The following is a 122,359-nucleotide window of genomic DNA, read 5'->3' as shown; positions in this document are numbered from 1 at the left end:
TATTCCTTGAAATGCACAAAAGTTATCGTGGAAAATTCTTTTCTTTCTCTCTGCCCTTACCCCAACCCTAGGGATGGCTACAATGTGTATGCACACACACACACACATATATAATATACATGTCTCTGTGTATATGCACACACACAAACATATATACATGGAACATTATTCCACACATACCACTGTGTGTCAGTTCTTTCCCTGGATACAGATAGTATCACTCTCTACACGTACTTTGGTTTTCGTTTGTGTCCTTAGAATAGTCAAAATGACTCATGTGCTCAAACTCTTCTGAACACAATATTGCTGTTACTGAATACAATGTTCTCTTGGTTCTGCTCACTTTGCTCTTAGATACTTTGTGCAAGTCTTTCCAGGCCGTTCTAAGACCACTGAACTCATCCTTTCTTACAGCACGGTAGCATTCCATCACAACCACACACCACAACCCATTCAGCCTTTCCACTAATGATGGAGAGCCCTGCACTTTCCAGTTCTTTGTCACCACCAAGCAAGTTGCTGTCAACATCTCAATCACATTCAAAGTCACAATTGCTGTCTGTGAATTTCTTTCCATCTCATTTTTACTCATGATTTTCTTTTCTGCCCTCTCTTTTTACCCTATTGCCTTACGTTATCTTCTCCCCCCAACCTCCTGGGCCCCAATTCACCCAAACCTCAAAGTGTCACCCATTTCCTTCCCCCCAATTTCAGCCCACAAAGTTTCCAAAAGTCCCCCACCTCTCCCTGACCCTCCTAAATTCCAGTCCACACACCCCTTGGAAATGTCCCTCCCCCATCCTGTTCCCCAATTTTCTCACCTCTCTACATGTTCAGAAGATTTGTACACCCTTTCCCATGTACATGAGGCTTCTTTTTCAACCCAGATGAGAGCAAGGTTCCAACCTTAGCAGCCCTCCACCCCTACTTGCTTCCTCTCTATAAGGTCTTTTTTTCACTCTCCCTTTTTCCAATATCATTTTTCCCTTTTGACTATCCCTACACAGGTTTTTTTTTTTTTATCATCACCCCATCATACACAACTCAGTCACCACCTGTCTTTCAAACTAAGTCAGGAATGATGACAGTTATAAGAATACTGATGACTTTTTCATATATGATACTAAAACAGTTTGACCTTCATGGGGGCCTGATAATCAGGCTTTAATGATTTCCTGATATTTCTTCTGGATATTTTATATCAAATTTCCCAATGAGTTTTGCTCTTCTTGTTCCAAACCTGACAGTCTCTCAATTCATCAAACAGTCATTTTTTTCCAATTCAGGATCATACTCACTTTGCGGGGTAAGTTATTCTTGAGTGCAACCATAGCTCCTTTGTTCTTTGAAATCTAATGTCCCCAAGCCTGCAGTCTTTGAGAGTGGAACCTGCCAGTTCTTGGGAAATCCTAACTAGATTTCCACTTTATTGAAATGCTTTCTTTTTCTTGTTGTTTACAAGATTTTCTCCTTACCCTGGGAGTTTTGAAACTTGGCTATGACATTCATGTAAGTTTTCCTCTTGGTATCTCTTTCAGGTGGTGAACAGTAGAAGTTTTTCTATTCTGCTTTCCCTCTTGTTCTAGAACTGAAAGGGCACTTTTCCTTAATAATTTCTAATTAATAAGTGATATGTTCTAAAGAAAATTCTGTGAAAAGTCTCTGTGAAGCTGGCAGTTGCACGGCATTCTGGGGGAAAGCATTTAATGTGATCACTTGAGAGAGAACAAAGTTAAAGAAAAGATCTAGTTTGTTTCCTGAATGGCTGAAATAAATAAAGTCTGATCTGGAAGAGGATTCTAAAGACCTATTCACTGGAACAGACAGTGTTGTTACACTGAGGGCTGCAGGGTGCTCCACAGATGATGTGTCATAGCCAAGACAGCTCATGCCTTTCCTTTCTGAGTGCTTTCATTTGTCTATGATGTACATTCCTTAATTATAAATTTAATTACCTAGAAATAAAAGTAACTGTGATGGAGAAGGGCAAGCTAGATGGCAGAGTGGAGAGAGCACTGGGCTTGGCATCAGGAAGATACCATCCCCATAAGTTCAAATCTGGCCCCAGAAATTACCAGCTGTGTGACCGTGGACAAGTCACTGAACCCTGCTTGCCTCACTTTCCTCATTTGGAAAAGGAACTGGAGAAGGAAAAGGCAAACCACTCCAGTATCTTTGTCAAGAAAAATCCCAAACAGTTTATAAAGTCCTGAACATGAGTGAACAAGAATGATGGAGTAGGGGCACAGGGGGGTTCCTTCATTGGTTAAAAATAAAAGCAATATTTGGCTCAGTTCCATGTATATTTTAGAAATGAGGCCTTTATCAGAGATACTAGTTGTAAAGATTTTCTCCCAATTTTCTGCTTCCCTCCTAATTTTTGTTGCATTGACTTTTTTTGTACAAAAACATTTCAATTTAACATAATCAAAATTATCCATTTTGCATTTTGTAATGCTCTCTATCTCTTGTTGGGTCATGAATTCTTTTCTTTTCCATAACTCTGATAAGTACACTATTCCTTGCTCTCCCAAATTACTTAGAGTATCAGCCTTTACTCCTAAATCATGAACTCATTTTGACTTTATTTTGGTATATGGTGTAAGATATGGGTCTATGCCCAGTTTCTGCCCTACCTTTTTCCGATTTTCCCAACAGTTTTTGTGAAATACTGAATTATTAGCCCAGATGCTGGCCTCTTTGGGTTTATCAAAGAGTAGATTGCTATAGTTGTTGACTTCTCCATCTTGTATTCCTGCTCTGTAGTACAGTTTAATATCTGGTGTGGCTAGGCCACCTTCTCTAGCATTTCTTTTCATTAATACCCTTAATACTCTTTACAACTAGTGTGAGCCAAATATATAGGAATACAAGCCATTCCCCAATTGAGAAATGGTCAAAGGATATGAACAGACAGTTTTCAGAGGAAGAAATTAAAGCTATGTATAGGCATATGAAAAAATGCTCTGGATCACTACTGATTAGAGAAATGCAAATCAAAACAACTCTTAGATACCACATCTCTTCCTGTCAGATTGGCTAAAATAACAAAACAGGAAAATGATAAACGCTGGAGAGGATGTGGGAAAATTGGAACATTGTTGCATTGCTGGTGGAGTTGTGAGATGATCCAGCCATTTTGGAGAGTAATTTGGAACTATGCCCAAAGGGCCACAGGAATGTTCATACCCTTTGACCCAGCAATACCACTTCTAGGGTTGTATCCCAAAGAAATCACACAAGCGGGAAAAGGACCCATATGTACAAAAATATTTATAGCGGCTCTTTTTGGGGTAGCTAAGAATTGGAAATCAAAGGGATGACCATCAATTGGGGAATGGCTGAACAAGCTGTGGTATATGAAGGTAATGGAACACTATTGTGCCATAAGAAATGGGGATGATATGGACTTCGTAACAACCTGGAAAAACCTACACGACATAATGCTGAGTGAGCGGAGCAGAGCCAGGAGAACATTATACACAACCACAGATATATGGATTCTGTGAGGACCAACCCTGACAGACTTCGCTCCTCGCAGTAACACAAGGTGCAGGCACAACTCCAAAGGACTCACGATGGAGAATGCTATCTTCATCCAGAGAAAGAACTATGAAGTTTGAATGCAGATTGAGGCACAGTACATGCTCGCCTTTTTCTCTTCTCTTTTGTTTTTGTTTTTGGGTTGTATTTTTTTTTTGTTTTGGTTCCGTTTCTTCTTGCTCATGACTCATTCCATTGGTCATAATTCTTCTCTACAACTTGACTGGTGTATAAATTAATTCAATGCGAAGTTATTTGTGGTAGTTATATGAGATTCAATGCTGTCTTGGGGAGGGAAGGGAGAGGGAGGGGAGAAAATCTGGAACTCAAAATTATGTAGAACCATCTGTTGTCAACTAAAAATAAAAATTAAAAAACAAATAAAAGCAATATTCAATTAACCTGGGATTTGCTTGAGCTATTTCATCAGAAAATTCACCCAGGGAGAATTATAGAAACTTGGCAGAACAAGAGTCAAGAGGAGGAGTAAGAGGCCTACTGATGGGCCATATAAAGGAGAAGGTGGCCAGGTTTGAGAATATGAGAGAAACCATTCATTGAGGATCCCTACTCAAACAGCATTAGTCAGTTCATTAGGATTTTATAAGGGTAATGACTGTTGTAATGCTTTTAGTATATTCATGCAGTCAGTCCCCAAATACCAGGTGTAAGAATAAGAAATGTATTAATGCATACTTTGTACAAGTCACAGAGGAATATGGATTCCAATAGAAGGGCCCCAGAATAGGCCTCCAACTTAAATGCAGGAATAGGAAAACAGGAGTGTGTGTGTATGTGTGAGAGAGTTTTTGTTTGTGTATGTGAAAACATTTGTGTGTGTGTGTGTGTGTGTGTATGCACATACGTGTGTGTTTGTGTGTGTGTGTGTGAATGTCTGGGGTAAAAATCACAAGCTCTGTTTATGATACATTGTATTGCAGATGTCTATTGGTCACGCAGTTTGAGATATCTCTTAGGAAATTAGACATACAAGACTGCAGGTCAGGAGAGAGACTGAGGCAGGAAGGGTCCATTTGAGAACCATCAGCACAGAGATAGTGATGACATGGATGGCAGCTGATGAAATCACCAAGGAAAGTAGTATAGAGGGAAAAGGGAAGAGGACCAAGGACACCTATGGTCAGAGGGTTTGATCTCAGAAAGATGCAGAAAAGACAGACAAGTAGTCAGACAGGTCAGAGGAAAACCAGGAGAGAGTGGGGTCCTAAGAGCCTAGAGGGAAGAGAGTATCATGGAAGAAAGAGGGATCACCAGGGTCAGAGGCTGGAGAGAGGTCAAGGAGAATGAGGATGGAGGTCACCTCTGTGGTCTCAAAAAGAGAAGAGCACAGAAGAGTAGGTGAGGGGGAGGGGCCTTTGAAGGTGAGAGGGGGAAAGACGTGTCATACCTGGGCAAGATGGGAGCATAGTCCATCGTAGGCTATGCCAGTCCAGACTGGGCCCCAGGAAGAAATCAGAGGTGGCTGAGGCAGCTTGTGGCCCTATCAGCACGCACATGGTAAAGGGTCAGATAACTGGTTAGAAGGAGATTACAGGGTCCCTGTTCTGGCACTGGGGGCACTGGTGCTTTGACCATACTAGGATCTGGGTCCCACTCCTGGATAGCAATCCCAGTGTGAGGAGGAACACACAAGAGCTTGGAACTGCTAGGGAGTGGGACCCCTCCTCATAGCTCCAGGGCAGAAAAGAATGCTTGTGGTCACTCACAGGCCAGGAGAGAAGTCAACACACCCCTCCTTAGCTCCTACCACCTTGGCAGAACTGCAAACTTACAGTGAGCCCTCCACCCTGAGAGCAGAGCCCCACTTTAGTAAAGAGTTTAAAGTCAAGGAAGGCTGGAAAAATGAGCAAAGAACAGAAAAATTCTGACTATGGAAAGTTACTATGGTGACAAGGGAGATTAAAAACCACACTGGGAGGATGACATCTATGTCAAAACTCCTTATATCCAATGCCTCAAAAACAAATTGGAATTAATCTCAAGACATGGAAGAGCTGAACAAGGATTTTAAAAACCATTACAAGAGGTGGAGAAGAAATTGGGAAAAGAAATGAGAGGGATGCAAGAAAATCATAAAAGAGAGTCAAAGGCCTAGCAAAGGAGGCACCAAAAATGCTGAAGAAAAAGCACTTCTTGAAATGTAGAATTGGCCAAATGGAAGAGGGGGCACAAAATTTCAGTGAAGAAAACAATTCCTTGGAAGATAGAATCAAACAAGATGAAGCTACTGACTGTAGGAAACAGGAGGAAACAGTCGAACAAAATGGAAAAAACAAAGGAAGGCAATGAGAAAGGCCCTTCCAACAGCGCTCTCCCGTGACTGGAACATTCTCAATCCTAACTCTAACCAGACCCTAAATGCCTGCTCTGGGCTTCCTGCAAGTCTCAGCTAAAATTTCACTTTGTGAAAAAATTATTTTTCTGGTCTCCAAAATTGGTAGAGCTTTTCCTCTCAGAGTCAACACCATTTTATACTAGGCAAAGCTTGTTTGTACAGTGCTGCTGAGTTGTTAGGGAAGCTAAGTGGCACTGTGGATAGAGTGCTGGCCCTGGTCTCAGGAGGACCTGAGCTCAATTCTTGACTCGGACACTGGGTGTATGACCCTGGACAAGTCACTGAACCCTGCTTGCCTCAGTTTCCTCATCTGTAAAATAAGCTGGAGAAAGAAATGGCAAACAACTCCACTGGCCATGCTAAGAACACTGTGCATGAGGACTTAGTGCTTCACATACCAAAGAGCCAGGGAATCAGTTTAAGACAGAGGAGCAGAGAGCAGGGCAGTGTTTTTACTACCTGATTCAATTGCATGCCTATTTTTGTAAAGAAATGCTCCACGAGGACCACACTGGCAGCTTCACAGACCACCCTCTATGTCTGTGGCAATGGCCTCATTGGCTGATGTCTGTGCACTCACCTGGGGAGGGGGGCTGCTGCTCCCAGGGGCCATTCCCTCTGGCTCCAGGCTCCCTGCTGGGGTCAGGCCTTGGTCCTCTGCAGACTGAGCTGGGCAGGGAGAAGGATCCCAGAGAGGGAGAGGTCTTGCTCTTTTCTTCCCAGGCAGAAGGCTGGCCTACAGGGATGTACAGGGTGAAGCCCCACAGGAGTCACAAAGGCCCTGGCCCTACCCTCAGGGGAGAGACTGCACCCTAGAGAGGAAGGGAGGAAGCAGGGAGGGTCAGGTTGAAATGAAAAAAGTCTGAACAGTAAGACTACTTCCTCCCCTTCTTACGCCTTCTCTTCCCTCCCCTCCCCTCATTCTCCCACAGAGACCCAAAAGGCAGAGGGGGCTTGGGATGCCAGATGGGATGACACCATTCAGAGCCTCAAGGACTCCTCAGTCAGATCTCTCCCTCCAAGTGGTCCTCTGCCCTCCTTACATCCCCTCTCCCTGACTCACATACAAATTGTGCAGACTACAGACTGACTCCTGGATCAAGAGGGAAGCTAGAGAAGGTTGAGGAGGGAGAGGACTCCTGAATGGAGCCACCAGGGAACGATCTGGGGAAGCCTGAGGCTGGAAGACAAAATCCAGTCTCGCATGAAGCCCCCTGGCAGGGGGCCTGAGGCAGGGGAGCAGGAGACCTAGGGATGGGGAGGAGCGGTGAGGTCTGGGAGGCAAGGTGAGGTCTGGGAGGCAAGAAAATATCACAAAATTTATGGAGGAAGATCAGGGACGCTGGAGCGACTAAAGGGCTCCAGGGGGACACTGAGCCTGGGGAAGCAGGATGACTGTGTCCTGAGGCGTAACTAGGGGCTGGGGAGGATTGTTGGGACCTCCTGGGAGAGCTTAGGCTTGGAATCCCTAAAGGGAAAGTGGAGACAGGGAGCCACATGCCTGGGATCTGACAGGGAATCAGCCCCAGAACCCCGGGTGCAGATAAGAGGGACCAGGAGAGAGCTTTGCTAACTGTGTCCAAGCGTGGGTAGGCAGGTAGAAAGGCAGGATTCTAGGATCTCCAAAGAGGCTGGATCTGAAGACAAAACAAGGCAATTTCTTACCAGGAGGTTAGAGATTAGGGGACAGGGAGGCAGGCCACGTGGGGCCTGATAGGAAGGCTGAAATCAGGAGTCCAGGAACCCTAGGGGCAAAGTCTGAAAAAGTGTTATCCAGTGATAAATCTGGGGAAGGTGAGCCAGGAATTTAGGGAGTGATGGGGGTGTGTGGAAAAGATCTAGGGGCAGGGAGCTCATCCGGCAGCCGGGCTGGGGAGGAAGGTGTGCTCCTGGCAGACCTGGCGGACACTCACCACGTGGTCAGAGGAGGAGAATGAGACCGAATCGCCCGGGCAGCCAGGAAATCGGGGGCGGGGTGGCGCGCTCTGGCTCAGACCTACCTGGGACCTGCAAGCACACAGCCGGCGTCCAGACGGCGGAGCGATCTCAGATCTCAGGGAAGAAAGAAAAGAAATCTGAAGTCCAGGGAAGGCAGAGAGATCTGGGATCCCGGGGAGGAAGAAAAGAGATTTGAAGTCCAGGGAAAGCAGAGCAGTTTGGGCTCAAAGACTTCCTGCTTCTTGTCCTGCCCACTCTTCGAAGGTCTTCCTTTTCCCAATAGCACCGCCCTGTCCAGCCTCTGAGGCCCCCAGGAGGGCGGGGCTCTTTCCTCCAATCAATCCCGGGGCTAGACCCAGACTGCCTCCCTTGCCCTCCAGAAAGTGGAAAGCCTTCTCCAGTGCTAGGATTGCCTCCTCAGCCCTAAACTCCTCCCAGGCCTCCAATCTCCACCCAGACCTCCACCCAAACTCCACTTGGGCCACCACCCACCAGGCTGCCCATCTCTGAGAGCTCCTCCTGTCCAGTGTCTCCACTTCCTCCCCTCCTCCCCTCCTCCTTCCCTCCTCCTCCTTAGTAGAAAGACTGGCAGGATTAAACTAGCACCAGAGTACCTGAAAGTGATACTGCAACCCACAGAAGGGGTGTCACGCTTGGAAATGGTCTGAACAGGAAGACTACTTCCCTTCTTCTCTTCTGTCTGCCTCCCTTCCCCATCCTTCTAATGGAGACCCAAGTGGCACAGGGGGCTTTGGGATCCCAGTTGGGATGAGACCCATCAGAGCTGCCCCTCCACCTGGTGCTCTGCCCTCCTTGTATTGAGAACCAAGGGTGAGCAACATTCTGTAAGCAGTAGTAGCTGCCCCCCTGGGGACCAACTGGCCAGTGCCAGATGGACAACGCTGTAAAATTCAGTTTCCACACAGTTGGGGCCATAAGTCCCCAACCTACTCAAAAGTTGCTGAGATAAGATGCTAAGCTTGACCAGTGAAAAATTGTCATACCAATTAAGTTGGGACCTTTTAAAAACTCTTTTAGAATGATAAATTAATTAAGTGTCTTTGATTGAGCCTTACTAGGTGCAAAGCCCCAGGCCCAAATACCTATCTACTAGATGCTAAGCCCATGTGGGTGTGAAGCCCTCAGGGACCTAAGGGGAGTTGCTAAGACCAGAGCCAATAGTAGGAGCCAAAGTTCTGGTCTCTCAAATGAGGTTCGGTGACATCCAAAGACTGTATAAAAAGAGAGAACAGACTTATTTGCAGATGTTCTCACTCATTGGAAGTGAGGCGTTTGACTGGAAGAGACTCTGGGCAGCTGTTAAGAGCCCCCCAGCTTGTAAACCCGGATGCTGGGACTTTGTTAAACCCTGGTAACTATGCAGTGAGATTTGAATCAGACGAGGTCTGTCTGTTGATGTTTGTAATTTGGTTGTGTTTGCTCTGAAGTTCAGGGTGCTGGCTCTTTCCCCTGAACTAAGTGAATGATAATCGTAAGTTGGACTGAAATAAGATTGTTAACCCCCTGACATTACTTTCCTCAGTAAAGACGATCAAAGAACCTGTGCTGCCAGCGTCCTTGTTGTTGGGCTTGTGTTGGTCTTTCACTCCCACAACAGCTGGTGAACCAAGTCAATTAGCTGTTTTGGGGTGGGATTAGGGAGTGGTTAAGGGGTGATCAGTTCTTAAAAGAACATGCACTTTACATTTCTACTGGGCAGGTATCTTACCAAGAGTTCACTGGGAAATAGCCCAAGGAGGGGCTACCTGGGGGTGTGGTTTTGACCATGAAACATCACTAAGTCAACCATTGGTCAGGCCTGACTAGAAATATCCGGATGACTTCCATCAAATGCCTTGTTAGACAAGATGAATGTAAGGAAGTATACGTTTGACCATGTCTAGGATACATACCAGAAAGGTCAGTAAGTAGTAAATATTGTTATGTCCCAGTGCACTGCCAATTAGCACTACACAGGGAGTTGGACCAATAACATTCTATAGGTGCAGCTGGCCACAGTATCTGGAGGAGAGAGAAGTGTTTTGCTAAGGCATGCTGCCCTTGAACTGGACAGGGACTGCTAGGTCCAATTCTTTGAAGCTAGGGAGAGATGTGATTTTAGATCTTGATGTGACTTTGGAATTGGGGTCCAGGCACAGGCACCCATGCAGAGGCTAAGGAGAAATGTTAGAATTGGGGTTCAAGCACAAGCATCCAAGGACAAAATCATTCTCTCCCATTCGTTATAAGTCTTCTATGCAACATGACTAATGTGAAAATGTGTTTAATAGAAATGTACATGTAGTCATATCACATTGCATTTTCAACATTCATTTTTTCTAAGATTTTGAGTTTCAGTTTTCTCTTTCCCTCCCCCGCACCCTCCCCAAGATGGTAAGCAACCTGATATAGTTTATGTATGTACAATTGTGTGAATATATTTCCATATTACTCATGTTGTGATAGAAGAAACAGAACAAAAGGGAAAAGCAACACACACTAAAAAAGAAAATTAGTATGTTTTGATCTGTATTCAGACTCCATAGTTTTTTCTCTGGATATGGATAGCATTTTCTATCATGAGCCTTTTGGAATTGCCTTGCATCACTGTATTGCTGAGAGGAGCTAATCAATCATAGTTGAACATCACAAAATATCGCTGTTACTGTATACAATTGAATAAGAACTTCTAGCAGAACTCAAGAGATTTTGTATAAAGCTAAAAAAAAGATTAAAAAGTTCAAAAGAGCCATAGAGGAAATATTGACGAAAGAAATAGAAAAATTTAAGAAAATTATGAAAAGACAACAACCTGGTAAAAGAGACACAAAAATGCTGAATAACTCCTTAAAATTCAGAATTGGCCAAATGGCCAGAGGTATGAAACCTCACTAAAGAAAATAATTCCTTAAAAGTTAGAATTTGTCAAGTGGGAGCTAATGCTTCAATGACATTAGATATCAAGAAATAAAACAAAGTCAAAAGACAAAAGAGAAAAATGTGAAATATCTGAGCAAAAACAAATGACCTGGAAAATAGTTTGAAGAGTGACAATTTAATAATTTAATAATACACCCAAGACTCGTTCCCATTATGCTCCTTACTCATCCCATCTTGATCCCCCTTGCAGCCTGCTCCTTCTGCTTGTTTGCAACTGCCTTGCAGTGGCTGCCTACCTCTGGAGATGTCCAACCACAGGGGAAGAGCCACTCCTTCTCCCGTCTCCCCACTCACCCTATGTGGAATCTGGGCCAGGAGGCAGTCAGGCTATTTAACCTGTCCAACTGCTGGTTGTGCATTAACCCTCTGGGATGTGCTTCAGGACAACCTCCCTTTGCCTCTGACTGGGGGTCCATTGAGTTAATTTTCCATGCTGACCCCACTGAGGTCCTAAGATTCTCTGAAAAAGGAAATCCTGAAAGGCTGCTTGTGATTCACAAGGTGGACCAGGCTCTGTCTGAGAAAGAATTCGACCTGCTCCTCACTGCCCCCTACTCCTGGAAGTGGTTGGGAAAAACCCGAATGCACCTAGATTTGAATAGTTCTCAGGGGCCTGTCTTTTCAAAGGAAACCTGGGCCTCCACAGTCACTCCTGCTGCTTTCTGCTACTTATCAAATCACTCCACTGGAACCCCTGTAGGGAAACTTGACCTGGCCCAGTGTAACTACAAAATTTCGATTCATCCTGGTGGGCGATCCTTGCTCTTATCTTACTAGGGGCCTGACTAGGGTGGACTTTGACCCACAAATGTTCCATGACATCATTAAACAAAATAATGCTGTCCATGGCTGTTTTCCCTCCATGTCTGGGGCCCACTTCTGAAGCAGAGATGCATCTCTGTGGTCAACAAAGGAAGGGTTATTAGAACTTCCCTTGCTATTCCCCGAGGAAGAGGGAGGTTTTTCCATACCTTCCTTGGTCTACACATGGTGCCTTCAGCTTACTTTTGAACAAAAGCAGGACATGATAATCACTTAAGATCATTTCAACCCCAATTAGGGCCAAAGCCTGAACTAATCGACCAGACATGCTTTGTTTTGCTCTCTGAGTGAACTAAAAATGCCCCTTCCTGTGTCAGAAACTATAGGGTCAGATGAGGCTGAGCAGGAGCATTCTTCTTGTTTGTAACACTGTCTTGGATAGTGGGACTTTCCTTATCTTGGCATCCTGTGGACATATGCTATGTAGGGGAAACACAGACATCCTGGGGCTGTAATTTCAACTGACAATTTGTCAATTCTCTTGTCTTATTGTATTTACAATCTACTCGACTAAGAAAGTTCCTTTCCCATGCTATGGTTAAAAACGTGGAAGCTATACGTTTTGAGTGACACAGACAGCCTGAGTCAGGATTGCTCTAAGAAGATCTAGGTCTTCCTCATTTTGCCTAAATCAGTCAGAATGAAAGCTCTGATTCCATGTACATATGTGTTGGCTAACTCAAGGGAATACACAATATGAATTTACATCCCACCTAGCCTGTTTGCCTCTTTGAGCCAAACTTCTAGGTCCACAGGAGTTATACCTTCACGTGTAGGAGTTCATTCCAATGCAATATAAATTTTGATCACTTAAACCTCCCAAGATATCTTGGATTTGGCAGCAAGATTTTTTTCTTCCCTACTTATTTTATGATTTTTTTTTAAACTGGGACAATTAACTCTCGCCTTGTTTATTCTTCATTTATAATTTCTTGGAATCTAGCTCTGACAAGCCAGGCTTTGTTAAAGCCACCTGGGATAAAAAGGAGCTACATGATGATGCCATTATACCCAAACTACTCTGGCTCTCACTGACTGGCCAGTAATAGGTCCCGGCCCAAGCTTCACTTATTCAGTTTTGGGTGTTGATGGTTCAGAGTGAGAGAAAATTGTGATTTTTTTTTTCTGTTTTAGGCAGAAACCCTGAGGGTTTTCCCCTTCCAGACAGATTTTTTTTGAGAAGGCAAATCTTTAGCCTCATTTCTTACCTAGCCTTCAGTCTCTGAATGGGTATTGCCTCAGAGAAACTGAGACCTGGGAAAGACTTTAGCTTAAAAAGACCAAGGTATCCCACTGCCTTCAGGGCCATCACCAGTTGTCCTGACCTGTGTCTTGCCTCTAGACTTTGAAGGACTCTGGAGGAGAGAGCGAAGTTGATGACTTTGTACAGCTCTGCCCCACTCAAATCCAATTCACTTGCAAGTCAAGACATCACCCTCCTCAGGTCTTTGGTCCTCTTAGAGGAAGAAGAATGAACAATGGAGACCCAAGAGGCAGAAGGGGTTTGGGATGCCAGGTGGGGTGACACCAGTCATAGCCTCAATGACCCATGAGTCTGAGCTCTCCCTCCAACTCGTCCTCTCTCCAACATATGGATACATTAGACAACAGACTGACTGCTTGATCTAGGTTAGAGGGAATCTAGGGAAGGTTGAGGAGGGGGAAGACTCCTGAATGGACCCAATAGGGAATGACTGAGGTTGGGAGACAAAATCCAGGGAAGGGGAGCAGGGGTGGGGTCTGGGAGGCAAGACAATCTAACAGCTCATGGAGGGAGAAGAGACAGTGGAGTGACAGAAGGGCTGCAGGGGGACACTGAGCCTGGGAAGGCAGGATGACTGTGTCCTGGGGGTCTAACTAGGATCCGGGGAGGACTGTTGGGATTCTCTGGGAAAGCTTAGTCTTGGAATCCCTAAAGAGAAACTGGACATAGGGAGCCACAGGTCTGGGATTTGAAGGGAACCAGCCCCAGAGCACTGGGTGCAGATAAGGGGGACCAGGAGAGACCTTTCGTAACAGTGTACAATGTGGAGTCATCAGGGCAGGAAGAACTGGGGGATCCTTACAGGAGCCATCTGAAGGCAGGAGCTAGAGACAGGGAGACAGGACATGTGGGTCCTAATGGGAAGGCTGAAAATAAGACTGCTGTGTCCCTGTGGGCAAGACTAAAGTTGGGGAAAGTGTGACCCCATAGTCCATCTGGGGAGGGTGACCCAGGCATTTGTAAATGATCTGGAGTCTAGAGAAGAGTTAGGGGCAGGGAGTTCCAACAGAAATCAGGCCAGGAGAGAGGCATGGTCCTGGTGGAGCTGGAGGACATTTGCTACAAGGTCAGATGAGGAGGATGAGACCCAGTGGCAGAGGCAGCCAGCAGAGGCCAAGACCTTGTAGGACCCTGGCTTAGTCATAGCTGGGACCTGTACCCCCAGAGGTGGCTTCCAGAAGGCTGAGAAATCCCAGGTCTAGGGAAGAAAGCAGAAGGATCTGATCTCCAGGGAAGGCAGAGTGACCTCAGCTCCTGTTTCCAGCCAGCACACGTAGGGAGGCTTCTCCTAGTCCCAAGAGACCCCCCAGTGCCCAGCCTCAGAGGCCCCCAGGATGTGAGCGCTTTCCTCCAATTTCATCCTAGGTCAGGACCTCAGGACCCAGTCTGCCTCCCCTTCACAAGCCTTGCCTTCCAAGGACTGGGAGCTAGTTGTTCAGTAGCTTTGGCCCTGCCCAACTCTTCCTTACCCCATTTGGGTTTTTTTTTGGCAAAGACACTGGAATGATTTGCATTTCGTTCTCCAGCTCAGACAAACCAGCTGAGACAAACAAGGTTGGGTGACTTGGCCAGGGTCACTCAGCTAGGAAGTACCTGAGGCCTCATCTGAACTCTGCAAGAGTTTTATGCCCAGGACTCTCTCCACTAGGCCACCCAGCTGCCCACTAGGAGCTTAACAGGCCAATTAAATAATGGACTCAAAAGGAAGACATTGTTTTCTTGGATTTATTGCAAATACTAAAGCCCATTTAGCACATTAATACTTTAAACTCTTTTTTTAAAAAATTCAACTTTCTCTACCTTTCTCTGCCTAAGGGACTTACCTGATCATACCCAATCTCTGGGTCGGTCCAGTACCTTGTTACATCCTGAGGAGAGAATCCACGTCTATCTCCGTGTGCATGTGTCTGTGTGTGTGCGTGTGTGTTTGCTTATGTGTACATGTGTGTTTCCACGTGCCTTATTCGGAATGTCACTAACAAGGACCCCAAGAATTCTGGCAGCAGAGTCAAATGAGCTAAAATGTACAAGGTGTCCGGTGCACAGTAGGTACATATAACCAGCCCCACCCCCCTTTCCAGTCTTCTTACACCTCACTCCTCTCTTCTTCCTGCTCCAGCTCTCTGACCCAGGGACACTGGCCTCCTGGCTCATGTTTGACCAAGACCTGATCTCCTGCCTCTGCCTTTCCAATGGCTGTCCCCCATGCTGGGACTGCTCCCCCTCTTGCTAGGGTGTCTTTAGCCCCACCCTAATTGCTTTCCAGGTATGTGGCTGTTGAAGGAGGACTAGCCTCTCTGGTGGGAGGCCGGGCTGAGCCATTTTCACACACCTTCGGTGTCCACCTCTCACCCAACTCTCCCTATGGCCCCAAGAAGCTGCAGCATGCCCAACAGCCACCCTTGGTAAACTGCCTCTGGCTTAGCCAGCTTGACGGTTACTGAAAGGCCACAAACCCATGGGTGAGGAACGGGGGTGCCAACCCCAAGCATAAGAACTACCCCCTTCCACCCAGGAAGGGTCAGATGAGAACCATTTCTTCCAAAGGCCATGAAGGTGGCTGAAGCAGGCTCTGTGGAGGGCTTGGAGCTTGGGCAGACATGGAACATGCCAAGGTCATCCACTGCATCCCCAGCCATCCCCAGTCCAAGCTGCCTAGGGACCCCAACTCTAAGCCATGGTTGGGGGACAGATATTCTCTGCTTCTCACCCTCCCTTCTCTTCCTCATTCTGCCTCCCTTCCCCATCCCATTCCCAGTCTGAGAGCTCTGCCCTTTTCCTCTCTGTTACTCCACACTCTTCAGAGCGTGTCTCTGTGCCTTCTTAAAATGTGATTGCTGCCCCATTTCTTGCTGCTCATTGTGGTCTTTTCCAGTGATGAGGCAGAAATGATCTCAACTTAATGAGAAGTTTCTTGACTTTCACCTGCTGTGGCGTGGATGGAGTCTGAATACGTGCATGCAGGTCACTGTGGGAGAACACAACATTCCCCTCAACTGCTCCAGTTCTTACAGCCTTCATCAAACAAATCTGATTTCTTCCCTTCACCAAAGACTGTTCCCCAGTTGACAAAGGATTGGCACAAAGTCTTTTCCTTGTTATGAAAACATCCAGATGTATTCTTTCACATAGTTCTGCACTTTATCCGACAATTGCCTCCTTTGCAGGTTGTGCAACCTGGAAGGTTGGCATGAATTATTTTCATTTCTCATCTTTCTGTTACATTCAGGCAGAAAATTTCACCTTCACCTGTGACCTCCATGTTCTAGAGAAAGGCACCTCCCACTAAGCACATTCATGAGGTTTCTTTTCATTATAAATCCTCTGATGAGAGGATAAGAGATGATCTCTGGTTGCAAGCCTTCCCATAGAGTTCATAGATGGCTTGTACCCTGAGTGAATTTTCTGTTAGGAATCTCTGTACTCCATTTTAATGCCTTTCCTCATTCAGGTCAGTTATAAGACTCTTTTGTCTCCCAGGAATTCTCTGAAGGTACGCAACAACTGACTTTAGCGTGAAGGTTTTACCATAATGATCACATTCATGTGGTTTCTCTCTAGTGTGCATACTCTGATGTCGGGTAAGATGTTTCCTCTGTTTAAAAGCCTTTCCATACTAGGTACATTCATAAGCTTTCTCTCCAGTGTGGATCCTCTCATGCTTAACAAGGCAACTCTTAAATGCAAAAGCCTTTCCACGTTGATTACATTTACAAGGTTTCTCTCCAGTGTGGATCCTCTCATGATCAACAAGGAAATCCTTAAATGCAAAAGCCTTTCCACATTGATTACATTTATAAGGTTTCTCTCCAGTGTGGATTCCTCTATGTCTAACAAGTCTGGCCTTGCATGTAAAAGTCTTTCCAAACTGATTAAGTTTGTAAGGTTTCTCTCCAGTGTGGATTCTTCTGTATATAACAAGATAGTTCTTATAGCTAAAAGTCTTTCCACATTGATTACAGTCATACAATTTCTCTCCCATGTGGACTCTTTCATGTGTAACAAGGCCACGTTTCCATGTAAAAGTCTTTGCATATTAATTACATTCATAAGGTTTGTCTCCAGTGTGGATTCTTCTATGTTTAACAAGACTGCGCTTATATCTAAAAGTCTTTCCACACTGATTACAGTCATATGCTTTCTCTCCAGTGTGTGTTCTCTGATGTCTAATAAAAGAAAACTTCTGTCTAAAAGTTTTCCACATTGATTACATTCATAAGGTTTCTCTCCAGTGTGGATTCTCTGATGTACGGTAAGATAGGCCTTGTGTGTAAAAGTCTTTCTGCACTGGGAACATTCATAAGGTTTATTTCCAGTGTGGTTTCTTCCATGTATAACAAGACTGCGCTTATGTGTAAAAGTATTTCCACACTGATTACATTCACAAGGTTTCTCTCCAGTGTGGATCCTCTGATGTCGAGTAAGCATGCGCCTAGATTTAAAAGCTTTTCCACATTGATTACATTCATAAGGTTTCTCTGCAATGTGTGTTCTCTGATGTGCAATAAGACATCCCTTCTCTCTAAAAGCCTTCTCACATTGACTACATTCATAAGGTTTTTCTCCAAGGCAGATTCTTCTATGCATAACAAGACTGCTTACATGGAAAAGTCTTTCCACATTGATTACAGTCATATGGTTTCTCTCCAGTTTGGATACTCTGAGGTGTTGTGCAGACTTCTCTCCAGTGGAAGTCAGAGGGACCATCACTCATGACTCTTTGCTTGGGAGTTTCTTCCACAGAAGGGCTTAGCTTTGTAGCAGTTTCCTTCCTTTCCAGGCCGATCTCTCCATCTTAAAAAACAAAACAAAACAAAACAAAACTCACACTAAAACAAACAGACATTATACTTACAAACATATATACTTATATCCCCTTTGGTTCATAGGCAGAAAAAAATCTTAGTTACTCTCTATTTCCCAGGTAAAGAGAAACATCTCAAAAGGGAAGAAACGGTCATTTTAAAATGCCCTTAGCTCACATCTCAAAGATGATTGAATTTCCAAAGAGCTTCAAGCTTGAATTTACATTGGATCTCGCAACAATCTTGTGACACAGGTGGGGCCATCACTCTCATCTCATTCACAACTCAGACCAGGAGCTCAGAATGGCTGACTGACTTGACACAAATCCCAGCAGTTGGGACTAGAATGCAAACCCTGAGATTGGGCTGGCTCTGTCTCTTTCTCTTTCACTGTCAGCACTTTCAATCCTTTCTTCATAGATACGTGTACTAAATATTCAAATTATTTCATGATCTATTCTACCAGTAACCATAACCTAAGCTCCCTGGGGATCACTTTGAATCTTATATTTTTTTGATAGACTATCTCAGTTCACATACAGAATACCAACACTTTTCTGTATTTACCTGAGGCACGAGGGGTTTTGTTCTGACTCATCAATTACTTGAGATAGCCATTACTTATATCTTTTGAACAATTATCTTTAAACGGTTCTGCTCACTAAAACAAAATTAAAAGCCTTCCACAAAACACAATTTAAAAAAAATGCATGGCATTGCCCATGTCTGAAATAAGTGTCTGATACAGGAATTGGAGTGTATCACCCTTTGATACAGAATTGGACAGCATGTTTCACTACTGGTCCTCTTGCACCCCTTCCTCTTTAAATGTTCACAAACCCCTTGAAAGATGGAGGCAACTGTCCAAGGGATTTGAGCTAAAAAGTTGTCAGTGGCACCTTAAGTGGTAAATAATTATCCAATTTGGTTACAAAGATATTTATCTACTCAGACAAGATGTATGTGCATGTTTCCACCTTAACAGGTGTGGTTTTGCAGTGATTCCAAACTATCACAATCAGGAATACATGGCTTTTGGGGATCGTGCAGTGAGTACCTCAAACTCTGACTGCTCCTGGCCAAGTACAACAGATTCTTTTAGTTTCTCAACTTGACATCAAATTGTTTCCAAACTTCCAGGAAGGTTACACATTCATGTGCAAATGGTCACTGGCATGCAAAGACCCTCAGTGGCTGTCTATCACTGCACTGGAGTAGTTCTTTCCTTCTTGTTCTAACTTGCAACCACATCTCATCAAACCTGAAATCATCAGATCAAGATCCCACTTGGGTTTGTATTCTTGCAGCAATGAGAGCAGGCTATTGGAAAACCATCACCACCAGGCATGCACAGTAGAGTCTATCACAAAACTGTCACAGACCACCACAAAAGTGCTACAAAAAGAGACCTTAAAATGCCACTAACCCTAAGGTTGTTTTCTAATTTGAACTTCTGCTCTGTTCATGTTACTCTTCAAGGACTTGGTTGGCAACATTGGTCAGTCATTCAGTAGTGTCAGTGAATGTGCAGCTGCTTTACCAGTGGTAGAAATAACAAAGTTATGTCTGAGGAAATCCTATCCTTCCAAAATTTGTTTTGTATATAAACACTAATAAAAACATCAAAGCAATATTTGCAACTGACCTTCCACCATATTTGTCATTTAATACAGTACTTGCCAAGAGCCCATAGGAAAACAAAATTTTAAAATAGTAATTAGCAATGGCTTATGAGTGCTTAGAGGGCTAAAAAAAAATGAATTTCCAAGGCCTGGAAGGAGCTTGTGAAAGTCACCTTCCATTTTGCACCTTATCCGTGAGTGAGCATTTTCAACATATTCTGTTTAAAAAATGAGAATGCAAGTGGTGGTACAGTGGACAGAACGCTGGGCCTTAAATCAGGAAGACCTGAATTCCAATGCCACCTCAGAAACTTGCCAGTCGGTTGACCCTAGGGAAGTCAGAAGACCTCTGTTTGCCTCAGAATTTTTTATCTGTAAAATGGGCATAATTATACCATCTATTCCTTAGGGTTCTTGTGAGCATAAAAAGAGACAAGATTTATACAGTGCAGGACACATAGTAGCTGCTGTATAAATGCTAGCTACTACTTTCATTTGATTTTGACTCTTTCCTCCCCAATTCTGCTCTCTTTTCTTTTTATTTTTTTTTTTTTGAAAGTGGAAGGCAGGGCAATTGGAGGTAAGTGACTTGCTAAGGTCTCCCAGCTAGTAAATGTGTCAAGTGTCTGAGGCCAGATTCGAACTCAGGTCCTCCTGACTCCAGGGCTTGTGCTCTACTCACTATGCCACCTCGCTGCCCCTCTGTTCTCCTTCTTAAAACTGTATTCTTGTCACTCGCTTTATTCTCTTATGTCCTTGTGAAACTAAGTGTATTTCCATTCCAAAACACTCACCTTCCCTTGTATCAGCATGAGTTTGTAAACTGGATTCTGAGCTCTGTGACAGCAGACACTGTCTTTTGCCTTCCTTTGCAACCTCATGGCTTAGCATAGTGCCTATAAGAGAAAGCATTTAATCTGTGTTTCCTGATTCTTTGCCCAGGGCCAGGGCTGATAACAGTCCCAGCCTCTACCTCCCTGCATTCTGGTCTCTCCCCTAGTTGTTGAATGCATGTCAGGCCTCAGCCCAGTTTCTGTCCCTTTCTTGTACTCTATCACCTCCAAGTAGTTTCCTTAGTTGAGAATCTAACCACGATGGAACCAGACTAGAACCAATATTGAAGATTACAGAGGCTTCTTTCTAGGCTCCTGAATGAGGATGGAGGTCACCTCTGTGGTCTCAAAAAGAGAAGAGCACAGAAGAGTAGGTGAGGGGGAGGGGCCTTTGAAGGTGAGAGGGGGAAAGACGTGTCATACCTGGGCAAGATGGGAGCATAGTCCATCGTAGGCTATGCCAGTCCAGACTGGGCCCCAGAAAGAAATCAGAGGTGGCTGAGGCAGCTTGTGGCCCTATCAGCACGCACATGGTAAAGGGTCAGATAACTGGTTAGAAGGAGATTACAGGGTCCCTGTTCTGGCACTGGGGGCACTGGTGCTTTGACCATACTAGGATCTGGGTCCCACTCCTGGATAGCAATCCCAGTGTGAGGAGGAGCACACAAGAGCTTGGAACTGCTAGGGAGTGGGACCCCTCCTCATAGCTCCAGGGCAGAAAAGAATGCTTGTGGTCACTCACAGGCCAGGAGAGAAGTCAACACACCCCTCCTTAGCTCCTACCACCTTGGCAGAACTGCAAACTTACAGTGAGCCCTCCACCCTGAAAGCAGAGCCCCACTTTAGGAATGAGTTTAAAGTCAAGGAATGGGCTGGAAAAATTAGCAAAGAACAGAAAAATTCTGACTATAGAAAGTTACTATGGTGACAAGGAAGATCAGAACACACACTGAGAGGAAGAAATCTACGTCAAAACTCCTTATATCCAATGCCTCAAAAACAAATTGGAATTAATCTCAAGACATGGAGGAGCTGAACAAGGATTTTAAAACTATTACGAGAGGTAGAGAAGAAATTGGGAAAAGAAATGAGAGGGATGCAAGAAAATCATAAAAGAGAGTCAAAGGCCTAGCAAAGGAGGCACCAAAAATGCTGAAGAAAAGCACTTCTTGAGATGTAGAATTGGCCAAGTGGAAAAGGGGGCACAAAATTTCAGTGAAGAAAATAATTCCTTGAAAGATAGAATCAAACAAGATGAAGCTACTGACTGTAGGAAACAGGAGGAAACAGTCGAACAAAATGGAAAAAACAAAGGAAGGCAATGAGAAAGGCCCTTCCAACAGCGCTCTCCCATGACTGGAACACTCTCAATCCTAACTCTAACCAGACCCTAAATGCTTGCTCTGGGCTTCCTGCAAGTCTCAGCTAAAATTTCACTTTGTGAAAAAATTATTTTCCTGGTCCCCAAAATTGGTAGAGTTTTCCCTCTCAGAGTCAACACCATTATATACTATGCAAAGTTTGGTTGTACAGTGCTGCTGAGTTGTTGGGGAAGTTAAGTGACACTGTGGATAGAGTGCTGGCCCTGGTCTCAGGAGGACCTGAGCTCAATTCTTGACTCGGACATTGGCTGTATGACCCTGGACAAGTCACTGAACCCTGCTTGCCTCAGTTTCCTCATCTGTAAAATAAAGTGGAGAAAGAAATGGCAAACAACTCCACTGGCCTTGCTAAGAATACTGTGCATGAGGACTTAGTGCTCCACATACCAAAGCACCAATGAATGAGTTCAAGGCAGAGGAACAGAGAGCAGGGCAGTGTTGTTACTACCTGATTCAATTTCATTCCTGTTTTTGTAAAGAAATGCTCCACGAGGACCACACTTAAGGCTTCACAGACCATCATCTATGTCTGTGGCAATGGCCTCATTGGCTGATGTCTGTGCACAGGCTGCACTCACCTGGGAAGGGGAGCTGCTGTTCCCAGGGGCCATTCCCTCTGGCTCCAGGCTCCCTGCTGGGGCCAGGCCTTGGTCCTCTACAGACTGAGCTGGGCAGGGAGAAGGATCCCAAAGGGGGAGAGGTCTTGCTCTTCTCTTTCCAGGCAGCAGGCTGGCCTATAGGGATTTACAGGTGAGGCCCCACAGGAGTGACAAAGGCCCTGGCCCTGCCCTCAGATGAGAGACTCCACCCTATAGAGGAAGGGAGGAAGCAGGGAGGGTCAGGCTTGGAAATGAAGAAGGTCTGAACAGGAAGACTACTTCCTCCCCGCTTCTCCTTCTCTCCCCACCCTCCCCACCCCCATTCTCTGACAGAGACCCAAGAGGCAGAGGGGGCTTGGGATCCCAGATGGGATGACACCATTCAGAGCCTCAACGGCTCCTCAGCTGTCCCTCCAAGTGGTCCTCTGCCCTCCCTGCATCCCCTCTCCCTGACTCACACACATTATCTAAATTACAGACTGACTCCTGGATCTAGGAGGGAAGCTAGGGAAGGTTGAGGAGGCAGAGGACTCTTGAATGGAGCACCAAGGAATGATCAGGGGAAGCCTGAAGCTAGGAGACAAAATCCAACCTAGGATTCAGCCCCCTGGCAGGGGGCCTGAGGCAGGGGAGCAGGAGGCCTGGGGAAGGTGAGCATGGGTGGGGTCCGGGAGGCAGGACAATCTAACATAGCTAGTGGAGGGAGGTCAGCGACACTGGAGTGACAGAAGGGCTCCAGGGGCACCCTGAGCCTGGGGAAGCAGGATGACTGTGTCCTGAGGTCTAACTAGGGGCAGGGCAGGACTGCTGAGACCCTCTGGGAGCTTGGAATCCCTAAAGGGAAAGTGGAGACAGGGAGCCACATGCCTGGGATCTGACAGGGAACTAGCTCCAAAGCCCTGGGTGCAGATAAGGGGGACCAGGAGAGAGCCTTGGGAACTGTCTAAACCTGGGTAGGCAGGTAGAAAGTTAGGATTCTGGGATCTCCAAAGCACCTGGGGCTGAAGGCAAGATGAGGGAATTTCTAACCAGCAGGTTAGAGATTAGGGGAGGGGTGACTCAGATCTCCCAGATACCTGCAAACACAGAGCTGGCGTCCAGATGGTGGAGGGATCCCAGATCTAGGGGAACAAAGAAGAGATTTGAGGTGGATGGAAGCCATAGCAGTCTGGGCTCAAAGACTTCCTGCTTCTTGCCCTGCCCACTCTGGGAAGGTCTTCCTTCCTTTTCCCAATAGCAATGCTCTGTCCAGCCCCTGAGGCCCCCAGGAGGGTGGGCCTCTTTCCTCCAATCACACCCAGGGTTAGGATTCAGAGACACCCCCCCCCCCTCCTCTCCTCTCCACACCCCACCCCCCAAACCCCAAGCCCTGCCCTCCATCACATGGAATGCCTTCTCCATTGATGGGATCTCCTCCTCAGACCTAAACTCCTCCTAGGCCTCCAATCTCCACCCAGATCTCCACCCAGACTCCACCTGGGCCACCACCCACCAGGCTGCCCATCTCTGAGAGCTCCTCCTGTCCAGTGTCTCCACCTCCTCCCCTCCTCCTTCCCTCCTCCTCCTGAGCAGAAAGACTGGCAGGATTAAACTAGCACCAGAGTACCTGAAAGTGATACTCCAACCCACAGAAGGGGTGTCATGCTTGGAAATGAAGATGGTCTGAACAGGAAGACTACTTTCCTCCTTCTCTTCTGTCTGCCTCCCCTCCCCATCCTTCTAATGGAGACCCAAGTGGCACAGGGGGCTTTGGGATCCCAGGTGGGATGAGACCCATCAGAGCTGCCCCTCCACTTGGTGCTCTGCCCTCCTTGTATTGAGAACCAAGGGTGAGCAACATTCTGTAAGTAGTAGTAGCTGCCCCCCTGGGGACCAACTGGCCAGTGCCAGGTGGACAATGCTGTAAAATTCAGTTTCCACACAGCTGGGGCCATAAGGTCCCAACCTACTCAAAATTTGCTGAGATAAGATACAAAGCTTGACCAGTGAACAATTGTCATACCAATTAAGTTGGGACCTTTTAAAAACTCTTTTAGAATGATAAATTAATTAAGTGTCTTTGATTGAGCCTTACTAGGTGCAAAGCCCCAGGCCCAAATCCCTATCTACTAGATGCTAAGCCCATGTGGGTGTGAAGCCCTCAGGGTCCTAAGGGGAGTTTCTAAGACCAGAGCCAACAGTAGGAGTCAAAGTTCTGGTCTCTCAAATGAGGTTCGATGACATCCAAAGACTGTATAAAAAGAGAGAACAGACTTATTTGCAGACGTTCTCACTCATTGGAAGAGTGGCGTTTGACTGGAGGAGACTCTGGGCAGCTGTTAAGAGCCCCCCAGCTTGTAAACCTGGATGCTGGGACTTTGTTAAACCCTGGTAACTATGCAGTGAGATTTGAATCAGATGAGGTCTGTCTGTTGATGTTTGTAATTTGGTTGTGTTTGCTCTGAAGTTCAGGGTGCTGGCTCTCTCCCCTGAACTAAGTGAATGATATTTATATGTTGGATTGAAATAAGATTGTTAACCCCCCAACATTACTTTCCTCAGTAAAGCAGATCAAAGAATCTGTGCTGGCAGTGTCCTTGATGTTGGGCTTGCGTTGGTCTTTCACCCCCACAGCAGCTGCTAGCCAAATTGTTGTAACTGCAATGCATGGAAGGAGCTCACAAACCCCAAAGTTACAGGCCCCAGCAAACTGGCTCCAACTGGCCAGAGTTAACTCCTGGTCAACAACCATGTGGCAACTTCTGGGTAAGGGAAATGGGCACATAGGGAGTGTTGGAACCTGGAGGGATCCTCACAGATCCTGATCCAGAAGCGGGGAGCTCCAGTTACTAACCTGCATTATGGAGTCTCAATAGAGAGAGAAGCAGACTCTTTTCTTTTTTGTTTACTTTTTCTTTCTCATGGTCTTGTTGAGGGAGGTGAGGTCCAGGAACCCCAAGACTGCAGTTCCCAGATGGGGTCGTTGAGGGGGAGTGCCCCTCAAGGAACCCAATACTGCAGAGAGTTGGGGCCATCTGGGATGAATTCATGATCTCAAACATTCTTCAAGTGAAGGTGGCAAAGATTTATTATGTTTTACCAGGGACAAGAGTTCTTAGGGAACCTGCAACCTTACAAGGGCACAGGGAAAGTTTAAATATGAGGTGTGGAGGTGAAACATGTCAATTAGGTGTTTTGGGGTGGGATTAGGGAGTGGTTAAGGGGTTGTCAGTTCTTAAAGGAACATGCACTTTATGTTTCTACTGGGCAGGTATCTTACCCAGAGTTCACTGGGAAATAGCCCAAGGGGGAGCTAGCTGGGGGTGTGGTTTTGACCATGAAACATCACTAAGTCAACCATTGGTCAGGGCCGACTAGAAACATCCAGATGGCTTCCATCAAACGTCTTGCTCGACCAGAGGGATGTAAGGGAGTATACATTTGACCATGTCTAGGATACCTATCAGTAAGTGTGTGGGTAAGCAAAATGGGCTCTTAGCCCTTAGTTGGCTTTTGTTTCCTTTGAGTAATTCAGTGTATTTGTCTGTTCCTTGGAGCTCTTTGCCGCAGCAGTGGTGGTGCATGACTCTGGGCCAGCCCTTGTTCTGAGCTCCCAGGGTGAACCTAGATGTTGGTAACTATGAATTGTATTGGGTCTGTCTATTGATATTTGTAATTTGTTTGTGTTTTATTTTGAAGTTCAGGGTGCTGGCTTTTTCCCCTGAACTAAGTGAATGCTGTCTGTATGCTAGATTAAAGTAAACTTGTCAACCCCTTCACCTTGCTTTCCTTAGTTAAGCAGATCAAAAGAACCTGTGTTGTTGGCAGCTTTCGGGGTGCTGGCTGTGGGTGGATCTTACACCCCCACAGAAGCTGCTAGCCTGATAGTGGAAACAAATGGCATAGTCAGTAGGATCTTACATCCCCACAGAAGCTGCTAGCTGGATTGTGGAAACAGAAGTTCTTTCACAAGAGTACACATGTTGCTGCACAGCAGAAAAGTCATACTGTGAAGAAGCCGTATGAATATAAGGAATGCGGAAAGGCATTCCAGTTGAGCTCACAACTTAGCATGCATCAGAGAATTCATTTTGAAGAAAAACCTTATGAATGTAACACAGTGGGATGGTATTTAGTCAGTAGACAAAGCTTCAGGTACATCAGAGAATTCATACTGGTGAGAAACCATATAAGTGTAACAAATATGACAGGGCCATCCACCAGAGCTCAGACCTTTTTAAACATGACAGAAATCATTCTAGAAGAGAGAAATCTTATGAATGCAGTGAGTGTGGGAAAGTTTTTGTCTGGAGCAGAAATCTTACTCTATATCAGAAGATTCACAATAGAGAAGCACAATATGAATGTCATGACTGTGGGAAGACTTTCTGCCAGAATGCAGAACTTATTCTCCATCAGAGAATTCACACTGGAGAGAAACCCTATAAGTGTCATGGGTGAGGGAAATTCTTCCACCAGACTGCACACCAGAGAAGTCATACTGGAGAGGAGACTTATGATTGTAAGGAATGTGGGAAGGCATTCAGAATGAGCTCACAACTTATTCTCCATAGGAGAATACATCTTGGTGAAAAACCATATAAGTGTAACGAATGTGGGAAATTCTTCTGCCAGACTGCACATCTTACTGCACATCAGAGAAATCGTACTGGAGAGAAATGATATAAATATCACGAATGTGAAGGGGCCTTCCACCAGAGCTCAGACCTTAGTCAACACCAGAGAATACATTCTGGTGGAAAGAAATCTTATGATTACACTGAGTGTGGGAAAGTCTTTGTCCAGAGCAGAAGTCTTACTCTACATCAGAAGATTCACAATAGAGAAACATGATATGAATGTCATGAATGTGGGAAGACTTTCTTCCAGAATGCAGAACTTATTCTCCATCAGAGAATTCACACTGGAGAGAAACCCTATAAGCTTAATGTATGTGGGAAATTCTTCCGGCAGACTGCACATCTTACTGCACATCAGAGAAGTCGTACTGGAGAGAAACCTTATGATTGTAAGGAATGTGGGAAGGCATTCAGAATGAGCTCACAACTTATTCTCCATCGGAGAATTCATCTTGGTGAAAAAACATGTAAGTGTAATGAATGTGGGAAGTTCTTCAGACAAAATGCACATCTTAGTTCACATCAGAGAATTCATACTGGAAAGAAACCATATAAATATAACAAATGTGAAAGGGCCTTCTGCCAGAGTTCAGACCTTACTCAACATCAGAGAATTCATTCTGGTGGAGAGAAATCTTATGAATGCAGTGAGTGTGGGAAAGTCTTTGTCCAGAGCAGAAGTCTTACTCTACATCAGAAGATTCACAATAGAGAAACATGATATGAATGTCATGAATGGGGGAAGACTTTCTTCCAGAATGCAGAACTTATTCTCCATCAGAGAATTCACACTGGAGAGAAATGCTATAAGTGTAATGAATGTGGGAAATTCTTCCGCCAGACTGCACATCTTGCTGCACATCAGAGAAGTCATACTGGAGAGAAGCCTTATGATTGTAAGGAATGTGGAAAGGTATTCATAATGAGCTCACAACTGATTCTCCATCGGAGAATTCATCTTGGAGAAAAACCTTATAAATGTAATGGATGTGGGAAGTTCTTCCACCAGAAGCTGCGTCTTATTGCACATCAGACAATTCTTACCGGACAGAATCCTAATGAACATGGAAAGGAATTTGACCAGAGCTCAAATCTTATTCAAACATCAGACTAACTCATACTTGAAAGATACTGTATAAATGTGGAAAGGCCTTTCAGAGCCCAAAGCTTCTCTCTGACATCAGCCAACTCATTCTGGAGATAAACTTTTTAAATATGTTAAAGGTGAGTAGGCATTCCATCTGAGTTGCCAACTTAGCATACCTCATAGTATTTATGTTAGGGCAAATTCTTTAAAATGTAATAAATGTAGAAAGAGCTGCTGGAGAGGAAAACTTAATGTACAATTGAAAACTCCTTAGGGGATAGATATATGGACTGGACCTGTTGCTTCATTGATATAGAAAACTCCTAGAGGAGGAAACTACCAAAGTAGCCTTTGTGCCTTCTCTGTAACTTATAACCTTAGAGAGTCGCTTGGGAAAACAAAGTGATGTCCTCGGCTTAACACAAGTATGTATTAGTGGTGGTACCTGGAACCAAGACTTCCTGACTTTGAGACAAGCTCTTTTCATAATGCCACATTTGCCTTTTAAGAATTGATAATGGTGCTATCTGACACATGTAATGATTATGGGAAGGCATTTTCCCTAAGCTTCAAATTTAGTTTATACCAGAGAATTTATCTTAGGGGAAAATATCTTACAAATATAATGAATGTCTTCTGGTTTTTGATAAAAGAGGAAAACTTAAATGTACACCAGGTAATACACACTACAGAGAAACCTGAAGTCATTGAAGGTGAAAGTGCTTTCTGCTAGCACACAGAATTTACTCTCCAAAGAATTCACATTAGAATGACAATATGAGTGTGGGAAAGTCTTCAAGGCTATGCTATCGTTTATTCAACATCAAATATTTCATACTAGATAGAATCTTTATGAATGGGCATCAGCAGTTTTTCCCTCAGAGCACATACCTTATTTTATGTCACATAATTGTTACTAAAGAGGAACCTAATGAATATGAGAAGTCCTTTCAACTGAGAATGTTTTACTCAACATAAGAGTTCACATTGGAGAGAAATTGAATAATTATTGAGGAAAGGGTTTTCCTCCAAATGCTTTACTCTTCACCCATCCACACTGCAGAGAGAAAACTTGCTTTTAATCAATATGGAAAGCCCTTCAAAGCCTAGATCTTGTTCAGCTGTTTCAGTAATGTTCAACTCTTTGGGACCCCCATTTGGAGTTTTCTTGGTAAACATACTGAAGTGGTTTGCCACTGCCTTCTCCAGATGAGGAGCCAAGGCAAACAGGGTTAAGTGACTTGCCCAGGGCTGCACAGCTACTAAGTGTCTGAGGCCAAACTTTAACTCAGGAAGATTAGTCTTCCAGATTCCAAGCCCAGTGCTCTATCCACTGCACCTGTAGATCTTACTATGAATCAAAAATTCCTACTGTAGAGAAGACTTACGAATGGGAAACTTTATGAATGTAATGAATAAAGATAAAAGGCTTAGATGAAAAATGTACATAGTTTGATGGGCTGAGTAAGACAATACTGACGCATTATTGGGGGAACTATGAATTGGTCCAACTATTTTAGAAAGCAATTTGAAAGAAGTCAAAAATTTACTAAACTGCTGATCTAGTCTTAACACTTCTAGGCATATATCCCCAAAAGATCAGAGAGATAGAGAGCCTCTATGTATAAAATTATTTAAATCAGCACTTTTTTTTGAGGCAAAGAATTGTAAATGAAGCAGGTGTCCACCAATCAGGAAATGGCCAAACTGTGGTATGTGAATGAAATGGAATATTCTTGCACTGTAAGGAATAATGAGCCTTATAAATTGGGAGAAAGCTAGGAAGCCTTGTATGTACTAATGGAAAGTAAAATGAAGAGAACCAGGAAGTCATTTTACACAATGATCACAACAATTTAAAATCAAACAACTTTGAAAGATAGCATTTCTCAAAGCAATAACCAGTCATGACTTCAGAAAGTTGGCAATGAAGTGTGCCACCCATCCCTAGTCAGGGAGGTGATAGACAGGTATATGATGAGAAATTCAGCTTTAGACATACAACTAATATGAGGAAAGGCTTCTCTTCGAGCTGGTGTGAGTTTGTGAGTAATGATAGAAGGTTTTAAAAAAAGAATTGTGAAAATATTTAAAGAGTCCTCCCCAAAAAAGATGTTTAAGGCAATTTTGTTACTACCTTTTTCAATTTTATATATGCTTTAAAGAAGCTGTGCTAACAGAAGTTAATGGTCCTTACACAATCACTATTTTTGTTCTTTGTGTAATGAAATGTTTTGTAAAGATTATTAAATTCAAAATAAAAATAATTTAAGGGAAAACCAAAATGAGTGTAACGAACGTAAGGATTTCAGAAAATCTGAATGAGTAAAAGCCTCTTAGAGAAAGCAGATTCTTATTTGATTCCCCACAGTATCGGTTTCAGTTAACTTCCTCTCATGTTCTTTCAAAGTCCATAAACATTAAGGACCTACTATGGGCCAAACACTGGGTATACAAAGAAAGTTAATTGACAGTCCTTGTCCTTGTAGTACTCATAATCTAATGGAGGTGACTTGCAAACCACTATGTGCAAACAAGATACATATGAAATAAAGAGGAAGTAATTAACAGAACAAGATATTCCATTCAAGAGATATTGGGACAGGCTTCTTGTAGAAAGTGGGATTTTAGCTGGGACTAGAAGAAAGCTAGGAAATGGAAATGAGAGAATTCATTTCAGATGTAGGGGTGTATTAGGAGGATTATAATCTCAAAGAGGATCATAAACATGTCTGAAAGGTTCAGAACCGCCGGATATAAGAAACTCTCAAAGTAGAAGGCAGAAGAATCAAAACATATATTTAGGCTCCACAGTAACCAACCCATGAACCAGCATCCCCATTTTGACATATTAATGAAAAGTTTCCAGGCCCAATAAGTACGCCTTGAAAGAGTAACCAGGAGGCTACAGAGAAGCATGATTTTGTAAAGCAAAATCATGCTTCCCCCTCTATGGTAAAAAGATTACCCACTGGCCTGAAGTCTTTGTTCAGCTTCCTCCCGTAGGTCAGCTCTGCTACTGGCAGCTCCTGCTTCGGCTGTGGCTGTGGCTGTGGCTATAGCAGCCTCTGGCTCCAACGGGAGCTGCTTTTAACCATCCAGCTTCTGCGGGGGTGTAAGGTACGCCGGGGAAAGCACAGGTTCTTTCAATCTGCTTAAGCAAGGTGAAGGGGTTGACCAGGAAAGCACAGGTTCTTTCCATTAGCCTAAGCAAGGGAAGCAAGGTGAAGGGGCCGACAAGCTTACTCCAGTCCAACATACAAACAGCATTCAGTTCAGGGGAAAAAGCCAAACTAGTCAAAGGCATTTGTTGACTAAGTGCTAAGGAGCCCATTTTTGGTTGCCAATACACTCCACCCCTTGTTATAGGATACATAATCTAATCAGCCATGTATCCTAGAACATACATTGTGATCCAATTACAAAGGAAACTAAAACATATCATTCATTATAAAGCAAAACATATCATTTGGTGACATTCCTAAATATTGGTTTACGATTCAAATGTGATCCACCCCTAGGTCCCAGCAAGATAATCTCTTCAATCAATCATCCCCAAAATAATTATTAATAATTCAAATGTCCACCCCTAGATCCTTGTATCCATTACATAGGATCAATAATATCATAACAATAAAACAACATAGCAAGGATAACACAAAATAAGTAAACAGAACACTCATCATTCCCACCCCCCTTGAATGATTGGGGCTCAAAATCTTGGGGTAAGGGGTGAAGATCTCATTTTCCATAGCTTCTTCATGCTGAAATTGGATGTAGAGATGGCCCTGCCCCAAAAAGTCCCATTCCAGAGGTCAGTTCTTTAACGAGCTGGCAGGAATTCCAAGAATGCTATGTGCTTAGGCAGTCACCAGAAAGTGCAGGGTGCTTAAGCCTAAAGGAAACAGAACTAGCAACTAGGTTAGCCAAAACAAAGGACAAAAAGAGTAGACAAGTATGGACTGTTATTCTTCAAATAAAATCATCTCAAGTTTGGTTGAGATTTCAGTTATGCAAAGATCCAACACCAGAGCCAAACTCAGGTGGGAAATGTTTCTTTTCAAAAGGAACATAATGAGGAAGCCAAGAGGATCCCACCCTAGATAGAGACTAAGATTGTCCTCTCAGCCTTTCCCCAGATGTACAAGGAAACACAATGGGAAAACTAAACTAAGAGGATCCCATCCTAGATAGAGACTAGGATTGTCCTCCCAGCCTTTCCCCAGATGTACAAGTTTTCATCTGTTAATCACACAAGGTCACCTTCACTCTGAGTGGCTTGTGGGCTTGCAGGAGCAGTTCTTATTTCCCTGTTTCTCCTGTTATCAAGTCCTTTATCTCTGTACATTCTGTATAATTCATTGGTTGGAATGCCATCTATCATTTCAAAACCCACCCCTGCTCTCAATAGAGCAGTAAACATTTCTTTCCTTGTTACTCTCCTTTGGCGCCAAGTTTGCTGGTTATTCACCCTTCTCTCTCGAGGAGATCTATCCCTTCCCCAGTCACCTAAGTCATGTAACTGTAAAATCTTATTTATCACTGTTGTAAGACGGCTCCCTACTTCTCCAAGTAATAAATTTAAAATTAGTTGTTTATAAGCAGGGGGAGCTGTCCTAATTATTAAATTCCTATGAGGCAGTCCCATTGGATCATTGTAATATTTGTCTACGGTTCCTATCATAATGGCAGTCTTCATCACCTCCTCCTTTAGTCTCATGATACAATCTCTAAGTGAATACCAGGGTCTGTGCTCAGTGGGCCACATAGAATCAGTAGCATATCTCTTATTGCATCCCACAGCGGCTAACGCCAACAGAGTAGTCCTGCTATCACCATCTCCTTGCTGATGATGTTCCCTAAAAGCTTGTTGAACTAGAGGATCATGGCTGATACCTATGAATCTCATACAGTCTGTCCTATCTACTGATATTCCACTGGCCCCTTGATCACTGAGTCTTACCATCCAAGATATTAATGGTTCTCCTATTCTTTGGCTGAATCTACTCAAAATATCTGTGACCTCTTGCGGTGAGAAATCTTCCTGAATTTCCCTTGTAACTGAATCTTCACCTCGGATTTCTGTCTTCCTCCTTTGTATGGGTCGAGCCCTTGTCTGATCATTTAACCATCTCCTATTCTCTGTGTGAGGGACATCCTGAACCCCAATAGTGTTTTGTGCCTCAGCCCCTAACATTGTCTCATTTTCCCCCCACTCACTTCCTCTGCCACCATGGCTAGGACGAAGCAGGCAGTCAGGCTCTTTCTGGGCTAGGTTGGAATGCACTCTTGGCTTATTTGGTCTCCTGTTGCTCCTAGCCACATTAATAGAAAAGTTCTTATTTGAGTCAGTTTGGTCTCCTGCTATCTGAGATTCCCCTTCTTGCTGTGGGGTAGGAGTGCCCCCATGTCTTTCACTTAATCTCAATCTTTCGTATACTAGCCAGTAGGCTGATAACACTTTCCAGCTTTGCCTAGATAGTGATGCCCCTGACTGAATCCCAACTTCTTGTAAACACTTTTCCAAATCCCTAGGATCTCCTCTCCGTAGCCTTGGTTCCCAGTTTTCACAGGGTCCAGCTTTTTTAGCCAATTCTTTTGCTAGGGAGGAATAAAATGGATCCTCCCATCCTGGGATATTCATCACTTCCTCTGAAATTGTTCTGCTTCTAAATAGAGATCTTATACCTAGCGATCCCATCCTCATCGCCAAATGTATTAGGAGGGCAGAGTTTATAATCTCAAAGAGGATCATAAACATGTCTGAAAGGTTCAGAACCGCCGGATATAAGAAACTCTCAAAGTAGAAGGCAGAAGAATCAAAACATATACTTAGGCTCCACAGTAACCAACCCATGAACCAGCATCCCCATTTTGACATATTAATGAAAAGTTTCCAGGCCCAATAAGTACGCCTTGAAAGAGTAACCAGGAGGCTACAGAGAAGCATGATTTTGTAAAGCAAAATCATGCTTCCCCCTCTATGGTAAAAAGATTACCCACTGGCCTGAAGTCTTTGTTCAGCTTCCTCCCGTAGGTCAGCTCTGCTACTGGCAGCTCCTGCTTCGGCTGTGGCTGTGGCTGTGGCTATAGCAGCCTCTGGCTCCAACGGGAGCTGCTTTTAACCATCCAGCTTCTGCGGGGGTGTAAGGTACGCCGGGGAAAGCACAGGTTCTTTCAATCTGCTTAAGCAAGGTGAAGGGGTTGACCGGGAAAGCAGAGGTTCTTTCCATCAGCCTAAGCAAGGGAAGCAAGGTGAAGGGGCCGACAAGCTTACTCCAGTCCAACATACAAACAGCATTCAGTTCAGGGGAAAAAGCCAAACTAGTCAAGGGCACTTGTTGACTAAGTGCTAAGGAGCCCATTTTTGGTTGCCAATACAAGGGGACATCCAGAGAAAATGCCCGGTGTCCATGAGGCAGATTGTCTTATTTGTGAAACAACAAGGAGGCTGTTGTCACTGGTTTGAAGAGTACAGGGGTGTGTAAGGTAGAAGACTAAATGTGGGATGGGACCTGGGTCATAAAAAGGTCTGAACACCAGAAGATTTTGTTCTTGATCCTGGAGGCAATAGGGAGCCACTGGAGCATTGAGTATGAAGGTGACATGTTCAGACCTGTGCTTTAGGAAAGTTGTTGGGGGATGGGCTGGCCTGGGGAGAACTTTGTGGCAGGCAGACTCACCAGCAGGCTACTGCAACAGTCCAGGCATAAGGAAAATGAAGGCCTTCAGCAGAGTCGTGTTTGAGGAGAGAGTGGAAAATATTCAAGAGATGTTACAAAGGTGAAATGGACAGGCATGGGAACAGATTGGATATGGGAATGAGAGAGGGAGAAGGTGAGGGTGACACCAAGGTTGTGAGCCTGGGGTACTGGGAGAAGAGTAGTGCTCACAACAGTGATAGGGAAATCTGTAAAGGGAGATTGTTGGGAAAGAATAAGTTAAGTTGTGGACAGTTGGAGTTCATGATGTGTATGAAGTCCAGTTTGAGAAGTCTCAGGCATTTGGAAGTGTGATACTGTAAGGCAGGAGAGAAGTTAGCACTGGAGAAATAGATCTGAGAATCATCTGCACATAGATGATATTTGAATTTTGGGGAGCTAATGAGAACAGCAGGCAAAATAGTATTTAAAGAGAACAGAAGAGGGCCCAGGACAGAACCCTGTGGAATACCTATAGTTAGTGGGCATGACCTAAGTGAACATCCAGCAAAAGAGGGTAAGAAAGAGGAGTCAGGAGAACCAGAGAGAGGAGTGTCCTGGAAACCTAGAGAGGAGAATATCAAGGAAAAGAGATTAAAACAGCAGTGCCAAAGGCTGAGGAGAGGTCAAGGAATGGGATCAAGAAAGGGCCATTGGATCTGGCAATTAAGACACCACTGGTGGTTTTGGTGAATGCTTCGGTCAGAAGCCAGATAGTAAGGTATCCAGAAGATGAGGGAAGAAAAAGTGGAGGTACCTATTTCAGATTTTTTTTGAGGAGCGTAACCACAAAAGACAGAAGAGACAAAGGCTGATAATGGGAATGGAAAGGTCAAGGGAAGGGTTTTTTTTTTCTTTTTGAAGATGGGGAGACATGGATATGTTTGCAGACAGTAGGGAAGCAGCCAGTAGACAGTTCTGTTCTTCTGTTCCTTTTACTTTTTTCTCCATGCCTTTTTCTTCTCATGGAGGCCATGCCTTGCAGGTCTTACTTTGGATTTTTTTGGTTTTATGCATAGTCAAGAGGATCATAAATCATGCCAAAACCTGTTATTTTACCACTACAAAATGGGTTCTGAATCCAAAGACAAAAATGACATGTAGAGTTGTCTCGGATGTCTTGGTCAGTTGTTCACAAATTTCAGTCTTGGGAACTCTGGCCTTTCCAGGATGAGAGACATCTATAACCATCTGTTTACATTGAAAAAATCTGTTACGCCTATGCTTTCTAGTGTTTTTCATAGGAATGGGTGTTGTACTTTGTCAAAGGCTTTTTCTGTGTCTATTGAGATGATCATATGGTTTCTGCTAGTTTTGTTGTTGATATGGTCAATTATGCTAATAGTTTTCCTAATATTGAACCAGCCTTGCATTCCTGGAATAAATCCTACCTGGTCATAGTGTATTATTCCCATGATAAATTGCTGCAATCTTTTTTCTAATATTTTATTTAAAATTTTTGCATCAATATTCATTAGGGAAATTGGTTAATAATTTTCTTTCTCTGTTTTGACTGTACGTGGTATATTAGGAAGGCAGAATTTATGATTTCAAAGAGAATCTCATATGTGCCTAAAAGGTCCGGAACCGCAGGATATAAGGAATTCTCTAGGCAGAAGGCAGGAGAACTAAAGCATGCATTTACACTCCACAGTAACAAGCCCACAAACCAGCGTCCCCATTTTGATATTTTCATCAAAAGCTTCCAGGCCCAATAAGTCCGCCTTATAAGGGTAACCAAAAGGCCACAGAGAAGCGAGATGGTATAAGGCAAAATCGTATACATGCTTCCCCTCTACGGTAAGAAGATTACCCACTAGCCTCTAGTCAGCTCTGCTACCGGCAGCTCAGCTTCGGCTGTAGGTGTCTCTGGCTCCAACTGGAAAAGGAAAAGGGGATCTTCTAACTGTCCTCTCCCCTCTTATAGAGTTTTTGACATCATCAAGCGCCACCTGAATGACCAGGGCTGATTGGTTCTTGACTTGGCCCCTCCCCCTAGCGTAGACCAGGTTAACACACCTCCCCTCAGCCAGCCCCATGACTCATCACACAGGAAGTTCTCTGATTCCTGGCATGGTCGCTGGGCTTCCTGCCCCGGAAGAGCAAGCCCCAGTGTCCAGGGAAGATCAATGAGGTAAGCTGAGTCATTCAAAGAAAACAAAGTCCATTCTGGTTACACCTGGCTTGGGTATTACTACCATATTTGTGTCATGAAAAGAATTTGGTAGGACTCCTTCTTCACCTATTTTCCCAAATAGTCTACAAAGTATAGGAATTAATTGTTCTTCAAATGCTTGATAGAATTCACATGTAAAACCATCTAGCCCTGGAGATTTTTTCCCGGGGAGTTCATTGATGGCTTGCTCAATTTCTTTTTCTGAGATGGGGTTGTTTAGGTATTTTACTTCCTCTTCTGTTAACCTGGGCAATTTATATTTTTGTAAATATTCATCCATTTCCCTAACGTTGTCAAATTTATGGGCATACAATTGGGCAAAATGATTCCTAATTATTGTCTTGATTTCCTCTTCATTAGTGATGCATTCTCCCTTTTCATTTTTGATACTGGTAATTTGATTTTCTTCTTTCTTTTTTTAAATCAAATTGACCAAAGGTTCATCAATTTTATTGGTTTTTTCATAAAACCATCTCTTTGTTTTATTTATTAATTCAATAGTTTTCTTGGTTTCAATTTTATTAATCTCACCTTTGATTTTCAGTATTTCTAATTTGGTATTTAATTGGGGATTTTCAATTTGTTCTTTTTCTAGCTTTTTCAGTTGCATGCCTGATTCATTGATCTCCTTTTTCCCTATTTTATTCATGTAAGCATTTAGAGATATAAAACTTCCCCTAGGAACGGCTTTTGCTGCATCCCATAAGTTTTGGTATGTTGTCTCATTATTGTCATTCTCTTGAATGAAGTTATTAATTGTTTCTCTGATTTGTTCTTTGGCCCACTCATTCTTCAGAATTAGATTTGGTACTAGAAATGTTAGCTGTAGCAATAAGAGAAGAAAAAGGATTTTAAGGAATTAGAATAGGCAGAGAAGAAACTAAATTATCACATTTTGCAGATGATATGATGACTTACTTAGAGAATCCTAGAGAATCAAGTGAAAAACTACTCAAAATAATAAACAACTTTAGCAAAGTTGCAGCATATAAAATGAACGCACATAAATCCTCAGCATTCCTATACATTACTAACAAGCAAGAAGTAGAAAAAGAAATTCCATTCAAAGCTACTGTAGACACTATAAAATATTTGGGAGTCTATCTGCCAAGACAAACCCAGGGACTATATGAACATAATTATGAAACAGTTTTCACTCAAATAAAGTCAGATCTAAATAAATGGAATTACATCAGTTGCTCATGGTTAGGCTGACCTAATGTAATAAAAATGACAATTTTACCTAAATTAATCTATCTATTCAGTGCCATACCAATTGAACTACCAAAAAATTATTTTACAGAGCTGGATAAAATAATAACAAAATTCATCAGGAAGAGCAAGAGGTCTAGAATATCTAGAGTATTAATGAAAAGAAATGCTAGGGAAGGTGGCCTAGCCATACCAGATATTAAACTGTACTATAAAGCAGCAGTCATCAAAACTACCTGGTACTGCCTAAGAAACAGAGGTGTGGATCAGTGGAATAGGATAGCAACAGAAGATGGAGAAGTCAACGACTATAGCAATCTACTCTTTGATAAACCCAAAGAGGCCAGCTGCTGGGCTATGAATTCACTATTTCACAAAAACTGCAGGGAAAATTGGAAAATGGTAGGGCAGAAACTGGGCATAGACCAATATCTTACACCATATACCAAAATAAAGTCAAAATCGGTTCATGATTTAGGAATAAAGGCTGATACGATAAGCAGTACGGGAGAGCAAGGAATAGTTTACTTATCAGATTTATGGAAAAGAAAAGAATTCATGATCCAACAAGAGATAGAGAGCATTACAAAATGCAAAATGGATAATTTTGATTATGTTAAATTAAAATGTTTTTGTAGAAAAAAAGCCAATGCAACAAAGATTAGGAGGGAAGCAGAAATTGGGAGAAAATCTTTACAACCAGTGTCTCTGATAAAGGCCTCATTTCTGAAATACACAGGGTACTGAGCCAAATATATAGGAATACAAGTCATTCCCCAACTGAGAAATGGTCTAAAGTTATGAACCGGCAGTTTTCAGAGGAAGAAATGAAAGATATCTATAGGCATATGAAAAAATGTTCATAATCACTACTGATTAGAGAAATGCAAATCAAAACAAATCTTAGGTGCCACACCTCTCCTGTCAGATTGGCTAAAATGACAAAAGAGGAAAATGATAAATGCTGGAGAGGATGTGGGAAAATTGGAATATTGTTACATTGCTGGTGGAGTTGTGAGATGATCCAGCCATTTTGGAGAGTAATTTGGAACTACGCCCAAAGAGCTATAAAAATGTTCATACCCTTTGACCCAGCAATACCACTTCTAGGGTTATATCCCCAAGAGATCACACAAGTGGGAAAAGGACCCATATGTACAAAAATATTTATACTGGCTCTTTTTGTAGTAGCTAAGAATTGGAAATCAAGGGGATGCCCATCAATTGGGGAATGGCTGAACAAGCTGTGGTATATGAAGGTAATGGAATACTATTGTGCCATAAGAAATGGGAATGATATGGACTTCATAACAACCTGGAAACACCTACATGACTAAATGGTGAGTGAGCAGAGCAGAACCAGGAGAACATTATACACAACTGCAGATATATGGATTCTGTGATGACCAACCCTGACAGACTTCGTTCTTCTCAGCAACACAAGGTGCAAGGACAACTCCGAAGGAGTCATGATGGAGAACGCTATCTACATCCAGAGAAAGAACTATGGAGTCTGAATGCAGATTGAGGCACACTTTCTGCTTACCTTTCTGCCCCACTCCCCCTTTTTTTTTCTCTGTTTTGTTTTTGTTTTTGGAGGGTTTTTTTTTTTTTTGGTTCTGTTTCTTCTTTCTCATGGTTCGTTCCATTGGTCATAACTCTTCTCCACAACTTGACTAGTGTGTAAATAAGTTCAATGTGAAGTTATACATGGAAGATATATCAGATTCCATGCCATCTTGGGGAGGGAGGGAAGAAAATCTGGAACTCAAAATTATGTAGAACCATGTGTTGTGAACTAAAAATAAAAAAAAATAAAAATAAAAAAATAAAAAATTTGTTATGTCCTTCCTCGTTCTAATGGTTCCAGTGTCATTCATGGAGGTGGCTGGGTTCAAAGCATCAAAGGAGGAAAAAGCTTCACTTTGTCCTTTCTGTCTAGTTGTAAGACTATAGAGTAGTTAGCTACACTCCACTTGGGCAGTGACTATGGCTGTGAGACCACACACCTGTCTGTGGCCAGGTTCTCCCCTTGGGACCAAAAGCTATGGAACATTTTCTAAGCTAAGCCAGAGAATCGTGGAATACTTGGTCACTTTTTCAGTCATAGCAGAGGTGGCCCATCATGTGTGAGGAACACTTTGCCTGGAATGATGACTAGCCAAGAGGACCAATGAGCTTCCATCAGCAGCTCTGCTGCTTTGGACTGCAAGGAACATGACTTCCATTCTGGGGTTTGATTGCCTGAAATCTCAACATCATGTTGTTTAATTCAGCTTTGGATACTCAACACCTTCCCAACTCCCTCAGCTTCCTGTCTTATCTGATTGGAGGACTAGAGGGAGGAGTACTAATCTCCTCCCAAAGCTTTTTGCTACAGAGAGCTAGATCTAGGCTCTCCAACTAACTTTCCATTTTCTATCTGTAGCTCTGCTTGGTTTGAGGAGCATAATGATGCCCCCATGTCAAGTTTTCCCTGTTGGCATCCCCCTTTCCAACTGTGTCATTCCTCCATTAGATTGTAAGCTCCTTTAGGATGGGGTCTGTTGTATCACCAACCCTCAGCACAGTGCCTAGCCCAAAATAGATGCTTAGTCAATGTTTACTGAATTGAATTTTTGGAGAGATAAGCAGGGGCCATATTGGGGAGGGCCTAAAATTCTGTGGTGAGGAGATCATCTTTTATTCTAGAGGTCAAATGGGAAGGAAGATTTCTCAGCAGGGGAGTGATAGACCTGCACCTGATTATGTCATCAGCTTTGTACAGGATGGATAGGAGAAGGATGAAATAGAAACAGTATAGCCCAGGTAAAGTCTTGAATTCAATCCTTGTGAGTTAAGAGATGGGAGGGGGCAGAGCCAAGATGGCAGAAGGAAGTGAGCATTTTCACTGAGCTCTTCCCCACCATTCTCTTTAAGCAATTTAAAAAAGTGCATCAAATCAAATGCTAAGAGGGATGACCAACAAACATTGACAATGAGTCATTTTTCCAGCTCAATGAAGCTTAGGAAGACAGAAGAGTTTACAGGCAATGAGAGCCTGGTTGGTAGCATTAAAAGCAGTGCCAGTTGTGGGCTGCGGAGGCCGGGGTGGTAGCAGTGGCATTAGCAGTACCAGAAGCACTCAGCACACAGATGTATCAGTAATTAAGGTGGGACTTTTTTACTGTTCTTGCTTTTGGAGCACTTATTTAATCAAGTGCCCTTGAAGAGTCTGACCTTCATTTCCTTCATTAAATCAGGAGTCTTGGATGACCTGCTTGCCTCAAGGGAAAGCCTAGTTTACATGGGTTTCAGTCACATGTTTGTGACTCCAGAAGCTTTTAGGTCATGTGGGTTTGAGTCCCATGTGGTGATGCCCTTTGACCCTGAACACGGTATATGAACTCAAAGGTTGGTGTTTTTCCTTGGTGGGCTCTCACTCACTGTAAGAGTGTCATGTTACTTAAACAGACCCTGGGCAGCCATTGTTAAAGTGCCTCCCCACGCCCACCCCCACTTGAAGAAACCCAGATGTTTTGTTTGGGGCTCTCACTCACTGGAAGAGTCATATGACTTGAAGAGACTCTGGGCAAGCCATTGTAACTGCCCCCTGGCTTTGCTAACCCAGACCCACCGGTTCTGTGGTAACTACGAATTGTGATTTGGTCTGTTTATATTGTCTCTGTAATTTATGTATATTTGCTCCGAAGTTCAGGGTGCTGGCTTTTCCTCCTGAACTAAGTGAGTTATATATGTATGTTTGATTAAAGTGAGATTGTTAACCCCTTAAAGTTACTTTTCTTAGTAAAGCAGATCAAAGAACCTGTTCTGGTAGCTCTTGTTGCTGGTCTTGTTGGGTCTTACACCCCTATAGCAGTTGCTAGCCAAATTGTTGCTACACCAGGGAGTTTAAGGAGATTGAACACCAGGTCATGAAGAGATTACAGGGGAACTCTGTGCTAGCCATGGCACAGGACCAGATACCATATGGCAATTCCAGCACCTATCACTCAGTTCTGTGTTGTATTTTCAAGGTAGAGAGGTGTTCCTATATATTGAGCAATGAAAATACATCTCTAAACACATAAATAAAAGAAATGCCAGATCCATGAATCGGGCATGTGTATTGGTAAACAAAATGGGCTATTAGCACTCAGTTCAATCAAGTGCCCTTGAAGGGTTTGGCCTTTGTTTCCTTGATTTGATATGGGAGTCCTTGGAGTCCTCCTTGCCTCAGGGGATGGCCTAGTTTACACGAGTTTGAGTGGGATGTTCGGGACATCAGAGGCTTTTAGACCTTGTTATGAGCTCCAGGGCTGAACCTAGATGTTGGTAAATATGAATTGTATTTGGTCTGTCTGTCGATGTTTGTAATTTGTTTTTATTTTCCTCTGAAGTTCGGGGTGCTGGCTTTTCCCCCTGAACTAAGTGAATGGTAATTGTATTAAAGTAAGCTTGTTAACCCCTTAACGTTGCTTTCCTTAGTAAAACAGATTAAAAGAACCTGGGCTTTTGCAATGTGCTGGTAGCATGCTTGTTGTTGGGTTTGTGTTAGTCTTTCACCCCCACAACAGCTGCTACCCAGATTGTTGAAACAGCATGCAACTAAAAAAAACTAGAAAAAGAACAAATTAAAAAATCTCACTTAAATATCAAAATAGAAATCCTGAAGATCAAAGCAGAGATTAATAAAGTGAAAAGTAAAAAGCAAAAACAAACATTGAGTTAATCAATAAGACTAGGAGCTGGCTTTATGAAAATATAAACAACATTGTTTAATTTGATTTTTTTTAAAAGAAAATCAAATTACCAGTCTCCAAAAGGAAAAGAGTGAACACACAATAAATGAAGATGAAATTAAAGCAATTATTAGAGACTATTTTGCCTGATTATGGGCCAATAAAACTGACAATGTAAACAAAGCAGGATGAATACTTACAAAAATATAAGTCCCCCAGATTAAAAGAAGAGAAAATAGTATGTGTAAATAATCCCATCTTGGTCTTCATTTATGATTTCTTGAAATCTAGCTCTGACAAGGCAGACTTTGTTAAAGCCACCTGAGATTCAAATGGATCCACATGATGATGCCATTATACCCAAACCACCCTGGCTCTCACTGACTGGCCAATAACAGGTCCCAGCCCAGGCCTCCATTACTCATTTTGGGTGTTGATGATTCAAAGTGAGAGAAAATGGCAATTTTTTCTTCTGTTTTCGTCAGAAACCCTGAGGGTCTTCCTATTCCAGATTGATTCGTTTGAGAAGGCAAATTTTAGCTTCATTTCTTCCCTAGCCTTCAGCCTCTGAATGGGCATTGCCTCAGAGAAACTGAGACCTGGGAAAGACTTTAGCTTAAAAAGACCAAGGTATCCCACTGCCTTCAGGGCCATCACCAGTTGTCCTGACCTGTGTCTTGCCTCTAGACTCTGAAGAACTCTGGGGGAGAGAGCGAAGTTGATGTGAGCCCTTTCCTCCAATCTCACCCTAGGTCAGGACCTCAGGACCCAGTCTGCCTCTCCTTCACAAGCCCTGCCTTCCAAGGCCTAGGAGCTAGTTGTTCAGTAGCTTTGGCCCTGCCCAACTCTTCCTTACCCCATTTGGGGTTTTCTTGGCAAAGACACTGGAATGATTCGCATTGCCTTCTCCAGCTCATTTTATAAATAAGAAAGCTGAGGCAAACAAGGTTGGGTGACATGGCCAGGGTCACACAGCTAGGAAGTACCTGAGGTCTCAATTGAATTCTGAAGGAGTTTTAGGCTCAGGACTCTCTCCACTAGGCTACCCAGCTGCCCACTAGGAGCTTAACAGGGCAATTAAATAATGGACTCAAAAAGAAGGCATTGTTTCTTGGATTTATTGCAAATACTAAAGCCCATTTAGCACATTAATACTTAAAACTCTTTTTTTTTAAAAAAATTCAACTTTCTCTACCTTTTTCTGCCTAAGGGACTTACCTGATTTTACGCAATCTCTGGGCCAGTCCAGTATCTTGTTACACCTTGTGGAGAGAATCTACATGTTTATCTGTATCTCCGTGTGTGTGTGTTTATGTGTACATGTGTGTTTCCACGTGCCTTATTCGGAATGTCACTAACAAGGACCCCAAGAATTCTGGCAGCAGAATCAAATGAGCTAAAATGTACAAGGTGCCTGGTGCACAGCAGGCACATATAACCAGCCCCACCCCCTTTCCAGTCTTTTTACGCCTCACTCCTCTCTTGCTCCTCCTCCTGCTCTCTGACCCAGGGACACTGGCCTCCTGGCTCGTGTTTGACCAAGACCTGATCTCCTGCCTCTGCCTTTCCAATGGCTGTCCCCCATGCTGGGACTGCTCCCCCTCTTGCTAGGGTGTCTTTAGCCCCACCCTAATTGCTTTCCAGGTATGTGGCTGTTGAAGGAGGACTAGCCTCTCTGGTGGGAGGCCGGGCTGAGCCATTTTCACACACCTTCGGTGTCCACCTCTCACCCAACTCTCCCCTATGGCCCCAAAAAGCTGCAGCATGCCCAACAGCCACCCTTGGTAAACTGCCTCTGGCTAAGCCAGCTTGAGTGTTACTGAAAGGCCACAAACCCTCCCATGAGGGAGGGAGTACCAACCCCAAGCATAAGAACTACTCCCTCCCACCCAGGAAGGGTCAGATGAGAACAATTTCTTCCAGCGGCCATGAAGGTGGCTGAAGCAGGCTCTGTGGAGGGCTTGGAGCTTGGGCAGACATGGAACATGCCAAAGTCATCCACTGCATCCCCAGCCATCCCCAGTCCAAGCTGCCTAGGGACCCCAACTCTAAGCCATGGTTGGGGAAGAGATGTTCTCTGCTTCTCCCCCTCCATTCTCTTCCTCATTCTGCTGCCCTTCCCCATCCCATTCCCAGTCTGAGAGCTCTGCCCTCTTCCTCTCTGTTACTCCACACTCTTTAGAGCGTGTCTCTGTGCCTTCTTAAAATGTGATTGCTGCCCCATTTCTTGCTGCTCATTGTGGTCTTTCCCAGTGAGGAGGTCACTGGGAAAGGAGTGGCCTGGATGGACTCTGAATACATGCACACAGGTGGCCTGTGGGAGAATACAACATTCCCCTCAACTGCTCCAGTTCTTATATCCTTCATCAAACAAATCTGATTTCTTCCCTTCACCAATGGTTGTTCCCCAGTTAACAAAATATTAACACAAAGTCTTTTCCTTGTTATGAAAACATCCAGATGTATTCTTTCACATAGTTCTGCACTTTATCCAGCAATTGCCTCCTTTTCTGGTTGTGCAACATGGAAGGTCGGCATGAATTATTTTCCTTATCTCATCTTTCTGTTGTATTCAGGCACAAAATTTCACCTTCACCTGTGACCTCCATGTTCTAGAGTAAGGCACATTTCCACTAAGGATATTCATGAGGTTTCTTTTCATTATAAATCCTCTGATGAGAGGATAAGAGATGATCTCTGGTTACAAGCCTTCCCATAGGGAGTTCATAGATGGCTTGTACCCTGAGTGAATTTTCTGCTAGGAATCTCTGTACTCCATTTTAATGCCTTTCCTCATTTAGGTCAGTTATGAGATGCCTATGTCTCACATGAATTCTCTGAAGGTACACAAGGACTGACTTTAGCTTTGTAGGTTTTACCACAATGATCACATACATAAGGTTTATCTCCAGTGTGGATGCTCTAATGTCAGTTAAGGTGTTTCCTCTGTTTAAAAGCCTTTCCACACTGAGTACATTCATAAGGTCTGCTCTCCAGTGTGTATTTTCTGATGTTCAGTAAAAGAGGACTTCTGTTTAAAAGTTTTTCTGCACTGGGTACATTAATAAGCTTTCTCTCCAGTGTGGATCCTCTCATGCTTAACAAGGCAATTCTTAAATGCAAAAGCCTTTCCACATTGATTACATTTATAAGGTTTCTCTCCAGTGTGGATTCTTCTATGTCTAACAAGACTGGGCTTACATGTAAAAGTCTTTCCACATTGATTACATTCATAAGGTTTCTCTCCAATGTGGATTCTCTGATGTAGAGTAAGAGAGGCCTTCTGTGTAAAAGTCTTTCTGCACTGGGAACATTCATAAGGTTTCTTTCCAGTGTGGATTCTTCTATGTATAACAAGACTACGCTTATGTGTAAAAGTCTTTCCACATTCATTACAGTCAAATGATTTCTCTCCAGTGTGGATTCTTTCATGTTTAACAAGATTATGTTTCCATGTAAAAGTCTTTCCACATCGATTACATTCATAAGGTTTCTCTCCAGTGTGGGTGCTCCTTGTAAAAGCCTTTTCACATTGATTATGTGTGGTACAATAATTCCCCCAAAGTGAAATAACAATCAAAGGTCTTTCAAGGTAGACAGAGGCTTTATTTGCAAGTCTCATGCAAGAACTGGGCATCGCCTCCTCCAGGGTGGAATGGGGTAGGGAGCCAAGTTATACAGAACAGACAGGCAGTTTATATACCCCAAACCCCCTTACAAAACAATTCTGAGAAATGCCCCTAAAAACCCCCTTACGAAAGAATTCTAAGAAAAATCCCAAAGTCTGGACATCTATCCCCATTTGTGGGGATAACTGGCCTCATATTCTTGAAACAAGGAAAGATTCTTAATCTAACACCTTAACCCCAAACTAAAAGACCGCAGTTACAGGCATGATGCAGGATGTGGGTATATGTGGTATATGTGCAAGTTTAAGCGGGGAGGGGGAGGGTTAACTTTAAACTTTATGATGTAGCTCAGGCTTTGTGGAGGCTAAAATATTAAGTCTCCTTTTCCTTAAATGAGAGACTTTCAGCCATTCCACTCAATTACATTCATAAGTTTTCTCTCCAGTGTGGATTCCCTGATGTTCAGTAAAAGAAGACTTCTGTTTAAAAGCCTACCTAAGGGACTTACCTGATCATACCCCAATCTCTGGGTTAGTTCCAGACCTCAGGAGGGGAAAATCTACATCTAAGTCTATATCTGCATGTGCATGTATGTTTACGTGTGTTTATGTGTGTTCATTTGTGAGCATGTGTGTTTGTTTCTGTGTGCATGTGTGTTTCCATGTGCCTTATTTAGAATGTCACTAACAAAGACCCTGAGAATTCTGGCAGCAGAATCAAATGAGCTAAAATGTACAAGGTGCCTGGTGCACAGTAGGTACACATAACCAGCCCCACCCCGCTTTCCACCTCACTCCTCTCTTCCTCCTCCTCCTGCTCTCTGACCCAGGGACTGTCCTCCTGGCTCATGTTTGACCAAGACCTGATCTCCTGCCTCTGCCTTTCCAATGGCTGCCCCCATGCTAGGAATGCTCTCTCTGTCTTGCTAGGGTGTCGGTAGCCCCATCTCTCTTGCTTTCCAGGTATGTGGCTGTTCAAGGAGGAGCAGCCTCTCTGATGGGAGGCCTGGCTGAGCCATTTTCACATGCTTTCGGTGTCTACCTGTCACCCAACTCTCCCCTGTGGCCCCAGGAAGCTGTAGCATGCCCAACAGCCACCCTTGGTAAACTGCCTCTGGTTAAGCCAGCTTGAGTATTACTGAAAGGCCACAAACCCATGGGTCAGGGAGGGGGTGCCAACCCCAAGCACAGGAACTACCCCCTCCCACCCAGGAATGGGCAGATGAGAACAAATTCTTACAATTGCCATGAAGGTGGCTGAAGCAGGCTCTGTGGAGGGCTTCGAGCTCGGGCAGACATGGAAGATGCCGAGGTCATCCACTGCATCCCCAGTCATCCCCAGTCCAAGCTGCCTAGGGATCCCAACTCTAAGCCATGGTTGGGGAAGAGATGTTCTCTGCTTCTCCCCCTCCATTCTCTTACTCTGCTGCCCTTCCCCATCCCATTCCCAGGCTGAGAGCTCTGCCCTCTTCTTCTCTGTTACTCCACACTCTTCAGAGCTTGTCTCTGTGCCTTCTTCAAATGTGATTGCTGCCCCATTTCCTGCTGCTCATTGTGATATTTCCCAGTGAGGAGGCAGAAATGATCTCAACTTAATGAGAAGTTTCTTGACTCTCACCTGCAGTGGCCTGGATGGAATCTGAATACACACATGCAGGTGGCTGTGGGAGAACACAACATTCCCCTCAACTGCTCCAGTTCTTATATCCTTCATCAAACAAACCTGATTTCTTCCCTTCACCAATGGTTGTTCCACAGTTGACAAAAGATTGGCACAAAGTCTTTTCCTTGTTATGAAAACATCCAGATGTATTCTTTCACATAGTTCTGCACTTTATCCAGCAATTGCCTCCTTTTCTGGTTGTGCAACATGGAAGGTCGGCATGAATTATTTTCCTTATCTCATCTTTCTGTTATATTCAGACACAAAATTTAACCTTCACCTGTGACCTCTATGTTCTAGGGAAAGACACGTCCCACGAAGCATATTCATAAGGTTTCTTTTCAGTATAAATCCTCTGATGAGAGGATGGATAAGAGATGATCTCTGGTTGCAAGCCTTCCCATAGGGAGTTCATAGATGGCTTGTACCCTGAGTGAATTTTCTACTATGAATCTCTGTACTCCATCTTAATGCCTTTCCTCATTCAGGTCAGTTATAAGACTCCTATGTCTCACATGAATTCTTTGAAGGTACAGAAGGACTGACTTTAGCCTGAAGGTTTTACCACAATGATCACATTCATAAGGTTTTTCTCTAGTGTGGATGCTCTAATGTCGGTTAAGATGGTTCTTTTGTTTAATAGCCTTTCCACACTGGGTACATTCATAAGGTTTCTCTCCAGTGTGGATTCTCTGATGTTTAGTAAAAGAGGACTTCTGTTTAAAAGCTTTTCTACACTGGGTACATTCATAAGGTTTCTCTCCAGTGTGGATTCTCTCATGTAGAATAAGAGAGACTTTCTGTGTAAATGTCTTTCCACATTGGGTACATTTGAAAGGTTTCTCACTGGTGTGGAGTCTCTGATGAGCAATAACAAACACCACCTCTCTGTGTAAAACCCTTTCCACATTGATTATATTCATAAGGTTTCTCTTGCCCTGTGGATTCTTCTAGGACTAACAAGACCACGTTTCCATGTAAAAGTCTTTCCACATTGATTACATTCATAAGGTTTCTCTCCAGTGTGTGTTCTCTGACGTTTAACAAGGCCATCTTTATATACAAAAGCCTTTCCACATTGATGACGTTTCTAAGGTTTCTCTCCAGTGTGAATTCCTCTATGTTTAACAAGATTGCACTTACATGTAAAAGTTTTTCCACATTGATTACATTCCTAAGGTTTCTCTCCAGTGTGGATTCTTCTATGTCTAACAAGACTGCGCTTATCTGTAAAAGCCTTTCCACATTGATTACATTCATAAGGTTTCTCTCCAGTGTGGATTCTTGTATGTCTAACAAGACCACGTTTCCATGTAAAAGTGTTTCCACATTGATTACATTCATAAGGTTTCTCTCCAGTGTGGATTCTTCTATGTCTAACAAGACTGCGCTTATCTGTAAAAGTCTTTCCACATTGATTACATTCATAAGGTTTCTCTCCCGTGTGGATTCTTTCATGAATAACAAGACCACATTTCCATGTGAAAGTCTTTCCACATTGATTACATTCATAAGGTTTCTCTCCAGTGTGGATTCTTCTATGTGTAACAAGACTGTGCTTATGTGTAAAAGTCTTTCCACATTGATTACAGTTATATGGTTTCTCTCCAGTGTGTGTTCTCTGATGTTTAACAAGACCATCCTTATATACAAAAGTCTTTCCACACTGATTACATTCATACGGTTTCTCTCCAGTGTGGATTCTCTGATGTGTAATAAGATTTCCCCTCCATTTAAAAGCTTTTCCACATTGATTACATTCATAAGGTTTCTCTCCAGTGTGGATTCTGTTATGTAGAGTAAGAGAGGCCTTCTGTGTAAAAGTCTTTCTGCACTGGGTACATTCATAAGGTTTCTTTACAGTGTGGATTCTTCTATGTATAACAAGACTGCGCATATGTGTAAAAGTCATTCCACACTGATTACAGTTAATCGATTTCTCTCCAGTGTGGATTCTTTCATGTTTAACAAGACCACCTTTCCGTGCAAAAGCCTTTCCACATTGACTACATTCATAAGGTTTCTTTCCAGTGTGTATCCTCTGATGTTCACCAACAGACTTCCTACGTCTGAAAGTCTTTCCACATTGATTGCATTTATAAGGTTTCTCTCCAGTGTGGATTCTCTGATGTTCAATAAGACTGCCCTTCCATCTATAAGTCTTTCCACAATGATAACATTTATAAGGCTTCTCTCCAGTGTGGATTTTCTGATGTGCAATAAGACATTTCTGCCAGTAAAAAGCTTTCCCACATTGATTACACTCATAAGGTTTCATTTCAGTGTGGATTCTCTGATGTACAGTAAGACTGTTCCATGATTTATAAGCTTTTCCACACTGATTACATTCATAAGGTTTCTCTGCAGTGTGTGTTCTCTGATGTCCAATAAGATGAACCTTCTGTATAAAAGCTTGTCCACATAGATTACATTCATAAGGTTTCTCTCCAGTGTGGATCCTCTGATGTCGAGTAAGCATGCTCCATGATTTAAAACCTTTTCCACACTGATTACATTCATAAGGTTTCTCTGCAGTGCGTGTTCTCTGATGTGCAATAAGACATCCCTTCTCTCTAAAAGCCTTCTCACACTGATTACATTCATAAGGTTTTTCTCCAAGGAGGATTCTTCTATGCATAACAAGACTGTGCTTACATGGAAAAGTCTTTCCACATTGATTACAGTCATACGGTTTCTCTCCAGTTTGGATACTCTCAGGTGTTGTGCAGACTTCTCTCCAATGGAAGTCAGAGGGACCATCACTCATGACTCTTTGCTTGGGGGTTTCTTCCACAGAAGGGCTTAGCTCTGTAGCAGTTTCCTTCATTTCCAGGCTCATCTCTGCATCTTAAAAAAAAAAACAAAAAACTAACACTAAAACAAATAGACATTATACTTACAAACATATATATTTATATCCCCTTTGGTTCATAGGCAGAAAAAAATCTTAGTTACTCTCTATTTCCCAGGTAAAGAGAAACATCTCAAAAGGGAAGAAACGGTCATTTTAAAATGCCCTTAGCTCACATCTCAAAGATGATTGAATTTCCAAAGAGCTTCAAGCTTGAATTTACATTGGATCTCGCAACAATCTTGTGACACAGGTGGGGCCATCACTCTCATCTCATTCACAACTCAGACCAGGAGCTCAGAATGGCTGACTGACTTGACACAAATCCCAGCAGTTGGGACTAGAATGCAAACCCTGAGATTGGGCCGGCTCTGTCTCTTTCTCTTTCACTGTCAGCACTTTCAATCCTTTCTTCATAGATACAATGCCATTTGGTGCACATGTGCTAAATATTCAAATTATTTCATGACCTATTCTACCAGTAACCATAACCTAAGCTCCCTGGGGATCACTTTGAATCTCATATTTTTTTGATAGACTATCTCAGTTCACATACAGAATACCAACACTTTTCTGTATTTAGCTGAGGCATGAAGAGGTTTTTCTGACTCATCAATTTCTTGAGATAGCCATTACTTATTTCTTTTTAAAAATTATCTTTAAATGGCTCTGCTTACTAAAACAAAATTAAAAGCCTTCCGTAAAACACAATTAAAAAAAAAATGCATGGCATTGCCCATGTCTGAAATAAGTGTCTCATACAGGAATTGGAGTGTATCACCCTTTGGTACAGAACTGGACAGCATGTTTCACTATTAGTCTTCTTGCAGCACTTCCCCTTTAAATATGCACAAACCCCTTGAAAGACGGAGGCAACTGTTCAAGGGATTAGAGCATCTTAAGCAGTAAATAATTGTCCAATCTGGTTACAAAGATATTTATCTAGTTGGACCAGAAGTATGTGCATGTTTCAACCTTAACAGTTGTGATTTGGCAGTGACTCCAGACTACCATGATCAGGAGCATGGCTTTTGGAGATCGTGCAGTGAGTGCGTCAAACTCTAACTGCTTCTGGCCAAGGACAACAGATTCTTTTAGTTTCTCAACTTGACATCAAATTGTTTCCAAACCTCCAGGAAGGTTGCACATTCACTGGCACGCAAAGCCCCTTACCAGGCATGCACAGTAAAGTCCATCACGAAACTGTCACGGACCACCACAAAAGAGCTACAAAACAGACCTTAAAATGCCACTAACCCTGAGGTTGTTTTCTAATTTGAACTTCTGCTCTATTCACGTCACTCTTCTTCTATCTGGCAGCTTCTCAAAGGACTTGGTTGGCAACATAGGTCATTCATTTCAGTGAATGTGTAGCCACTTTACCAGTGGTAGAAATAACAGAGTCATGTCTGAGGAAATCCTATCCTTCCAAAATTTGTTTTGTATATAAACACTAATAAAAACATCAAAGCAATATTTGCAACTGACCTTCCACCATATTTGTCATTTAATACAGTACTTGCCAAGAGCCCATCGGAAAACAAAATTTTAAAATAGTAATTAGCAATGACTTATGAGTGCTTAGAGGGTTAAAAAAATGAATTTCCAAGGCCTGGAAGGAGCTTGTGAAAGTCACCTTCCATTTTGCACCTCATCCATGAGTGAGCATTTTCAACATATTCTGTTTAAAAAATGAGAATACAAGTGGTGGTACAGTAGACAGAATGCTGGGCCTCGAATCAGGAAGACCTGAATTCCAATGCCACCTCAGAAACTTGCCAGTCGGGTGACCCTAGGGAAGTCAGAAGAGCTCTGTTTGTCTCAGATTTTTTTAATCTGTAAAATGGGCATAATTATACCATCTATTCCTTAGGGTTCTTGTGAGCATAAAAAGAGACAAGATTTATACAGTGCAGGACACATAGTAGCTGCTGTATAAATGCTAGCTAGTATTTTCATTTGATTTTGACTCTTTCCTTCCCAATTCTGCTCTCCTTTTCTTTTCCTTTTTTTTTGGAAGAGGGACGGCAGGAAAATTGGAGGTAAGTGACTTGCTAAGGTCTCATAGCTAGTAAATGTCTGAGTAAATGTCAAGTGTCTGAGGCTGGATTTGAACTCAGGTCCTGCTGACTCCAGGGCTGGTGCTCTACTCACTATGCCACTTCGCTGCCCCTCTGCTCTCCTTCTTAAACCTGTATTCTTGTCACTCGCTTTATTCTCCTATGTCCTTGTGGAACTAAATGTATTTTCATTCCAAAACACTCACTTTCCCTTGTATCAGCATTAGTTTATAAACTAGATTCTGAGCTCTGTGACAGCAGACACTGTCTTTTGCCTTCATTTGTAACCTCATGGCTTAGCATAGTGCCTATAAGAGAAAGCATTTAATCTGTGTTTATTGATTCTCTGCCTGGGGCCAGGGCTGATAACAGTCCCAGCCTCTACCTCCCCACATTCTGGTCTCTCCCCTAGTTGTTGAATATATGTTCAGGCCTCAGCCCAGTTTCTGTCCCTTTCTTGCACTCCATCACCTCCAAGTAGTTTCTTTAGTCAGGTTCTAACCCTGGTGGAACCAGACCAGAACCAATATTGAAGATTACAGAGGCTTCTTTCTAGGCTCCTGAAGGGTCTCCTGCTATAATGCCCCTATGGGTCTCTAACTCCCAGCTCTCTCAACTGATGTGGTGGTCACCTACATGAACCTGGCCAACAATTCTCCAAGAATGGGGACAGAGATTATCCACAGAGATTAGGAAAGGGACTTGGCCTGATGATTTATGCAAAGTTTAGCCTTGGAAGACTCCTGAATAAGGCAGCAGCCATCTCTCCTCCTCAGGTGCTGCTAATGTACAGAGAGAAAATCATGAAACCAGGCTGCCAGATCCACCACCAATTTAGGCTATGTAATCTCAGCTGGGCCCTCACTGGGGAAGGGCAATCCTTTGCCATCTCCCTGACTGACTACCTGTGCTGCTCATCATAGCAGTTCTTCCAAATCTTTTCATTCATCCCCGATCCTCCGTCATGGCTTGCTACCACTCCCCCCCAACCACTCAAGGGCTTTCTTATCCTCCTCATCTCACATAAATCAGATGTCTTCTTCTCCTTTTTGACTCTCCATATCACATGGAAAGACTATTCTTCTGCTTGCTAATGAAAATCCCCTTACATGTGCCAATGATCTCACTCTGCCCCCTCATCTACCTCTGTATATTCCTCCTCCAGCATCTCCTTTCTTGTCACCAATTTTCACTCACTCTCACACTGATGACTCTTTCCCCATAACCACAAATAAAATCATTTCTCTTTAATCCTTAAAACCCTCTCACTTGACCCATGCGCCCCCATGACAAGGTGTCCAATATCTTTCCTCGATTTTATGGCTAAATAGTTAGAGATCTCCATTCCCATTTGGTGTCTCCAACTCCTATCCCTGGCTTTCTTTGAAACTTTCTTTTTTTCTACCTTGTTACACCACCCAAGATATGGTGACAATTAGACACAAATAATTATATCCAAGTATAATTATTCTAGGCGTATTTCTATTTATCAGGTTTTCCTCTGTCTATGCATGGCATCTTTCTTCATTTCTCCTTTATAGGTAATTTGGGTATTTATAATAGTAAAAAAGAAAGAAAGAAACAAAACTTTCTGCAAGCTCCCTACCTCTGAAATGTATTGTTCAAGTGAAACCCATCTCCCAAAGGTACCAATAATCTAAAATTGCTAAAATTCAGTGGCCATTTCTTAATTCCAATCCTTCTTGACTTCTCTGCAGGCCTCGACACACTCAGTCTCTCCCTTATTTTTGATCTTCCCCTCCCTACTTTTAAGCAACATAACTGTCTCTTGGTTCTCCTTCTACCATATCCAAAAGGAAACTCATTGTCTTTCCACCAACCTTCCCATCTTCTTCCATTCCTAATGCTATCCAAGGCATCCTCCAAACAGTCCAGGCTCAGAAATGAAATGTCATGCCCTCCACATCAACTCCCACACACTCACACTTCTGACGCCCATGTTCAACCTCTTGTAGAGTCCTCTTGATTCCACCTTTGTGACATCATTCCATAGACCCCTTTTGTCTCTATATTGTCACGTTCTTGATTCAGACCCCTGTCACCCAATACCTCAGAGACTGTCAGAGCCCGCTGGTTGGTCCAGCTGCTTCAATTCTCTCCTCAGTCCAGTCTAATCCCCCATCCAGTTTTTAAGTTCATCTTCCTTCAACTCTCAGCTGACCAGGTCACCAAGTATTCAATAGACCCCGGTGGCTCCCCAGCAAAATATGAAATATAAAACCCTATCTAGGGCTGTGAAAGCACTTCATTTCCTAATGTTCACCTACATTTCCAGTCTTCTTTCTCCCACCCTCCCCTCCTCCATATATGTTATAATCCATTTGTTTGGGCCTCCTTTCTATTCTGGGGACAGGTCATTCCCTCTTCAAACTCTGTGGGTTTTTGTTGCCATCCCTGTTGCCTAAAATGTTCTTGCTGGCTTCCCTGAATCCCCAGCTAGAGCCTACCTCTCACAATAAGCTTTTCCTAGACCCCCTTAAATTCAGAGCCTTCCCTCTATTGATTAGCTCCAATTTATCCTGTCCATAGGGGGTTTCTACATAGCTGTTGGCACACTCTCTGCCCCACCAAACTGTGATTTTCATGGGAGCAGTGGATGTTTCTTGTATTGATTTATGTGCTCAGTCCTTTGTACAGGGTCTGGAACAGAGCAGGCACTTAGAAGTTGGTTGACTTGAAGGAGGTCTAGGAAAGAGCTCAGATAGGAGAACCTAATCCTCTTTACTACTCTCAGTAGAATTCCATGCCCCCAAATTCCAAACAATGACTTTTTTTTGGATCATATATTTATCCCCTGAAAGAAGGTGAAAGGTCATGGAGTCCAAACCCCTCTTATTACTTTTGGAGAAACTGAGACTCAGTGGTTCAGTGACTGACCCATGAAGCTGCTGCTGAGAAATATCTGAAAAAGAATTCCAAGTCAGGCCTTCCTGCCCCCAGATCTACCACTTGCTTCACCACAAGAACAAATAGCGGCCTCTTGTAATCCCACCTCTCATATATCTGCCTTCACTCACTCACCTGGACAGCAGCTCCTCAGGCCTTCTTGCTCCAGCATCCATGGGCCTTCCGTTTGCTCAAAGGAAGAGATCATGTCTTCTCTGGGAACTGGCAGCCCTGAGCATGGGGAGTCAGACAGAGATGAGCATGGAGACAAACTTGTCCTTTAGTTCTCTTTAGGAAAAGGTGTTCAGACCCAGAGCTTCTCAATTGCGAGATTTACACACATGAGCCTGTACTCAACCTCTAGTGTTTATAATGCAGGTAACCCAAAGCAGGTTGTACTCCATTTTCCTTTTGTAGAACCTGCTGTGAGAAGGAGCCAAACCTCTGCCCCCCATCCTGTCGAGTCCCATTCTCATAGAAACTCCTAATTCCAATGCAAGCGAAAAAGGCTTATTATGCAAGACCAGATTGGAGTCTCAGAACAGGGACCTAGATGAGCCAGCTTTTGCCCTGTCCCCCTCCCCTGTTCCTCACTCTCTGAAACCTGTAGAAACCTTGTGTACTGCTCATTTGGGTTGTCTTTGCATCTTCAGGTGATAGTCTCCTGCTGGCAAACTCAATAAACCCTAGTTGGTTCAAATTCTACTTCTTGGCCAGTCTCTTTTTCTTGGAAATGCCAGGATCATGTAAGCAATGATCCCAGGGTAGTTCCCAGGACTCCTAGAGGATAGTCTGATACCATTTCTTTTGTGAGCTTTGGGGAGAAGTGGAGGAGAAGATCAGGGAACCAGGTTGGAGTCAGAAAATCTGGTCTTGGTGCACCTTTTTCATAGAAGGATGGACTCATGGCACACTTTCCATTCTCTCGAATTAGAGGCAGCTGATAGTGCAGTGGAGACAGCCCTGGGCCTAGAGTGAGGCATGCCAGGGTCTGAATCCAGCCTCAGACAGTTACTAGCTGTGTGCCACAGGACAAGTCACATAAACTCCATTTGCCTCAGTTTCCACAACTGTCAAATGAGGAGAATAGAATCACCCAATTGTGAGGATAAAGCAACATAATATTGTAAAGAAAGCTCCAGGCCCAGCACCTGGCAAATACTAAGTGAGAATAAATGCTTCTTCCCTTCCCTTCCTTTCCCACCATCTGTGCTGGAATTTCAGGGCAATAGGAAGGAAGATTTCGGACAAACTCACTATACGACGGACGAGTAGAAATTGGGAGCTAAGAAATGATGCTGTTAAAAAGAAGAATATTCCAGATCCCAGACCCATCCCAGAGAGGACAGGCTTGTAAGGAAAAGCCTCCTGAGCAGCTTTCAGAGCCTTGGCAGACAGATTTCATGGCCAAGTGGGGGTTAGGCCAAATGACCCATGAGATTAGTTATAGGTCTGAGATTCTTCCACACTAATTTGAAGCTGCCTAGAAGAGGTGAAAGACAGCTTCAGGAGCAACAAGGAAACCCTCAAGTTCCTGTCACACAATGCACAGACTTTCTATAGGAAACTCCAGGCAGCAGGACAGGAGACCAACACTTTTCTCTCTCTATTAACAGATCAGGGCTCCAAACCCTGCACACCAGGGCATGAAGATATTCCTTTGACTGCAGACTCAGCATTACCAGAGGAAGTGTCCTTACCCAGGGAGAGGAGGTTCCGGGCATTCTCCAGCATGACCCCCTTGTACAACTCCTTCTGAGCATGGTCCAAGAGGCCCCACTCCTCCTGGGTGAAATCCACAGCCACGTCCTTGAATGTCACCAACCCCTAAATCATTAAAAGTCACAGAATGTAGAGCTGAAGGACACTTCAGATTTTAATAGTCCAACTTTCATTAATTTACAGAACAGAACAAAACTGAAATGCAGAGAAGGATTTGCCCAAAGGCCATACCCTTTGTTAGAATCACAGTCAGCTTCTAAAACCACAGTCATTAAGAGCCCAGCTGAATTTTGAGATAAGCTTTTTCCATGGTCAGTTAGAATAAAACTGAGGAGTATTTTCCTCTGAAATGCATCTTCCTATGAAATCAGGGAGAGAGTTTGTGTTTGATCAGTGAGGAAGGCAGATGTGTGGGGGAACATGAGAGAGGGTGATGGGAAATACCTTCTTCATCAGAACTAATATAACTGATATATTTTGTAAAAAAATTTATTTTAAAAAATTTCTTATGTTCACATGTATGCATGGTAAACTCTAGGATTTATTTTCGTTCATGTTGAATATATTCAGAGCAAGATTTACTTAAATCCAAAGGACATGGAGTCCAAACAGAGTAGTGAACTTATAGATAAGAGGAAGGGGAAGCCTTAGACCAAATTTATATAATACATGCATATACGTACGTACATGTGTACATTCCAATAGTGTTTATAACACACATATCTTATATGTGCAAAATTCTTTGCACGTTATCTCCTCCATTAGAATGTGAGCCTTAGAGGATTAGGACTGAGTCTCATCTTTTTATTTTTAAATTATTTTCTTTTCAATTTAGGAAGCAAAACATTTTCATAAGAGTACAATAAAGAAGCTGATTGCACAGAAAACTGCAAATCTACCATGTACAACTTCGTATTCCCTCCAAAAATACAACAAAATTATCTTGGAAGCTTCTTTTTTTCCTTCCTTCCCCTGCCCCAGCCCTAGAGATGGCTACCACCAGATATAAAAAGGCACATACATGTAAAATTATTCTCTACATGCTTCTATTTATCACTACTTTCTCTGGGTGCAGAAAGTAGCTCTCTTTAATACGGCCTTTATTTCGACTTTGTGTCTTTATAACAGTCACAATGACACATTCGCTCAAAGTTGTTGTGAACACAATATTGCTATTACTGTATACAATGTTTTCCTCATTCTGCTCACTTTGCTCTGCATCACTGTGTACAAGTCTTTCTAAGATCATTAAGCTCATCGTTTCTTATAGCACAGTAGTGTTGCATCACAAGCACAAGCCACAACCCATTCAGCTTTTCTCCAAATGATGGAGATCCCTGCAATTTTCAGTTCTTTGTCACCACAAAGAGAGTTGCTGTAAACATCCCATTCACATTCACAGTGGTAATTACTGTCTGTGAATATCTTTGGATCTAATCTTTTACTCACTATTTTCTTCCTCAGCCTCTCTTTTTATCCTATCGCTTTTACTTTATCTTCTCCCCCACCAACTTGCCAACTCACTCAGCCTTCCAAGAGTCCCCCCATCTCCTCCAACCTCTCATTATAATCCACAAGGCCTCCAGAAGTCCCCCCATCCTCTCCCCCTCCCTCCTAAATCCCAGTCCATGCACCTTCTGAAAAGTCCCTCCCTGACCCTCTTCCCCAATTTTCTCACCTCTCTGCGTGTTCAGAAGACTTTTACCCCCTTTCACATGTACATGTTGTTTCTTTTTAAACCCAGATGAGACTAAGCCTCCAACATCAACAGCATTCCACCCCTACTTGCTTCCTCTGGACTTCTGCTTTTCACATCCCATTTTGTAATATGTCAAAATATTTGGAGACAATTTGTTTCCCAGAGCTAAGGCACAGCAACCAGGTGGAGCCCAGAGCTTGGCATAACAATAATCCTTTGCCCTCTGGATGATCTCACAATCTAGCAAAATGTACAAGATGTTCACTCCCCCATTTCCCAGGGACCTGAGTTAACATCCCTCATGTCTCTGATATGGTCACACTCCCTGCTCCTTGCACTCCTGTTCCCATCACAGAACTCTCATTCTATACCCCTCATAGTAATCACAAGCCCTAAGACTTGAGACAAGAACTATTCCCACAGGAACAGTAACTCAAGATCTTAGAATGATTATATCATAGTCCAGCCCACTTCTGGTGAATTATGTATACAAGCCCTGTCTCAGGTCATGAAGAGCTGGAAAAGCATTGATAAAAATCAATTAAGAGAGGCAGAGGAAAAATTGGGAAGAGAAATGAAAGTGATGCGAGAAAATCATGAAAAAAGAGTCAACGGCCTGGTATTGGAGGCAAAAAAAAAAATACTGAAGAAAATAACACCTTAAAGAACAGAAGAGGAAAATGGTAAAAGAGGTACAGAAATCCAATAGGAGAATGCCTTTAAAAGCAGAACTGGCCAAATGGAAAAAGAGGCACAAAAATTCACAGAAAAAAAGAACTCTTTAAAAAGTAGAATGGGCCAAATGGAAGAGGAGGTACAAAAGCTCACTGAAGAAAATAATCCCTTAAAAATGAGAACTCTGCAAGTGGAATCTCCTGACTCTATGAGAGATCAAAAACCAATCAAACAAAATGAAAAAAAAAAAGACAATGTGAAATGTCTCTTTGGAAAAATAACTTACTTGGAAAATGGATGCAAGAGGGGGATAATTGAAAAATTATTGGACTTCCTAAAAGCCACAATCAAAAAAAGAGCCTAGACATCACCTTTCAAGAAATTATCAGGAAAACTGCCCTGATAGCCCAGAAGCTGAGGGTAAAGTAGAAATTGAATGAATCCATTAATCACCTCCTAAAAGAGATCCCAAAATGAAAACTCCCAGGAATGTTATGGCCAAATTCTGGAGCTCTGAGGTCCATGAGAATATTTTGCAAGCAGTCAGAAAGAAACAATTCAAGTAGGCATGGAGCCACAGCCAGGATGACACAAGATTTAGCAGCTTCTCCATTAGAGGATCGAAGGGCTTGGAAGGTGATATTCTAGAGGGCAAAAGAGCTAGGACTGCAAGTACAAATCACCTACCCAGCAAAATTGAGTATTGAAATAGAGGACTATCAAGCACTCCTGAAGAAAAGACTAGAGCTGAATAGAAAATCTGACTCTCAAATACAAGTCTCAAGAGAAGCATAAAAAGATAAACAGGAAAAGGAAATTTCCTAAGGGGTTCAATAAGGCTGAACTAATTCTTTTAATTGTAAATTTTAAACTTCTATGCAAAATAAGAAAAGAAAAAAGAAACAAACTTAAATGCTAAAATGAAAATAATACAAAATAAGAAAAGAAAAAAAGTGTCATGTGAACAGCAGAAGGTGAGAGAGGATTCAAAATATGCAGCAATAAATTTCCATTTCATAAAAGCCTATACAAACTTTAAAAACAAATGTTAAAAGTTGTTTTCACATGCAACTGAGAAATAAGATATACAGGCAATGGGGTATGGAAATCTATCTCGCCCTATGATACTAAGTGGGAAGGAAAAAGAGGAGGGTGCTGATAGAAGGGAGGCAGAATGGGGGAAGAGCGAATCAGAATGCACACCATCTGGGGTGGGGGGAAGGGGAGAGATGGGGAGAAAACTTGGAACTCAGAATCTTGTGGAAGTGAATGTTGAAAACTAAAAAAAGTAAATTAATCTAAATTACAGTTTAAAAAACCAGATAAAATAGCAAAGAAATAAATGAGAAAAAGAGAAAAAGAAAGCTTATGCAATCCATCTTTTCTTTGCTTCCTTGTGAGTTGTCTTTTGTTCTCTGCTCTGTCCTTTTTACTTTGAAGGTTAAACTATTTACATTCCTACATGGGAAGATGATGCTTGTAACTCCTAAGAACTTTCTCATTACGGGGGTATTTAAAAGGAGTATGTATAGGCAGAGGGCACAAGTGTGAGTGCAATATTATGGGGCAATATTGAAAATTTTAAAATTAAGGGATGAGAAAAAGGAATGTACTGGGAGAAATGAAAAGGGAGGGGTAGAAGGAGGTAAATTATCTCAGATAAAAGAGGCATGAAAGAGATTTTAGAGTGGATCGGAAGATGGGTAAGGTGAGAGGGAAGACTTGAACCCTATTCTCATCAGAATTGGCTAGAAAAGGGAATAACATACAACTCACTTGGGTATAGAGATTTATCTTATGCTACAGGAAAGTAGGAGGGGAAGAGGATAAGAGAAGTGGAGGTAGTGCTCATAGAAGGAGGACAGATTGGGAGGGGAAGCCAGGAGTCAGAGGCAAAACAGTTTTGAGAAGGGTCAGGGTGAAAGGAGAGAGAGAACAGAATTAACAGGGGAGAATAGGATGGAGGAAAATACAGTTAGCAAACATAACTGTAAAAAAAACTTTTGAAGCAAGTTTCTCTGCAAAAGGCATCATCTCTCAAATAGAGAAGTGAATCAAATTTATAACAATGAGAGCTATTGCCCAATTGATAAATGATCAAAAAGTATGAAGAGTCAGTTTTCAGATGAAGTAATCAAAGCTCTCTATAGCCACATGAACCAATGCTCTAAATCACTATTGACTGTAGAAATGCAAATTAAAACTCTGCAATACTACCTCAAACCAAGAGGACAAAAAATGACAATGACAAATGTCAGAGGGGATATGGGAAAAGTGATGTTGGTGAAGCTGTAAACTGAATTATGCCCAAAGGATGTATAAATCGTGCATCCCCCTTGACCCAGCAATACTACTACTAGGTATGTATCCCAAAGAGAGAAAAAACAAAAAGGAAAAGGATCTGTATGTACAAAAATATTTATAGCAACTCTTTTAGAGGTGCCAAGGAAGTGGAGATTGACGGGATGCTTATTAATTGGGGAAGGGCTGAACCAGTTGTTGTATGTGATTGTAATGAAACACCATTGTGCTACAGGGAATGATGAGCAGGATGCTCTCAGAAAAGCCTAGGAAGACCTCGAGGAGCTAATGGAAAGTGAGATGAGCAGAACCGAGAGAACACTGGACACAGGAACAGCAACACTGTAACCATAGTTATCTGTGAATGACTTAGCTCTTCTCAGCAAAACAATGATCCAAGACAACTCCATAGGACTTAGGATGAAAAATGGTATTCGTCTTCTGAGAAAGAACTGGTGGGGTCTGAATGCAGATGGAAGGAGACTTTTCTTTATTTTTCTTGGGGTTTTCTGTCTGTGTTCTCTTTCACACCATGACTGACATGTTTTGCATGACTACACATGTACAACCTATGTTGAATTGCTTGCCTTCCCAACGAGAGGGGTAAAGACAGAGGGAGGGAGAGAGTGACAGAATTTAGAACTCAAAATTTTAAAAGAACAAATGTTAAAAAGTGTTTTTACATGCACTTGGGGAAAAATGAAATATTCAATTAAAAAGAGAAAGTATCCCAACAGAATCCTTTCAAGTTGAGACAAATATAGACCGATGACCTAAACTAGGGACAGTTAAAACACAGAACAAAAACTCGAGGCCAATGTCATTAGTGAACACTGCCTCAAAAATTTTAAACCAAATCCTATCAAAATGATGATATATATATGACATCTGTGGAACAGCTGTGTCCATCCCCTGCTCATGGTACATGTTGCCCTTTGGGGGATACAAAACAGGGCCGGGTCCCTGCCTGGCTGCATCCTGTACTGCCTTGTTCAGCCGCTTACTAGCAAGGAACCTGAGAATGCTTGCAACAGGATCAAATGATAGAAAATGTGCAAGCTGAATAAGGTGGCACATAGTAGGTACACATAACCAGCTCCAACCTCCTTTCCACTCTTCCTACACCTCACTCCCCTCCTCCTCCTCTTCTCTAACCCAGGAACACTGACCTTCCGGCTGATTCTTGACCAAATCCCCCATGTCCTGACACTGAGCCTTTCCAATGGCTGTCTCCCATGATTGGAAAGTCCTTGATCCTGACCTTGGCCTTTGGGCTTCCTTCAAGTCTCAGCTAAAATTTCACTTTCTGAAAAATTTATTTTCCTGGTCCCCAGAATTGTTAGAGCCTTCCCTCTCAGAGTTACCTCCACTTGATACTGTGCAGAGCGTGTTTGGACAAAGCTGCTGACTTATTGGGGCAGCTGAGTGGCACTGTGGATAGAGACCTGGCCCTGGACTCAGGAGGACCTGAGCTAGAGTCTGGCCTCAGACACTAGCTGAGTGATCCTGGGCAAGTCAGACTTAACCCTATTTGCCTCAGTTTCCTCATCTGTAAAATGAGCTGGAGAAGGAAATGGCAAACCACTCCAGGATCTCTAGAAGAACAACCCAAATGGGATCATGAAGATTCAAAGAGTTGGACAGGACTGAAAAACAACTCAATGATAATAACAAATGCTTACTGACTGGACCCCAGAAATGGTAAATGGGAAGGATTCAGTGAGACTGGGGACACTTGGGTGACCTGTTCTGATGAGGGAGAACTTGAAAACAAATTGGGGAGGGCAGCAAAGTGAGGAAGGCTGGAGTCAGTGCTCCACATAACAACGAGAGAGGGAATCAGTGTAAGGCAGAGGAGCAGAGAGCAGGGCAGTGTTGTTACTACCTGATTCAATTTCATGCCTATTTTTGTAAAGGAATGCTCCATGAGGACCACACCGCCAGCTTCACAGACCATCCTCTGTGTCTAGGGCAATGGCCTCATTGGCTGATGTCTGTGCACAGACTGCACTCACCTGGAGAGGGGGGCTGCTGCTCCCAGGGGCCATTCCCTCTGGCTCCAGGCTCCCTGCTGGGGCCAGGTCTTGGTCCTCTGCAGACTGAGCTGGGCAGGGAGAAGGATCCCAGAGGGGGAGAGGTCTTGCTCTTCTCTTCCTAGGCAGCAAGCTGGCCTACAGGGATTTACAAGAGTGAGGCTCCACAGGAGTCACAAAGGCCCAGGCCCTGCCCTCAGGAGAAAGACTCCACCCTACAGAGGGAGGGAGGAAACAGGGGGGGTCAGGCTTGGAAATGAAGATGGTCTCAACAGGAAGACTACTTCCCTCCCTCTCTTACTCATTTTCTTCTACCCCCCCCCCCATTCTCTCACAAGAGACCCAAGAGGCAGAGGGGGCTTGGGATCCCAGATGGGATGAGACCATTCACTGCCTCAATGGCTCCTGAGCTCTCCCTCTACATGGTCCCCTACCCTCCCTGCATCCCCTCTCCCTGACTCACAGACACATTATCCAGACTACAGACTGACTCCTGGATATAGGAGGGAAGCTAGGGAAGGTTGAGAAGGGGGCGGGCTCTTGAATGGAACCACCAGAGAATGATCGGGGGAAGCCTGAGGCTGGGAGACAAAATCCAGTTTGGGATTCAGCCCCCTGGCAGGGGACGAGAGGCAGGGGAGCAGGAGGCTTGGGGAAGGGGAGCAGGGGTAGGGTCTGGGAGGCAAGACAATCTAACATAGCTCATGGAGGGAGGTCAGGGACGCTGGAGTGAAAGAAGGGCTCCAGGGGGACCCTGAGCCTGGGCAAGCAGGATGACTGTGTCCTGAGGTCTAACTAGGGACTGGGGAGGATTGTTGGGACCTTCTGGGAGAGCTTAGGCTTGGAATCCCTAAAGGAAAAGTGGAGACAGGGAGCCACATGTCTGGGATCTGCCAGGGAGTCAGCCCCAGAGCCCCTGGTGCAGATAAGGGGGACCAGGAGAGAGCTTTGGTAACTGTGTCCAAGCCTGGGTAGGCAGGTAGGAAGAAGGTAGGATTCTTGGATCTCCAAAGGACCTGGGGCTGAAGGCAAGACAAGGGAATTTCTAACCAGGAGTTTAGAAATTAGGGGACAGGGAGGCAGGACACAGTAGGGCCTGATAGGAAGGCTGAAATCAGGACTCCAGGAATCCTATGGGCAAAGTCTGAAGTCTGGAAAAGTGTTATCCAATGATAAATCTGGGGAAGGTGAGCCAGGAAGTTCGGAAGTGATAGGGGTGTCTGGAAAAGATCTAGGTGCAGGGAGCTCATCCGGCAGCCAGGCTGGGGAGGAAGGTGTGCTCCTGGCAGACCTGGAGGACACTCGCCATGAGGTCAGATGAAGAGAAGGAGACTGAATTGCCCGGGCAGCCAGCAGAATCAGGAAATATGGCGGTGCTCTGGCTCAGACTTACCGGGGATCTGCAAGCACAGAGCTGGCGTCCACAAGGCAGAGCGATCTCGGCTCAGGGGAAGGCAAAGCGACCTCGGCTGTGGGGAAGGCAGAGCGAGCTTGGTTCAGAGGTAAGGTAGGGGTTAGATCTAGGGGAAGAAAGGAGAGATTTGAAGCGGAAATAAGACAGAGCAGTCTCAGCTCAAAGACCTCCAGCTTTTGTCCAGCCCACTCTGGGAGGGTTTTTCCTATTCCAATAGCACCTCCCTGTCCAGCCCTCTGAGGTCCCCATGAGGGCTGGGCCCTTTCCTCCACTCACACCCAGGGTTAGGACTCAGAGACCCCACCCACCTCTCTCCCCCTGCCCTCCCCCCAAGCCCTGCCTTCCATCACACGGAATGCCTTCTCCAATGCTAGGATCCCCTCCTCTGCCTTAAACTCCTCCCAGACCTCCAAACTCCACCCAAAACTCAAACTTCACTAGGGCCACCACCCATCAGGCTGTCCATCTCTTGAGAGCTCCTCCTCTCCAGTGTCTCCACCCCCTCCCCTCTTCCCTCCCTCCCAGACTCACCCCCTCTTCCTCCTGAGCAGAAAGCCTGCCAGGGTAAAAGTGTAACAGCAAGCTAAGTCAATGAGGGACCCTATACTTTGAGGAGCGGGGCCACAAACAGGCTTTGGGAAAATTGGGATGCTATATACTGTTTGTAACTGTAAATCTAGATTGGATTGGACTGAGTTCTCCACCGGTAATTGTGATGTTTGACCTTCTGCAAGGAGACCAGATGTTAAGGCAAAATAGACTTAAAATTGGGCATTATTAGGAGCTGTAAGAATAAAAGATATTTAGGTCAGACTGACTTGATCTTATTGGGGGTGAGGTCTGTTCAGGGAAGAGGAGTACGTGCTGTATGCAGGCTGCCGAGCCCTTTTCAGGGCTGCTCTCCATCTTTGGTGTCCACTTGGTCCACCTAACTCACCTGTGGCTCCAAGAAGCTGTAGCAAGTGCACTGGCCACACCCCTGTAAACCATCTCAGCAGACAGGAGAAACCAGGTGGAGGTAAACTGAGGGCTCTCAAACCCATCAGTGAGTTAGACAGGGTGTCTACCCCGGGTACATGAAGACTTCCCTAGTGGAACAGGTGGATGAGAACAATTTGTTCCAACAGACATTAAGGAGGCTGACACAGGCTCTCTGGAGCGCTAAGAGCTCAGTTAGACATACAAGATGCCAAGGTCATCCACGGCATCTGGAACCATCACCAGTCATCTTGATTCTGTCCTGTCACTGGACTGTGACATCCATGGAAGAGAGAGTGAGGCCTATGACTTTGTGCGGCTTAGCCTCACTTAAATCCAATTTGTGACTGAGTCAAAAGACATCACCCATACCATTTTAACATTTTTACTTTTCTCAAAGTACCATGGTGATCGGCAAGTGAGAAACCAGCAGGCCAGGATACACTGGGAGCTATAGTCACAACCCTGCTCGGAAGGATTGTTGGGACCTTCTGGGAGAGCTTAGGCTTGGAATCCCTAAAGGAAAAGGGGAGACAGGGAGCCACATGCCTGGGATCTGACAGGGAACTAGCCCAGAGCCCTGGATGCAGATAAGGGGAGCAGGAGAGAGCTTTGGTAACTGTGTCCAAGCCTGGGTAGGTAGGTAGGAAGGCATGATTCTTGGATCTCCAAAGGGGCTGGATATGAAGGCAAGACAAGGGAATTTCTAACCAGGAGGTTAGAGATTAGGGGTGTCAACCTGAAAGTTGGTTAAAATAGGCAAACAAGCTATGTGATTTGTAAATTCATATTGTTTATTCCTTTAAAGCTAGCGAATACATACATGTATGGAGCCAGGCAAAATCTGACTGCCTGAGCAGAAGAATGAGAAGTTTTAAATACAGTCAAATTTAGACTTTAGGTTTAGAACAGTTGCAACTCAGCATACCTGGTTACTCAATTTTATGATCCCCATGTATGTTTAACCATGACAAAAGAAAAGGATTTTCCTTAATTGAATAGGTAGCAAATACAATAAGATAAGAGAGTTGACAAAGGGTCCATTGAAATTACGACCCAGCGTTTCTGTGTTTAATTTACTATTAACATTCCCTAACATAGTATATGCCCATAAAATATTAAGCAAGATAGTTTCTTGGGTTGAGGGTCTCATCCTTAATGGCTAATAGAGGAAAGGATGTTCTTAAGTCAGCCCGATCTGGCCTTGTTGACATAGGAAGAGGCATTCTCTGAGTAAAGGGAACAAAGAGGTTGTTTGTTTAAGCTGGTTAATCAGTTCAGTTTCTTCCTCTGGTTAATCAGTGCAGGTTCTGGCCCTTATTGAAGTTACAAAAATGATGTTAAATGACCATCGGGGGACAGGGAGACAGGGCACTTGGGGCCTGACAGAAGGCTGAAATCAGGACTCCAGGAATCCTAGGGGCAAAGTCTGAAGTCTGCAATAGTGTTATCCAATGATAAATCTGGGGAAGGTGAGCCAGGAGTTTAGGAAGTGATGGAAAAGATCTAGGGGCAGGGAGCTCATCCGGCAGCCAGGCTGGGGAGGAAGGTGTGCTCTGGGCAGACCTGGAGGACACTCACCATGAGGTCAGATGAGGAGAATGAGACTGCATTACACGGGCAGCCAGTAGAACCAGGAAAAGTGGCGGGGCTCTGGCTAAGACCTACCTGGGACCTGCAAGCACAGAGCTGGGGTCTAGCAGAGAAAGATATCTCAGATCTAGGGGAAGAAATGAGAGGTTTGAGGTGAAGGTAAGGCAGAGTAGGCTGGGCTCAAAGACTTCCTCTTTCTGTCCAGCCCCCCCCCCCCAAGGTCTTCCTCTTTCCAAGAGTACCGCCCTGTCCAGCCCATGAGGTCTCCAGGATGGTGGGGCCCTTTCCTCCAATCATACACAGCGCTAAGACTCACAGACTGGCCTGCTTCTCCCTCCAAGCCCTGCCCTCCATCACATGGAATGCCTTCTCCAGTGCAAAGATCCCCTCTTCAGTCCTAAACTCCTCCCAGGCCTCCAAACTCCACCCAGAGCTCAAACTCCACCTAGGCCACCACCCCCCAGGCTGCCCATCTCTGAGAGCTCCTCCTCTCCAGTGTCTCCAGCACCCCTCCTGCCTCCCTCCCTCCCAGACTCACCCCTTCCTCCTTCTGAGCGGAAAGACTGCCACATAAAAATGTAGCCCAATACTACCTGAAAGTGATACTCCAACTACAGAAGGTGGCCCGGGCTTGGAAATGAAAATGGTCTGAACAGGAAGACTACTTCCCTCCTTCTCTTACTCTTTCTCTTCTCTCTGCCTCCCCTCCCCATCCTTCTATAGAGACCCAAGAGGCACAGGGGGCTTTGGAATCACAGGTGGGATGAGACCAGCCAGAGACTCAGTGGCCCCAGAGTCAGAGTTGTCCCTCCAACTGGTACTCTGCCCTCCTTGGACTGAGAACCAAGGATGAACAACATAATTTAAGTAATAGTAGCTGCCCCCCTGGCGACCAATTGGCCAGTTCCAGTTGGACAATGCTACTGTTACCTCCCTCCCTCCCTTCCTTCCCTTCTACCTTCTTCTCCCTCCATCTTTCCTTTCTCCATCCCCTCTTCTTCTTCCCTTACCTCTTCCTTCCTTCTTCTATCTTTCCTTCCTTCTCTCCTTCCTTTGTCTCTCCCTTCCTCCCTTCCTCTGTCACAAGGAATTATACCATTACATGTGGGAGTTCTGTCCAAAGGAGTATAAATTTTGATCTCTTAAAGCTCCAAAGATCTTGAATTTTGGGAACTGGATTTTTTCTTGCCTTCTTATTTATTCTGTCTTTTTTTAAAAAACTGGGACAATTAACGGTCATCTCACGTAGTCTTCATTTATGATTTCTTGAAATATAGCTCTGAAAAACCAGGTTTTGTTAAAGTCCATTGGGATCCAAATGGAGCTACTCGACTATCCCTTTAAACCCAAATCACTGGCTCTCTGGCTGGCCAATAACAGGTCCCAGCCCAAGCCTCACTTATTCCTTCTTTGGGTTTTGACAGTTCAGAGGGAGTGTAAATAGTGTCAACCTTTTAAAAAGACTTTGTTCTCAGAAGGACAAACCAAAGCAGGCTGCGTGTGCACGGTTATTTTTCTCAAAGCTGGTGGATCACACATATAGAGGTGGACATGGGAGATCATCGCAAAAATGAGCCAAAAAAGGACAGACAGTGGGGACCTGAGGTTTTCAGAACAATTCCCTCTCCTTCCTCACTCCCTCCCTTCCTGGCCCAGGATGGCCGTGTCAGCTAAAATCTCAGTCTTCATAGGTTTGAACCATAATATGAGGAAGGAATTTCTTGATAGGCTCAATTGTAAATATAGTAATTGTCAGAGTGTCACTTGAAATTAGAGTTCCAGGATGTCTGTGTCTTTTCTCTCATTAACATGACATGATATAACATAACATAACTAACATAACATAACATACATGAGGAAAGACAGATGCCCTTACTCAAGACAGTGTCTGCTCCCAGGAGCCTGGTCTTTGGCTGGCATAAACAGAAGAATGCTCCTGCCCAGCCTCATCTGGCCTTGTAGTAATAAGTAATATAAATTTTTCTATCACCTAGCCTGTTCTTTCCTTTAACCAACTTTCAGGTTCACACCAGTCATAGCCTCAATCACCTGTGAGTCAGAGCTATCCCTCCAAATAGTCTTCTGTCCTCCTTGAATTCCCTTTCCCTGACTCACACACACATTATCTAGACAACAGACTGACTTCTTGATCTAGGAGGTAAGCTAGGGAAGGTTGAGTAGGGGGAGGGCTCTTGAATGGAGCCACCAGGGGATGATCAGGGGAATCCTGGGAGTGGGAGACAAAATTCAGCCTGGGATTCAGCCCCCTGGCAGGCAGGGGAGCAGAAGGCCTAGAAAAGGGGAGCAGGGGTAGGGTCTGGAAGGCAAGACAACCCAACATAGCTCATGGAGGGAGGTCAGAGACACTGGAATGACAGAAGGGCTCCAGGGGGATGCTGAGCCTGGGGAAGCAGGATGACTGTGTCCTGAGGTCTAACTAGGGGCTGGGGAGGACTGTTGGGATCCTCTGGTAGAGCTTAGGCTTGGAATCCCTGAAGGGAAAGTGGAGACAGGGAGCCACAGGCCTGGGATCTGACAGGGAACCAGCCCCAGAGCCCTGGGTGCAGATAAGGGGGACCAGGAGAGAGCTTTGGTAATTGGGTCCAAGGTGGAGTAATCAGGGCAGGCAGAACTGGGGGATCCTTACAGGGGCCATCTGAGGGCAGGAGCTAGAGACAGGGGGACAGGACATGTGAGTCCTAATGGGAAGGCTGAAAATAAGACTTCTGTGGCCCTGTGGGCAAGACTAAAGTTGGAGAAAGTGTGATCCAATAGTCCATCTGGGGAGGGTGACCCAGAGGTTTGTAAAAGATCTGGAGTCTAGAAAAGAGTTAGGGGCAGGGAGTTCCAACAGAAGTCAGGCCAGGAGAGAGGCATAGTCCTAATGGAGCTGGAGGACACTTACCACAAGGTCAGATGAGGAGGATGAGACCCAGTGGCAAAGGCAGCCAGCAGAGGCCAAGACCTTGTAGGACCCTGGCTCAGTCATAGCTGGGACCTGTACCCACAGAGCTGGCTTCTGGAAGGCTGAAAGATCCAAGCTCTAGGGAAGAAGGCAGAAGGATCTCATCTCCAGGGAAGGCAGAGTGACTTCAGCCTGCTTCCAGCCAGCATACTTAGGGAGGCTCTTCCTAGTCCCAAGAGGCCCCCCCAGTGCCCAACCTCAGAGGCCCCCAGGATGAGCCCTTTCCTCCACTCTCACCCTAGGTCAGAACCTCAGCATCTATCCTGCCTCTACATCACAAGTCCTGCCTTCCGAGGACCGGGAACTTGTTGTTCAGTAGCTTTGGACTTGTCCAGTCCTTCCTGATCCCACTTGGGGTTTTCTCGGCAAAGATACAGGAATGATTTGCATTTCCTTCTCCAGCTCATTTTATAAATGAGAAAGCGGAGACAAACAAGGTTGGGTGACTTGGCCAGGGTCACACAGCTAGGAGGTACCTGAGGCCTGATCTGAACTCTGGAAGAGTTTTAGGCTCAGGACTCTCTCCACTAGGCCACCTAGGAGCTTAACAGAGGCCAGTTAAATAACAGACTCAAAAAGAAGACATTGTTTTCTTGGATTTATTGCAAATACTAAAGGCCTTTGATCACATTAATACTTTAAACTCTTTTTAAAAAAATTCAACTTTCTTTACCTTTTTCTACCTAAGGGCCCTACCAGATCATACCCTGTCTCTGGGACTATCCCAAACCTCAGGAGGAGAGAAGTTACATCTAAATCTGTATCTGCGTGTACACATGTGTTTATGTTATGTGTTTGTGTGTGCATTTGTGAGTATGTGCACATGTGTTTGTTTCTGTGTACATGTGTGCTTCTGTGTGCCTTATTCAGAATGTCACTGACAAGGACCCTGAGAATTCTGGCAGCAGAATCAAATGAACAAAAATGTACAAGGTACCTGGTGCACAGTAGGTACATATAACCAGCCCCACCCCACTTTCCGGTCTTCTTATACTTCATTCCTCTCTTCCTCCTCCTGCTCTCTGACCCAGGGACACTGGCCTCCTGGCTCATGTTTGACCAAGACCTGATCTCCTGACTCTGCCTTTCCAATGACTGTCCTCCATTCTGGGAAGGCTCTCCCCTTCTTGCTAGTTTGTCTTTAGCCCCACCCCTCTTGCTTTCTAGGTATGTGGCTGTTCAAGGAGGACTAGTACCTCTGTTGGGAAGCCTGGCTGAGCCCTTTTCACACTCCTTCAGTGTCCACTTGTCATCCAACTCTCCCCTGTGACCCCAAGAAGCTGTAGCATGCCCAACAGCCACCCTTGGTAAGTGCCTCTGGCTAAGCCACCTTGAGAGTTACTGAAAGGCCACAAACCCATAGGTGAGGAAGGGGGTGCCAACCCCAAGCACAAGAACTAACCCCTCCTACCCAGGAAGAGTCAGATGAGAACAATTTCTTCCAGTGGCCATGAAGGTGGCTGAAGCAGGCTCTGTGGAGGGCTTCGAGCTTGGGCAGACATGGAACATGCCAAGGTCACCCACTACATCCCCAGCCATCCCCAGTCCAAGCTGCCTAGTGACCCCAACTCTAAGTCATGGTTGGGGGAGAGATGTTCTCTGCTTCTTCTCCTCCTCCCTTCTCTTCCTCATTCTGCCTCCCTTCCCCATCCCATTCCCAGTTTGAGAGCTCTGCCCTCTTCCTCTCTGCTGCTCCACACTCTTCAGAGCATGTCTCTGTGCCTCCTTAAAATGTGATTGATGCCCCATTTCCTGCTGCTCATTGTGGTCTTTCCCAGTGAGTGCACAAAGAGCAAGGTGTGCCTGTAGCCTTGCCCCCATTTCATAATGTTCAGGGTGCTGGCTTTTCCCCCCTGAACTAAGTGAATGATATTTGTATGCTGAATTAAAGTAAGCTTGTCAACCCCTTAACCTTGCTTTCCTTAGTTAAGCAAATCAAAAGAACCTGTGCTTTCACAGCATGCTGGTAATGTTCTTGTTGTTGGGCTTATGTTGGTCTTTCACCCCCACGACAGCTACTAGCCGGATTGTTGAAACAGTAAGGTCAGTAACTGATAAATACAGTTATGTCCCAGTGCACAGCCAATTAGCACTACACAGAGAGTAAAATTCTATAGGTGCAGCTGGCCACAGTATCAGGAGGAGAGAGGAGTGTTTTGCTAATGCCCTTGAACTGGACAGGGACTGCTGTCGGCGGCCGGATGGGATGTGCCCCACTTTGGCACCCCGTACTCCCCGACTACCGCCTATCACTCACCCTGCCCTCGGGTCTTCGGACGTCTCCGGCTCCTCTGGGGGATGCGAGAGGAGAATCACCAGGCAGTACGCTGGAGTCAACAAGCAGCTTTATTGCATGGCGTACCAGAAATCTCACACAAATCCCACTGACCCTCTCTGGGGAGCGCCTTATATTGGGTGTTTCGGGTTGGCTCCTCCCCAGTTCCTCCCCGAGGGTGGAGCTCCTCCAGTAAGAGCCGCCCTGGTACTGACATGGTGGAAGCCACACAGGCACCTCCGGGTCAGCAGGTCCAGACTCCCTGGCGTCTCACTACCCTCTCGGGGGGCCCAGGTCCAGAGCGCCCCTAACAGACTGCTAGGGACAATTCTTTGAAGCTAGGGAGAGATGTGATTTTAGAGCTCGATGTGATTTTGGAATTGGGGCAGAGGCAGAGGAGAAATGTTAGAATTGGGGTTCAAGCACAAGCACCCAAGGACAAAATCATTCTCTTCCATTAGTTATAATTCTTCTGTGCAACATGACTAATGTGAAAATGTGTTTAATAGAAATGTACATGTAGCCATATCACATTGCATTCTGTCTTTGGGAGGGACAGGGGAGGGAGAGGGTAATTTAATACTTATGGAAGTGAATGTTAAAAACTCAAAATAAATTGATAAATTTAGAAAAGTGTGATTGCTGCCCCATTTCCTGTTCCTCATTGTGGCCTTTCCCAGTGAGTACACAAAGAGCAAGGTGTGCCTGTAACCCTGCCCCCTTTCACAAACTATTCATTCACAGGAGGCCTGGGATGAAGGCAGAGCAACCAAACCTCTAATCTTGAGCTGGGGTCCTATAGGAGAAGTCTGAAGATTGAGACTGAAGATTGAGATTAAAGTGGTGGATGGTGCCCTGGGGCATTTGGGTTGTGATTGAGAATCTGGTTAAGATTCAGTGACGGGGACCACAGGCAGTGGCTAGGCCTAGGAAGGAGGCATGTTCCTGACAGCCATGAAGAATGGTCAGCAGTACATAAGAAGGGGAAAATGTAGTCGAGCCAGCAAGACCCTTGCACCTTGTAGGATCCTGGCCCAGACTTACCTGGGATCTGCTTCTGAAGAGTTGTCTTCTTGGAGGCAGAGTGATCTCAGCTTCTAGGCTTCCTGTTTATAGCCAGCCTACTGAGGGTGGGTACTCCCAGTCCTAAAGAGCCCAATCCTGTCTAGTCTCTGAACCCCAGGATCAGCCCTTTCTTCTAATGACTCACTGGGTCCTCAGGACCCTGCCTGCCTCTCCTCCCCAAGCCCTGCCCCTCATCCCAGAGAATGCCCCAACCCCCTTTCCCATCTTCTTATACTTCACTCCTCTGCACTTACTCTCTGACCCAGAGCCACTGGCCTCCTGCCTCATCCTTGGTCAAGAACCTCTCTCTCCTGACCCTATGTCCTTCCAAGGGAGGCCCCCTACACTTAGAAAGTTCTCTGTCCTCACCTCAGTCTCCTACATTCAGTCTTCTCAGGCAACAGCTCACTTTCTGAAAAGTTTTTTCTGGTACCTAAAACTATTAGAGCTTTCTTTCCGAGAGCCCTAGACTTCTTCCTGCAGAGAGTCCTAGGTGTCTGAACTCCACTCCAGTGCTTGAATTCCCCCTGGGCCACTACTCCCCAATCTGGGCATCCCCAGGACACTCTTATGCAGACTGGGGTTTGCAGTTAGTGGCTGGGGGCAGGGTTTTTCTAGCAATAGCTGGCTACTCAGGTATCACATCAGAAAAGAACTCCCATTTTTAGGCTTTCAGTGAGAGATTAAGATTCTTCTTGGTTCCAACACTAGCTAAGTTGGAATACTAGACTAAAAAATTGATTTGCATATGATGTGATACTGGAGATGGGGAACTATCCCACACCCAGCCTGGGTGAGGTCAGAGCCCTCAGGGCTCTGAACAGGATATAATTGAGGACAGCTTGTCCTTTGACTTTTGGGGCATACTCATGGAAGGAATGTTGAGACTCTGAGCAAGTTGCAAACTGCCCCCCAGTAACAGGCGAGTTAGAGCCGACCCCTGCCCTCCTCGGACCTCCATGCCCAGGGCCTGCTGAGGTAAACTCAGGGCTCTGAGATACAGGAGAAGTGGTCTCGCCTTTGTTGCCAATGTGGCACTTCCGGCTCTTTGTCTGGGCTTGCTAAGACCACATGGAGCTTCCAGTTCTTTGTCTGGACTGCCTGACTGCAGGGAACTTCCGGTTAGCTCGGGAAGAGAAGTGGAGGAGAGTAGGCGGAACCAGGGCGGCCCTAATGCCTATGTAACCAAAGATATAAAAGTTTGCTTTTAACCTGAATAAATCGGAGTTACTGTCCACCTCGGCTCCTGCCCCATTCATTGTCCGCGAGATCAGGTCCTTTTCTGGACAAAGGCCTGGGTGTTGGGGGATAACAGACCCCAACACCCCCAGCTTTGCAACCCAGAAGTTGGCACTGGTAGCTATGTGTTGTGATTTGAATCAGACAATGGCTGTCTGTTGCTGTTTGTAATTTGTTTGTATTTGCTCTGAAGCTCAGGGTTCTGGCTTTTTCCCCTGAACTAAGTGAATGATATTTGTATGTTGGTTTGAAATAAGATTGTTAACCCCTTAAAATTACTTGCCTTAGTAAAGCAGATCAAAGAACCTGTGTAAGCAGCTTTCTGGGTGCTGGTTGTTGGTGGATCTTACACCCCCACAGAAGATGCTAGCAAGATTGTTGTAACAGTTAACTTGACAAGTGGAAACCAGTTAGTTCATCATGTCTTCTCCCAAAAATTCTCACATCTGTGACAGCCTGTCTTTCCCACCATTCTTACGTCTGCAACGGATGTCTCTTACATCTGTGGCAGATATCTTAGAGGCCCTCTGACCAGGTTTGCATTTGTTAAACCTGAAAATTTGGTTGAAGGAAACAACAGAGCTAGGTGATAGAAAAATCCATGTTGTTTATTATTTTCCCTTAAAGCATAGCGGAGCTAGCTTACTTGTACATACAAGGAGTCAGAGTATAAACTCTTGCTGCCTGAACAAAGCAATGAGAAAACTTATATATGTTATTTTAACAGAGCTAGCAAGCCTGTATGACCTCATTTTTATGACCCCCATGTATGTTTAACCATGATACAAGAAGAGGATTTTCCTTAATGGAATAGAGTTGTAAAGGATGTTGACAAAAGTCAGTTGAGACTACAGTCCAGCGTCTCTGTATCTCATTACATTCCATAACATAGTATATACCTGTAGAATATTAAGCAAGGTAATCTCTCTTGGGGTTAGGGTAATGTCCTTAATGATCTGGCCCTGTTGACAGAGGTAAGGGTATTGCCTGAGCAAACTTTTAGAGAGAACAAAGAAGCCCAGGTCCTGGATCTTCATCCAGTTACTCATTAATTCAGGTTCTGGGTCTGGTTGAAATTAGAAATGATATAAAATAGTATAATATTTTCCACATTTCCTCCTTTTGGTCAAGGTAAGCTGAAAGCTTCACCTGAAGACCAATTAAGGTATGGAAAAACCTCTATCTTCCTCAGGGGTGAAGGTTCTAAAAATCCTTATCTGGGTGGATTCAGGTTTTTTTTTTTCTCTTTCTGTGTTTGGACATCCCCAGAGATGCACAGTAATTATAAACTACTTGTAAACAAGCAGGGGGAGCAAGTTGCAAGGGGGATCAGTAGGGAGCACAATGGGGAAACTAGAGCACCTGAGTAAAATAAGCTAAAGACACTAAAAGGTACAAGTAAACAGTCTTGGGAATGCAACGGACTCAGAAAGGGAAAGAGCAGTCCTTCGTTCAGGTTCTGGTCCGGGCTCTTGGGAAGGTTGCCTGTGTCTGAAGCTGTCCCCTTCAGGCTCTTTGAAACCGGAGGGCAAGGTCTCCTATGGGCTCAGATGTCCACTCGGGATCAGGGGCAGATGTGACAGAAGGATCAAGGAGTCCATATCCACAAGTTGGCAGCTGTAGAAGTAATCAGATCCGACAGGAGCTCCCAGAACACATATGATTTGATGATTGAGAGAAAAACAGAACAACATAGGTCCCAGCCACGCAGGGCTAAGTTCAAACAAATACAACAAATGGTTCAGTATCCCAGTTACATATTTCCAATATCCATTTAAAGTGGCACTTTTTTCTTGAATCCCAGATGCCTGATTGTGGTTATCTGGTCCCTAGATAGTAAAAGAGAGTTCTGCTTCTCTGGTTCAGATCTAGAAATCCTCAGACAATTCTAACTTAATATAACTTAATCACTTAAATTTGGCTCTCCTTCTTTTAACTTCAGAGTATTTCAGTTCATATATCATCTACTGTTTCTAACCTTACCTAAATTCTGTACCTGGTATAAGAGTCCTTTAAAATATAAAAGTCCAATCATAAATTGAACTCATCTTCCTTTTAAAATCATCAGACAGATACCTTAATAAAGGAGATACAATTTCACCTGTACCACTATCTTATACAATTTCCTTGTACAAAAATCCACATTTAAGATCTTATTACCAAAACACACTTATTAGCTTGAATTTCCATGACTGATAAATTTTGGAGCCAGTCATACACATCTGTATATAATTCTTAGAGGAATCAATCTGATCCTATTACTTTTTCTCAAAATTTGCTATCCTATTTTATTACACATTTATCACATTACATCTTTGTCTTATTACTTTGTCTAATCATTTCCTCCTTTTGGAGGATGTTATCTCTATATCCTTCTGATCTTTATTTGGTCATGAACATAGGTTAAAATTGTAAGCTATTCATTCCTGCATCCTATTATAATAACTCAGAGATATTCCAATATTCATCTATTACCTAATAGATTTAGCATTGTGCTTACAAAACTTCTTGTTAATATAAATTTGCTATGAAAGAAACGAGGGACAATGTCATATATCTTAACAGAAGGAAAGAACTTACTTAGCTCTGTTTGATTCCAGGCATGAGTCATATCTGTTAGCCAATCATATAGCCATCAGATGCTGAAAGCAGAGCTTAGGAGTAATCAGGTGGGGATTTTCCTTTTCAGAAAGGAAATAGCAGAATTGGGAAATAGAGTCAGGAAGATCCTACCTAGGTTGTGTCCAAGGTCGTCTTCAGGACTTTCTCCCAGGCTTAGACATCCACCTTTAAGAATTCTCAGTCTGTGATGCCTGCCATACCAGTACTGGCTTCATGTGACCTATACCTGTAATCAGAGCTTAAAACAATATTAAATTGTAGTCCCATAAAATCTTAAATAGCAAATAAATATCCTTCAGATAGGACTGTCCCAAATTTCATTGAGCTAGTAATTATCAAATCAAATCAAGCTACATAGCTTTTCCATCTTCTAAATACTTTTTCACACTCTCAACTTATTTAAACCATTTGAAACTAGTATTCCTTTGAGACATGAGAGGCTTAGCAAACTCCAATTTATCCCCAAACTTTCTTATCTGCCTTTTGTATTTCCAATCAAACCTTTCCAAATCTTTCAAACCCATTACTCAGCTTTCATTTCAGCCATAAGACAAAACAACTCATAAGTTAGTACTTTCATTGTCATAACTGTGTATACTGGAATCCCATTCCAGCTTCTTAAACACACAAAGACACAAAAAAAAGAAAAAAAAATTTGTTTTTCGTGATAACTCATTCTAAAAGAAAGGAACACTTATTAGAGAGAGCTGTCATCTCATCTCCCCCTGAGGGTGGGTTCTTTTTCATCAGAAGGCAAGCTTCACTAATAAGAACTGTATCCTTAAGACCCACATCCTCCTCGAAACCCAATCTTATCCTAAAAACGCATCACTTTTGCTGACTTTAAAAAGCCAGGTTTTTTTTAGGCTTCTGACCCCTACTGTTCTTTCTTTCAGTAAAAACTCAAATCCCAGTAATTGTTGCCCCTCCCCTTTCCTTCTTAAAGCAAGATAGCCTTTAAACATTTGGATTCATTCATATTCCCAAAGTGCCATCACCAACTAATCCATAAACCTCCAGATTAACATATATAAATATATATTTTTAAAATGATAGATATCTCCTTTTTCCTTAAAGCAAATTAACCCTTAAATGCTGGAATTCATTAACTAAGTTGGTGCCAAATGTCCTCATTCTCAAATATTGCCCAGAATTCCTAGATATTACAAAGCTCCTTAGTCAAAAACGTGCTGTAATGTGGAGGACACTTAGTTTCTATAATTACATACCCAATTAAATTAACCCTATCACAATAACAAAGTCTACCAGGACCTTAAAAAACCTTCTCCAGAATAATTCCTCCACACTGAAAACCACACAAGATTGACAAGAATTCATGGCTAGATGGTTTCAAAAGTTCTTGCTTCAGTCAATAACCTCAATTTCTTAATTAACTACAATTCTTAATCTAACAACATCCAGATTATAAGAGAAATTATTCTCTAACAGCACAGGTAATGTGATGTTAACCAATTTGTATATAATAACAAATTTAGAAATAAGTACACCACAAGCAATTATCATGTACTTAAAACTTGAAACAGATTCCAATTAATTACCAATCTAGTGATCATAACTGAGTTGGATAAGCAAATCAAATCTGATTCCTAACCACTAGTGGTAACATTTTAATTTCTAAGGCCCAATACTCTCTGCATTGTAAAAGATTACCACATTTTTCAATATTGCTGATACACCTGTTTGTCAAATTACACAATTTAGAAATGTACCAGTGCCCTAAACATAATTATGCATTTTAAAACTTGAAACAACCCTTTTATCAATTCAGGTGAACACATTTCTAAATCTCCATGCACAGAGAATCTTTCATCTCATCATTTGAAACTATAACTTTAAATCACCAGATATATTCTCATAATAGAAAACTTTTTCACACAAAAAGTCTGTTCTCATGGTTAAATATCAGTATTATTTCTTGTTATAATCACATATAACAGTTCCAAATTTTATCACATCCCTTTGAAAACCCAATTCACATATATCAAAATCAGATTAAAATTGCTATAATATCATTTCTTACCACACAATGGTCTTCTCAAATTCCACAATCTAAGAGAATTTTTGGGAACACAATGCAAGTTTAGAAATACAGAAACAATAATTTTCAGATGACATCTATTGCATTTCCAGATTTCCACATATAGAAATTATTCAGCTTATTACTTTTGGTATTTAAAAACCACTTCAAAAGTTAACAATTACATTAAATCAGAGAGAAATAATAATAATGTTGTATCTATCATATACCAGACTTCATGTTAAGCATTTTACAATCATTACCATTTTGATCCCGTAACAACCATCATTATTACTTTCCCTTTACAAATCAGGAAATAGGTCAAACAGAGATTAAAATACAGTTTTGCAATTGGAACAAGAAGTGTGAAGTTACCTAGAGAAGTTACCTAGAGCAGAAGCTAGTATCCCAGTGGTGACAATTCTGGGAGTCAGAAAGTCCAAATCTATCTACCTCACCCTTCCCCCACAACTGCAGAAGTTACTGAGCCTAAAGTGGTTTTGCAGCTGCTAGGGAGAGTGGGCAGAATGCATAGGACCTGGGTGACATTTCCAAGCTTTGCCAAAAAGGATGGGCTACAAAGGTACCCATGGGCACAGGATTCTCAGAATACTGTCAGTCTGTGAATTTCTGTCCTTCTCCTCCTTTTGCCAGGTGGGGAAAGGTGATTTAAGTTTTCCCTACAGTTCTCCTGCATTCTCTTCTCCTAATCTGATCTGGGAGGAGAGAGGAGTTTGTTTTAGCTGCTCTAACTTTTACTGCAGCTCTGGCTCGGTCAGAGACAAGACAATGGTGAAAGATCCCAATGATTGTAACTCAAGTAAACCTAAGTGATCAGCATTGGGAGAAGGTATTTTACCAAGAGTGAGCTCCTGGAGGGATTTTACAGTCTCAGGAGTTCTGTCCCAAAATTCCAACTAACCAATTTCCAAACTTTTAATGAATAATCAATCCCAGAATATGCTAAAATGTTTCAGCTCTATTTTTTTCTTCAAGTTCGGTTGGCCAGACCAGACATTGTAAAAGGAAATAGAGTCTCTGTTTCCCTAACTGCAGCCTTAGAATTCTCTGGCTACCTGCGTTTCAGATTTTACCAAAGTATACACATTTCACAGCACACGCTCTCACACAGACAGTTAACAAACAATCAACAAAACAAATACAGAACAAATACAGACTGAGTTCAGAGTTCAAACAACAGAGAATTAGAAGCTTTCATGAGTTAGCTATTAGCACCCCTATGGTCTTTGGGGAAGCCTTGGCGTTCCTGATTTTTCTGACTCTCCATATCCTATCCCTTAGGAAGGGGAAAGAGAAGATGGAGGAAGCAGAACAGAGTTACCTCCTTCAGGATCAGAGCCCTTCCTGAGAGGCAGAAGGGGAGGGAAAAAGCAAAGTGCAGTTTTTTCTCCCCAGAACCAGAGCCTCCAAGCGAAGGAAGAGAGGGAGTGGAGGAACAGTTGGACTTCTAATTCTAGTTTTTGACTGATCCATAGTTAATTTTCTAGATCAGTGTTTCCAGGGGATCTATGTGCGTTTGCCTGCAGATCTGATCCCTGCCCCCAGAGCTAGCTTAAAGGGAATTTTCAGACTTCAACCAATTTTGTGGGAGTTCTTTTCGGAAGCTGGGAAGAGAGACAACTTACCCCCACCTTGTCAAGGCCAAAATTCCAGCAAAAGTTAATCCTACGGTGCCCAAAAGCGTTGGCAAGGTTGGGCTGCATTGTCCCGTTTCCATCATTTCCATCCGAGTCACGGCACCATAACTGTTAAACCTGAAAATTTGGTTGAAGGAAACAACAGAGCTAGGTGATAGAAAAATCCATGTTGTTTATTATTTTCCCCTAAAGCATAGCGGAGCTAGCTTACTTGTACATACAAGGAGTCAGAGTATAAACTCTTGCTGCCTGAACAAAGCAATGAGAAAACTTATATACGTTATTTTAGCAGAGCTAGCAAGCCCGTATGACCTCATTTTTATGACCCCCGTGTATGTTTAACCATGATACAAGAAGAGGATTTTCCTTAATGGAATAGAGTCGTAAAGGATGTTGACAAAAGTCAGTTGAGACTACAGCCCAGCGTCTCTGTGTCTCATTACATTCCATAACATAGTATATACCTGTAGAATATTAAGCAAGGTAATCTCTCTTGGGGTTAGGGTAATGTCCTTAATGATCTGGCCTTGTTGACAGAGGTAAGGGTATTGCCTGAGCAAACTTTTAGAGAGAACAGAGAAGCCCAGGTCCTGGATCTTCATCCAGTTACTCATTAATGGAGGCTCTGGGTCTGGTAGAAATTAGAAATGATATAAAATAGTATAATATTTTCCACACATTACAAAGTTCACACCTGGCAGGCCCCTCACCGTTACGTAAATATGCAGATGTGAGCATCCTGTTCCCCATTCTTATTTCCATGGGATCTCATGGTCACTAATTTGTCTTCCCACAGTTACCATTCTGTCTTACAGAAAAACTGAGTAGAAAAATTAAGACTTAGATTTCTTAAGATGTTTTTACTATCTCACTTATTTAATTTATCTTTGTTTTTATGAGAGGTCTTCACTTATCACACTCATGGAGAAGAAAGCTTAGGGGTTCTGAATTAAGGTTGAATTAGATCCTAAAGGCTGAAAATCTATGTGTTTGCATTGGCTCTGCATCTGACATCAAACAAAGTGTTTTAAAACTGCAAAAGTAAAGGGGAACTTCTGTATGATAATGGGATGATCACTTTAGGGGTTCAGTGGTCTGTTTAGAATGTGATTAAATTGTTAGACATTTAGTTTTAAGGTAAAGGCAGCTGGAGAAGAAGCTTGGAGAGTATAATCTTTTTTTTTTCATTGATTTGAATTGTTTGAGGTACTTTGGGCCGAGATTAGCAAAGAAAGATAGATAGAAGCTGGAGGGAGAATATGGAGGATAAAACAGAAGGATAGGGGATTTAGGTGGGGGTGGAACAGCAGCTAGTCCACATGACTCTCTGGTACATGTGCTCTTAGCCACTCCCTCCCCCACCCTACCTGCATGTGTTATTCAGAGCTTGAAACTAAAGCATTAGTAGCCTGATTGGAAAATAAGGCTGATTGGTCAGTGATGAAAGGTTTTATTTAATCTGGGTATTGACTATAATAAAGATGCCAATTTGTATAATTATTAAACTTTGCCTGTATAAGGTATAATTGATTTTTTTTCCACAGAAATTATATAAAATTATTATTTGAAGTCATGTACTAGTGGCTAGGGGTAGGAAATTAAACTGCCTTCTAGAGCAGTTGAAGAGGCTAGCCTGAAAATCAGCATATCAAAAGGACAAGCTCCTTTGTTTTAAGAAAGGCCTCTGGTATCCCAAAGGGCTGCTGGGTCCAGTGTAATTCACCTAGGCATGAGATCTTTATTATTGATAATGCTGGGCTCTTAGTCAATTCTCTTTAGCAATTGAGGGAGACTCTTTCTCATGCTATCTGAAGCCCACAAATGGAGGGGAAAGCTTGGTATAAAGAATTCATGTGTCTGAAGATAAGAGGGGTTTGGGGAGCAGCAAACCCATGTGCTCTTAAGAGCCACTCCTTTGTTGTACCAGAAGCGAGCGAGACACACCACAGAGTATAAGTTTTAAGTGGAGAATTTATTAGCCGGCAGCCATCGGGGTACGGCACCACAAATCAATGGCAAATGTGTTGGGGTGATGGCTTGGCTTATATAGGATATGGGGGTACAGAGTAGGGGGGAAGAGGAACAAAGGTCCTGGCTGATCAAAAGATTCAGTCAGGTTATCTTACTAGTGGGATAATCTCATTTACATTCCTTGGTGGAGTCACAGAGTCCCAGGGATATCTCCCAGGAAGGGTCTGTCAAGTTATCTCTCAGTGGGATGGTCCTATCTATTGACATTCCAGGAAGGAGCCAAGGAGTCTCAGGCATATCTGCTAGACAGGATCTGCCAGGTGGGATGGTCCTATCTATTGACATTCCAGGAAGGAGTCACCGGATCCTAGGGGGCTCGTCAGTAGCTAGGGGTTACTCAGGGGTTCCTAATTTTCCTTGTATTACATTCCCCACTTTTTTTCTTCATGGGAATTTCAAATCCTTGAAAAAGGAAAGACCTGATGGGGCATCACAATAAAATTAGGAGGCCAACCAAAATGCTAAGCAGGGGTGACAAGAAAAGGAACGCTAGGTCGTTGGCCCCAGGGGAAGGCCAGACCTAGTTGGAAGACTCAAGGAGAGTCCAAGGAGCCTCCCCAGGTACTGCACTCCAGAAATTTAAAAAATGGTATAAAACATCCCACATTTCCCCCTTTTTGGTCAAAGGCAAACTGAAAGTTTCGCCTAAAAACCAATTAAAGGTATGGAAAAAACTCTATTTTCCACAGGGTGAAGTTTTAAAATCCCTATCTAGGTGGAGTCACAGAGTCCCAGGGATATCTCCCAGGAAGGGTCTGCCAGGTGGGATGGTCCTATCTATTGACATTCCAGGAAGGAGTCACTGGATCCTAGGGGGCTCGTCAGTAGCTAGGGGTTACTCAGGGGTTCCTAATTTTCCTTGTATTACACCTTCCCCATCTTTCTTTAGAAGTCTGAGGGATTTCAAAGAGTCTAAAGCTTTTTGCTTTAGCTAATCTAATTCAAACGTTTTTGTAACACCTCTGAAGGATAGGAGGGGGAGTTGAAATGTGGAAGTGCAAAGATGTAATTAAGGTGCGAGGTCTGGTGAAAGCTGACCATTGAGCGTCAGGGCACCAATTTCAAATCTGGATGAATTATAAAAGCAAGTAATGATGTAAAATAAAAATCTTTTTTTTTTTTTCTAAATTCACTCATTGCCAGGTAAATATTCCTAATGCCTGGGCCAGAGGCAACAGTTAGCTCAGAAGAAGAGCTGTTCAGTGCTGGGAATATACAGCTAAATAAAATGTATTTAAGGTATCATATATACCAAAAGTAAGAGGATCAGTAATTCCTATATGTGATAATCTGGAAATGTAACTAAGGTCATCTTATTTCTAAATTATATTTTTAAAATTCTCTTAGGTTGTAAAATTTGAGAGACCATTGTGAGGTACAAATGTTATCTGAATTTCGTTATATATGAATTGGTCTTTTAAAGAGGGTATGATAAAAATGTGATAGTTTGAAACTGTTCCACATGTTAATATTGAGATGAATGACTCCCTGTGTAAGCAGACTTAGAAATGCATTCACCTAAGTTGAAAATGAGTTGTTTCAAGTTTTAAACATACATTCAGATATATCATTAAAAGCAATTTCTTTTACCTAAATATTAAGAATTGTACTGTCAGAGAAAAATGATAAGTAGGTTAAAAAGCTGTTATTGAATTTTGCTGAAATTATAAATGTCCAAGTTTTGGTCTTTATTTAAAAGAAAGTTTCAGTTAAAATTGTTTTGCTACCACTTATAGCATTTGTGAGATTGTTAACTAAAACTTTGTGAGATCTCCTGTTGTAATTTTTATCACTTATGTACAGAAGGGTTTTGTGACAATTTGGAACTTTGTGATATCTAGGAATTTAGTTGTTATAATACTTTGGGAACTTATGAAAAGCAATTATTACAATCGAGATAGTATTAGATTAAGAACTGTACTTACTCAAGAATTGAGGTTGTTAACTAAAACAAGGATATTTAGAATCATCAAGTTATAAATTCTTCCAGTCTGATTTTTAGGGTAGTATTTTCTTCAGTGGTCTTTTGGACCTCCTTTTCCATTTGGCTAATTCTGCCTTTCAAGGCATTCTTCTCCTCATTGGCTTTTTGGAGCTCTTTTGCCATTTGAGTTAGTCTATTTTTTAAGATGTTGTTTTCTTCAGTGTATTTTTCAGTATTTTTTTGGGTCTCCTTTAGCAAGTCATTGACTTGTTTTTCATGGTTTTCTCGCATCCTTCTCATTTCTCTTCCCAATTTTTCCTCTACTTCTCTAACTTCCTTTTCCAAATCCTTTTTGAGTTCTTACATGGCCTGAGACCAGTTCATGTTTTTTTTGGAGGCTTTTGTTGTAGGCTCTTTGACTTTGTTGACTTCTTCTGGCTGTATGTTTTGGTCTTCTTTGTCACCAAAGAAAGAATCCAAAGTCTGAGACTGAATCTAGGTGCATTTTTGCTGCCTGGCCATATACCCAGTCAACTAACTTGACCCTTGAGTTTTTCAGTGGGGTGTGAGTGCTTGTAGAGTTAAGAGAACTATGTTCCAAGCTTGGGGGGATGCACCAGCTCTGCCACACCAGCACTCCTCCTTCCCCAAGAACCCCCAACCTGGACTGCACTTAGGTATTCAGCAGGCTCTTCACTCCTGCTCTGATCCGCCACTTAATTCCTCCCACCAGGTGGGCCTGGAGCCAGAAGCAACTGCAGCTGTAGTTCTGTGGCTGCCCCACCTCTGCTGCCCCAGGGCGGTGGCCGAACTGCAAACTCCTTTTTTCACGCTGTCCCCAACAGCTTTTCCCACTAACCTTCTCTGTTGTCTTTCGTGTTTGTGGGTTGAGAAGTATGGTAACTGTTGCAGCTCACTGATTCAGGGCGCTAGGGCACGCTCCGCCCAGCTCCTGGTCTGGTTGGTCAGCGCCACCCACGCTGGGCTCTGCTCCGCTCCTCTCCACTCCGCTCCCAGCTCCGTGCATGAAAGACCTCACCCAGAAACCATCCAGGCTATCCTGGGCTGGAGCCCTGCTTCCCTCTGCTATTTTGTGGGTTCTACAGTTCTAGAATTGGTTCAGAGCCATTTTTTATAGGTTTTTGGAGGGACTTGGTGGGGAGCTCACGCTAGTCCCTGCTTTCCAGCCGCCATCCTGAAGTCATAAATTCTTATCAACCCTGTGTGAAATCTTGAATTTTATGAGTCTCTGGGTGGGACCAGGGACAGAAGATAAGGTAGAGAGGGAATTTATGATGCAGGAAGGGAGGGGGTGAGTTGAAATCCTTGGGCTCAAAGGTCACTGCAGATGGTGACTGCATCCATGACATTAAAAGATGCTTTTTCTTCAAAGGAAAGCAACGGCAAATCTGGACAGCATCCTAAACAGCAGAGACATCACCTTGCCAACAAAATTCATAGAGTCACAGATATGGGTCTTTCTGCAGTATAAGGAAAGCTGGGTGTCACAGAATGAACACTTAAATTGTGGTGCTAGAGAAGAATTTTGAGAGTCCCTTGGACAGCAAAAAGGTGAAATCAGGCAACACTTAAAGAAATTCATTCATCCTCTTCACTAGAGGGTCAAACAATGAAGCTGAAATACTTTGGCCACACAATGAGAAGATGGGATTCATTACGAAAGACCCTGATGTTGGGAAAGATAGAAGAAAAAAGGAGAACGGGAAAGCAGAGGATGAGATGGATAGTGTCATGGGCAAACATGAACTTGGCCAGACTTTGAGAAATAGTGGAGTATAGATTGGCCTGATCTGCTATGGTCCATAGAGTCAGAGAGTCAGAGAAGCCTGGAATGACTGAACAACAAATCAGCCAAGAGTATCCTGATGGCCTCAAGACAATCAGGTCTAATTTGATGACAATGGTTTTCATGCATAGATTCCATAAACTAAAAACTTCCTTCAGGAGTGATTCCATTGGTAATCTCAAAACCAAAAGGACTAATTGTCACAAGGAAAATCAAGCCAATTGAGGTAGAAAGTTCTGAGCACTAGCAGTTTATTAGTAAATGTGCATTTACTAAAAAGAGGGAAAATGGCTTCCCCATCAAGCTCAAAGACATGGAAGATGAAAGGCAGCCCCTCTTTTTAAGGATAGCACAAAGAACAGAAGTTGGTAGGTGGGGAAAACAATATGAATGGCTAAAGCATCATGGAGGCAGGAAGAATATGATTGGCTGAAAGTCTGAAGTGTGGGCTGGAAACAGCCCCTCTTTTCATCTTGAAAATGTTGATACTTTCCACGTGGATCTTACACAAATCATTAATAAATAAAAAATTCCCTCTAATTGTACAAAAACACCTGTAAACAGTATTTCCAGGAATGGCATCATCCTGGCAGGTAGAGATGACAACAGATGGCTTAGAATTGAATCAGGATACTAAAAGGTATAGAAGATAACAAGTTTCCTTGACACAAAGTGATTGGCAGCTGGTGCTGAGATAATAATTCCTTTTGAAGTGTTTTAAGAGAGCACTGTACTTCTAAATTTAGCTCAGAGTTTTTCTTCAATTAAAAGTGACTGATGGAAAACTGAACCTTTGCATTTATCTGAGAAACACTGAACTTTTGAACTCATGAGCTTCTGCACCCACAGATTTTCCTTCCAGGCTGGGAGAGCAGGAGCAACCATGGGAAGCTCTGTAGACAGAAACTGCAAATGAGTTGGATTCATGTGAGGCAGAGCTGTGCAAAGCCATCAGTCTCAATAGCTCCTCCAGAGTTATCAGAGTCCAGTGGGGAGACATCTGGTGAAGGCCTTCCCTTTCTACCTAGTCTATAAATATACCTCCAACTGATCGATTTTAGGGTCCCAAAGTCATGGTTCTAATATGGCTAGCAAAAACAGATTGCAAATTTATTTATACTCCAGTTTGGTGTTAACTTTGGCAACTACCTCCAGACAAATAAATATGGACAAAGAAGATATCTATTTCTATCTAGAATCTATGATCAATTGAAGATAATCAACAAATGGCATTAGCTAGTTGGAACATATCCAAAGAAGGGCTATGTACATAATGGATTGGAGACCAGGCCAAAGGAGGATCCTTTGAAGAAGTGAGGCTACTTTTCCTGAAGAGAAAACTTGGTGGGCAATATGAAATACTCTTCAAATACCAGAAAGGCTATCATGTCTAAGGTGAATCACACTTGTTCTGCCTGACCCCAGTGGGAAGACCCAGTACCAATGATTGTAAGCTACAAGAGGCAGATTTCAGCCTGACATGATGAACTGTGTCCTAATAATGGGCTGACTTTCTAGCTGGTCTTCAAGAAGAAATGTTTTCAGTATGATGCCTCTGCAGGTATGAGTCTGGCCTAGATGACCTCTGAAGGACCTTCCAACTCACAATTCTCTGATAAATTCGGTGACAAGGGAATAAGGAGTGGGCTTGGGTCCTCATTAGCATCTAAATGAATTTCATTAGAAACCTTTTTTCCTATCAGTGCTTGCCTTTTCTGGCAAAGCAAGATTCTTGTGACTTGCCTTGATGAGACAATACAGAGACTTCCAACAATGACTGTTGAATTGCTCCCTCATGTCCAACCTGTTGGTCTCTGTACTGGAAACCATCAATCCAAGGAGGGTGCTGTAATCAGGACCTGAGCCCTTCCTTCATTGATTTGCAGAGAGCATGTTACAAGCAGCCCAGATGCCTCTGATATGGAACTGAGTTCCTTTAGATTTTCCTTCCAGGCTGAGAGAGCTGGAGCAACCATGGGAAGCTCTGTAGACAGAACTGCAAAGCCTCTCATCTGCTTAATAGAGGCTACTTTGTTCACACAGTGGCTCTGCTCTGCCTCAAGTCCATCAGGGGAATCCTTGCCTCATCATCATGAGGCAGAAACCATCTCAAACTAATGAGATGTTTCTTGACTGTCACCTACAGTGGCCTCAGTGTAGGGTGGATACATGCATGTAATTGGCTTGGGGGAGAACAAAAAATTCCCTGAAATTGCTCCAATTTTTATATCCTTGATTAGACAAATCTGAATTCTTTCCTTCATCAAAGAATGTTCCCAAGTTCACAGAATATTGACACAAAGTCTTTTCCTTTTTCTGAAGACATTCTATTTCAGAAAACACCCAGATGGATTTTCCCGCATAGTTCTGGAGATCATCAGCCTATTGCCTCCTTTATCGGTTTTGGAACCTCAAGGATCACATGAATTATTTTCCTTATCTCCCCTTTATGTTACAGTCAGCCACAAAATTTAGCCTTCACCCAAGACCTCCATGTTCTAGAGAAAGACATGTACCCACTGAGCACATTCATAAGGTTTCTTTTCATTACAAATCCTCTGATGACAGGATTGTATCAGTAAGGCAAGATTCATGACCTCAAGGATGAACTTGAACATGCTTGAATGGTTCAGAATCACAAAGTATGAAAAACTCTCTAGGTAGGAAGCAGAGGAAATATAACATTTATTTAGACACCAGAGGATCCAATCCCAAGACCAATAACCCCAGTTTGATAAAGCAGTAATTATATTCCAAAACCAATAAGACCACCTCAGTGTAGCAACAAGGAAATTTTAACACATTATTATAGCAAGAAACCAAGTCATCCTGTAAGCTTCCTCTCTGCTAGGGCCTTCCTGTAAACAATCACTCAGGAATCCTAACTGTCTGCTTGTCTGCATCCTTTCCCTCATTCTGAAAGTCCTTGCAGTCTCCTGGATTCTTGGGATTCTAAGTTCTCCAATCTCTTGATGCTGTGGATTCTCAGCTCTTTGACCTCTGCAACTCTCTTGTCTGCACTCTCCACTCTGCAGTCTCTCTAGACACTGGCTGCCTCAATATTTTCTTGACGTGTGTTTCTCAATTCTCCTTCTTTCTGCTGCTCTCAGTTTTGCTTCTCTCACACTCTGGGTTCTCTTTATATGCAGTCCTAGGTGGCATATGATTGGCTAGCACTCAATGCACATACAATGGGCTGGTCTTAACAGCTCTCCTTAGGGCCCTGAGAGTTTCACTCCTCTCATGACCTAAAGAGCAGAAGGGTGTGGGCCTGGGGCCTCAAATCTAGTAAGAAAAGGGTGTAAGCCTGCCTACAATCAAGCCTCTGCTAATCAAATTTCCCTTAACTGGCTCCACTTGAGAAACTTCCCTTAACTAGCCCCACCTGAGGCCTATTGAATGGGAGGGAAAGATCTTTAAGCACATTATCACCACAAAGATAAGAGATGATCTCTGGCTGAAAGCTTTCCCACACTGAGTCCATAGATGGCTTGTATCCAGAGTGAATTTTCTGCTAAGAAGTTCTGTACTCCATTTCAATGCCTTTCCTCATTCAGGTCAGTTATATGGGTCCTATATCTCCCATGAATTCTCTGATGATAAACAAAGACTGATTTAAGCCTGAAGGCTTTAGCACTTCAATTACTTAAGGTGACCAGTGTAGATGATCTGAAGTAGAGTAAGACTGTTACAGCACTTAAAAACCTTTCCTCATTGGTTACACTCAGAAGGCTTGTCTTCAGTGTGGATTCTCTGATATTGAACGAGACTGCCCTTGCATGTAAAAGTCTTTCCACATTGATTAAAATCATAAGGTTTCTCTCCAGTGTGGGTTCTCTGATGTTGAACAAGACTATTCTTCCATTTAAAAGTCTTTCGACACTGATTACATTCATAAGGTTTCTCTTCAGTGTGGATTCTCTGATGTACAAGAAGATGAGCCCTCTGTTTAAAAGACTTTCCACACTGATCACATTCATAAGGTTTCTCTCCAGTATGGATTGTCTGATGTCGAGTAAGAGTACTTCCCCATTTAAAAGCCTTTCCACATTGATTACATTGATAAGGTTTCTCTCCAGTGTGGATTCTCTGATGAACAATAAAACTAGGCTTCTGTGCAAAAGTCTTTCCACACTGATTACAATTATAAGGTTTCTTTCCAGTGTGGGTTATCTGATGTTGAACAAGACCATGTTTCCACTTAAAAGTCTTTTGACACTGATTACATTCATAAAGTTTCTCTTCAGTGTGGATTCTCTGATGTACACTAAGATAAGTCCTCTGTTTAAAAGTCTTTCCACATTGATTACATTTATAAGGTTTCTCTACAGTGTGGATCGTCTGATGTTTAACAAGACCATGCTTCCATGTAAAACTCTTTTGACACTGATCACATTCATAAGGTTTCTCTTCAGTGTGGATTCTGTGAGGTAGAATAAGATGAGTCCTCTGTTTAAAAGCTTTTCCACACTGCCTATATTCATAAGATTCCTCTCCCCTGTGGATTGTCTGATGTCGAATAAAAGTGTTTCCCCATTTAAAAGCCTTTCCACATTGATTACATTCATAGGGTTTCTCTCCAGTGTGGATTCTTCGATGCTGAACAAGACTGTCCCTCCATCGAAAAGCCTTTCCACATTGTATACAGTCATAAGGTTTCTCTCCAGTATGGATTCTCTGATGTTGAACAAGACTGTCCCTCCATGTAAAAGCCTTTCCACACTGATCACATTCATAAGGTTTCTCTCCATTGTGGATCCTCTGATGTTCACGAATACTCTTTCCACATCTGAAAGTCTTTCCACACTGATTACATTTGTAACATTTATCTCCAGTGTGGCTTTTCTGATGTTCAGCAAGATTGTAGCTACATCTGAAAGACTTTCCACATTGATTACATTCATAAGGTTTCTCCCCAGTATGGATTCTCTGATGTACAATAAGATGAGCCCTCTGTATAAAACCTTTTCCACATTGATTACAGTCATGAAGTTTCTCTCCAGTGTGGACTCTCTGATGTTCATTAAGACGTCTCTTCTCTCTAAAAGCCTTTCCACATTGATTACAGCCATAAGGCTTCTCTCCTGTGTGGGTTCTATAATGCACAATAAGATGAGCACTCTTCATAAAAGCCTTTCCACACTGATTACATTCATATGGTTTCTCTCCAGTGTGGATCCTTTGATGTTTGACAAGACTGTCTTTCCATGTATAAGTCTTTCCACACTGATTACATCTATATGGTTTTTCTCCAGTGTGGATCCTCTGATGTTGAACAAGACTCTCTTTCCATGCATAAGTCTTTCCACATTGAGAACATTTATAAGGTTTCTCTCCAGTGTGGGTTCTCTGATGTAAAGTAAGACTGACCTTACTTTTAAAAACCTTTCCACAATGATTACATTCAAAAGGTTTCTCTCCGGTGTGTATTCTCTGATGTAAAGTAAGACTGGCCTTACTTTTAAAAGACTTTCCACATTGATTACATTCATATGGTTTCTCTCCAGTATGGCTTCTGAGATGTGCAAGAAGATATCTTCTCTCTGTAAAACCCTTTCCACACTGTTTACAGTCATAATATTTCTCTCCAGTGTGGATTCTCTCATGTGTTGCACAGATTTCTCTCCAATTGAAGTCATAGGGACCATCACTTATGAATCTTTGCTTGTGAGTTTCTTCCACAGAAAGGGTTACTTCTGCAGTGGTTTGCTTCATTTCCAGGCTGATCTCTCCTTCCAAAAAAAAAATGCAAATGCAGACACTATACACACACATACACATATTAATATGCCCTTCCGTCTACTGGCAGAACGTAAACGCAGGTAGTTTCTATTTCCCTAGGCAAAGAGAAAAATCTTAAAAGGGCAGAAACAATTATTGTACAATGCCCTTAGTTTACACCCCAAGGGTGACTAAATTTACAAAGAATTTTATATACAAATTTACATTAGATCCTCACAACAAACCTGTGACACAAGTAGGGCCATCATTCTCATCACATTCATAACTCACACCATGAGCTCAGATTGGCTGAGTGACTTGATCCAAATCCCAAAGGCTAAGACTAGAATTAAAACCCCAGGAAGGGGCATGCTTTGATCACAGTACTTGACAAATTATCTCCACTTTCAATCTTTCCCTTTCCCTTCCATTGTCTGCCCTTTCAATCCTTTGTTCATAGATACACTGCCATTTAGTGCACATATACTAAATATTCCAATTATTTCATGATCTGTCCTACCTGTAAACATAAAATAATTTCTCGGGTGATCACTTTCAATCTTATTTTTCTCTGTTGCATTATCTGGGGTCACTTCCAGAACACCAATACTTTTTTTTTTTTGCTTACCAGATGCATAAATGATTTTGTTCTGACTCATTAATTTTTTGAGATGGCCATTACTTATTTCTTTTTAAAAATTATCTGTCAATGCCAGTGCTCACTAAAACCAAATCAAAATCCTCCTAAAAAACACAATTTAAAAAATGAATGGCAATGCCCAGGTCTGAAAATATGTGTATGATACAGGGACTTGAGTTCATCATCCTTTGGTACAGAAGTGGACAGCATGCTTCATGACTGAACTTCTTACAGCCCTCCCCTTTAGAGGTTCGCAAACTCCTGGAAGATTGTGATAATGGTCCAAGGGAATTGAGCTAGAAGTTTGTCAGTGGCACCTTAAGTGGTAAATAATTGTCCAATTTGGTTACAACGTTATTTATCCTCTGGCATAACAAGTATGTGCATGTTTCAACCTTAACAGTGGTCTTTCTGCATTGATTTGAAACTATCATAATGAGGAATATACTGCTTTGGGGGACCTCAAACTCTGACTGCTTCTGACTAGGTGCAAAATATTCTTTCAGGTTCTCGACTTGGCATCAAATTGCTTCAGTGAGAGCAGGTTATTGGAACACCCTCATCACCAGGCATCACCATCATGAAACCATCATGAACCACCACAACCTTGCTACAGAACCAGACCTTAAAATGCTACTCATTAAAGTACTGAGGTTGTTTCCTAATTTGAACTTCTCCGCTGTTCATGTTACTATTCTTCTATCTGGCAGCTTCTCAAAGGACTTGGTTGGCAACATGGGTCAGTCATTCACTACTTTCAGTACATTCAGCTTCAGTGAACATGCAGCCAGTCTACCAGTGGTAGAAACACCAAGTCATATCTGAAGAAATTCTATCCTTTCAAAGGTTTTTTTCATCTATAAACATTATTTTAAAAACACCAAAGCAATATTGGCAATTGACCTTCAAGCACATTTCTCATACAATGCAGTATTTGCTATAAGCCAATAGAAAAATAAATCTTTTTAATAGTAATTAGCAATTCATTTTGACTGGTTACTTAAACAAATGAATTTCCCTCCTCCAGCAGGAGCTTGTGAAATTCCCCTTCTATTTCCCACCTCATTCTTGTGTGAGCATTTTCACTGTATTCTGTTAAAAAATCAGAATACAGCTGGTGGTATAGTGAATAGAACGCTGGACCTTGAATTATGAATACCTGAGTTCCAATCCCACCTCAGAAACTTACTAGTCCTTTGACCCTAAGGTAGTTACAAGACCTCTGTTTGCCTCAGGTTTTTTTTTTTCTGTAAAATGGGCATAATAAGAGCACCTAAATTCTAGGGTTCTCATGAGGAAAAAATGAGACAATATTCATAGAGTGCATGATACACTGGTACATGGTGTATAAATGTTAGCTATTACTTTCATTTGATTTTGACTGTTTCCTCCTCCATTCTGCTCTCCTTCTTAAATCAGTATTATCCTCACTCCTTTTATTCCCTTGTTTCCTTGTTGAATTAAATGTCCTTCCATTCCAAAAGACTGTCTTTTCCCTGTATCAGCATTAGTTTGTAAACTAGATTCTGAGCTCTGTGACAACAGAGACTGTCTTTTGCCTTCCTTTGGCAGGGATAGTGCCTAGAACAAAAGGTGCTTACTGTTTATTGATTCCCTATGAGGCCCCTTGCTTACCCTCAACCTGGTTTAGCCCATCTGCAGAAGTGGTTACTGGGGTGTGGCCACTGGGCATGTTACAGCTTCCTGGAGCCACAGGTGAGAGTTGGTTGGAATAGGTGGACACCAAAGTTCAAAAGCAGCCCTGAAAAAGGCTCAGGAGCCCTCACACCAGAGGTACAAGTGTTCCCTGAACATACTCTACAGACCAAGTTGTTTGAATGCAAAATGAACCCTTGCCCAAAAGACTATTTTATGGAGAACTCACACAGGGCAATCGTTCACATGGTGGTCAGAGGAAGCCATACAAGGACACTCTCAAGGTCTCTCTCAACAATTTTGGAACTGACTGTGTGACATGGGAAACACTGGCACAGGACCACTCAGCATGGCATGCCCACATCAGAGAAGGTGCTGTGCTCTATGAGCAAAGCAGAGTTGAAACAGCTCAAAGGAAACACAGGATGAGATCCACCCCAAATGTTTACACGGACTATTTGTGCCTGATCAGCCACAGTCAGACACACTGAAACTTGACTCTAGCATAGTGATGTCATTTTGGTCCTCTTGAGAATGAAGGACAGCAATCAGCCAACCACTGATTCCCTAACTGGGTCCAGGGTTGATAGCAGTCCCTCACTTCTACCTCTACTCCCTGCATTCTGGTCTCTCTCCTAGTTGCTGAATGCAAGTTCAGGCCTCAGACATGTTTCTGTCCACTTCTTGTACTCAATCACCTCTAAGTAGTCCCCTTAGGTTTGTATCGTGATGGAATTGAACCAGAACCAATACTGAGGATCACAGAGGCTTTTTTCTAGACTCCTGAAGGGTCTCCTGCTCTGGGTCTCTAACTCCCAGCTCCCTCAACTGATGTGGTGCTCACCTGTAGGAACCTGGCCAATGATTCTCCAAGAATATGGATAGAGATTATCCCTAGAGATTAGAAAAGGGACTTGGGCTGATGATTTATGCAAAGTTTGACCTTGGAAGACTCCTGAGTAAGGCTGCAGCCATCTCTCCTCCTCATGTGCTGCTAATGTACAGAGAGAAAAATCATGAAACCAGGCTGCCAGGTCCACTACCGATTTAGGCTACGTAATCTCAGCTGGGCCCTCACTGGGGAAAGGCAATCCTTTGCCATCTCCCTGACTCCTTATGCTGCTCACTACAGCAGCCCTTCTACATCATTTCATCCCCAACCCTCCATCATGGCTTGCTTCTACCCCGCTCTCAACCACTGAAGAAAATTGGACATTAATCAAGGGCTTCCTTATCTGCCTAATCTCACATAAATCAGATGTCTTCTCCTTTTTAACCCCCATATCACATGGAAAGATTATTCTTCTGCTTGCTAAAGAAAATCCTCTTACACGTGCAAATGCCTCCTCATCTACCTCCATGTATTTTTCTTCTAGGATCTCCTTTTTTTGTCACCAATTTTCACTGTATCCCACACTGATGACTCTTTCCCTATGACCACAAATAATTTCTCTCTAATTTCTCTCTAATCTTTAAAATATTCTCACTTGACCCATGCATCCTCATGAGATGGTGTCCAATATCTTTTGTCCATTTTATGGCTAAACAACTAAAGATGGCCATTCCATTTGGTGTCTCCCAACTCCTTTCTCTTTCTTTCTTTGAAACTTGTTTTTCTTTCTTTTCCTATCCTCACACTGCCCAAGATATGGCCACCATTAGACACAAATAAGGACACGTATATAAAATTATTCCAGACATTTCTTTTTATCAGTTCTTTCTCTGTATGCAGAGTGCATTTTTTTCATTTGATTTTACAATTCATTTGGATATTTATAAAAGTCAAGAGAAAAAAAAGGAAAAAAGAAAGTCTCTGCAGGTTAGCTCGATTTTTCACTGTCCAACTGCAAAGTCTCTGTCAAAGATTACCAACAATCTCCAAACTGGCTTCTGTGAATCCCTAGCTAGAGCCCACCTACCATAATAAACCCTTCCCACTCCTCCTTAACTTTAAAGCCTTCCCTTTCTTGACTACTCCTGATAGCTCTTGACTATCCTGTCCATAGTGGGTTTCTATGTAGTTATTGGCGTGCTCTCTGCCCCACCAGACTGTGAGCTCCATGGGAGCAGGGGGTGTCCCTTGCATTGATTTATGTGCTTGGTGCTTTGTACAGGATCTGGAATATAGGAGGCACTTAGATGTTTGTTGACTTGAAGAAAGTCTAGGAAAAAGCTCATATAGGATACTATAACCCTTTTTTGCAGTTTCATGAGAATTCCATGTCCTGAAATTGAAAACAGTGACTTCTTTTGGGATCATAGATTGATCCCTAAAATGGAGCTGCAAGGCCATGGAGTTCAAACCCCTCATTTTACAGATGGAGAAATGAGGTTCATTAGTTCAGTGACTGACCCAGGAAGACACCGCTCAGAAAAATCTGAAAAAGAATTCCAGATCAAGTCTTCCTGTCCCTCAAATCGAGTGCCTGCTTCACCAGAACACATAGCAGCCTCTTGTAATCCCAGCTCTCATATATCTGCCTTCACTCACTCACCAGGACAGCAGCTCCCCAGGCCTTCTTGCTCCAGCATCCACGGGGCTTCCCTTTGCTCAAAGTAAGAGATCATGTCTTCTCTGGGAACTGGCAGCCCTGGGCATGGGGAGTCAGTTAGGAATTAGCATGGAGAGAAACATGTCATTTAGTTTGGTTTGGGGAAAGGTGTTCAGACCCTGAGCTGCTCCATTCTGAGGTTCACACTATTACGTTCACACGTATAAGCCTGTACTCACCCATTAGTGTTTGTAACGCAAATAACCTGAAATAGAGCCTGCCCCATTATCCTTTTGTACAACCTGTTCTGAGAAAGAGCCAAACCTCTGCCCCCCATCCTGCTGAGTCCCATTCTGATAGAAACCCCTAATTCCAAAACTGGTGAAAAAGGCTTATTGCACAAAATCAAACTAGAGCCCCAGAAATGAGACCTTGACCAACCCCCTTTTGCCCTGTTCCCCTCCCTTGTTCCTCACTCCCTGAAACCTATAGAAATCTTGTGTACTGTTCATTTGGGGCATCTTTGCCTCTTTGGGTGAGATTCTCCTGCTGGCAAACTCAATAGACCCTAGTTGGTCCAAATTCCATTTCTTGGCCAGTCTCTTATGTAAGCAAGTCATGTAAGTCATGTAAGCAAGGACCCCAGGGTGGTTCCCAGGCCTCCTGATGGATAGTCTGATAGCATATCTCCTTTGAGCTTTGGGGACAGGTGAAGGACAAGATCAGGGAACCAGGTTGGAATCAGAAAATTTGGTCTTGGTGCACCTTCTTCACAGAAGGATGGACTCATTGCACACGCTCTATTCTCTAGGAATTAGAGGCAACTGATGGTGCAGTGCAGACAGCCCTGGGCCTAGAGTGAGGCATGCCAGAGTCTGAATCCAGCCTCAGACAGTTACTAGCTGTGTGTCTCTGGACAAGTCACTTAATCGCCACTTAAACTTGCTATACCAGGGACAAGTAGAAGCCATGAGCTACAAATTGATGCTTGTTAAAAAGAAGAATATTCCAGATCCCAGACCCATCCCAGAGAGGACAGGCTTGTTACGAAAAGCCGCCTGAGCAGCTTTCAGAGACTTGGCGGACAAATTTCATGGCCAGGTGGAGGTTAGGCCAAATGACCCCTGACATTAGTTCCAGGTCTGAGATTCTTCCATACTAATTTGAAGCTGCCTAGAAGAGGTAAGAGACAGCTTCAGGAGCAACAAGGAAACCCTCAGGTTCCTGTCACACAATGCATAGACTTCCTATAGGAAACTCCAGGCAGCAGGACAGGAGACCAACACTTTTCTCTCTCTAATGACTGATCAGTGCTCCTAACCCTGCACACCAGGGGATGAAGATATTCCTTTGACTGCAGACTCAGCATTATTAGAGAACATGTCCTTACCCAGGGAGAGCAGGTTCCGGGCATTCTCCAGCATGACCCCTTTGTACAACTCCTTCTGAGCATGGTCCAAGAGGCCCCACTCCTCCTGGGTGAAGTCCACAGCCACGTCCTTGAATGTCACCAACCCCTAAATCATTAAAAGTCATGGAATGTAGAGCTGAAGGACACTTCAGATTTTAATCGTCCAACCCCCATTAATTTACAGGACAAAACTGAAGCACAGAGAAGGGATTTGCCCAAACGTCAGACCCGTTATAAGAATCAGAGTCAACTTCTAAAACCACAGTCATTAAGAGCCCAATTGAATTTTGAGAAAAGCATTTTCCATGATCAGTTAGACTAAAACTGAGGAGTATTTTCCTGTGGAATCAGGGAGAAATCTGGTGTTCTGTCTGTGAGGTAGGTGGATGTGTGGGGGAGTATGAGAGAGGGTGATGGGAAATATCTTCTTCATCAGCACTGTGTGTTGGTAACTAAAAATGGGCTCCTTAGCACTTAGTCAAAAAGTGCCCTTGCATAGTTTGGCATTTTCCCCTGAACTAACTGAATGCTCTTTGTATGTTGGATTGGAGTAAGCTTGTCAGCCCCTTCACCTTGCTTCCCTTGCTTAAGCTGATCGAAAGAACCTGTGCTTTCCCGGTCAACCCCTTCACCCGGCTTAAGCAGATCAAAAGAACCTGTGCTTTCCCCAGCGTACCTTACACCCCCGCAGAAGCTGGATGGTTAAAAACAGCTTCTGTTGGAGCCAGAGGCTGCTACAGCTACAGCCACAGCCGAAGCTGAAGCAGGAGCTGCCAGTAGCAGAGCTGACCTACGGGAGGAAGCTGAACAAGGACTTGAGGCCAGTGGGTAATCTTTTTACCATAGAGGGGAAGCATGTATATGATTTTGCTTTATACCATCATACTTCTCTGTGGCCTCCTGGTTACTCTTGTGAGGCGGACTTACTGGGCCTGGAAGCTTTTGATCAAAATACCAAAATGGGGATGCCGGTTTATGGGTTGGTTACTGTGGAGCCTAAATATATGCTTTGATTCTTCTGCCTCCTATCTTGAGAATTTCTTATATCCAGAGGTTCTGAACCTTTCAGACATATATATGATCCTCTTTGAAATTATAAACTCTACCCTCATACTACATTTGGTGATGAGGATGGGATCGCTAGGTGTAAGATCTCTATTTAGAAGCAGAAGAGCTTCAGAGGAAGAGATGAATATCCCAGGGTGGGAGGATCCATTTTATTCCTCCCTACCAAAGGAATTGGCTAAAAAAGCTGGACCCTGTGAAAACTGGGAACCAAGGCTACAGAGAGGAGATCTTAGGGATTTGGAAAGTTGTTTACAAGAGGCTGGGATTCAGTCAGGGGCATCACTATCTAAGTAAAGCTGGCTAGTGTTATCAGCCTACCGGCTAGTATATGAAAGACTGAGATTAAGTGAAAGAGATGGGGGCACTCCTACCCCACAGCAAGAAGCGGAATCTCAGATAGCAGGAGAACAAACTGACTCAAATGAGAACTTTTCTATTAATGTGGCTAGGAGCAACAGGAGGCCAAATAAGCCAAGAGTGCATTCCAACCCAGCCCAGACTGAGCCTGCCTGCCTGCTTTGCCCTTGCCATGATGGCAGGGGAAGCGAGTGGGAGGAAAATGAGACAACGTTAGGGCCTGAGGTACAAAACGCTACTAGGGTTCAGGACATCCCTTGCGTAGAGAATGGGAGATGGTTAAATACTCAGACAAGAGCTCGTCCCGTACAAAGGAGGAAGACAGAAACCCAAGGTGACAATTCAGTTACGAGGGAAATTCAGGAAGATTTCTCACAGCAAGAGGTCACAGATATTTTGCATAGATTCAGCAAAAGAATAGGAGAACCATTAATATCTTGGATGGTGTATCAGGAGGGCAGAGTTTATAATCTCAAAGAGGATCATAAACATGTCTGAAAGGTTCGGAATCGCCGGATAGAAGAAACTCTCAAAGTAGAAGGCAGAAGAATCAAAACATTTATTTAGGCTCCACAGTAACCAACCCATGAACCAGAAGCCCCATTTTGATATGTTGGTCATAATCTTCCAGGCCCAATAGGTACGCCTTGAAAGAGTAACCAGGAGGCTACAGAGAAACATGATTGCGTAAAGCAAAATCATGTTTCCCCCTTTTATGGTAATAAGATTACCCACTGGCCTGAAGTCTTTGTTCAGCTTCCTCCCGTAGGTCAGCTCTGCTACTGGCAGCTCCTGCCTCAGCTGTGTCTGTGTCTGAAACTGAAGCTGCAACTGCAACTGACGATGTAACTGTCGTAACTGCCTCTGTAACGGTCGTTGTAACTGTCGCTGGCTCCAACCGGAAAAGGAAGAAAGGAAGAATCTTCAAGCTGTCCTCTCCCCTTTTATAGGGTTTTTGACATCATCAAGCTCCGCCCTAATGACCAGGGCTGATTGGTTCTTGAGTTGGCTCCTCCCCCTAGGGTAGACCAGGTTCTGGAGCTAACACCTCCCCTCAGCCAGCCCCATGACTCCTCACACAGGAAGCTGTCTGCTTCCCGGCATGCTCTTTGGGCCTCCTGCCCCGGAAGAGCAAGCCACAGTGTCCAGAGGCTCAATGAGGCAAGCTGAGCCATTCAAAGAAAACAAAAGCCATTATGGCTACACTCCACCCCTTGTTATAGGATACATAATCTAATCAGCCATGTATCCTAGAACATACATTGTGATCCAATTACAAAGGAAACTAAAACATATCATTCATTATAAAGCAAAACATATCATTTGGTGACATTCCTAAATATTGGTTTACGATTCAAATATGATCCACCCCTAGGTCCTTGTATCCATTACATAGGATCAATAATATCATAACAATAAAACAACACAGCAAGGATAACACAAAATAAGTAAACAGAACACTATCATCATTTCCACCCCCCTTGAACGATTGGGGCTCAAAATCTTGGGGTGAGGGGTGAAGGTCTCATTTTCCATAGCTTCTTCATGCTGAAATTGGATGTAGAGATGGCCCTGCCCCCAAAAAGTCCCATTCCAGAGGTCATTTCTTTAACGAGCTGGCAGGAATTCCAAGAATGCTACATGCTTAGGCAGTCACCGGAAAGTGCAGGGTGCTTAAGCCTGAAGGAAACAAAACTAGCAACAAGGTTAGCCAAAATAAAGGACAAAAAGAATAGTCTGTGAATCTATTATTATAACCTATTCACGGTAAAATATATGGTTCAGGGGTACGATTCGGTAATTATTTTCCCCTGAATAGACAACTGTTACAGTGTTGTCCTTCCCATGGGCTATAACTTCTGCAGCCTTTGGAATATCATCTGGCTTCCGTTTTACCCATACCTTAGCTCCTGACTTTATTCTATCAATGGAGCAAGACCCTTTTGCCCCTCTAGTAGTTATTTTGGGAGGAGGGTCAGTTTTCACAAAGGGTATTTTTTCACAGGGGATAATAATGACTTGAACCATCCTATCATTTCTACAAAATTGTACAGGTTTTTTACCCATATTCTGGAGTGTCACAACAATTTCTTTTTGATAATTAGAATCTATCACTCCAGCCAATACATGTATTCCTTGAGCCGCTAATCCTGGTTTAGGTAATATCCATCCAAGATGATTCTTGGGGATTCTCATACATACTCCAGTAGGGGTTTTTCTTATCTCTTTCCTATTTAACCTAAAATTCTCTATACAATGTAAATCATATCCTGCTGAACCAGGTGTTCCTGGACTTGGTAGTGGGACATCTTCCCTCACAGTCCAAAATTCAATGTTTTGGATCTCACATGTTTGCTGTTCTCTGATCTGCAGATTTGGGGTCATCATTCTGGCTAGAGGTGTACTCCCCCCTAAGGGCCTATTATTCAAATTACGTAAGGCAATAGACAAATTATCCTTCCAATGTCGATATGAATTATTTGAGCTTAATTTTCTCAGCTGTTCTTTCAACAATCCATTCATTCTTTCAATTAGCCCAGATGCTTGTGGGTAATATGGAATATGATATATCCATTCTATATTATTCAACACACAATATCTTTTCACTTCTTTGCCCTTGAAATGTGACCCATTGTCACTTTGAATCTGCATTGGGGTTCCATAATATAAACTTACAATATCTAGAGTTTTACAGGTGTTTTTCTGAGTTGCGTCTTTATAAGGACAAGCCACTAGTACACCTGAATAGGTGTCAACACACGTACATACATATTTACATCCTTTATCCTGGGGTAGTGGGCCAATATAATCTATCTGCCAAATTTGGGCTGGAACTTTTCCCCTTGCTATTTCTCCAGTAACTATCCTAGGAAGAGTTCGTTCTTTTTCTAATTGGCATATACAACACTCCTCTGTTATTTGTTTTAACAACGCATGAGAAATACTGATACCTCGATCCTGTGCCCATCGATGGGTGGCCTGGACCCCTAAATGGCCAGCAGTCTGGTGGACCCATCTTGCTAAGGCTGGGTCATCAGTTGGAGTCGGAGTAGGGACAATACATTCAGTAGCAATCTTTGCTAGTCGATCCGCATGTGCATTGTACTCACGTTCTGGTGTGGTCAGGGTTGCATGAGCATCAACATGAAAAACTGACAGATCTGTAACCAAAGACATGTCCCATATATTTTCCCATAACTCTTTACCCCAAACTTGTTTGCCATGAATCTCCCAATTCTGATTCTTCCATATAGGCATCCACGTAGCTAATCCATTAGCTACCGCCCACGAGTCAGTAAATATATGACACTGTCCTCCTTTCTCTGCTCTGATGGCCTGATGCACTGCCATCAGTTCAGCATATTGGCTACTTCCACCTATCCCAGAACTTTCCAGAGTTCTCCTTGTACAGGGGTTATAGGCTACTGCTTTCCAATGTCTCTTCTGTCCTAAATATTTTGCTGTCCCATCAGTAAACCAAGCATGTTTCTTCTGTTCTTCATTTAGTCCGTCATATCCATTATTCCATTTCACTAAGGATGGTACCATCTGTTGCTTAGATTCAAGGGGCTTTTCATTGCTCTCAGTATCAATGTTCGCCACAGATTCATGTAGAGCAGAAACTCCATTTTTGCCTGCTCTGGACCTATTCTGAATATACCACTTCCATTTGATTATGCTTGCCTCTTGTGCATGTCCAATTCTGTGAGAAGCTGGGGTACTCATTACCCAAGTCATAATTGGAATTCCAGGCCTTAATACCACTTCATGACCCAGAGTTAGTTGCTCAGTTTCTACTAAAGCCCAATATGCAGCTAACAGCTGCTTCTCAAAAGGTGTATATTGCACTCCAGATGAGGGCAGTTTCCTTGACCAAAAGCCTAAAGGTACACTTCGGCCTTGTTGTTTTTGCCACAGACTCCAATTTGCATAGTCATCTTGTACAGTCACTTGTAACTCCACTGGCCCATTTTGCATAGGCCATAAGTCTAGAGCTAATTGAATAGCAGCCTTTGCTTCCTCAAAAGCTCTACTTTGTTCAAGTCCCCAGTCAAATTCATATTTCTTTCTGGTGACTTTATACAAGGGTTTTAAAATCTGTCCCAAATGTGGGATGTGGTGTCTCCAATAACCAAATAGCCCTATGAACTTTTGGGCCTCTTTCTTATTGGTAGGGGTGGGAAAATCCTGGATTTTTTGTCGAGCTTGTGGGAGAATTTCTCGCAGTCCTCTATTCCACTGTATCCCCAAGAATTTTACAGTTTGAGCTGGCCCTTGAACCTTTGCGGGGTTGATTTCCCATCCTTTGCTTTTCATATGGTCAATTAATAATGCTAAACTCTCCTCCACCTCCTTTATATTCTTTCCCTGTATCATGATGTCATCTATGTAATGTGTAAGCTGTACACCAGGTAACTTTAATTCATCCAAATGTTCAGCTACAATCCTGTGGCAAATAGTTGGGCTATGAATATATCCTTGCGGCAGGCGTGTAAATGTATACTGTCGGCCTTGCCAAGTAAAAGCAAACTGATTCCATTGCTTGGGGTCTATTGGGATTGTAAAGAAGGCATTGGCCAAATCAATAACTGCATACCAAGTCCCTTCATGTTTTTGTATTCTCTCTATTAAAGTAACCGTGTCTGGAACAGCAGCATACAAGGGAGGAGTCACTTTGTTCAGCTGTCTATAATCTACTGTCATCCTCCATGTCCCATCTGATTTTCGGACTGGCCAGACAGGGTTGTTCCATTGAGTAGTTGTAGGGACTAACACTCCTGCCTCAACACATTCTCTTATAGTGTTGGCAATTTCATCTTGCCCACCTGGCACACGATATTGCCTCAAAGTAATTACTTCAGAAGGTTCGGGCAAAGTGATTGGATCCATCTTGATTTTCCCCACTAAGACTGCATTAATGCCTATTTTCCTCACAGCAAATTGGTATTTCCCTTCAGGTAAATTTAAGGTCATACCCTTCAAAATGTCTATTCCAATGATGTATTCAGGAATAGGCACAATAACCACACTATATTCTTTCTTGGGCAACCGTCCAATTTTCATCATCAATTTAACTTGTCTGGCTGATATTTCAGTCCCTCCTAGTCCTGTGATGGTAATAGGAGTTCCATGGCTGAACTTGTCTGGATTTCCATAAATAAGGGTGGCCTCGGCCCCAGTATCTATTAATGCCTCAGTTACCGTACTTGACCCATTTTTCCAATATATGGTCAAGTTAATGTGAGGTCTACAATCCAGCCTGTGTATTTCCTTAATTTGGGCTGGGGCCTGGCCTGTTCCCTAGTATTCCCTTTCATGTGATTCACTTGGGTATGAAGGTTCAACATCTGTAGCATTTGCAGGAGCAGTTCTGATTTCCCTATCTCTCCTGTTATCAAGGCCTTTATCTCTGTACATTCTATATAATTCATTGGTTGGAATTCCATCTATCATTTCAAAACCTACCGCTGCTCTCAATAAAGCAGTAAACATTTCTTTCCTTGTTACTCTCCTTTGGCGCCAAGTTTGCTGGTTATTCACCCTTCTCTCTTGAGGAGATCTATCCCTTCCCCAGTCACCTAAGTCATATAACTGTAAAATCTTATTTATCACTGTTGTAAGACGGCTCCCTACTTCTCCAAGCAATAAATTCAAAATTAGTTGTTTATAAGCAGGGGGAGCTGTCCTAATTATTAAATTCCTATGAGACAGTCCCATTGGATCATTGTAATATTTGTCTGCAGTTCCTATCATAATGGCAGTCTTCATTACCTCCTCCTTTAGTCTCATGATACAATCTCTAAGTGAATACCAGGGTCTGTGCTCAGTGGGCCACATAGAATCAGTATCATATCTCTTATTGCATCCCACAGCGGCTAATGCCAACAGAGTAGTCCTGCTATCACCATCTCCTTGCTGATGATGTTCCCTAAAAGCTTGTTGAACTAGAGGATCATGGCTGATACCTATGAATCTCATGCAGTCTGTCCCATCTACTGATATTCCACCGGCCCCTTGATCACTGAGTCTTACCATCCAAGATATCAATGGTTCTCCTATTCTTTGGCTGAATCTACTCAAAATATCTGTGACCTCTTGCGGTGAGAAATCTTCCTGAATTTCCCTTGTAACTGAATCTTCACCTCGGGTTTCTGTCTTCCTCCTTTGTATGGGTCGAGCCCTTGTCTGATCATTTAACCATCTCCTATTCTCTGTGTGAGGCACATCCTGAACCCCAGTAGTGTTTTGTGCCTCAGCCGGCTCTTTCTGGGCTGGGTTGAAATGCACTCTGGGCTTTTTTGGTCTCCTGTTGCTCTTAGCCACATTAATAGAAAAGTTCTCATTTGAGTCAGTTTGGTCTTCTGCTATCTGAGATTTCCCTTCTTCCTGTGGGGTAGGAGTGCCCCCATGTCTTTCACTTAATCTCAATCTTTCGTATACTAGACGGTAGGCTGATAACACTATCCAGCTTTGCCTAGATAGTGATGCCCCTGACTGAATCCCAACTTCTCGTAAACACTTTTCCAAATCCCTAGGATCTCCTCTCCGTAGCCTTGGTTCCCAGTTTTCACAGGGTCCAGCTTTTTTAGCCAATTCTTTTGCTAGGGAGGAATAAAATGGATCCTCCCATCCTGGGATATTTATCTCTTCCTCTGAAATTGTTCTGCTTCTAAATAGAGATCTTATACCTAGCGATCCTGTTCGTGACGCCAAATGTATCAGGAGGGCAGAGTTTATAATCTCAAAGAGGATCATAAACATGTCTGAAAGGTTCGGAATCGCCGGATAGAAGAAACTCTCAAAGTAGAAGGCAGAAGAATCAAAACATTTATTTAGGCTCCACAGTAACCAACCCATGAACCAGAAGCCCCATTTTGATATGTTGGTCATAATCTTCCAGGCCCAATAGGTACGCCTTGAAAGAGTAACCAGGAGGCTACAGAGAAACATGATTGCGTAAAGCAAAATCATGTTTCCCCCTTTTATGGTAATAAGATTACCCACTGGCCTGAAGTCTTTGTTCAGCTTCCTCCCGTAGGTCAGCTCTGCTACTGGCAGCTCCTGCCTCAGCTGTGTCTGTGTCTGAAACTGAAGCTGCAACTGCAACTGACGATGTAACTGTCGTAACTGCCTCTGTAACGGTCGTTGTAACTGTCGCTGGCTCCAACCGGAAAAGGAAGAAAGGAAGAATCTTCAAGCTGTCCTCTCCCCTTTTATAGGGTTTTTGACATCATCAAGCTCCGCCCTAATGACCAGGGCTGATTGGTTCTTGAGTTGGCTCCTCCCCCTAGGGTAGACCAGGTTCTGGAGCTAACACCTCCCCTCAGCCAGCCCCATGACTCCTCACACAGGAAGCTGTCTGCTTCCCGGCATGCTCTTTGGGCCTCCTGCCCCGGAAGAGCAAGCCACAGTGTCCAGAGGCTCAATGAGGCAAGCTGAGCCATTCAAAGAAAACAAAAGCCATTATGGCTACAGATGGTAAGACTCAGTGATCAAGGGGCTAGTGGAATATCAGTAGATAGGACAGACTGTATGAGATTCATAGGTATCAGCCACGATCCTCTAGTTCAACAAGCTTTTAGGGAACATCATCAGCAAGGAGATGGTGATAGCAGGACTACTCTGTTGGCGTTAGCCACTGTGGGATGCAATAAGAGATATGCTACTGATTCTATGTGGCCCACTGGGCACAGACCCTGGTATTCACTTAGAGATTGTATCATGAGACTAAAGGAGGAGGTAATGAAGACTGCTATCATGATAGGAACTGCAGACAAATATTACAATGATCCAATGGGACTGCCTCATAGGAATTTAATAATTAGGACAGCTCCCCCTGCTTATAAACAACCAATTTTGAATTTGTTACTTGGGGAAGTAGGGAACCGTCTTACAACAGTGATAAATAAGATTTTACAGTTACATGACTTAGGAGATTGGGGAAGGGATAGATCTTCTCGAGAGAGAAGGGTGAATAACCAGCAAACTTGGCGCCAAAATAGAGTGACAAGAAAAGAAATGTTTACTGCTCTATTGAGAGCAGGGGTAGGTTTTGAAATGATAGATGGTATTCCAACCAATGAACTGTACAGAACGTACCGAGATAAAGGACTCGATAACAGGAGAGACAGGGAAATAAGAACTGCTCCTGCAAATGCTACAGATGTTGAACCTTCATACCCAAGTGAATCACATGCTAGGGAATACTAGGGAACAGGCCAGGCCCCAGCCCAAATTAAGGAAATACACAGGTTGGATTGCAGACCTTACATTAACTTGACCATATGTTGGAAAAATGGGTCAAGTACAGTAACTAGGGCATTAATAGACACTGGAGCTGAGGCCACCCTTATCTATGGGAATCCAGACAAATTCAGCCATGGAACTCCTATTACCATTACAGGACTAGGAGGGACTGAAATATCAGCCAGACAAGTTAAATTGATGATGAAAATTGGACAGTTGCCCAAGAAAGAATATAGTGTGGTTATTGTGCCTATTCCCGAATACATCATTGGGACAGACATATTGAAAAGTATGACCTTGAATTTCCCTGAAGGGAAATACCAATTTGCTGTGAGGGAAATAGGCATTAATGCAGTCTTAGTGGGGAAAATCAAGATGGATCCAATCACTTTGCCCGAACCTTCTGAAGTAATTACTTTGAGGCAATATCGTGTGCCAGGTGGGCAAGATGAAATTGCCAACACTATAGGAGAATGTGTTGAGGCAGGAGTGTTAGTCCCTACAGCTACTCAATGGAACAACCCTGTCTGGCCAGTCCGAAAGTCAGATGGGACATGGAGGATGACAGTAGATTATAGACAGCTGAACAAAGTGACTCCTCCCTTGTATGCTGCTGTCCCAGACACGGTTACTTTAATAGAGAGAATACAAAAACATGAAGGGACTTGGTATGCAGTTATTGATTTGGCCAATGCCTTCTTTACGATCCCAATAGACCCCAAGCAATGGAACCAGTTTGCTTTTACTTGGCAAGGCCGACAGTATACATTTACACGCCTGCCGCAAGGATATATTCATAGCCCAACTATTTGCCACAGGATTGTAGCTGAACATTTGGATGAATTAAAGTTACCTGGTGTACAGCTTACACATTACATAGATGACATCATGATACAGGGAAAGAATATAAAAGAAGTGGAGGAGAGTTTAGCATTATTAATTGACCATATGAAAAGCAAAGGATGGGAAATCAACCCCGCAAAGGTTCAAGGGCCAGCTCAAACTGTAAAATTCTTGGGAATACAGTGGAATAGAGGACTGCAAGAAATTCTCCCACAAGCTCGACAAAAAAATCCAGGATTTTCCCACCCCTACTAATAAGAAAGAGGCCCAAAAGTTCATATGGCTATTTGGTTATTGGAGACACCACATCCCACATTTGGGACAGATTTTAAAACCCTTGTCTAAAGTCACCAGAAAGAAATATGAATTCAATTGGGGACTTGAACAAAGTAGAGCTTTTGAGGAAGCAAAGGCTGCTATACAATTAGCTCTGGACTTATGGCCTATGCAAAATGGGCCAGTGGAGTTACAAGTGACTGTACAAGATGACTTTGCAAATTGGAGTCTGTGGCAAAAACAGCAGAGCCGAAGTGTACCTTTAGGCTTTTGGTCAAGGAAACTGCCCTCATCTGAAGTGCAATATACACCTTTTGAGAAGCAGCTGTTAGCTGCATATTGGGCTTTAGTAGAAACTGAACAACTAACTCTGGGTCATGAAGTGGTATTAAGGCCTGGAATTCCAATTATGACTTGGGTAATGAGTACCCCAGCTTCTCACAGAATTGGACATGTGCAAGAGGCAAGCATAATCAAATGGAAGTGGTATATTCAGAATAGGTCCAGAGCAGGCAAAAGTGGAGTTTCTGCTCTGCATGAATCTGTGGCGAACACTGACACTGAGAGGAAAGAAAAACCCCTTGAATCCAAGCAACAGATGGTGCCATCCTTAGTGAAATGGAAAAATGGATATGATGGACTAAATGAAGAACAGAAGAAACATGCTTGGTTTACTGACGGGACAGCAAAATATTTAGGACAGAAGAGACACTGGAAAGCAGTAGCCTATAACCCCTATACTAGGCGAACTCTGGAAAGTTCTGGGATAGGTGGAAGTAGCCAATATGCTGAACTGATGGCAGTGCATCAGGCCATCAGAGCAGAGAAAGGAGGACAGTGTCATATATTTACTGACTCGTGGTGGGTAACTAATGGATTAGCTACGTGGGTGCCTATATGGAGGAATCAGAATTGGGAGATTCATGGCAAACAAGTTTGGGGTAAAGAGTTATGGGAAAATATATGGGACATGTCTTTGGTTATGGATTTGTCAGTTTTTCATGTTGATGCTCACGCGACCCTGACCACAACAGAATGTGAGTACAATGCACACGCGGGTCGACTAGCAAAGATTGCTACTGAATGTATTGTCCCTACTCCAACTCCAACTGACGACCCAGCCTTAGCAAGATGGGTCCACCAGACCGCCGGCCATTTAGGGGTCCAGGCCACCCACCGATGGGCACAGGATCGAGGTATCAGTATCTCTCATGCGTTGTTAAAACAAATAACAGAGGGGTGTTGTATATGTCAATTAGAAAAAGAACGAACTCTTCCTAGGATAGTAACTGGAGAAATAGCAAGGGGAAAAGTTCCAGCCCAAATTTGGCAGATAGATTATATTGGCCCACTATCCCAGGATAAAGGATGTAAATATGTATGCACGTGTGTTGACACCTATTCAAGTGTACTAGTGGCTTGTCCTTATAAGGATGCAACTCAGAAAAACCCCTGTAAAACCCTAGATATTGTAAGGTTATACTATGGAACCCCAATGCAGACTCAAAGTGACAATGGGTCGCATTTCAAGGGCAAAGAAGTGAAAAGATATTGTGTGTTGAATAATATAGAATGGATACATCATATTCCATATTACCCACAAGCATCTGGGCTGATTGAAAGAATGAATGGATTGTTGAAAGAACAGCTGAGAAAACTAAGCTCTAATAATTCATATCGACATTGGAAGGATAATTTGTCTATTGCCTTACATAATTTGAATAATAGGCCCTTGGAGGGAGTACACCTCAAGCCAGAATGATGACCCCAAATCTGCAGATTAGAGAACAGCAAACACGTGAGATCCAAAATATTGAATTTTGGACTGTGAGGGAAGATGTCCCACTACCATGTCCAGGAACACCTGGTTCAGCAGGATATGATTTACATTGTATAGAGAATTTTAGGTTGAATAGGAAAGAGATAAGAAAAACCCCTACTGGAGTATGTATGAGAATCCCCAAGAATCATTTTGGACAGATATTACCTGAACCAGGATTAGCAGCTCAAGGAACACATGTATTGGCTGGAGTGATAGATTCTAATTATCAAAAAGAAATTGTTGTGACACTCCAGAATTTGGGTGAAAAACCTGTACAATTTTGTAGAAATGATAGGATAGTTCAAGTGATTATTATCCCCTGTGAAAAAATACCCTTTGTGAAAACTGACCCTCCTCCCGGAATAACTACTAGAGGGGCAAAAGGGTCTTGCTCCATTGATAGAATAAAGTCGGGAGCTAAGGTATGGGTAAAGCAGAAGCCAGATGATATTCCAAAGGCTGCAGAAGTTATAGCCCATGGGAAGGACAACACTGTAACAGATGTCTATTCTGGGGAAAATAATTACCAAATCGTACCCCTGAACCATATATTTTACTGTGAATAGGGTTATAATAACAGATTCATGGACTCCACAGGTATGGCTGATGCTGGTAAATGCCATAAGCCACTCGGAGGGAAGGTGACCTTGTGTGATTAACGGATGAAAACTTGTACATCTGGGGAAAGGCTGGGAGGACAATCCTAGTCTCTACTTAGGATGGGATCCTCTTAGTTTAGTTTAGTTTTCCCATTAACACAATTAACATCTGGGGAAAGGCTGAGAGGACAATCTTAGTCTCTATCTAGGGCGGGATCCTCTTGGCTTCCTCATTATGTTCCTTTTGAAAAGAAACATTTCCCACCTGAGTTTGGCTCTGATATTGGATCTTTGCATAACTGAAATCTCAACCAAACTGGAGATGATTTTATTTGAAGGATAATAGCCCATACTTGCCTACTCTTTTTGTTCTTTGTTTTGGCTAACCTAGTTGCTAGTTCTGTTTCCTTTAGGCTTAATCACCCTGCACTTTCCGGTGACTGCCTAAGCACGTAGCATTCTTGGAATTTCTGCCAGCTCCTTAAAGAACTGACCTCTGGAATGGGACTCTTTGGGGCAGGGACATCTCTACATCCAATTTCAGCAAGAAGAAGCTATGGAAAATGAGACCTTCACCCCTTACTCCAAGATTCTGAGCCCCAATCGTTCGAGGGGGGGGAATGATGATAGTGTTCTGTTTATTTATTTTGTGTTATCCTTGCTATATTGTTTTGTTGTTATGATATTATTGATCCTATGTAATGGATACAAAGATCTAGGGACGGACATTTGAATTATTAACAATTATTTTGGGGATGACTAATTGAAAAGATTATCTTTCTGGGACCTAGGGGTGGGTCACATTTGAATCGTAAACCAATATTTGGGAATGTCACTGAATGATATGTTTTGCTTTATTATGAATGATATGTTTTAGTTTCCTTCATAATTGGATCACAATGTATGTTCTAGGATACATGGCTGATTAGATTATGCATCCTAGAACAAGGTGTGGAGTGCGTCGGTAACCAAAAATGGGCTCCTTAGCACTTAGTCAACAAGTGTCCTTGAATAGTTTGGCTTTTTCCCCTGGACTAACTGAATGCTGTTTGTATGTTGGATTGGAGTAAGCTTGTTGGCCCCTTCACCTTGCTTCCCTTGCTTAAGCAGATCGAAAGAACCTGTGTTTTCCCCGGCGTACCTCACACCCCCGCAGAAGCCGGATGGTTAAAAATAGCTTCTGTTGGAGCCAGAGGCTGCTACAGCTACAGCCACAGCCGAAGCTGAAGCAGGAGCTGCCAGTAGCAGAGCTGACCTAAGTGAGGACTGAGGAGTGCTGAACAAGGACTTGAGGCCAGTGGGTAATCTTTTTACCATAGAGGGGAAGCATGTATATGATTTTGCTTTATACCATCATGCTTCTCAGTGGCCTCCTGGTTACTCTTGTGAGGCGGACTCATTGGGCCTGGAAGCTTTTGATCAAAATATCAAAATGGGGATGCTGGTTTGTGGGCTGGTTACTGTGGAGTCTAAATATATGCTTTGATTCTTCTGCCTCTTATCTTGAGAATTTCTTATATCCGGCAGTTCCGAACCTTTCAGACATACATATGATCCTCTTTGAAATTATAAACTCTGCCCTCATACTACACACTGACATAAGTGATATGTTCTTTTTAAAAAAAATTTTTTTTATCTCTTATGTGGCTGTGCATGGTAAACTCTAGGATTCATTTCCTTTCATATTGCATGCAGTCAAAGGAAGATTTACTTAAATCCAAAGGACATAGGGACCAAACGGAGTAATGAAATTATAGATGCATGCAGTCCAAGGAAGATTTACTTAAATCCAAAGGACATAGGGACCAAACAAATTAGAGAAATTATGGATCGGGGGAGGGGAAGGCCAGACCAAATTTATGTAATACTCGCCTACACATATGTGAATAAACACATATGCACATGTATGTATGCCAATATTGCATGTAACAAATCTTATATGTAGAAAATTCTTTGCATATTATCTCCCCATTAGAATGTGAGCCCTGTAGGATTAGAATCTGGTTTTACCTTTTAGAAAAATATTTATTTTCAATTCAGGGAAAAAAACAAACATTTCTATAAGAGTACAATAAAAAGGCTGGTTGCTCACAGAAATGCCAATCGCCCATGTACAACTTTCTATTCCCTCCAAACGTGTAACAGGTATCATGGAAATTTTCCCCAACCCAGCCCTTGAGATGGCTACCATTAGACACAACTACCTTCACACGAACACACACACATGCGTATGTATATATGTATGTTAAATTATTCAATACATGCTATTTTTCAGTTCTTTCTCTCGATGCAGATAGCATCTCTCTTTATATGTCCTTAATTTTTAATTTTTGTCTTTATAATACTCGAATGACTCATCTGCTCAAACTTTTCTGAACACAATATTGCTGTCACTGTATACAATGTTCTCTTGGTTCTGCTTGCTTTGCTCTTAGACACTTTGTGCAACTCTTTCCAGGCCATTCTAAGATCACTGAGCTCATTCTTTCTTACACCCCAGTAGCATTCTATCAAAACCACACAGGACAATCCATTCAGCCTTTCCCCAAGAACTTAAAAATGAGTTCAAAAATCAAATAAGAAAGAACAAGGAAAAGTTAGAAAAAATAAACAAAATTCAAGAAAATTATAAGGAATTTTATATCAAGTAAAAAAGAATGAGGAAAATTTAGAAAAAGCAATTCAAGAAAATTATGAAAAGAAATATCACCAATTAGAAAGAGTGATAGAAAATCTTAAAGAAGAAAATAACTCCTTGAAGACTAGTATTTGGCAAGTAGGATTGAAAGATGTGATAAGACTCCAAGATGTAACAAAACTAGAAAAAATAGAAGAGAATCTGAAACATCTCATTAGAAAAACAATTGATCTGGAGAACAGATCAAGGAGAGACAATATATGAACTTTCAGCCTACCTGAAAGTTAAGATAAAAAAGGAAGCTCAATACAGTATTACAAGAAGTTATTAAGGAAAATCGCCCTGCAGTCCAAAACAAGGTCAAGTAGAGACAGAAAGAATCCACTGATCAGGCCCCAAAAAAGGCCCTGGAAAGAAAACTTACAGGAATGTCACAGCTAACCTTCAAAATTCTGAGGTTAGGGGGCGGAGCCAAGATGGCGGCTGGTAAGCACGGACTAGAGTGAGCTCCGTACCGAGTCCCTCCAAAAACCTATAAAAATGGCTCTGAACCAATTCTAGAACGGCAGAACCCACAGAACAGCAGAGGGAAGCAGGGCTTCAGCCCAGGACAGCCCGGATGGTCTCTGGGTGAGCTCTATTCCACACGGAGCTGGGAGCTGGGAGCTGGGAGCTGGGAGCTGGGAACGGAGTGGAGCAGAGCCCAGCCTGAGCAGCGTGGACGATCCAGACCAGAAGCCGGGCGGAGGGGGCCCTAGCGCCCTGAATATGTGAGCTGCGGCAGTTACGAGACTTCTCAACCCACAAACACCAAAGACTGCGGAGAAGGTTAGTGGGAAAAGCTGCGGGAGTGGAAGGAGTTCGCGGTTTGGCTTCCAGCCCCGGGGGCAGCGGAGGTGGGGCAGCTACAGCTGTTGCTACTTCCGGCTCCAGGCCCACCTGGTGGGAGGAATTAAGTGGCGGATCACAGCAGGGGTGCACAGCCTGCCGAAGATCTGAGCCCAGTCTGGACTGGGGGTCCTTGGGGAAGGAGGAGTGCGGCTCTGACAGAGCTGGCACCTCCCCCCCAAACGTAGAACATAGAACTCTGTAATCTACAAGCAGTCATACCCCACTGAAAAACTCAAGAGTCAAGTTAGTTGGTTGGGAATATGGCCAGGCAGCGAAAACGCGCCCAGATTCAGTCTCAGACTTTGGATTCTTTCTTTGGTGACAAAGAAGACCAAAACATACAGCCTAAAGAAGACAACAAAGTCATAGAGCCTACAACAAAAGCCTCCAAGAAAAACATGAACTGGCCCCAGGCCATAGAAGAACTCAAAAAGGATTTGGAAAAGCAAGTTAGAGAAGTAGAGGAAAAATTGGGAAGAGAAATGAGAAGGATGCGAGAAAACCATGAAAAACAAGTCAATGACTTGCTAAAGGAGACCCAAAAAAATACTGAAAAATACACTGAAGAAAACAACACCTTAAAAAATAGACTAACTCAAATGGCAAAAGAGCTCCAAAAAGCCAATGAGGAGAAGAATGCCTTGAAAGGCAGAATTAGCCAAATGGAAAAGGAGGTCCAAAAGACCACTGAAGAAAATACTACTTTAAAAATTAGATTGGAGCAAGTGGAAGCTAGTGACTTTATGAGAAATCAGGATATTATAAAACAGAACCAGAGGAATGAAAAAATGGAAGACAATGTGAAATATCTCCTTGGAAAAACCACTGACCTGGAAAATAGATCCAGGAGAGATAATTTAAAAATTATTGGACTACCTGAAAGCCATGATCAAAAAAAGAGCCTAGATACCATCTTTCAGGAAATTATCAAGGAGAACTGCCCTCATATTCTAGAGCCACAGGGCAAAATAGAAATTGAAAGAATCCATCGATCGCCTCCTCAAATAGATCCCAAAAAGAAATCTCCTAGGAATATTGTTGCCAAATTCCAGAGCTCCCAGATCAAGGAGAAAATACTGCAAGCAGCCAGAAAGAAACAATTTGAGTATTGTGGAAACCCAATCAGAATAACCCAAGATCTGGCAGCTTCTACATTAAGAGATCGAAGGGCTTGGAATGCGATATTCCGGAGGTCAATGGAGCTAGGATTAAAACCTAGAATCACCTACCCAGCAAAACTGAGTATCATGTTCCAAGGCAAAATATGGACTTTCAATAACATAGAGGACTTTCAAGCTTTCTCAGTGAAAAGACCAGAACTGAATAGAAAATTTGACTTTCAAACACAAGAATCAAGAGAAGCATGAAAAGGTAATCAAGAAACGGAAATTGCAAGGGACTTACTAAAGTTGAACTGTTTTGTTTACATTCCTACATGGAAAGATGATGAGTATGATTCATGAGACCTCAGTATTATGGTAGTTGAAGGGAATATGCATATATATATGTTTATGTATATATATAAGTGAATGTGTATGTATGTATGTATCTATGTGTATATGTATGTATGTGTATGTATGTGCATATATATATATGTAAAAGAGAGAGAGCAGACACAGGGTGAGTTGAGGATGAAGGGAAGATAGCTAAAAGAAATAAAATGAAATTAAGGGATGAGAGAGTAACATACTGAGAGAGGGAGATAGGGAGAGATAGAATGAGGTGGATTATCTCGCATAAAGGTGGCAAGAGGAAGCAGTTCTATGGGAGGAGGGGAGAGGGCAGGTGAGGGGGGAATGAGTGAACCTTGCTCTCATCAGATTTGGCCTGAGGGGGAATACCATACATACTCAGTTGGGTATCTTACCCCACTGGAAAGAAGAGGGAGGAAGATAAAAAAAAAAAAATAAAAGGCGGGGGGATGATGGAGTGGAGGGCAGATGGGGGTGGAGGTAATCAAAACAAACACTTTGGAAAGGGGACAGGGTCAAGGGAGAAAATTCAATAAAGCGGGATGGGTTGGGAAGGAGCAAAATGTAGTTAGCCTTTCACAACATGAATATTGTGGAAGGGTTATACATAATAATACATGTGTGGCCTAGGTTGAATTGCTCAACTTCTTAGGGAGGGTGGGTGGGAAGGGAAGAGGGAAGGGAATTTGGAACTCAAAGTTTTAAAATCAGATGTTCAAAAACAAAAAAACTTTTTGTATGCAACTAAAAAATAAGATACACAGGCAATGGGGCGTAGAAATTTATCTTGCCCTACAAGAAAGGAAGGGAAAAGGGGATGAGAGGGGAGGGGGGTGATAGAGGGGAGGGCTGACTGGGGAACAGGGCAACCAGAATATAAGCCATCTTGGAGTGGGGGGGGAGGGCAGAAATGGGGAGAAAATTTGTAATTCAAACTGTTGTGAAAATCAATGCTGAAAACCAAATATGTTAAATAAATAAATTGCATTTAAAAAAAAAATTCTGAGGTTAAAGAGAAGAGACAATGAGGGAAAAAGTTAAAGAATTTCTATGTTCTAAAGTTATTGTAGCAGCTCTTTGTGGTGGCAAAGAACTAAAAATTGCATGGAAGTTACAAGAATAGAACAATTTTACATATATACATATACCTCTTTGTGTCTAATGGCAGCCACCTCTAGGCCACAGGCTGGGGGTGTGGGAAGAAAAAAGAAATGTACCTGATAATCCTGTTGTATATTGGAAAGGAATAGCAAGTTGTGCACAGACTGCACTCACCTGGGGATGGGGGCTGCTGCTCCCAGCTGCCATTATCTCTGGCTCTAGGCTCCCTGCTGGGGCCAGTTGGTCTTCTGCAGACTGAGTTGGGCAGGGAGAAGGATCCCAGAGAGGGGAGAGGTCTTGCTCTTCTCTTCCCAGGCAGCAGGCTGGCCTACAGGGATTGACAGGGTGAGGCCCCACAGGAGTCCCAAAGGCCCAGGCCCTGCCCTTGGAAGAGAGACTCCACCCTACAGAGGGAGGAAGTAGGGAGTGTCAGGCTTGGAAATGAAGATGGTCTGAACAGGAAGACAACTTCCCTCCCTCTCTTACTCCTTCTCTTCCTCCCCTCCCACCCATTCTCCCACAGAGACCTGATAATCATTTAATATCATTTTAGTAACTTCAATAAGGGCCAGAGCCTGAACTAATAATCAACTAAAGAAAAGCCTGGACCTCAGCTTCTTTGTTCTCTGAGTTTACTCAGAGAATACCTCTTCTTATGTCAACAAGCCCAGATGGGACTGACTTAAGAGCATTCTTTCCTCTGTCTATAGCCATTAAGGATGAAACCCTTAACCCCAGACACTATCTTGAATAAGGTGACTTTTTCTTATCCTGATATTTTATGGGTACATACTACGTTATGGCTTGTTGACGGTAGATTAAACACCGAGATCCTGGGTCGTAATTTCAATTGACATTTGTCAACTATCTTGACTTATTGTATTTGTAGCCTGTTCAATTAGGAAAAGTCATTTTCTTGTATCAAGGTCAAACATACATGGGGATCATAAAATTGAGTGAAACAGACATGCTTAGTCTGTTCTAAAAATGTATTTAAGCCTTCTCATTCTTTTGTTCATACAGTCAGACTTTGTCTGGCCCCATACATGTATGTCATCCAACTAGCTTTAAGTGAACAATATGAATTTACACATCACCTAGCTTGTTTACCTACTTTAACCAAACTTTCAGGTAGACAGACCCAAGAGGCAGAGGGGGCTTGGGATCCCAGATGGGATGAGACCAGTCAAAGCCTCAATGGCTCCTCAGTCAGAGCTCTGCCTCCAAATGGTCCTCTGCCTTCCCTGCATCCCCTCTCCCTGACTCACATACACATTATCTAGAATACAGACTCACTCCTTGATCTAGGAGGAAATCTTGGGAAGGTTGAAGAGGGGGAGGACTCTTGAATGGAGAACTAGGGAATGATCAGGGCAAGCCTGAGGCTGGGAGGCAAAATCCAGTATGGGATTCAGTACCCTGGCAGGGGATCTGAGGCAGGGGAGCAAGAGGCTTGGGGAGGGGGAGCAGGGGTGGGGTCTGGGAGGCAAGACAATCTAACATAGCTCATGTTAGATTGTCTTGGAGGGAGGTCAGGGACACTGGAGTGACAGAAGGGCTCCAGGGGGACCCTGAGCCTGCGCAAGCAGGATAACTGTGTCCTGAGGTCTAACTAGGGGCTGGGGAGGACTGTTGGGACCTTCTGGGAGAGCTTAGGCTTGGAATCCCTAAAGGGAAACTGGAGACAGGGAGCCACATGCCTGGGATCTGACAGAACCCCGGGTGCAGATAAGGGGGACCAGGAGAGAGCTTTGGTAACTGTGTCCAAGACTGGGTGGGCAGGTAGAAAGGTAGGATTCTGGGATCTCCAAAGGGGCTGGATCTGAAGACAAAACAAGGCAATTTCTTACCAGGAGGTTAGAGATTAGGGGACAGGGAGGCAGGACACAGTGGGGCCTGATAGGAAGGCTGAAATCAGGACTCCAGGAATCCTAGGGGCAAAGTCTGAAGTCTGGAAAAGTGTTATCCAGTGATAAATCTGGGGAAGGTGAGCCAGGAATTTAGGAAGTGATGGGGAGTCTGGAAAAGGTTTAGAGGCAGGAAGCTTATCCAGTAGCTAGGCTGGGGAGGAAGGTGTGCTCCTGGCAGGCCTGGACGACACTCACCATGAGGTCAGAGGAAGAGAATGAGACGGAATTGCCCAAGCAGCCAGGAATTTGGGGCCGGGGAGTTTGGGAGGGTGGGGGGAAGGCCGCGCTCTGGTTCAGACCTACCTGGGATCTGCAAGCACAGGGCTGGCGTCCAGAAGGCGGAGCAATCTCAGATCTAGGGGAAGAAAGCAAAGAGATTTGAGGTAGAGGGAAAGAAGAGCAGTCTGGGCGCAAAGACTTCCTCCTTCTGGCCAGCCCACTCTGGGAGGGTCTTCCTATTCCCAATAGCACCGCCTTGGACAGCCCCTGAATCCCGCAGTGGGGCGGGGTTCTTCCCTCCAATCACACCCAGGGCTAGGACTCAGAGACTCCGCCCGCCATTCCCCACTAAGCCCTGCCCTCCATCACATGCAATGCCTTTCCCAGTGCAATGAGCTCCTCCTCTGCCCTAAACTCCTCCCGGGCCTCCAAACTCCACCCAGAGCTCAAACTCCACCTGGGCCAGCACCTACCAGGCTGCCCATTTCTGAGAGCTCCTCCTCTCTCGTGTCTCCACCCTCTTCCCTCCTCACTCCCTCCGAGAATCGCCTCCTTCTTCCCCAGAGCTGAAAGACTGCTAGGATAAAACTAGCACCAGACTGCCTGAAAGAGATACTCCAACCTGCAGAGGGAGGGCCAGGCTTGGAAATGAGCAGTGGTCTGAACAGGAAGACTACTTACCTACATCCCTCTTTCTCTTACTCCTTCTCTTCTGTCTGCCTCCCTTGGCCATCCTTCTATAGAGACCCAAGAGCAGAGGGGACTTTGGGATCCCAGATAAGGTGAGACCAGGCAGAGCCTCAGTGGCCCCAGAGTCAGAACTGCCCCTCCAACTGGTAGTCTGCCCTCCTTACACTGAGAACCAAGGATAAGCAACATTCTTTAAGTAATAGTAGCTGTCCCACTGGGGACCAACTGGCCAGTTCCAGTTGGACAATGCTACTATTACCTTACTCCCTGCCTGCCTCCTTTCCTTCCTTCCTTCTTCCCCCGCCATCTTTCCTTTTTCCATCCCCTCTTCTTCCTCCCTGCCTTTCTTCTTCTATCCTTCCTTCCTTCTCTCCTTCCTTTGTCCCTCCCTTCCTCCCTTCCTCTGTCACAAGGAGTTACACCATTACCTGTGGGAGTTCTGTCTAAAGGAATATAAATTTTGGTCTCTTAAATCTCCAAAGATCTTGAATTTTGGAAACTAGATTTTTTTTCTTTCCTTCTTATTTATTGTCATTTA

At 43.3% G+C, this 122,359-nt stretch overlaps 1 protein-coding gene and 1 long non-coding RNA gene across 2 annotated transcripts; both read right to left on the bottom strand.

Annotated features, from left to right (window-relative positions):
- Positions 1–47,679: 47,679 nt before the first annotated feature.
- Positions 47,680–121,289, bottom strand: LOC118845023 (zinc finger protein 260-like). Its single transcript, XM_036753049.1, has 5 exons — positions 121,216–121,289; positions 119,177–119,330; positions 99,668–99,794; positions 55,865–55,960; positions 47,680–50,758 (listed from the first exon to the last, which is right to left on the bottom strand). The coding sequence occupies exons 2-5, from the start codon at positions 119,207–119,209 to the stop codon at positions 49,086–49,088; spliced, it is 1,929 nt and encodes a 642-aa protein (XP_036608944.1). The 5' UTR covers positions 119,210–119,330; positions 121,216–121,289; the 3' UTR covers positions 47,680–49,085.
- LOC118845050 lies at positions 57,470–65,691 on the bottom strand. The gene is made up of 3 exons (XR_005009992.1): positions 65,553–65,691; positions 64,142–64,297; positions 57,470–57,556 (listed from the first exon to the last, which is right to left on the bottom strand). It is a non-coding gene; the product is annotated as an uncharacterized LOC118845050 (long non-coding RNA).
- Positions 121,290–122,359: the final 1,070 nt, after the last annotated feature.

This window comes from Trichosurus vulpecula, chromosome 1, assembly GCF_011100635.1.
Source record: "Trichosurus vulpecula isolate mTriVul1 chromosome 1, mTriVul1.pri, whole genome shotgun sequence".
NCBI classification, from domain to species: domain Eukaryota; kingdom Metazoa; phylum Chordata; class Mammalia; order Diprotodontia; family Phalangeridae; genus Trichosurus; species Trichosurus vulpecula.
The sequence above is the reverse complement of the archived record's forward strand: the minus strand, read 5'-3'. Positions and strand labels throughout refer to the sequence as shown.

Bases quoted from the DNA above. Each gene is read 5' to 3' on its own strand.
- LOC118845023 (XM_036753049.1), bottom strand. From the start codon at position 119,209: ATGGCAGCTGGGAGCAGCAGCCCCCATCCCCAG. The intron at 55,961-99,667 runs GTAAGGACATGT...CCCCATGCTCAG, and splicing joins CCGGAACCTGCTCTCCCTGG to GGCTGCCAGTTCCCAGAGAA. The intron at 50,759-55,864 runs GTGAGTGAGTGA...TTTTTTTTTAAG, and splicing joins CCTGAGGAGCTGCTGTCCAG to ATGCAGAGATGAGCCTGGAA.